At 44.5% G+C, this 134,346-nt stretch overlaps 5 protein-coding genes and 2 long non-coding RNA genes across 7 annotated transcripts; 3 read left to right on the top strand and 4 right to left on the bottom strand.

The window, feature by feature from the left end:
- The first annotated feature begins 10,858 nt into the window (after window positions 1–10,858).
- LOC144115154 (uncharacterized) lies at window positions 10,859–11,810 on the top strand. Its single transcript, XR_013311275.1, has 2 exons — window positions 10,859–10,928; window positions 11,242–11,810. It is a non-coding gene; the product is annotated as an uncharacterized LOC144115154 (long non-coding RNA).
- A 5,816-nt stretch (window positions 11,811–17,626) lies between these two features.
- LOC144115150 (zinc transporter Slc39a7-like) lies at window positions 17,627–25,912 on the bottom strand. The gene is made up of 3 exons (XM_077649327.1): window positions 24,860–25,912; window positions 23,930–24,141; window positions 17,627–20,241 (listed from the first exon to the last, which is right to left on the bottom strand). The coding sequence occupies exons 1-3, from the start codon at window positions 25,758–25,760 to the stop codon at window positions 19,990–19,992; spliced, it is 1,365 nt and encodes a 454-aa protein (XP_077505453.1). The 5' UTR covers window positions 25,761–25,912; the 3' UTR covers window positions 17,627–19,989.
- Window positions 25,913–29,928: 4,016 nt separating this feature from the next.
- LOC144115151 (torsin-2A-like) lies at window positions 29,929–39,809 on the top strand. Its single transcript, XM_077649328.1, has 4 exons — window positions 29,929–30,305; window positions 30,379–30,456; window positions 30,583–30,812; window positions 38,746–39,809. The coding sequence occupies exons 1-4, from the start codon at window positions 30,233–30,235 to the stop codon at window positions 39,562–39,564; spliced, it is 1,200 nt and encodes a 399-aa protein (XP_077505454.1). The 5' UTR covers window positions 29,929–30,232; the 3' UTR covers window positions 39,565–39,809.
- Window position 39,810: 1 nt separating this feature from the next.
- Window positions 39,811–81,768, bottom strand: LOC144115152 (torsin-1A-like). The gene is made up of 5 exons (XM_077649329.1): window positions 81,241–81,768; window positions 69,281–69,546; window positions 56,587–56,762; window positions 51,755–51,879; window positions 39,811–49,894 (listed from the first exon to the last, which is right to left on the bottom strand). The coding sequence occupies exons 1-5, from the start codon at window positions 81,455–81,457 to the stop codon at window positions 49,632–49,634; spliced, it is 1,047 nt and encodes a 348-aa protein (XP_077505455.1). The 5' UTR covers window positions 81,458–81,768; the 3' UTR covers window positions 39,811–49,631.
- A 2,840-nt stretch (window positions 81,769–84,608) lies between these two features.
- On the top strand, window positions 84,609–117,620 carry ppan (Brix domain-containing protein peter pan). The gene is made up of 8 exons (XM_077649326.1): window positions 84,609–84,761; window positions 84,911–85,081; window positions 89,790–90,113; window positions 97,677–97,753; window positions 101,543–101,761; window positions 104,793–104,936; window positions 110,571–110,743; window positions 117,107–117,620. Exons 1-8 carry the CDS (start codon window positions 84,741–84,743, stop codon window positions 117,454–117,456), a joined length of 1,479 nt encoding a protein of 492 aa, XP_077505452.1. The 5' UTR covers window positions 84,609–84,740; the 3' UTR covers window positions 117,457–117,620.
- LOC144115149 (uncharacterized) lies at window positions 90,772–133,960 on the bottom strand. The gene is made up of 4 exons (XR_013311274.1): window positions 133,821–133,960; window positions 113,297–113,406; window positions 108,061–108,126; window positions 90,772–96,063 (listed from the first exon to the last, which is right to left on the bottom strand). It is a non-coding gene; the product is annotated as an uncharacterized LOC144115149 (long non-coding RNA).
- Window positions 131,918–133,838, bottom strand: LOC144115147 (PCNA-interacting partner-like). The gene has a single exon (XM_077649325.1). The coding sequence runs from the start codon at window positions 133,836–133,838 to the stop codon at window positions 132,138–132,140; it is 1,701 nt and encodes a 566-aa protein (XP_077505451.1). The 3' UTR covers window positions 131,918–132,137.
- Window positions 133,961–134,346: the final 386 nt, after the last annotated feature.

Here is a 134,346-nt window from a genome sequence, read left to right as displayed (position 1 = left end):
AGCTTGACAAGGGGCTCATGCAGCTGCACCCACACAGTGCCCACGCACAAATCATAATTGGTGACAACTTTGCTATCGTAGTTAATGGCTGTTTAGTGACTGAGCTCTAGCCACGGAAAGGTTTGTAACAGTGGCCTCTGGTTCATAGCATATACGAAAGTCACTTATGGTTGAAAGGTCGAATAAAAAACGCTAGTAATTTGAAGTTGCATGGCTACACATGCTGTCAGTTTACAGACAAAAAAAAGAGCAGAACTAAAAGTTTGTGTATCACTGTACATTCTTGTGGTGCAAAATGAACATTGTAGTATACATACAAAGCTTGTCCAGTTTTGCGCATTTCTTGCCTAACTTAATTGCCTGTGCACACGTTGCTTCACTAACCACATGTAAACGCTTAGGGGTGCAAAAGTAATAGTTCCGAATTTGGATGCATCTGACTCTTGTGTCCATGCTAATTTGTATTTAATGTTTTAAAAGTAAGTGCTGCCAGGGAACTTCGAGATGAGCTAATATGTATTCAATGGGGATGGTCACATCGGGATGCTAGGAACGTAGGGTGGATCGGTATGTGCAGTGTTGCTAATTTCTTAGGTACTGTACGTTGCTCATTGGGCTGCACAGCTCCAGCCTGTCAGCAGTGCGTGCCATGAATAAGATAGGTGTAGACGTGTCATATATATGTGCTGATAACACTTGCCCAAAAACACTTGCCAAACATTGCAAGCAAACAACAATTAGGAGCATTATCATTGTGCTATACGAACTGTTTGGCTTTAAGAATGCCTTGTTACGTCAGCGCTTAGAGATATATACCAGAATGCACATTCATTGACAGGCGATCGCACATGTCGTTCGCACCTCAGAGTGAGAAGCGAGTTTCTGTCGACGATGACAGTCTCGTATGTGCGACGCCGCATTCGACCACTGTGGCTCAGCGGTTGCTTCGGATCGGCTTCCTCCCCAGCGCTGTATAGTTTCAAGGGTTATTTCGCGTCTGCGAGCGACCGCCGCCACTTGTCGAATTCAAAAAAAAAAAAGTTCCTGGACCGACGTGTGTCTGTGGAAAGGAGTGCACGACGTTCGCGGTGACTTAATTCGTTGCAACGCCACCGTCTGCTCCTGCGTGCATTACAAACGTACAGATCCCTTTTGCCCTCTAAAGATCGAGTTTTGGTTCCATGGGGGTGTCTGTGAAATTAAACAGTATATCTACTTTCATCTTATTTCGGTTGTACATAAATGAGCTGAAACCTAAAAGTTGTGCCCCAGCTGCACCGCCTTTGTACTGCCTTAATTTATCGCCTGTATGTGGAGGGTAAGTCGCATATCTCTCCTTTCGAGGCAGTCGTCGTGGCGCCCCAGGCAGCTTGAGCTCAGAGTAGAGAGATGCGATGTGGGCGCAGTAAAGATACACAAAAATTCCTCTCCTTAGAGAGCGTCACACAAGTCTAATACAGGTGTAAGCGTTAGTATTTTTGCATCACTGCAGTTTCACGCTACCTTCGGAACGGAAAACGTTGCCCTGCCGTTGCCGTAGTTGCTGCGCCGTTACGCCTGTTTCACGTCGGTTTTACAGCGACCGCCTTCGCGCTCGGATGTTAAAGTATTAGGCATCATCATGTGTTACAGGTGCCACAAAAAATGATCGCTGCACGAGCGGCTGGAAATTCACTCGTGCTGCTTCTGCACCTCTGCCTGCGAGCACCTGTATCGGGCAGGAAAGCCAGCTTGGAGTACCGGGCGGTTGCGTTTATGCCCAAGTTAACACGTTTTAGGGTGCTATAAGATTCGCACAAAAATTTTGTACAATTAGTGGCCCCGTGAGTTAGAAGAGCAAAATTAGCCGCGCTGAAAAAATTGGTAAAATATGTGTCCGCTGAGTGCAATAGCTACCCTCGAAAGTGAACAAAAATGACCCCCGGCGACATACAGGGGGACATTTAAAAAAAAAATTAATTGTAAATGAAGTGCCGCCTAGGCTCTCCTTGAACGTATCCGTCTCTGCGCGTTGAAACCATTAGTCTTCTGTGTGAAGAGGTGCAAAACACTGAATACAGAGCGGGACGCGGCTTGTTTCAGAAAGCTCTTAGTGGAGCGCCAGCAGCACCTTTTCCTTGACGTTCCAACTGCGTGGGTGGTGGTGGATAGTGCCTGTTCTTGTTCTTCCTAAATACGACAACATTTTTTCGCTGCCTGAATGTGTCCTTATTTATTAGCTGGCGACGTAGCAACAAACCAGGTGCAGGGCTGTCTGCTGGCGCGCACTGATTCACGTGTAAGCCTAGCTGTCAGTATATACCTATGACGCTATTTTTTTTCTCTTTATTTCTAGAACGTAGTGGTACTGATGTCGAAAAGAAAGGAACTGGAGAAAATTGCCAGGCATGTCTCGGAAGAAGCTGAGCTGACTGCGTCCAGGCAAAAACTCGTGCATGCCAAACTCCGAGCAGTGCTAATTGGCACTGCTCGGAGTGATATGCTTGATATCGCTGGCACAAAAAAAAAGTAAGCCCCTCACTGGAAGCGTTTGTGATCACACAAGTGGGTCTAATTGGTACTGACAAGTGAAATATTTCGCTACATATCTTCTGCACATATCAATGTGTTACATGCTGCTTACAAGACTGAGGGGCCCGTGTGAACTCTAAATAGCTAGCTCATAAGAGCCGTCTAGACGGTATCGCATGCTAATTATTCAAATTCAGAACTGCTATGGATATATGTTGCTTTAACTGTCAATAATGATATTTCACCCTGCAACAGCGAGTGTCGCGAATCTGTGACATACCTAATGTACGCTGTATTCTCGTATCCACATACAGAGCTTGGATGCAAATTTTGATATAAATATGTTCCCCCGTCGCCAGCGGTTTCGTGACATTATACGGCGCCACTGTGAAGAGCTATGTGAAGGAAAACAGGGCGCTAATTTGCGACTACTAGCGAAATTTCAAAACTCCTTGTGTTGCCGGAAGAACAGGAAAAAAAAATGTGCCGCGTAAAAAAATTGTTTACACTACGTCTAAGAGGTTTGCTTTTGGTCAGTGGCATATGTTGATTTCTGGTTTCTCGCGAATTCGCGACAATATGGGCGTTTGTAGGACTTTATGTCTGCTCAAGAAAATATTACGAAATTCATTCCGCTGAAGAATTTTCGCGTTTCTCCCGACACGTGTTTTGTCAGAAAATATATGGTGACAACTGCTGCGCGATGCGCACGCTGATTCGATGACGAATGAATACCCTCTAACCTGGAAAAGAGCTTTTCAATATAGCCTACGACGCCGTAGCTTTCATCCTATTTTTGTCACCACGCATTTTGCTTTCCCTCATATACCTACTCTGGCCTTTCCTTTTCAAGATGTAGGGGCCTATATAATCCTTGCCAAGGATGACTGCGCAATTCCTGAAACGAAGACAGGTCCCAAACGGACCGAGACTTCCCCTTCATCTCTTTATTATATATATATATATATATATATATATATATATATATATATATATATATATATATATATATATATATATATATATATAATATATATATATATATATATATATATATATATATATATATATCGCTTTGCTTTTTTGCGCCCTGAGTTGCTGCACGAGCGACCGACGACGGTGTCTGCCTGCGTGTCCTAGAAAGGGATCAGTAGGGGCCGTAGTAGCAATGAATTAAGACAGGGAGGACAATGACAAGTAAAAGCCAACGACAAAAGCTTGGTTGTCACATTGGAAAAGAACGTGTGAAGTCGAGGGGAGTATGCAGCACCGAAAACGTCACATTGTAACACGCAAAAAGCGATTACACTACTATACCCAGATGTATCTCCATTGTTATAAATGCAGTCTGCATCTCTGTCTGGGCAAGAAAAACATTTGTACAATCTTCATTGCGAATGCATGCCTTCCAGTTGGTCAGCCAACAGATCGCACGTTTGCAAAATGGTACCAAATGCGCAATTCCCAAATTTCGGCCACGCTAACAAATTTTTTAAACTTAGTATTCCAATGTACGTACAGTATGTGTCATACTTAACGGGAACACGGCAACGCGTGACCCCGCCCTCCGACGAGCGCCAGCGTCGCGCGACCGCGGAAGCTGGCGAGAGCTCGAGCGCTCGAGGCAGAGCATGAAGCGCGTCGTCTGCTGCGACGCCGCGCTCCTGCGTCGCGGTGAAACGTACTTTTATAAGTTTAGCCTGCGCGTTTTCTTTCAAGTGATGCGTTAGACATCAGTATACATGGGTCACCACGTGGTGTGCCCCTGTGACCGCTAAATAAATTATAATTGACTTTCTTCTTCATCTTGTGTCGTTTTCATCAACCGAACGATGGCCGTGACGTGTACGGTGTGCTTAGGCCACGTGAGGCATGAAAAAACCGTAATATAACCGCCGATACGTAGATTTAACTCAAAACAACGTTTAAACCAGCCTGCTAAGAGCTGGAATGACAACAAAACGGATCGGCGGTTATACTGCCGTTTATTTTTTTCCCCAATGCCTCGCGTGACCTAAACACACCTTACGCGTCGCAGCCATCATTCAGCTGATGAAACCGAAACATCATGAGAGAAGAAATTCAATTTTAAATTATTTAGCGGTCGTAAGTGAATATCACGTGGTGACCCATGCATTCTAATGTCTTATGCATATCACTGTGGAGAAAAAAAAAACATGCAACTAAAATCAGGTGCACGTCTGTAATCCTTGAAGGGCCGGTTTAAACATTCGCTCTTCAAATTTGATTGATTAGTCGGTGCTGGTGCTTCCTCGCCATAGTCATAGCTTAGGCCGGTGGGATGGGCGGCAGGTCTGCGGGGCCCATGGCGGAGCCGTAGAGTTGCGTGTTCGGTGCCGGGTCGCCAAATGTGTCTGAGCTGTGGCGAGGAGGAACCAGCCCCGACGATGTTGGGTCTCGCACTGTTTTTTTATATTATTATTGCGCAGTACGCGCTGTGTCTCCTGGTGCCAACTAGCTGCTTCACTGACGGGCGGCGCACGCGGAGCGAGTTGGGGCTGGTTGTGGCCTGCGGCCATGGAGAGCGCAACGCGAGGAGGCGCTACAGGTTCATTTCTAAGTTGTGGTTTCCAGTGGGTGGCTTCGATGTGCGCGCGCCTTTGCGGGGTTTATAACTTATCGAAGCTACACCTGGACTATGTGATACGCTGTAGTGGACGACCGCAGATTAATTTCAATCTCCTAGATTTTTTTTTTTCGAATGAGATCTACATGTGAGTTATGCATGAAGACATATATAATCCGTGCCTAAAAAATTAGCCTGGTTCAGCGTAGCGCACGATGTCACGAGGACGTCATTTTCTTAAAGGGACTTCTGAAAGGAATAGAGTGCAACTGAAAGACTTGCGTGTGATGTGTTCATTGTGCGCATGGTGCTGCTTGAATAAAAAAAAATGGAGGGTATGCGACGCGACAGCGTAATGGGGTTAACGCCCATATATGCAGATCTGGTCATTCTCTACTTCACATTCATAGATCCCTGGGCAGTCCTCATGCCCCTCCTGGCGCAGTTGTGCAGCGGTTAAGCGATGCGCCACTGCCCTGCGATGGCAGGTGCTGCCACCGGCCGGGCTTGTGCGACCTGGGTTGCTCTTTCCGGGCAGTTCCTCTCGCGGCCAGTCATCTGTTTAACTGCCACCTGCCACGTACGGTGCGCAGTTTGCTCACAATCCTGTGAGCAGGTTGCGATGACGCCAAGGTCACGCGACCTAGGTGGTCCACCTGCCTCCTTCACGTACGCCCCCTTCCGCCTCACCCGGGCCTTCCTCCCCGGAGTGAAGGCCCTCTTTAAACACCGCCAATGGTGATCGCTTTGCCCAGACGAAGGCAGTAAGCCCTCGTGTCGAAACGTTGGCGGGCACCCTGAGGCTCTCCCCTTCTTTGTTCACTTTGTTTCATTTTTCGCTCACAACGCCGACGCTGGCAAAGCCGACACCGGATTTTCTGCACCGCAGGGCCTTTAACGCGATAGCGTTAAAATTGTGATACAACCGTTCGTCGTGCAGCGTTCCGGGTGGTGCCGTACGCGCGCGTGTGTGTGTGGGGGGGGGGGGGGGGGGGGAGTCAGCTAGTGCACCCAGGGACAGTAGTGCTTTCGCATTTCCACACGTAAACAGCGTTAAGTGTTTCTGCTGAATTTTCTTTTTTTTCCCGGACTGTGAAAAACGAGTGCGCGTTACACTCGAGGGTGCGTTAGAATCGCGTAAATACGGTACACGAAATGTGAGAATGATCAGAAGAGCAAGGTTCCGGGCTAGTTGGTTCTTCCCCTGAAGTGAGAATGATGTTCTTGAAACTAAACCCTCCAGGCACTATTTCTTGTCTTTTTCTATGATTCTAGCTCAGACAGAACACAGAGCGAGGTTAGCAGGAATAACCCCTCCCGCTCTGGAGCTTAGAAAATGCCACCGGCAGGATGACAACAGAGGTTTCTATCGAAGAGGCACGAAGCGGTGCATTGCTGGCGAAACGTACAGAGACAGCTCGCAAAGCGAACGAAAAGCGGCAGCCCGCACTCCATCCCTCCTGCGTTCCCTCGTGACGTCTGGGGAGCAACGCTGACAGAGTAATTCTGTCCAAACACGACTCGACGAGACGTAGCGCGCTTAGTACCCGCGTATCGGTTCCGTCACACTCTGCCCTGCGATAAGCTCATAAATGCTGTCGCATTTGAAAGATAATCAGCGGAGCGATTTCGGCAGCAGTATGCACATCTGCAATGCTCGATTGATCTGAGCGTTTATCTTTGGCATCTTCTGCATCAGAAATTGCGCGATGCTTTAAATCGTTCACTACAGTGGTGGTAGTCCCAATAAAGTTGCGATATGTCTGAGATATTAAAGGGACGCCGGTTCGTAATTATCATCCAGCAAGAATTTTCTAAATGCGTTTTGTGGAAGCTGAGTTATATGCAGGCAGAATTTGAACTTCCGCGTCTTCGCGCCTTTTCCTCTCTCGCTAGACAAAACGGCGGCGCTCCTCCGCCGGCCCCACCCCTACTTCCCGCCCGGTGCTTGCGACTCCAGAACGGCCAAGGACTTCCACGGATACGACGGCGGCGACCTTCCCCCTCCCCTCCTTGCATCCCCTCCCCCCCTCCCCTGGTCCCCAACATACGTCGGGACCAGTATCACCCCCCCCCCCCCCCCCCCCTTCATAGTAACGACCACCACCATTACCCTACCTCCGCCGGCTGCGGCGCGTGCGGAGTGGCCGCGGCCGTGGCAGCGCGTGACGTCTGAAAGAATCCGGCGCTGTGAACCAATGATAACTCTCGGCTGCTGACGTCACTTGCTCGCCGCGAAAGCCCGGCACCGCGCGTCGTCGCGACGAGCGAAAGCGGGAATATTTAAAAATGTATTGTAAATTTCCCGCTCGCTTTTTGGCCTCGTACGCGGCATGGGCGCTCGGTGGCCTGTACTCTACATAGTACAACCATTTTAAAGCCAAACTCAAATACCCCTTTCTGTACCCGTTAAGGCGTTCTAAGCATGCTTTCACAACAGCGCCATACAGCTTCAGCTTCACAGACCTTCTGGAAGTTTCTCAAATGATGCGCCGCGCACTTACGCGCAGCATGAACTTTACTATTGCTGCAGATACTCTTCCACCGCCGCAGCGAAGCGAGCGCACGCAACCGAAAGCGCGAAAACGAAACTATAAAGCGAGAAAGCGCGCGAGCAGCGTCCTACGAAATGCACCTGTCCGGGCTGGCTCCTAGGCTTTTGTGTCTGTATTTCGCTCTTTGTTATCCCATATGGCCTAAATGATGATTCTAGTAGGCTAAAATTGTGCAGGGTGCAGGTTATCCCCACGCTGGAGTGCACGCGTGCCGCAGCTTCGCCAACCTCGCTATGCTATGCAAGCCCCGTTTCCATGCTCGCCGCGCGTCGTAGAGATGTAAAGTGGTATAGGCGCCTGTTCACATTCGTCATTAGCCCTTTCACTGTCGGCTACGGTGTGGAACGAAATAATGAAACTCCGCGCGCTACCGCACTTCGCTTTCAGATCAACGAGCACGGAGCGGCTGCGACGATTCCCGATGGCCGTCAACGAATCTCTTTCATGCTAGTGCTACTGCGCGTGCGGCCACACTAGGAAAGCGCAGGTTCAGTTGTAACAAGCGCGAGACCGTGCATACCAAGCCAGTGAGTGCCGTTTAGAAACGGCGCAGTTTTTGACGGAGAGTTCATGGGGTGCAGGGAAATCCAAATCGTGATTGTAAAATATTCTTTCATTACATCAAACGGAAAACGTGCGGTGCAACTGTTCAAATCGAACAGTAGCTTCTATCCACAAAGTATTCGAAATTTCGAATATTTCCGTACTTTCAACATTGTAACATTGTCCTGGAAGGCGCGGAAAGCGGCTTCAGTTTCGGCTTCGTGCCTGCCAAAGTTTTCAGTTACCTTCTGACGCATACGTGGCGCAAGTCAGCAAGCAAAAATTGAATTTTGTAGCGACATGTAACACAATTAGCCATTTGGCACAGTTTGGTGCAATTGGCGCAGCAGTTCCACCACTGCTAGTGCAAGTCAAATCTCGGCGTTAATTTCAGACGCTGCTTGACCGACTTCAAGATCTTGCCGCACATCACGCACACAGCGCTCGAGTCATTAGTAAAAATTAGTTTGCACTGCACGAGTGTTGTGCTTCTAGGAATGACCGGTCGCCTGCAGGAAAAAAAAAAAAAAGGGTAGTTTGCGCGGTCTGACCTTTGCAGCAATCTATAGATGAACGGCGCTTGTAATGCGTTTATATACGGAGCTAAGCTCAACAACATGTTGCCGCTATACCATTGAACGTTCTGATCAGCCAACGCGGCTCCCGGACTAGGGATCCCTCCTAGTGATTGTGAGGGCCGGGCCTGTACCTCTTTTTGTAAATAGTATAAATAAATGTTTTAAACCACCACGTCGCGTTCCCGCGCTTGGCACAGTGCGCCGTCTCCGGTAGTTTCTCTCGGCGCCACCGCAGCTTCGAAATGTAATGTGCAAAGCTGGTTGCGTTATGGCGAATTCCAATCGACGATCCGGAGCGCTCTCCGAATCCGCGAAGAAGCAAGGCCAACGCGGTCCAATCAGAACTCAGGATCTGGATCCAAGCCGCCCGTTGAAACAGCTCTTCGGTTTCGAACAGCAAGAGAACTACCTCCGGATTGTCGATTGGAATTCTCCATTAATTGCAGTGACGCCCGCGCCTAGGTGTGGCACAAAGCGTTTGTTGGTCGACTTCTACGACATTACTTTTTTTTTCAGTTTTCGAAACTTTGGGTCGACATATAAGACGCAATAGACAAATATCCGGGTAACTACGGCATGCCCCAGTGTCCTCCAGCTAACATATTACAGCACTATTTTTCTGCCGGAGGTTCAGCTTCCGCGTGCTGTGACGTCAAGGTCAGTACGCCGAATCGCCACGAGTCACGTGCGCTCACAGAACAGGAACGCTTTCGCTGCTCCGTTGTTTGCTACAAATCAGAACCGCTACAAGTCACGTACGCTCGTAACTCTATGACGTCGCAGCCCACGGAAACTGAAGCTCCGGGAGATCATACACAGCCCACTCGGGCATATTTCCTGTTCTGTCGTTCCCACGCAGACTTGTACGTAACGAGCCACGACTGATTACTTGTAATAAATTAATTTTCGAGGTTTGTTACATATACGTATATGTAACGCATATACGTATATGTTACACCTTACGAAAAGTAAACAGTATACTGTTTACTTTTCGTAAGGTGTAACATTATCTATAGTCAGACTATAGTGCCTAGAATATAGTCAATGTTTTTCCGTAATCGATTACCTACGAGTGCTTCGCAGGAGTGCTTCGTCAGGCGGCGCCCGCATGCAAAGTTGCGCTCGCAGACATGCAGGTTCCCACATTTTAGGAGGGCGCGAGACCAAAGGGTTCCGAGTCCAGCCCACGTTACTAAGACTGCTTCGTCGGAAACACGCGGGCCATATGACAGAGAAGAAAGTTTCTTGCTTTTGTGTTTTCCTTTCTTATTCGCTCGCGACTATGGGAGAGAACGCGAGAGCATTAATTGTACAAGTGCATTGTACTTGTGCCTCTAGGTCAGCCGAGATTTTGGCTGATTTTGATTGCATGTAATCAGAATTTGAGCCGGGAACTGAAGGTTTAAACCTGAACCCGGTAGCCCGCAGTCAACCCGGTATACCCCTCTTTCAGTTGAGCAGACTTGCAAGAAAAAGCTTGCAACCTATGTCCACACGCTTGTTAAAACAGGCAGACTTTTTTTTTTTTTTTGCGGGGCTTACGGAGGCAACATGGCGGCACCCTGCTTGCCCGCTTCGGCTCTAAAATACCTCGTCATTGCGTTATTCGGCGCTCAACTGGCTGTAAATCTATCTCACTCGGACACAATGTTATATGTGATAAGTTGTCAGTAATTTTGAGATAGCAGTCTATTTTCAAGCCCGTAAGCCTAACAACAGACTGTTTACACTGTCGTCATGGCAACGGCCGTTTGTGTAATTTTTGTATGGCTATTTTCTCAGAAGTGTCGGTTTCGCACACGTGTGAGGACCATGGCCGCCAGCCGCGCGCGTTTTTCGGTGGCGGATGACATAGAGCTCCTGCGCGAGGTTCGCGAACCCGCTCATGTGGGCTGAAATCGCAAGAACTTTCAGCGAGTATTCGGCGAAGGCGTTCACAGTTCGCGCTGAGCGCGAACGAGTTGTCGCGAGTAGGATGGGAACACCCTTGGTTGCGACGGAGAGTCGTAGAATTCAGAGAACCGAACCGGGGGCTTTGGCGATTAATTCCAACACCTTGCTTGAGGGTCCGACAGTGCAGGTGGCGCTGCTGCGCTACAGAGTTGAGCTGCTGCTGAGCCAGTACGCGGCCAACGATCCTGTGAACCTGCGCAAGTAAGTTATTTAGATTGCATGAAAACATAGTCGAAAAGTGTCGAGTGTAGTGTAGAGACGAAGGGTGAGGCAGAGTGCTTAGTGGCCGGCACCTTGACGTTCTGGGCACTAGTAACAGTGTTCGGCACCATCAGAGCACATAGCAGTTCGGTAATGTCGTATTTTTCAAATCGAAACTCCTGCTTGAATAAGGAGTTCTCTGTGTTATTTATGTCCAGCAGTCCGTGGCGGGAACGGTATCGTAGTAGCTCCGACTCCCGTTGGCGCCGCGCATTTCATACTCCAAGTAGTCTAATGAAATATCTCCTTTCAGGAACCATCGCTCCGCATGCGGTAACATGAGGTCGTCGATTCCCGCCCCGCCCATGTGAGCACAGAGAGGAGGTGATGATCTCACAGGATGCGTGAGGGCATGGCGTGGAAGCTGGAGGAACCATCCGCCAAAGAAATAGCAGACGGCAAAAAGCGTCCGCTTTGCCGTGGCTTGGTTTGGATCAAATCGGCCTCAGAGGTTTTTTTTCTGACGTGTGGTGGCGCTAGGTACTTACCCAAACGTGGCTGAACCTGGGTGCTGTTTGTCCACTGAGCGCTTGTGTCGCGGAATGGTGCGTCGTTCACGCTTTAGCGCGCGCAACCGCCTTGCGTGTTGCGTACGCAAAAAACACGAACGCTATACTAAAACTGTCTATTATGTCCTGTGAGTTTTATTTCTTAAATATATGTATTAAATATATCCTGTTTGTCATTATATGCTGTTGTCCATATTCTATATTGTATAACCACATGTGATGCATAGCTATAGCCTTCGATCGTCAGGTGCTAATTCACCTTATGCCTACTTTTCCTCGGTAATGCAGACCAAAATAAACAATTAAAAAAATGCACTGGCTTCGCTCATTGACACTACACAAGTTCTATGAGAAAAGAGACCTACAATCTGCCCTCCCGAGTTAGCGTTAAGCTGCCGATTGTAAGGTCGTGGGCTATGAAGTTTACCGTAGCACCGTAACACAGCCTAGCGAGAGGAACAAGCATTTTTTTCGGCACCCGCGTAGCGCTTTTCCATACCCTCTGCTTGAGGCACGAGCTGTCGCGCTCTGTCACAGCCACAAGTGGCGTTTGTCAGCTATCTGCTACGCAGAGAGAACCTAAGCAAGAAGCGTTATCAGCCAAACGCGCCATTCTAATGTGCTCTTGCGGCCCCAGCGGCTGACGGCAGCAGTTTTTAGGCATGCACTGGAGCAATTGCAGTTCCCCCTGGGCACTGCAGGTTGCCTATACTCCATCGAAATAAAATAAATTCTTTCGATGCTGACATGATTTTGATGGTGCACAGGTAGCTCGGCCATAGAGCGATTCAACTCCAGATCGCGAAGTGGCTTTCCCTTGTCAAAGGACACCCTTCCAGCCAATGACGTTGGCCGATTCTCATGAGCCTGCTAGTGTATACAATGCAGAGTGTGGCAGATGAAATGGGATTCACCTAAGGTCACGGAAAAATCTTCCTCCGTGTCTAAGGTTCATCTACAACGCATATGGTAGACACGTGTCTGTCACTAATCTACTAAGGCAATCTGAACTCCAGGCGATTCAATCCCGCCGCAAGTTACACCGTTTTAAACTACTGCATATGGTATTAATAATTTAACAAAAATTAATTTTTTACTCTTACATGGAATATAATACTTCTCGCCCAACACGCGGCCAACACAACTCGACAGTAGTAGTGAAACGATAATGAACTAAAGCTTACCAGTTTTCTTACTTTCCAAAAACAATGCCAGAATGGAACGGGCTTCCGTGTGACGTGGTCAGCTTGACAAATGAAGATTCTTTATCTGCTGTCGTGTATGTTATAGACGCAGTGTGCTTTTTCGTGCTCTTATTTTTGCATTTTTTTTCTTGAGAAACGCAGAGTATTCTTGCTTCTGTGCTCGCTTTTTTTTATTTTGTGCGAGTTTGCTTTGTTGCATTGCGTTGTACAACGATGTATGCTTGTTCCACTCCTGCCTTGGCTACCAAATGACGGCTGGAAGTATTGAATAAAATAAAATAAATAGATCCCTCCCTCCATTGCCACGCCGCGCTCTGCATTGTCCCGCTAGCACGTTCATGAGAATCGGCCAACACCATAGGCTGGAATTAAGGGGGGTCTTGTAGGGAAAAGCTGCTTGCTTTTGTTCTTGAAATGTATCCAACTGCAGTGTTTTTTGGGATGCAATAGGCGGGGTAAAAGACCCATCCTTTCCACAGTTTCTTTTTTCCAGCTCAGCTGTTAGGGGCCCATTCCCTGGGTTCGCGGCGTTGCTGTTACCTGTAGAGGATGAGGAGAAAAGGACAGAGGAGGACCTAGGGCATGGAAAGAGTGAAAGTATTTCAAAGGAGGAGGAGGTCAAAACAGATGATAGGAGGTTTGTGGGGCGGTGGTAGCCACCACAGTTGTCGGGTGCACCGGGTATGTCCTGTACGAGTGCGACGTAGGAAGGCCAGAGAAGGAGGGCATGGAGAGAGTGATGACGAAATAATTTTAATTGCAGCCGTCAAGGATTCAGAAGGCCGCCGTCATCTTCCTCCCCTTTCAGCAGGCTGGGATCCCTTGGGATTCAGTGGTGTCCAGGGCCAGATGGATGACTTTTTTTTGTTTTTTCTGGCTGACCAATAAAGCCTCCCAGCATTCTATATTCCTGTCTGCTTCGTTGTGGCTAGGGCATGTCCACACCAGGTGGATCATGTCTGTAATTTCATTACACTGTTTACACCTCGGGTCTTGGATCGCCGGATGCCATCTGCTTAGTGCTAGTGGGTTGGGAAAAACCCCCTCCTGTAACTTTCTCCATACGACCTCTTCCTTTTTGCTGAGGCCCTTGCATGCTACGGGTAGGGTCTGTCTTCCTAAGCTGTAATGACTAAGAATATCTTGGTACATGTTCAGCTCCTCGTCTGTTTGAAGGGGCTCTCTGCTCGACGAGACCGCACTGGGATCCCGGTGTGTGAGTCTTCGGGCCAATGCATGCGCTGTCTAGTTTCCCCATAGGCCCTCGTGGGTCGGAGTCCAGATTAGGTTAATTAGCTCTACCAGTGTCGGGCCGGCAGTCAGAATTTTGAGTGCTTCGGCAAATACCCTGCCTGCATTGTAGTTGTGGATAGCCGATTTGGAATCTGTTATAATCACCCTGACATTCTGTTGAGTTAGGGCCAGTGCAATGGCTACCTCCTCAGTCACTGTTGCATCCCTCTGTCGGGTGCTGCAGCACGAGACTCGGGCTCCGACCCTCCCTGGTTGCTAGGGCTACAATACTACAATACCCGTTCTGACTTCGTACTCCGCCACGTCTATGTAAACCACGTCCTGTATGTTGGCTAGTTTTTTTCTGTAGAGCTTTCTCTCTGTCCGTTTGTCTACCCTCATAGTGTACCGGACGCATGTTCCTTGGGAGTGGTGCAGTGGCGTAGCCAGAAATTTTGTTCGAGGGGGGCTCATGTTGCAGCGCGGACTCCTCCTTACAGACTTGTAGAAGGATCAGATATATTAATCATAATTGCATTGCCATTGCCAATGCTATTGCATATTAGATGCTGCAAATGAATTCTTGAGTGCTAGGCACTGTCAAGACAGGTAAAATATGTATTTTTTATAAAAGAACATATTCGTATGCCTCAAAAACTGTGGCAGAAATAACTGATATCAATGCTTCCATCTTTTTGTCTATTTAGTAAGTAAAGAAAATGTGTCAAGAATTTTAGTTGGAAACCATCAAAGCAGTGCATGTCCCTGATGTGAGTAATCAAGTTGCGGACAAATAATTTAATGAATCTTTGTCATTCAAGAACCTTGCTTACGATTTTGCAATAGTGAAATGGCCAGGAAAAAATCTCGGTGGCACTGTCCTTCGTTCCAATGTATTGCGCGAGCGCAGCTGTCACCGGTTGAGTATTGTAATTGCACCGAAATTATAGTCACAACAGAGAGCACATATAAAAAGCAGGAGTTCTGCAAAATACACATTAGAAATGTGAAGACGCAATGGAATATCAGAAATGCGAAGATACATTTTGATAAAGGGCAAAAAAGCGTCGCTGGAAACAAAGTTCACTGCATGTATACACAAAACATGGCAAGAAGATATTTAAATATAGGATAGGTATATTGTGACGGACTAGAAGAAGACGAATTGTGCAGTGGCGCACCAGGCAGTCCGCCATTAAAATCATTCTGTAGCCATCTGTCATATCATCTCATTCATCGGCTGGTCATCACGTAACAATACTCTCTAATAAATTTACATACCTAAGTTAAAGTTGCTGCATATGATATGTCAAACAAGCCAAATAAACACGTTGCGCAATCACAGATAGTAACCTTTACGCATAGAAAGACAGATGATCCTGCAAGAATAAAACTATGATCGCAGAAATCGTGATATGTATTTGGGCCACGTGTGCAGTCGCGACAGCATTATATGGATAGAATAATACAGAAAGAAAGCAGAAATCGGTAAGAAAATGTGTATTTTAGCTGCCTGCAAAGCAGCAACAATCATTCTGCACAGAAAATTAAAGAAGGGTATTGGTCTGGTTCAAAAAGGAAGTAAAAGCAGGTAGCTAAAAAAAGGAAGGAAAAGGACAAACTAAAGCCACGCATGATGGGACAAGTTGCTCTACCCAACATCCGAGAGTGCCTGTTGGGAAACGCCGTGAGGGCCGGGCTTTCAATGAGCAAGGCCGGTCAGATTGGTTATGTCCTCGTAATTTTTGTGATAAATTTGATCATGGTGCTAACTATTATAATACACGGAAAAAATATCTGTGGTTTTAAAGGCTAATGAACAGTCAAACATTTTCCTAATTACGCGTTTATGGACCTGAAGGAACAGAGCTTTTTACTTACATTTGTTTCGTTGCTTTGCTATGTCAAGGACAAAGTTTACGAGAAATTTATATCCATAAAGTTTCGGAATTGAAATCCATGCGCTCCGTAGTTTCCGTGGCCGCCGCGAGATGCCGCGACGAGCCTGCTCATCATCGAAACGCCCTTGAAACTGTGCTCGGATGGGGCTCCTTGCATTGCGTGACTCCAGGTGCATAGGTGTCACGAAATCCAGCCCAAGTTCACAATGTTCACGTCGAAACTTCTTTTCGAGCATGAAAAAGACATTGTAGACAAAATCCACCATGATTTCCAGTGCCGGTGGTTGTTTTGGTCGCCAGTGCATAACAGTACGAAAAAATTTCGAGGGGGGCTGCAGCCCCATAAGCCACCCCCCCTGGCTACGCCCCTGGAGTGGTGGGATACTGATTTTGTTCCTTAAGTCTGTTGGGATATTCTCCATGTGTTTGAGTCTCGCTCAAGGTTCGAAGCCTAGCTTTTCTAGTATTTTTAGCCCCGAATGGCTGCGTAGGAGTCGTCATTGTTGCGCTACTCTGGTAGCCTCAAGGAGCTAGTCTAGCGTGTTTAAAATCCCCATGTTCAGAATTTTCTGGGTGGATGTGTACGGGGGGAGACCCAGGGCGGTTTTGACGCCTTTCCTCGATTAGGATTTCAATCTTGTTCTTTTCTGCTTTGGCTAGCTGTAGGTATGGTGCCACGTATATGATTCTACTGATTACGAATGACTGGACTAGTTCTAAGAGGGTCGTGTCCTTCATTCCCGCGTGTTTGTTTGCTGTTCTTTTGAGTAGCCTACACATCTGGCCAACACTCTACTAGAGTTTTTGTATCGTTTCGGTGTTGTTACTGGTTTCGGTGTTGACTGTATCGAGTGGAAGTTCTCTGAAGATGGAGGAGGTCACAACAGACGAAAACGTTTGTGGTTCACGTCTGAGCGCACTTTCCGCTCGTATATCACGTGAAAACTCGATGCACCTGACTGGCTGAACTATTTCACCCAAGTTGGCCGCACTGATGAAAGGCAGCAAAAGAGGTCAGACTAGGTGAAAAGAGGTTCGCGGGATGCAATGGATGCCAGGAGGATGCAATACATGCAACTGCTACACTGGTCAAAAGCATTAATGAGAAAGCATAATCGAAGAGAAGCGATTTTTGTTCCAAAGAAATTCTTTCAACAAAAAGTTGAAAAATAATCACATTTTCCATTTTAGCACAGGGCAGTAAAATCTAAAAGCTTTTCACTGATGAATAATGTATTAAAGCAATGCCCTAATGGTTGCATAAACCAAATTTTCACTCTCACAGAAGAGTATTTCCTAATCTTATTTTGCCATGCACCTTCATGCTGATTAAAAAGATGTCCACAAGTTTGCAAAGTTCAAGAGACCATCATTTATCTTTGCCAGCTAAAATATGTTCACAAAGTATTCTGAGTGAAGTGCAAAGCAGCACGAATTTCTTAATACCCGAGTTGAGCACGGGATGATCAATTTCTAAATGCGCACATAACCTGGCGCAGGGCAGCATCGGTACTAGCAGAAAACAAGGCAACTGAAACTTATCCCAAGCACGCTTTTCTTTTTCTTCTTTAAGTTTACACCTCTCAGAGCAATAAGGTTGAAATAACAAAATCATGTCTCTTGCAATCACCTGCAACCACCCCATTGTACATATACAACCACTTTTTCCAATGTTGGTCAGCAATGGAAGTGTGGACAAAAATACAAATCCTGCCAGTCAGCACCATTTGACACAGATGCTAGTAAACATTTGCAGAATAAAGAGCATAAATTGTCATAGTCATTGCAACTGCACCACAAATACCTTTATTTTAAATCAAGCAGCAAACGAAGTGTTGTGAAATTAAGTGTGCTTAGCAACAAATATCCGTTTCAGCCACTTAGACACCATAATGTCTGGCACAAAAAACAAAGATACCTCAGTACACTGTGTAGCTACCTATCTTCAATTTGAATGCACCATGATTTTCGGCAGTAATTAAAGGCAGGTAGCAATGTACACAATGCAGGTACCTACTATGGATTAATAAATGCAATCATGAGCACTTGAGCACGCAACTCAAAAATTACCACTGGTGGTGGAACTTGCGGCCAGAGAGTATCATGACTTGGGAACAATTACGAACACTGGTCATGAAACTGAAATATTCCATTAAATACCTCTTCCGTCAGCCCAATCCTTTCCATTCATACATTGCTGTACATTTTTCACTAGTTCTATTCGTCTGGATCAATGCGGTGTTACAACCCTGTGTAACGTACAGAATTAGAAAAAATGGGCCTCACCATATCAAAAGGCTTCTATTTTACTATGCAACTAGTGATGCCTGCACCTGTATGCCCATTTCATAAAACTGCTACTGCAATATTCCTCGACAATTGTGCACTGGTATGTTCTATACCACCAGGCTTTTTGCTCTTCTCTGGGGAGGCACCACAAGCACTAAGCTGGCATAAAAAACTTGCCTTGCTTGCATTTACAGCTTCAAGGCGTTCAAGAGAAGGAGCAGAAGTTGTTAAACAATGAATTTTTTTCTACAGTGCCCTAACAAGTACCAAAAAGGTAAGAACTCTTCAGATGTAAGAGCATTTTAGTTGAAAATAAAAAGGAACAGCTTTACAAACAGTTTTCTGAACAGTTCTGCATGCCAGAAATTGGTGTCATTTGTTCAAGTAATTATGTTCCTCTGCCTGTAGCAGCTACATCAGGCATTCTGTTGCAGCCAATAAAGCATAATGGCATGAGCCCAACAGAGGTTAATGCAACAACCAAAGAAATAAAGGCACTCTAAATAACAGCAGATAAACAGATTTAGTTATTTGCAGGCTATATTATATGTAATATGAATTGCTATACCTAAGAGTTCCTACCTCAGTATGACGGGTTGGGCAAGATATTCCACATTATTAATCGAGAACCATTAGCTTAGCCAAAGGTACTAGCATCGATGCGTATTTACTTGCTCCTAATTCATACTGCACATTTTCCCATAATGACATAAAGCATAACAGAAAGACTGCACAAAAAATAAGTGCTGTGTTACAACCGGAAATTCACCTGAGCAGTTTCTAGGCTTTGCATCACTGTAGCGAGTTGATGTGCAGGCATCACAGGCTAGGCTTAGAAGTACTGGCTCCTTAATCAACCACTGACTTTTCTGGCACAGGCGTGCCAGTAGCTAGCAAGTCTAGTTTCTGCTCTATATATTATAACATTATGCCAGGCTCTCACTGCTAGAAAAAAAAAAAAGATGTGCTTCAGAACACATACTGAGCACATTATCGTAAATTATTCAAAGCAATTCACAGCACATGTTAGAGCATGTGGCACACTAAATTTAAATGAAAATGCAGCACAGGCCATTCTAATTTAACAATGACAAATGCTTCAGAGTTGTTTTAGTCTAGTGCAAGCGTTTAATGCCTTCAGGCTTGTGACACATGCACATCACTGTCAGCTTACATCATGAATGCATCCAATAATATTCAAAATATTAACGCAAATGCAAGTAGAAGAGAAAAAGCATTAGTCCTGCCACTGGTAAATTAGAATGAGTGAATAAGAATTGTCAACAGAGAGCAAAAAGCTACCCTTAACAACACTATACATGATACAACATTCATGCACGTGCACATAGGAACCATAAATAAATCCTGAAAAGCAAGCAGAGGTGGAAGTTGCAGGGTTCACTATTTCTCTTTACATTTCACTCGGCTTCAGTTTGGAATGTGCCACATTCAACTATTCTGAGCCAGCCATCACAGAAAACAATTGTGCAAAGTAACCAAAACAGCGCCACACTTTAGTCGCTGTACTAGTACACATCTCTTTTTGGTTACACTTTCAGGTCGTAAGACCTTTAAGAAGTGCGAAAACTTAGGGTCCCTGTAGACAATGCTCCTGCAGATAAAAGCATAACCACATTTACTAGGCATGAATACAACTTGCACAGTGTGAATAAGTTTCAGGCCAATTCCCAGACAAGTGGAGCAGAAGCAATTCCAATGGCCATGTTAAGCACCCTAACACAGTTCATGCCCAACAATGGTTCTTCCCATCCCAACACCAATATGACAGCTGCAATCAGAAGTGCACCATTCAACCGTATAACACCATTTTTTACACACTTTGGTTTTTCTTCCCCTTCAAGTTTTACTCAAACTGGGTAAGAAGTGCCATCATTGAGACACCGAGTAGGAGGGCAAATATCTCCTTAACTGACTGCCAGAGACGAGTGTTCTCAAGCAACTCTGGGATGACTGAGACAGTGGCAATGTAGATGAACCCGCCAGCTGTGAAAGGCAGCACCCAAAGGTTGGCACTGCTGCTGACCCCGTCAGCAATGAGACTGCAGAGTGTGCCGCTTAGGCAGCCCACTGCTGTCACCAACTGCATGCACATGGCCTGCAAGAGAGGAGGCAGAAATGCTTAAGCATTTGCTCTCGAGAACTAGTAAAGCACAGTCAATCCCACCATCACTTGTGTTTGGACTTCACTCAATACTTTCACACATCCAGGCAGATTCATAACAGAGAAGGGAAACTAATACAACAGATCAGTTTTAGGGCAGGTATGTTTTCTCCTCATCCAACATCACTAGCACATTTACAGTATGCATCATTACTAAGACCAAGTCTATATGCAGCACACAGCTGCAGCTGCTGTTCAAGAGCCTATGAAAGAGCACTGCAATCCACTCCCATCCACTTCACTATGCAGAGCGCATGACCCAGCTTTGTTCCATTTAGCTAAAGTGCCAGTGTACCAGAACTGAAGCCAATGCAGAAGCAGATGTAAAAACTTTTCCATGGGTCCAAATCCATAATTCTCGCACATCCCAAGTGTGGCCAAAATATGAACTCAAGTTCGTAGCAGTAAAAGGCAAAGAGTGCTTAAAAACAGTTGCATGCACCAGCTTAACATTCATCATCATCATTATCATCAGCCTGACTACACCCACTGCAGGGCAAAGGCCTCTCCCATGTCTCTCCAATTAACCGCATCCTTTGCCAGCTGCGCCCACCCTATGCCAGCGAACTTCTTAATCTCATCCGCCCACCTAACCTTCTGCCGCCCCCTGCTACACTTGCCTTCTCTTGAAATCCACTCCGTTACCCTTAAAGGGGCCCCGAAACATATTTTCAGTGCATTGTTTTGCCCGTTGGTTGCATAGAAGGAGTTATAGTGATGCTATTAGCATCGGTCGTACCATGTATACTCCTGTTTTTAATATTTTAATCAGCTCGCAAAAACAAATTCATGGCACTGACGGTGTCACCATACAGTGGCGGTTTTTAGCATCGGATATGACATCACGGAGGGCGAGCTTTATGATTGGACAAAGAGTAAATATACTGCAAATTGTGTTAATAACTAGAGATACGTTTTGTCAAGTTTTTGTGTTCTATATTACATTAACAAAACCAACTTGTTTGCCCTAGATAAAAGCACTGTAAAGTAAGTAAAACAAAAATACACCACTAGAGGCTCTGGCTACTTTTTGCATCGACGGACTTTGCGCCTCTCTGTAAACATCCTACGACCTAGCACTAACACTTATGGGTACTCTCTATGTATCTGAGAGCGGCTTTGCAGAGTTGATCCGATCGAGCCATTGCACTCTATAAGCGTTCATTTCGGTCACAAGGAATGATGCGTTCAGTTCACATTTAGCAGACAGTGCGCATCGTCAGCTTGTCGAGGATCACCGTGCGGCGGCGCCAGATGGCGCCACATTCCCGTCAACAGCGCGCGCTCCTTGCTCGCCGTGACCAACCAGCGCGCTAGGGGCGATGGTTGGCGGTAAGCAGTAGCGGTACGCGCTATGCTAAATGTGTCTGATATCTTGCGCAGGTGGTCACACCGTCGCAGTATCTCGCGCTCGAGATGGGATCCATAAGTAAAGGAACGTCACTGATCAGTGTTCCCTTCTGCGCCGTCGTGGTGACGATGAAGCATCGCTGGGTCAGCTGGGCGTTCACATGGTTGTTGTAACCATGCAAATGGCGCCGCCAGCCTTGGCATGAACGAGTTACAGAGAACAGGCAACCATGGAGTGTAAACTTCCGCCACGTGCTAAGATAGGCTGTTTTGATTGGTCGCACAGTGTGCCGTCATTGGGAGAGCGAAATGGGAATGGGAAGCTGCACGAAAATAGAGTTGAGGACAGTATTTTGTTTGCTTGTATTTTGAAATTTCTTCATTGAGTAACTCCCGTTCCTATGCATCAATTCTCGTAATTCTTTCTGGGTCAGCATCTGTGTGACATAAAGAATCCATCTGAAGTGTAACCCGCATCCGTTCACGCGGTGTTTCGCAGCCCCTTTAAGGACCAGCGGTTATCTTGCCTTCGCATTACATGCCCTGTCCAAGCCCATTTCTTCCTCTTGATTTCGACTAGGATGTCATGAACATGAGTTTGTTCCCTCACCCACTCTGCCCGCTTCCGGTATCTTAACGCTACACCTATCATTTTTCTTTCCATGGCTCGTTGCGTTGTCCTTAACTTACGCTGAACTCTTTTCGTTAGCCTCCAAGTTTCTGCCCAAGTAGGTGAGTAACAGTAAGATACAGCTGTTGTACACGTTTCCCTCGAGGGATATTGGTAAACTGCTATTCATGATCCGAGAGAACCTGCCATATGCGCTCCACCCCATTCTTATCCTTCTAGTCATTTCCCTCTCATGGTCCGGATCAGCTGTCACTACCTGCCCTAAGAAGACGTATTACTTCACCACTTCCAGCACCTCACTTCCAATTGTGAACTGCTGTTCCCTCGCTAGAATGCTGAACATTACGTTGGTTTTCTGCAAGTTAATTTTTAGGCCCACCGTTATGCTCTAGCTGTCTAAATCATTGATCATGCTTTGCAATTCATCTCCTGAGTGACACTATCCCAATATCAACCTACTTCATTCCAGGTGGTGCTTCAGTATTTTGTGTACAGGTGAGAGCAATTTAACACCGAACAGTTAGTTTGCATTAAGGAACAACATTTAATTCTGCTTCTGCATTCAACTTGAAAAGACACTGAAAGGTTCAGGTGGCTACAGGAAAAATGCTCAGGATAAGAGAGTACGCTTCTCACTTATATCAGCAGAGTTATCAACGACTGCATGCCAATAAAGCATTCCTGTAGCTCACGTTGCTTTGATCTGTACTTCCCAGCAAGAAAATTCGTGCAGTACCATGGAATACTACACAGAGGGGTTGAACCAAAGCAAAGCATGCACCCAAGGAATTTTTCAAAAGTAAATATGAGCCAACCTGCAAAACTTTCACATGTTCCTCAAGTATAGCTTTAGTGATAGTGCCAATGTTGCCTTAGCAATTAGTCATAATTAATGCTGCACTATGCCCATCTGACATGCTTCTTTAAACCACCACTCTCTACCACCTAGTACTCATCATAATCACTTCGAAAGGGCACTGCAACTGTTTTTGCATAGCAGATCTTTTTTTTATTCACAGAATTTGTCATGTACTCCAGGGACCAATGCAAAAAGAATTTTAGAAATCAGTCCGGGCAAACAAATATTATTACACTCAAAAATTCAAAATTAAAAAATCAGACAAAATCACTTTTTACTTGCTCAGAGCCAAGATTGGGAGCGACCAGTTAGTGCCGCATCCCACACACATGGAGCTTGCATGCCATTGTTGTGTTTCCAGGGCAGCCCACAACACAGCTGCCCTTTTAAATGCCATTGTCCTTCTGCATACACACATCCCTGGTGGGATTGGTGCATAGTAAAGGTGCAGCCACAACAGGACTGCCCACTGCCTGCTTATAATCCACTGGGGGCCAATAAGATTGAAGAGCTACCACTCTCTCCCCCTCAAGAAAACACCATTATTCAAGAAACATTCTGAAAGAATTGGTAATTTACGAAAGCAAAGTGTGGAGCAGACAGAAGTTATTGCTTCATGCACAAACAAGACTGTGCTGTGTGCAGGCCACGAACATGAGGGTGCTTATTTACAGTATCTCAAGGACCATGAGGTATTGCAAACAATAAAATCAACTGTGCACTGCATACATGTTGATAACATGCATAGCGCCTACAAGAACAAAAAAAAAAAACAAACTCACCCTGCGTTTGCTGTAGCCTGACTGCACCAGGATTGCAAAATCCCCAATTTCATGTGGTACTTCATGCAGGAGGATTGTCACCGTAGATATAAAGCCTGCCGTGTTGCCAGCAATGTATGATGCTCCTATGGCCAGGCCATCCGTGAAATTGTGCGTAAAATCAGCAGCCAGGTTCAAGTACGCAGCTACTTTGATGTCTGATGGCCGTTTCCCTGGAGATGAAAAATGTGAGTTTGAGCCACAAAGGCACTAAAAAAGCACTGAGCTCATGCAACAGAATCTATTTATATGGAAGAATCTGAAAAGCTTGACACAAGCAAACTTTTTGAGCATATCAATTTCCAGCTGCTAGCTTACGTGGTCCTACCACCATTACCAATTCAAAAAGCTGCCACCAACTCGAAATGATTTGCATTAATGCAAAACTATGTTCCTGTGCCTTATGGTGACTAGAAACTACAAAACTCAAGAGCATATTTTCAGCAATTTACTGCTTTTGCAACATGTAAATGCAATCAGAACAAACTTGCAGAACAAGTGACACTAATCCGAGAGAGTAAAATTCCTTAGGCAGGGCTTTGTTCCAGTTGGCAGTGACAAACTACAAACTGAAACTACTGCTTAAAGTAGTCTACATTCAGTATATTTAGGATTTCCTTGTCACAACTGTAGCGTCAAGCTCGTGGAAATTTTAGCCATCTGGGAACGGCACTCAAAACTTAATCCGGCAAGCAGGTGCACATCACTGATGTGCCTTGTGCTGTCATTGTACAGTGCACAGTACTTGCGGCTTGTCGCAGCAGTCTTTGACCTTGCTCGACCGCATCGAGTCAGAACGGAATAATGTTGTAAGCACACCAGAAAGATAAACGAAAACTTCCAGAGGCACGCCCCGTGCCAGGAGCATGGTGCAAGAACTGGAGCACTCACCACCGTCAGCACTCTTTTCGTCCTTCGTTGGGCTTTCTAATTTGGCTTTCTTTCTGCGCACTAAGGCAGCGGCCGCCTCGCTTTTGGCCTCTTCGGTTCCGCTAGATTCTCCATCGCACTTTCCCGAGGGCCCCGTGTCGGCTTCCCCCATTCCCGACGGCGTCTGGTCCCCGGCCTGTTCCTCGCGATGATCGTGGCCGTCAGCGTGTTCATGGCTGTGTCCGTGACCACCCTTGATCATGCGCACAAATTTCTCAACCATAAGGAAGGCAAGGATGCCCGCAAGCACCCACAGGCCGACGCTCATGTCATGAGGTCCGTGAGAGTGGTCATGACCGTGGCTATGACTGTGGGCATGACTGTGGGCATGACTCTCATGTGCAGCTCCAGACAGCTCCTCGTTGCCGTGCGGCATAAGCGCATGTGGGATAAGGTGGAGGAACGCATCGCCCAGCAGGCCTCCCGAGGCAAAGCTGAGGAGAACCTTGAGCAGTGACTCGTGGCCTGAGCGCGAGTCTATAGGAATGAAGAATAGGATGAGGAACGGCGCAACGCTTATAAGCAGCGTGGATCCTAAGGCGCGGCCCCAAAGAAAAGCGGTATCTTCGAACGAACGGATCGGCTTTTTCTTGGGACCATCCGACGCATGGGAATGCGAAGACGACGATGCAACGTGTCCATGGAAATGCCGGTGGGCCTCCTTGCCGGTTGCAAGGTGCGGGTCGTTGGCTGCGCGCGAGTACTTGAATGCTGCAGGTTCGTGGACGTGTTCGTGGTCATGATCGTGATCATGGTCGTGATCGTGGTGATGGTGATGCTGGGCCCCAACTAGCCGGAGTTCGGCACTCACTAGCGCTATGAGAAGCGCCGCTACACACGCTCTGCGGCTTGCAGACAACATGTCTCCCGTTCGTGGATGCGTCTTCGCTACTGTAACGTTGGGAACGCGTCCACTACAAGAGCATGCTATCGGAATTATTTCATAAACGGTAGACTCTCCAACTCTCCTCAGCTAGGCGGGCATTGTAGCAGCTTTGCCGACGTGTTTTTAAATGCAAGCAATGCTTGCAACCCCCTGGCGGTTATCTAGAAGACAAAAGCATATTTTCTGCTATTTAAAATTATATATCAATTAAAATAAAATACAACTTCTCAAGTAATATATTATTGTAATAAAAATTGCAGATATGCATTTAAACAATCAGTTTTGTTGCAAATGTTTAGGAGCAGTTTTTGATAATACCTTATAATGCTTTATAATAGAAACTTCAGCAAATATGTTAATGTGCAGTTGCTACCGTTCAACAATTCGAGAACGAGCCGAAAACAGAGAGAGAAAAAAAGCGAAAAAGTCAACATCAAGCCAAGTCTGCTCTTCCTCCTTTTCGTTCCAGTTCCTAGAATATACTGGCAATAGAATATACTGAATACACTAGAATATATTCTAGGCACTGTAGTAGCTAGTTCAGCGCGCGTTCGATTGTGTTACAGCTTGAAGGAGGCCATCAAGTGACATTTTTTTGAAGCCGGAAACGAGCTCAGCGCCATATTGTCCGGGCGCGCTCTTGTTTACGTTTCTCCGCGCGCGCATTTCAAACCACGTGAATGAGCTGGCCTAAAGAGACTCCAGTGCGAGTGGCGCTTGGTTTCTGGCCGTTGTTCATGTACGGGAGACGTCGGAAATGTTCGTGCGGGACATCCAGCTCCTTCCAGTTATTGCTCTTTGCCGCGCCGTCCCCGCTCTCTCGTTCGAACGAAGCAGTCCGGCTTGCATGATCATAATCAAATAGCATTCGGCGAACGCACTTATCGCAACTGCGGTAAGCGCGGGAAGGAACTGTCACTTTCACTTGTTGCGGTGGCCCACCATGGTACGTAGTGTCTTTCGACGCTTTCGCCTGCGTCGTTTTGCGACGACGGAGATGTGTCCCTGGGTTCCTTCCAGGCTGCACTTGGCGAAATATACTGGCATACTTACATCCGGTTCACCCTAGCCTCGTACGTGTTAATAGCAGGGCTAGGAAGTTAATTTCACAAGATAAGGTGAAGGACAACAAAAAGTTAGTTCAGTGAAATTGTGTACAATTGCACAGCTGCTGCCAAAATATAGCAGAAGAAAACAAAACCAAATTTTGCATATACTATATACTTTGGAGAGCATGTTTGTTTGTGTTCTTTTTTTATATAAACTGCTACACATGGTGCCACTGAAACAGAACTTGTTACTCTGTGCCGTGTATCATCTTTCATTCTTTTTTTTTATGCTACGTGCCTTGGATCGCGCTGTGTATTTCATGATACTTCTGAAAGAACTGTCCCACTTTAATGCAGTGTAAAGTACTGCCTTTAAATTTAAGCTTCCTGAAAAGTTTTAGTACATGGCTACCCTGGAATCTTTCTGTGTCCAGCTTGCTGGCACAAGCTTATATTTAAATGGCCCTCTGCAACACTTTGTACATGAGAGCATCAGGATTTTCGATTGGACAGCTGTCAACCGTGCTCATGTAAAAAAATCTTTCTTTGCTGGAATGAATTTAGAGCTTCATGCCCGAGATCCCTGAGCAAGGTTTTTGATGTAGGGTTGTTTGCATGCTGTGCTCGCATAAAAGTGGTCCATATACTGGCCACACTTCAATCACGCTTTCAGGTGGATAGCACAACCCTCTCAGATTTACGCTGAATAAGTGTGCGCGTGCCTGCTTTTGGCTACGTGAACAATGCTTCCATGCATGGTCACACCGCAGCTTAGTGTTCAACCTGCCTTTTAATGCTGCTCTTGATGAATATTGCAATCTCTATATTGAATATGTTTGGGCAGCTGGTTGTGTCAACAATGTCTTCTGCTGCAGCAGAGAGGACAAAAAGAATCCTGCTGTATTTTGTTTTTGGTCTTGAATACTGTATCTATATTCATAACAAGTTTTCGTGCGGTTGGCCATGCCAGGAATGCTTTCTCATACAGCAGCGAGGATGGGCAAATATGCTAAGAACTCTGAGTTCTTGACCCTGAATGCAAAAATTAGCATCATAACATATTCATAATGATGACTGTGCCAACAAGGACATTTGATCCACAACTTCGAGAGCCACTCATAGAGGTGACAGAAACAGAGAGGGCCGACAGTGCCTATAGTAGCACAGCAGGGGAGGATTTATGGAGTGGTGGTGGAAGGGGTCATATCCCCATCCCAAAGCCTGAAATTTTACATAGGGAAACCATGACGAACCCCTATTTCTCAACAAAAAAATTCCAAGAAATACATGTTTCAAATGAGATAGCCCCCCTCCTCCCCCCTCTAAGAATGATCCATAAATCCATCCTTCTAGCACTGCCTCCTGGCAGGTTTTACATCCACAGGTCTAGTTTAGCGCATGATAATTAATATACATGACCGTACCTTTTCAGACTGCTTCTAGAAGTTTAGGAGTACCCAGTGGCTTCAGTATAGGCTTCACAGTGTTGTGCATTATTTCAATGCTGTGTATCATGTTTAACGTGCACAGCTGCAGCTGTACACATAAATTTTCTCTAGTTGTTGAAATACTAGCTTGTAATGTCACTGCAGAGTAGCGCACTTTACTTGTGATCCACCATACAGAAAATGAAAGTCAATGTATTGAACGCATCAAATTATTTTTCTTCAGCATAACCACAGTCATCATTGAAATTGAATGCACATGTGCATTCTCATTTCACTGAGTACTTTTTACCACAAATGACACTATCATAGGACATGGGCAAAATAAACACGTGAGAAAAGGCGTCCAAATTCAGTTCGAGCTTTATTACACAGTGAAAGCTCAGAGCAATAACGTTCATGCTATTAATACGCGAAGGGTGGCAAACGAAACCACATGGGGAGTTAACATTTTCGCTGTCATGAAGTGCGAAAGTGCTTCGCCTTTTTCGCACTTCTTTCCCATGACCTCAACAAAGCAATTGCTGAATCTGCTACAGGAAACGGATCTAAAAACAGCGCGCGACCAGAAATACAGACTTGATCTCGATATGAACGAATACACATGAGCCCAGCACGTCCCAAAGGCAAATAGCTCGCACGACACTTCAAACAGGCATGCAACAAAGTTTCTATATACTAAGAACAAAGCGAGCGCAGCTGCTTCCTTTACAATATCGCTCTCCGCCCATGTCATGAACCCCGTTGCTCACACAAGCGCAATCGTCAAAAAACAAAAATACAGTTGCAATCGCTGGAGCGTTGCAAGAACACGCATAACTATAGCAACGAGGTTTCACTGCTGATCGAAACGGGAACGAGAATAGCACACGGCACGCACAAGGCACGAAACGTTCGCACAATACGCCGACAACCGCTCTGTAGTGCACGCCGTCAGTGCTGTGGCATGTTGCAAGTTGCGCGTCCGCGCCATAAGTGTCGCCACGGTCGGAACGATTGCAGCGATCCTGGTATCTGGCAGCAAACGCGGCTGGAGTCAATGACACAACGCGTCTGCGCCGCCAGTGCCGCCGCGGGCAACGCTGCAGCGCAGTGGCAGCAGACGACAGCGACCGGCGCAAGCATAGCGAGCAAAGTTTTGAGCAATTTATGTTTTTACCGCCAACTCCCAGGCACCGCCACCGTCGCATTTCAAAATCGTCCCCATTGGCTCTACGGGAATGTCACACCCTTGACGCCGTTTCGAATTGTGGTGAATGAGCAGTGCGAATGCTCCTTTTAGTGAACAGCGGCGGTCTCCCGACGGCTCCGAGCAGCGCTGCAGTAGACGTTGTCGTTGAATGGTTGTCGCCGAAAGCGTTCAAATCCGGGCACGCAACAAGAATTTTGCACTAAGATATGGTTGAATGCCGTCAACGTCAGCCTGTGAGCACCACCAAAAACATAAACTCGAGCAGTTAAAGAAAGTACGCTAACGCCGCACCTCAAATGGTACGCCGCGGCCGGCTGCTGCCGCCCGGTTTGTAAATAGCAACTACGACGCTGTTGCTAATCTGCCCGGACAAGATGGCCTCCTGAGCGAGAAAAACCACGTGACTTCCTTTTCATTTTTCTCCCATGTAGCTTCTCCTGAGTTATCCTTCCTCCATTGTTACAGTTACGGTGGCCAGTAAGAACAGAGGCGCTGTGTTGTGGATTGGTTCGATGATTCATTGTTATGGTTGTACAACTGCTGCAGAACCTCCCCCTGTTTCTGTGCCGTTTTTCTGACGCCTTTGGAAACTTGAAAATATGGTGAAGGTGTTGTAAGTGCGGGTTTGTCTGCAGCAGCGAGGTTACACTCGGGAGCGAAGACCCCGCGCATAAAGTCAACGACCCCGCATCAGGAGATTCGGACAATTCGGACGTGTCGCCAGCGCCGCATTTTTCATTGGCCTTTTGTGCTCTTCTCCAAATGGTGAAAAAGCGCGTGTCCCACGCACATATTGGACATGAGTCGAAGCATGCTTCCACGAAAAGTAACTCTAGTACGTAACACTGCTGCTTTATGTTGCGATGGGGCGGCCTTGTTTTTCTTTAACGAGTTTCTTTGCTTTGCAGACTCCGGGCCAAAAAAGCTGTTGGCGATTACATACCCTGGACACGAGCCGAAAAGAAGTCTAACGGCAAATGCTTCCCGTACGTAACGAGACTTCCTGTCTGCACATGGCGTGCGATCGCGTGATAATATTGCAACCAGAAAATTTTTGTCTTTGTCGCCTTGAGCGTTGTCTGCAAAAAAGCGTTGATTCTTTGCCAGCGCAGGTAACGGCTACGCTCACAAGAAAGCAACGCTGTTATCGGAGTGCAAGGAAAAGCGGCAGGGGAGCATGAACGGTTATTTACCCGTCAAGTGGAGTGTGGTATCCAAAAAATATGTCAAGCGCTACATTGTCATCGCTTGGACGTTCCTGCAAGCCTGCGTCACGCTGGGTTGTCTCTTCCTCGTGTACCTTTTCTTTCATCCTGACTACTTGTACTCGGAACGGCTGCAGGTCAGTGATCGACTGCAACAGTCTCCAAATTGGTTGTTACTGTTGCCTAGAGGTATCGTACTCAGTAAAAAAAAAAAAAAACTACGTCGAAAACACAACTGAAACCTTTTGGAATCCCATTGATTCCAATTGGTTCCATTTGTGTTTTCAGCAGCTCCAATTCGTCTTTTTTGACCAGATATCACTTTTAATTATTACTGCGAAAGTGAGTATGAAAAGAAAAAAATGGCAGGCGACTGGTAGGCTGATCCGACGGAAATGCGTAGCATTAGACTTTCATTCCCCTTTGCATGACACGTCACTTACATTTCTTTACATTTCTTGCACACTTAGTCTTCTTTGTACTTCTTTACACATGCTGGACCATGAGAATGAAATAACTAGGAAAATAAGAATGGCATGGAGTGCATTTGGCAGGTGCTCGCATATCATGGACGGCAGTTTACCAATATCTCTCAAGAGAAAAGTTTTAACAACTGTATCTTACGAGTACTCACCTATGGGGCAAAAACGTGGAAGCTAACGAAAAGGGTTCAACTTTAATTGAGGACAATGCAGCGAGCTATGAAAAGGAAAATGATAGATATAACATTTAGAAATAGGAAGATAGCAGAGTAGGTCAGGGAACAAACGTGGATTGATGTCATCCTAGTTGAAATCGAGCAGAATAAATGGGCTTGGGGAGGGCGTGTAATGCAAAGGCAAGATAACTGATAGTCTTTAAGGGTAACGGACAGGATTCCAGGAGAAGGCAAGCGTAAGAGGTGGCGGCACAAAGTTGTGTACAGATGAGATTAAGAAGTCTGCGGGAATAAGGCTGGCTGGCACAGGAGAGGGTTAATTGGAGAGGTATGGGATAGGCCTTTGGCCTGCAGTGGGCATAGTCAGGCTGATGGTGACGATGATGCTTGAATCTCTTGCACACTTGGTCTTCTGTTCCAGTGTTATCTTCATTATCCATTGACATTTGGCTCTGAAGGTTGCTCGCACACTTTAGCAGAAGAGCGGCATCCAGTGCTCACGTGCCGCTCTGCTCCTCTTCTCAGCTCACTTCCCCCTCACCTTCCACAGTAGCTATCCACCAGGTTGTTCCCGTGGCAACCACACTCGGGTTGCGCATTCGTCTGCCTGCATCAGAACCTCCTCCGTCCACGGTAGCCAGCCTCTGGTTTCTTCCCATAGCAGCTACCTTCTGGCCTCTGCGCTTTTCCACCTGTCAACTGTGGCAGGTGGAGACTTCAGAGAACACTGGACACTTTTTCACAACATGGGGGTTCTAATGCTTTCGCATTAATAAACTTCTAACATGCATGTACCAAAGCTACCTATTGTTGCTTTGTTACACTGAGTTGCTCTCACTTCATTCCTAGTAGATCACTGTTAAAACGCGCAAACATGGCACAGTGTTTGACGTCATGGGCGCACAATGGTGAACCACGCATAGATTCTGCAATGCAGGCAGAGCAGATAGCGATAAAAGGTTTATAGATATGCACAGCTTCTTGCAGTGCTCCTGTTTTGTCACCATGGCAGCTGCTGTGACGTTGGTCACAGCATGACATTTAAAAGTCTGCTTTCATGCAGAAAGTTTCGTACAAGAAGATCTGCTTGAATGTATTTAAGTACCATGGAAGAGATCTAAAAGCATGCTGTGATATAAAAAGAGGATGTCGCTAAGAACCCCAGGTAGTCGAAATTAATTTGGAACCTTCGTCTAGAGCATCCTTCATAGCCTGCGTGCAGCTCCAGGATTTTAAGCCTCGCGTACCAAACCATCTGCAGGCAAAATTCTGCATGGACGACAGAAAAAAAAATGGCAGACAATTTAGCATGTTTAGGCCAAATGCATAGGTGCACTAGCACTTCGGTTCTTGCTTCGGTTTCAATTCGAGGCTCTGTTTTCAAAGTTAAGCAATCTTCAGACAGAAATCGGCGAAATCGGACTTAAGCTCCGCCTTAAGAATACGATGCGATAGCGTTAATGTCCATATATGCGGAATTGGTCATTCTCTAATTTACGTTCGGGGTCACTGGGAGTCCTCATACCATTCCTGGCGCAGTGGTGCAGCGGTTAAGCAATGCGCCTCTGCGTTGTGATGGCAGGTGCTGCCACCAGTGGGGCATGTGAGACCCATGTTGCTCTTTGCAAACAACCTCAAGGTTCGGAAAGAGTCCTCGGACAGACAAACATCTGCAAAATCTGAGATTGGGGGTTTTAGTGCTAGCGCACTTTTTTAAAAAACTCTTGGGTGATTATTGGTGGATCGGTTCAATGCTTTAACATTTTCTCTTGCCGCTGATTCTGTGTTAGTTAATGCCAATATATGCGGAATTAGTCATTGTCTACTTATATAGTCATAGATAGTTGGGAATTCTCATACCACTCCTGGCACAGAGGTGCGGCGGTTAAGCAGTGCACCACTGCCCCAGCTAGGTGGGTGTTTCTAACATGACCACCAGTGGTGCTTGTGGGACCCAGCTGGCTCTTCCCGAGCACCCGGGCTCCCACGCAGGTGGCAACCTGCCCACTGGTTTATGAGCAATCTGCTCATCATTGCAGTTGACAGCTAAATTCATGATTGTCTAAGGTTAGTTGTATCTAACGTGGCCACGCATGATGGCGACATGGCCACCTTTCGAATGCTGACGCATTGATAACACTACTATTTTAAGAAGCAACACCTTTGTAGCTGACATGTGTGCTATGCACACACATTCGTTTTTTTTTTTAGTGTGCTAGCACTCAAACCCACATTCACAGAAGAAGCCATTTGTCGTTCTGGTCCTCCGGTTAACAGATCTTTGCCACCTGCTTTTCCACTCACAATGCTGACGATGATGGATTTTCAGCAGAACAGGAGCCATGGCTGACATGCATGCACAGAACAACTGTAATAAATATTGCGTCATGTATCTACTGTGTTTCATCCATGCCATGCGAACACGCAGAATACACTCGATATGCCACTTTAATCTCATAGCAGTATTGTGAATAACAAAGCATTAGGGATGCGCCAATATTCGAAAATTTCAAATAGAATATTCTTCTATTTGGTTCGGACAAATACAATAGTGTATTTTCAAAATTATTCGAAACAAATCAAATATGCTCTCAAAACTTTCCGAATAGTTTTCGAATAATGAAAGGAGGTTCGAATAAGGCCCACCGTAGTTTTCTTCAACGAATGTTCCAAAAGCAGCCCACACCGACGCCGCGCAGCATTCTTCCACAAAAAGTATGATGGAGATGAAGGGTTCAGCATCACGACACGGCCCATTTGTGTGGTGGTGTTCATAATGCTTCTACATGGCCTCTAAGTCTAGACGACGCTGCAGGACTGGCAAATTCAGGAAAATGCTGCCTTGATGCTTGATCTTGGAGGCCATGTCTCATAAGTAGGTGCCACCAGTCTCATATCCTGCAGTGTGGTTCTAGTGTCGCCGGGCACCCACCGATTTTCTACAGGGTATGCAAGGCTTCCTCCGGCCTGGTGCTTGGCTTTTCTAGGGTAATATGCTTGGGAAAAGTGTATTTGACCAAACCAAGCAAATGTTAATTTTCTTATACCTATAAATTGATGGCCTTAGAGTTAATATAGTGGCTTCGTGTTGCAATCCGTGGTGGTTAGTGTTGTCTTTTAGCAGCTATAGCTCTACTCAACTTTTAAACTTGTAGCACCATGAGTAGTGCCACAACTGTCGCTTCAATGCTTCGCACAACTGCAGGTTTTCCATGAATAGTCGCACAAGTAGCAAATATTAGTACGTACTAATATTCGATTCAGTTTGGAAAAAGTATTAATTACACACCCTTACAAAGCATAACTATGATAAAAAATGCAAAACAAGACAGTCATTTTTAGTGCAGTTAGTGGTATCAAGCATAGAATTGTGTCACTTGAAACACATTCTTTTACTTTCAGCGGCTGGTCATATGCACCCCTAGACACAGGAGCAGCAGCTCCTTTATCAGCATAACCTTGGCAGTATTTGACAGTTGATTTTACTGCTATGGAATGACGAACTCTCTGTTGTCACTGTCACGCATTTTGCATGATATGTGTCAAGTATTCATTTGCAGGCCGCAAAACACAGCTTTCAGTTTACTGTTTCGCTCTTAATCCACACCTACCATTACTTGCATTTGTCAATTTTCCACTGCAGCAGCTACAAAAATTGTTTATTTCATTTTCCAAATGCTACAATGACAAAATGCAGCAATGTCTGGTGAATGTGTGAAGCAGAGTGGACAGAAATATATCGTATGAATAGATTTCCTTAAAAGAGATAATAGTGAACAAAGTTCACATTTTTGTTCTGTACTAGTACTGACACGGAACACTGCAAATAACTAAATTAACTACCACAGCAAAGCGTACCTCTGTGCGACATGGTGATCTTTACTGTGCATTACTTGCCAGCATTTTTGTGGTGGTTTGCTTATGTAGTCATGCTTTTTGGTGTATGCCATGTGATTTAAACCAGTAATCAAATAGGGCCATGCTGGACTGCTAGATGGGCAGTGCTGTTTCTACACGTGTTGCACTTGGCTAAACTAATGCTTATGGTTGCTGTCAAGTCCACTTGCTGAGGTTTGAGCGGCAAGTTTGGTGGCCAGTGTACAGTTACAAAGGGGCTTCCATATTGTTGGCAGTAGTGTTACAGTACTTCATTTTTTCACTATTTGCTTTGAAACACTACGGAAGTTTTGATGCAGATATTGCCTAAAGCCTGCATAAAGACACAGTAAATCTGGATCAGGCCCAAAAGTATGGTGAGAGCGGGAGTTCACCACTCAGCACTGGTGCATTGTTTAAATGGATTCTGTTACTGTTCATGTGCCTTCCGCAAGGTATACTTGTGGTATCACTGATTAAGGCACTGTTTTGCTATTTCCTCCATCTTGCTAGCATTCGCTGCCATCACTCGAGGCACATCAACTTGGTCGCAGTGGCCATCCATCGCAAGCAGTTCGCAAGCAGCATAAGTAGCACGAAATGCTGAGTTTTCTCTTCAGTTGTCTGGCATTGGGGCGTTTGTATCAAGTGCTGGTAATAATTTGAAAACAAGCCCTCACCTCATTCAAGAGGACACTTCCTGTCGTGTTGTCATAAATTTGGCCTTTTTTTGTAGTTCCCTTCTCACAGCAGCGCACAGCTGGATATAACATGTTTGTCACTTCCTGTCACAGTGACCCTGGGGACTTCGTATAGCTCCTTGAGATGTGCCCGCACTACCCATCGGTGGTTATGCAGTAGGGGTATATACTTGTGCCTCTCAGACTTACCTGCTGTTAGGTAGCACACTAAGTCGGCACTCATAAATACACTTGGTTTCGGTCTCACAGGTTTCAAAAGTGGGCCACCCACTGTAGTTCGGGAGTGAGGATCGATCAGTGTATGCCCAGAGGGCAACATGTCCAGCCTTCCATACGCAGACCTTCTAAGGCTCTTTGTGTCAGTGATTTGAGGTAGAGCACCGCATTTCCAAATGTCAAGCCAGGTGCAGCCACCAGCTTCCATAGAGCACAAATCGCCTCAAAAGGACAAAGCTGAGAGCGCTCTGTGCACGACGTATGCTTATTGTTCTGCTCTTGCTTGGAGCTATGCTTCATGGCCACAGCAATATTGTGCACAATGCCGAGGTTTGTGTTCGTCCCTCCACTGCACATCTTGTGTCACACAGGCCATTCTGTAGTGGTAGTGCTGGGCTGAGTTGGCTTCCTTCTGAACAGATGTCCAGCAGCCTCCAAAGCTTCTGTCTCGAGTCAGCCAAGATTATGGTGTTGTCAGCATCAAAATAAAGCCAGAAAGTGTCTGGCTTGGTTAGTCCCATCTTCTGTGTACAAAAGGTTAAAAATCACACCAGTGATCTCGTGTAAAAAAATTTGATTAACTTGAAACTTAAGTCATGCAAGCATTGCGTAACCAGTGTGTGGAGGGAGTCTACATATATATACTAGAGAATGTGTACAGCAACTGCACTGCCTCCATTGTACTCCGTAGGAGAAAGTGATAAAATACTAATTGGAAAGGGTGTCGGGCAAGGAAACAACCTCTCCACTGTTATTCAGTGCATGTTTACAAGAAATATTCAGTGGGTGGCATTGGGAAGAGCTCAGTAAGAGAGTTTAATGCAGGGCGCTTTGGTAACCTCCAATTTGTCGACGACTTTGCCCTGCTAAAGCAATTCAGGGGAGAAATTGTAGCGCATGATTAAGGACCTTAACATGCAAAGTAGAAAAGTAGGCTTCTAAAAATTAATATGAAGAAGACGAACATAATGGTCAACAGTGTGGAAAGGTAACAAAAACTTGTGAATAGGTAGTTTGGTTTATGGTTTATGGGGGTTTAACGTCCCAAAGCGACTTAGGCTATGAGGGACGCCGTAGAGAAGGGCTCCGGAAATTTCAACCACCTGGGGTTCTTTAGCATGCGCTGACATCGCACAGTACATGGGCCTCTAGAATTTTGCCTCCCTCCTAATTCGACTGAGTTAATGGGAAGTGCTAGTAAGGGAGCACTTGTCTCTTGCCAAGTAAAAACCACAGATCGGGACTGTGGGACAGAAATTATGACGAAAATAAGTTTAGGCTCGAGTACATTTGGTGGGCACTCTCTGGCTGCGAATTGCATCTTGCCAGTATCTCTCAAAAGGAAAGCATATAACCGTGTCTTGATAACAATAATAATAATAATCGGCTATGAGGGAAAAAAGGTGTCTCAGTCAGGGTGGATACCTGAACCACTGTATGAGGGAAGGGATGAAAGAGCGGGTAAAATCAAGGGGGAAGGAGTCACTGTAGGGGAAAGCGTTGGATAAGTTTTGACCAGGCTACTGACCCCAAGGTCGCTGGTTTGATCCTGGCCCCAGCAGCCATGTTTCTATGGAGGCGAAATGCAAAAATGCCTGTGTGGTGTCCAATGTGGGTGCACGGTCAAGAACCCCAGGTGGTCTAAAATTAATCCGGAGCCCTCCACTACGGTGCCCCTCATAGCCATGTGTCACTTTGGAACATTAAACCCCACAATTACAATTTAATTTCGACCAGCTGCAGTTCTAACATACATCAACATACACAGCACACAGGCACCTTTTGTTTGCATTTTACCTCCTACAAAATTTGGCTGCCAGTTGCAATCCTCATGCTCAGCAGATGAACACCATAACCACCGAGCTACCTTAGTGGGTGTGATGTCTTTTCAGTACTTAATTATGGGGCTGAGATCTGGAGGCTAACAAAAAGTCTTGAAGTTAGAAGTTAAGGACAGCGCAGCGAGGTGTGAAAAGGAAAATGATAAGGGCAGTGGCTGAGGGAGCAAACTCGTGTTGACAATACTTCGGCAAAAATTAAAAAGAAATGGACTGGGGTGGTACAGTGTAACGCGGAGAACAGATGACCAGTGCTCTCTTGGGGCAACAGAATGGATTTCAAAGGAACAGAAAAATTGTTGGGGCAGTAGAGAGTTCAGTGGGCGGGTGAGATAAAGTTTACTGGCATAGTGTGGCCACGGCAGGTTCAGGACAGTGCTAACTTGAGATCAGTGGGAGTGACATTGTGTTGCTGTGTCATTGGAGACACAAGCAATATAAAGAGTAGGAGTGACATAGAGCAACTCTGTCACCACAGGTTCCGAGCTGCTGCCATCCCATTGTGTGACTGCTAGGTTCTTCTACCTGTATACTTCTTTGAGAATTGCAGCCATTCTGCTGGCAAATCTAGGTTCTTGAGTACTGTATAGAGGGTGTTGTGGGACTCAAAGGTGTTGGGAAACCCATTAAGGAGTGGCCTTTTCTGTGCTGTCTCCCAGGCCTCGGTGACCACAAACAGATTGTTGTTTAGGCCATCTGTACTCGTTAGTCTAATGGTTTCATTGCCACCTTAAAACCAGTTATGCCGTCTTGCTGTTGACCTCTGCTCTTTACTTTGCAGGTGGAGATGCTGGATGTTACGCTGCACCAGCATCTTGTTGGTCAAGACATCGCCATAAACCGTACAGTAGCTGCCATTGCACGCTACTTGGGTGGTGGTGAATCTGTAGCACCATTACCACTTGTGCTTGTGTATGCTGGGTGCTCTGGGTGTGGAAAGACTTATGCGCTTTCAGTGATCGCCAAACACTGCCCTCACACTGAGGCTCTGGTTGCTTCACATCAGGTAGCACTGGCACGCAGAACCGGCAACAACCTGCTGCACTGGCTACAAAGCACTCTGTCATCCCGGCGGCCAAATATCATAGTCATTGATGACGTTGACCTTGCACCTGATGCAGCCAAACTTGGTCCAGGAGACCAATCATTTAGTGCACAGCTAGAGACCGTACTGTCATCCTGGGGCCAGTTGGGACTGCAGACAGGACAGGCAGCGATTTTTGTCCTTTCTTTGAGCAGTGGCGCCAGTGTAGCAGAGGGCTTTGCATTGAAGCAACTCAGTGATAAGCAGAATATGAGCAGCAGTGAAGACGTTGAAGGATTGGTTGAAGCATACCGATATATGCTGCCACCATGGCTAAAAAATGCAGAAATCGTGCCTTTCCTACCACTGACCAAAGCTGACGTTAAAGAGTGCCTGCTAAGACAGCTGGCACAGCACACACCAGAATTCAGGGCCAGAGTACTGGCATTGCCAGGTGGTGTCAACAGTCTTTTGCAAGAGTTTAGGTTCTACCCAGCAGAAAATCCGATTTTCTCAGAATCTGGATGCAAGGAAGTACCAATCAAGCTAGCCTTAGTTGCAACAGACTCACCTTGAATGGTGAACACAGCAAGTGCTGCTGTAGGTGAAAGAACTTGTGATAAGTCAAACTGTTTGTCCTCTGTGACAGTGTTCATGGAAGTCTGTGCTGTGATAAGTGACTCATTTCTACAAACCAAAGGTGTTATGTTGCCAGACCCATGGTGATGTGCATTGTTGCCATGAATCTGGATTTTAATTCCACATGCATGATTCTTTGCAAGGCTGCTGTGGTGTATATTAAAAACGAATTTATGCAAAAAGTTGTTTGTTATTAATCAACATTCCAGCTTTTATTGTGGTGGGAATCTAATGTACAATTTGTAGCACACAACTGTTGTAATTCGAAACAAGCTGTGCTATGAATTGCAAAAGCATACTGTACACTTCGTCATTACCCTTTCAAAGGGCACTTGGACACAACACAGCTTCATAATACTTGCAACAACACACAAAAAACCTTTCGAAACATTCAAAAAACCAGCACCATCTATACACAGCAACACCTTCCTGAAAGTAATTGTCTGAAAATCTTTCTGCGCAACAACTGACTCGTGAAAGGCAGAATTTGCAAGCCTGCACTTCGTGCACGTTTCCTGAAAGTTCAGCTGTGCTCCTCATGAGCTTTCCTTAGGTGGAGAGGGACTTCTAGCTTGGGGTTGAAACGAATATGTTGACATCTGATATTTATTTTCCTGTACTTTCAGGCAACTGTTAGTCTTATTCAATGAACCTTCAGACATTGTTTCATTTCAAAGACGCTAGAGAGCAATCTGGCACTGCTGCCATTAAGTCTCTGTGAGAATGATGGGAAGTACATGAACTTCGATCAGAGATCTTGTGGCTGCTTGCTTGTTTGCCCCCCTTTCACCAAAATGTTCATATACTCCAAACTTTTCTGGCACTGAAAGATTCAAGGAGAAGGTGTGCATTCACTCTATGCAGCACTGAAGTGCATGCGTGTTTAAACAAGCAATGTGTTTGCTTAGATCCAGTAGCTTGGGCTGTGTTCAAGCACATCATAACTACATGAGTTTAAGCTAGCTTTCAGCTGAGCAAACACTACTTTTTTTGAACTAGTCAGTTATTCATTTGGTCTATGTGATGTATCAAGGTAGAGCTCTGCAATGCATTTTTTAATGGCTATATTTGCATAACCTTATCCAACAATTTCACTGCTGCTGTGCAGTGCTTAACTGGTGCATGTTGCTAAATGCAGGTTATATTTTATGATTGCCTGTAAGGGTAACTAATACTTTCAAATCAGTTTGAAAACGTGTCCTAGCCACAAGGATGTTTAAAGCCAATACATAAATGTCCGTATACTTCCCATCATTCCTGCCCCGTTTGAACTGCAACATTGGCAGTTCCTACAGACATCAATGTCAGATGACTTTAGCAAGATGTAGATTACATTACGCCTTTAAAGGGGGGGGGGGGGGGCGTGCCTTTCAGTAAATTATTTCTTGACTTTTATGACATTTTTTGAGCATATTATAAATAAGTGACTGCTCTCACAAAATTTCAGTTATATCTCCAGAAAATTGTTTTCTAATATACATTTTTCCTCTTAATCTTGTGAAAAGGCTGCAGAGTTAATAAAATAAGGCAGAAGACTGGTTCAACATTCATTGCGTTCCTAGCGGCACACTAGAGGTCAAGACATTCTTAAAAATTTTTTTTTCACAAGGCACAAATTTTGGTTCTGAAATTTTGCGATTCATCGTCCACTGACATATCTCACAGAAGAAATTTAACATTCAAAAATTTAATCAAGAATGTCTTCACCGTGGTCCTAGCAGTGCAACAAAACAAACGTTAAAAATAGAAAAAAAACAGTCATAAATAAATCCGCTCTGCAAGGCGAATATCTGTGCAGAAAACTGCAACGGACAGAAATGCCCATTGTTTGAGCGTTTTGCAGCAATGCAGAGCCATCGCGGTTCAGGAAACAATTTTTTAGAGTACTTTTGCGTCATTTCATCAATGAAACTTCAGGACAGCATAAACAAACAAGGCATACCAAAGGATAAAAGTTTCAAAAATAAATTTTTCGGCAGTTTTTTTTTTCAACATTTCAAAGCCACGTATCCCCTTAAGTATCATTTGGTAGCTACGCCTACAATTCAGTGCTATGGAACCTCAATGGTACAATCACTCACTGAATAATTTGAGGTTCTTGCCCAAGTGCCTAATGTATTAAGTTCTGGGATAACACAAATGCTCTTGGGTAAGTCATATATATACATGGTACTCCTCCCACGACTACCCTTAAAGAGTAACATTCTATACCAGTTCTAATGCCCAAAATAAACATGACAAATAGGACTGCAATTGGCTCAATAATTCAAACTTTAGAAGGACTGAAAACTTGTTCACACTGATTGAACACTGAGTGAATTACTGGGAACCTTTCCAGTACATTTGATGTTGATGAGACCAAAGCGTCTGTTTGAATTGGTGAGGTCTAGTGTAGTAAGTTAGTTGAGGTTTCTGAATGCTCATCTTTATCATAAAATATTAAAAAATGAATGCCAAAACAGCATATGCATACAACTGCACACCAAACTAGTATGTGCAACAGATACATCACCGACACAATGCAGCCACAAATCAGCATTTTCGTAATGTGCTTGCCAGCATTCATCTGAGCCTGCATCATGTTCTTTAAACATTTGCCGTGAAAATGCATTCATGCAACACTTCAGCTAGCACAAGGCTGACAGCGGTTGCATAAAGTTAACATTGGTTTTACATAACACACCTATATGTTCCACACTGTGTTGTACTAAACCCTAGGACACCAAAATTGTCCCCATTTTTTGGAATGTGCACATGACATAAGTACACATGAATCACCATGTGGAATTCCCCCAAGAGCACTGAATGAATTATAACTGAATTTTTTGCTCTAGTTAATTTTCAACAGCGTAACAGTGGATATAACGTACAAGACAAGTTGTGGTCACGTGAGGCATACAAAAACAGCTATAGAATTGCTGCTAATTTATTTTTGACCATTCCAGCTCTTGGGCAGGCTTGTGTTAAGAGTTGGAGCTGTTTTATCGTAACTAGGGCAAGAAGGCAGCGGACACAGCAATCGACCTCGTACAAGCCATTCTGTATTCTTAATCCTCCGCTCTTCATTTCGCGTGCGCGCAAGCATCGCACATACAATGCTTCGTCGTCTTCTTCACCACATTTCCACCGCACTTAAAAAAAAATTCTGAGAGTCTTCTTCACTACAAGAGCAAATTAAAATGAAGAAAGCAGCAACTATACTGCAATTTTTGTATGCTTCACGTCGGGGGCGGACTTAGGGGGGTTCCCAAGCGAGAAATTTTGCATACGAAAACCATGCTGAACCTCATTTTTTGGAAGAGAAAACACTTAGAAAAATGTGGTTAAAATCGGATTGCCCTGTCCAAGAGTAACCCATAAATCCGCCCCTGCCTGACACGACTTCAACTCGTCCTCCTCTATGTCACAACCACTATTTGGCTGTTTAAACCGAAACGAAAACAATCCGAGAGAAAAACTGAATTCAATCATATGCCATATGTAGGCGAATTCCACGTAGTTATCCACGTTTACGGATGTCTTGGGCATCATTCCAAAAAGACAACAGACCGAAATTTCCTGTCTCTGCACCTCTAAACATACCTATTTTATAGCGTAAACATTGCATCTTTACCTTACCATATGTTTTCTCCACTGCAAAAAACATACCATATTTACTTGCGTAAAGTGCGCACTTTTTTTTAGGTGCTAATTTAAGAGGTATGTTATTACGTGGGGCAAAATTTGGTGAATTAAAATTTTCCTATGACTGATGTAAGGGATGCATTTATTATGCAAGCATGTTTGTTAAGCAAGTACAGTACCCTAATGCAATATGTCACACATACAACATACACAGCACGACTGTCAATGATTTTTTTAGCTGGTAAGGATGGTCTGTGGTAATGCCTACTATGTAGCACCACATATACACAGTGCTGCCTCATGCACCTAGCGAGGTCAAGCCAGCCGCTGATGGCAGTTCATTATGTCAAGGCCATAGTTGTCATCCTGCCAGCAGCCATTGCCGCCACAGCACCCAGATATAAGCAGTTCCTATGCCTTTCTTTGTGGCTTCCTCCACTGCTGCAGTGGTGCACAGCTGTACTGCACATTGGTCTTTCCAAACTTCTGCACATGGCCCCATGTCATCCAATCAGTATAAAACCAATTGCAGTTGATTACTGAGGTCTTGTTGTGGTCTTTAGTGGCATAACTCATCTCTAGTCTAGTCTCTGCTAGGTGCAAAATCTGCAGACAAATTTTATGTGCGCAGAGAAATCGTGAATGCAGTCATTCAAGCTATACATTGGTTTTACGGTTTCGGTTTTATGGGGTCTAACGTTCCAAGGAAACTCGAGCTATGAGGGACGCCACAGTGGAGGGCTCCAAATAACTTCGACCAGCTGGGATTCTTTACCGTGTAATGACATTGCACGGTACACGGGCCTCTAACATTTCGCCTCCATCAAAATGTGACCGCTGCACTTGGGATCGAACCTGCGTCTTTTGGGTCAGCAGCCAAGCATCATAAAGGTCCGTTCACACTTGCCCAAAAATCAGCGAGCTAAGCGGATTCAGCTGCTCTTGGCGCCGACCAGGGTGGAAAGCGGCGCGGCGAGGCTGATCGGTCCAGACCGATTTTTGCCGCCAAGAAAATTCCATAGCGACAAACATGGCGGTGCCCTTCAAAGCCGGGCCCCTCGCTTCAGACTTAATTCATCGTTGTTACTGCCTTTTTCAGTGCATTCACTGGACATAAATGAGGCACTAGTCGTTCGCTTCGTCTCGCCTCGCCTATAAGAAACCGTATAAGTGATAAATTTGCTTTCTTTTTTTTTATTTAGAGTGACTATTCTGCTGCTTCTAGGCTTAAGAGGAGCGTCAGTTTGTTGGCAGTAATGGTTCCCGTCCTTGCAGCCAGATGGCGGCAGTAGTCCGAGTTTACCGTTGCGTCTCTGCAAGCATATGCTGAACTAAAGGCAAGAATGTGCCTGCGTTTAGTGTACGTAAGCATGCATATGCTTATGGCACATAGACAGCGTCGATTTATGCTCTTTTCTCACCATATCTGTGTACACCGCGAGCAGCGGCGTGTGAAAAAGCAAGAAACAGCAGCGGTGCGGCGGCTCTGCATCGCCCGGGTATCAACGGATGAGAACAGGTCCTAGTTTCTCCGGCTAGTGAATCCGTTTCGCTCGCCGGATTGTTGGACAAGTGTGAACGTGCCCTAACCACCGAGCGGCATTCAAGGTATACATGCCTAAAAGCCCCTCCTACAGTGACTACAAAGGGAAGGCAGTATTTGTGCTCTGAGGCACTGAAAAAGAACAGTGATGAAAAAGTAACAACCACCACCATAAGCCAAATTGTGTGCCCAGTGACAATCGATGGGAATGTGCGCACAATTTAACATTTCAAAAGTGTCTTCTGAAAATGACCTTGTGTTTTTGTTCTCAATGAAATGCAAAAATTTCAGTATGAATACAACTGTGGGATGAAATTCTCAGCATTCGGTTGCGCTTGCAACAGAATGCACGTTTCTGATTACCTTGCTTTTAGTAGCCAAAACTCACCAAACATTTTTTTACACTCAAAAATCTATTTATGACTCTCTAAACATGACCTATGTGTGTGAATAGTAGGAACCTAGTGCAATAGCACACAGACACTAAATCCCAAAAAATGTTGCAGACAGTACATTAGAGCCGATGACTCCGCACGCCTATTGTCTAGATTGAGGAGAGCCAAACTAGCACCTGTGTCAACTGCTTGTGCACAATATCTCTTTGCGGTCTGTGAAAATGCAGCACTTAAAATATCAACAGAATGTCTCATAGCTTATTGCTGCAGGATGATAACCATATTGTAAATAAGAAAATGTATAGGCATGATTCAGAGTGAAATAATGTAGAACACCACAACTGTTGATGTGCAGCCTTTGACAAAAATGCACGGGCCACTGTGGTTTGTATCTGGGCCATGTAGTGTGGAGTAGCATGTAATAGTAGCATTATCAGCACTTCAAATCTCTATGATGATGGGGTCTCTTGTGCTCGCCCTTACAATGCCATGAATGCTACAAAAGCCCAACCATGTAGCACAGGAGCAAAACTGGTGGCCTGTGTATTTTTGACAAAGGCTCTGGATCACATTTAAGGGCGACACTACCCCAAAGGGTGAACTTTTGAACCACTCGGTCGATTTCACTGAAACTTGCGAGGCTAGTTTATAATCACTGCTAGCACCGCTTCTGCCAAATTTCATTATTCTGGTGGATGTTTTCTTGAACACTACGGCTCTGAAAATAAGGTGATTTTCAATCTTCAGAGTCCATTTTTCTTGCTTCGTTTCAGTTAACTGTCAGCTTAGGAAACCTACTGTTCCAGTGTTACTTGATATTAGTATTGTAGTGGGCTTTCTGGAGTGGCATTTCGTGAGGAACACAACTGTGTGCTTAGTTCGTCTATTTTTGCCTTTTTATGCGTATTAAAAAAGTTAATACAAAAAAATGGTGGAAATGAAAAACCACCGTCATTTTTTATATGGTGGCATTCTTGCAAGAAATAGCAGCTAGCAAATAATTCCACAGTAGTGTGCTCTGCACATTCCTAAGGCTATACGACACAAAATGAAAAAAAATGGGGAAATTTTCTTTCTTTTCCGAACAATAGTTTTCCTAAGCAAGCATAGTCATTCTCATCCTTGTTATATAGGATGCACAACGTCCTTCATGCTTATTCTAGAATAATGAAATGTGGCAGAGATTGTCTCAGCAGTGATATAAACTAGCCCCACAGGTTTCAATGCAATCGAGCAAGCAGTTCAAACGTTCAATCTTTAGGGTAGTGTCCCTCCTTAATTCTTCTGCTTGCCACAAAACAAACTGCTGATTTTTTGGGTTCTTAATGAAATTTGTTTTAGAAATTGCTAGGCATAACAAATACTGCAATGTACCAAACATAGGATTTTTTATTGAAAACCTATGCATTTTAATTTATGAAATTAGAAGCACTGAACATAACATACATGAAAAGAACATTTACCTCTATACTAAGCTGCACTGTGGCAATTTAAAAATATGAAATATGCAACATGATCATAGCTATGACTTCAATTGGAGTACTTCAGGACATTTATTTTTCAAACAAGGTGCAAAGCTGGCACTTGCAGAACTCTTGCCGTCAGTTGTATGAAAGGATGATAACAGAGGTATACCTAGAGCCCTTTGTTTGCAGGCAACTCGATTTAATCTAATTCCTATCCAAAAATGTGCTCTGAAAGCTTGGTAAATTTGTCCAGACCACAAAGGTCAAGGAATCATAAGGGAATTGTGTGTACTGTGCGTATTCAAGAGCAGTGCTCTCAGTTATTTTGAACTTCTTTAAGCTTTAACCTGAAGACATGCTCGAAATGGACATTTTAGAATGGAAAGGCCAGAAAACAGGTGCTCTCTGGGCGTTTTACCAGCACCATTACATGAGCACTATCCAGGCTAACAATGTCCTGCTCCAAAAGGGGAAAGCGAAAGAAGGTTCTCCAAGGCTGCTATGTGTTTAAAAGGACTGCTTTGATGCAAAGTTTTTTCAGTATACAAAGGCATGCAGGTCTAGCACAGATTCAAATGTGATACTACTGGGTATGATAATGCATGCTGCAAAACTGTAGTAAATGAAGGAAAAAAAAGGAGCGTAATGGTAAACAGTGTCTTGATGCACTGTCAGTTCTGTAGTGTATAAAAAACTATGAACAAAAAACAGCACTTCATGTACTGCACAAAAACGAGTATACTAATAGCACATTATCTTTAATGGAAAAAATAACCCAGAGAAACCACAATTATGGCTTTTTGTTGAACAACCCCACTTTTCACCCCAAAATCCGAAAATAAGGGCCCTGTGTATACCCTGTGCATTGAGCACGAAACTGTTAAGTGCTTCATTTTTGTTGTCCTGAAACAAATCAACTTTCTCTAGCTCTGCATATTCTTTTCTCGATGTCAGCTACATAATGATTTTAAAAAAAAAGGGGGGGCACACAACCATCCTCAAAACTGAAAATATCATGTTCACCTGATCTTTGACTACAAGGTGGCCAAATCGGAAATTTGCAACTAGGTCAGGAACTTTAGACACCCATTCCAGTAAATCTCAACAACACTATTTGCATGCTGAAACAGCATCAACATAATTAGACAATGTGCCCTGAAAGTTTCTGCAAGCTTGAAACTGATGTGAACCTTTGTGAACACCTGGGTCACAATTTCCAAGATGCAGTGAATATGGCAAATTAAGCGATAATCTGTTAAGGCTTTAAGGTTAAAAAGCAAAGCACTTCAAACATTAACTAAAATGTGTGCATCATACCATAACAGCCTTAAGGTTAACACAATGCTCACTACTGAGAATCCACCAGCCTCTCTCTGGCTTCTACTTCTGTCACTCTCAAAACTAAAATAAAATGCTCCAATGCTACTAAGTGAACTTTAGCTGCAGGAAGAAGCTTAGTTCTTGAGTGATGACTGCGGTGTGAGCTTAACACAGTTTCTTCAGCAGTGTACAATGTGTGCCATATGCCACAGTGGCCAATTCAAAATGCTTGGCCATAGCTTCTGTTTTTAGGATTATACCACCCAGTATGAAGCAATATGTGATACTGGAAGTAAGCCAGCAATTATTGAACTATGCACTGCATAATATTACTTGTCCAGATACACCTAATTCCAATTTTTATGGACTATTAAGACCATTTATCACATCAGTTGATCACGTGTGGTACGATAAGGAAAGAGTTATCACAATCTTCATAGCTGACTTAAATGATGCATAATTAAGTAAACTGATTTTCATTACGTGCAGCTCCAACAACTAAGGGGACAAGGCACAAAACATGTTTTATAGTAGGCAATTGACAAAAGTTCATCATTTACCAGAACTTGAACTAGCCCAAGAAAGGCTTATAACAATGACAATGACAAGATGTCTTGCAAAGAGAAAACGAGCCAACTTGAAACCATTACAAAACCTTCCTAGAAATCGCACTGCATGTATGAAGGTAGCAGACATCTCTTATCACATTTTTCACATTCACTTCATTTTTATTTTGAAATTTCTGCTATCTGTTGCATCTCATTCACCCTAAGGAACACTACAATGTGAAAGCTCAGTGGTGTTAATCTTGTTAAGCCAATGTAGTGCAGCTCCATCGTGTTTTTCATGTGTCCAGGCATTTGGGTTCAAATTTCTGGGTTAACATGAACAATACACGATAAGCTACTGCTTTGCACCATGAACTACACTGGAAATTATATTTTCATCACCAGACTTTTAACTTGCATTGTTCACCACGCCAGCACAGCAAAAACACCAACAGCCCTCATAACCACAACTAATAACTTAGCACACTCAGCACAAGCACCAGGCTTGAACTGGTGCATCACATGGGTGGAGTTTAGAGGTGAACCCATGAGAATCACCTAGTTATTTCAGGCCACTGACATCAGTATTCAGAAATCATGCTTGTGCCCAACCTATGACGTCTTACAGCCAAATGCTAATCTGATCATGAACAGAAATAAACTGTGCACGTTGTGGGGTAGCCAGCACTTCCACTGAATAGGAGCATGCACACAAACACACAAGGCCGGGGATGAGGAGGCCATAAAGCTGGAACTTGCACACAAAGCCTTGGCGTTGTTCAGCGTGGGGCTAAACAAAAAGGTCACTTTCATTTCCATGCAATGGCTAACATTGTTGAGGCAGTGCTTCACAACTGCATTAAACCAGTAGCCATCCAAGTGGCAGCGATGTTCAGTGCAGACCTTGCAGAGCTGAAGACAGACTCATACTTGTGCAATAACAGTGCTGAATGGCACGGCCAGTGTACACCACACCAAAGATGCCAAATGCATACACAACACCGTCACTGAAGAAAGCCACACATTGAACTACTTTGACATTGTGCATAAAAACCAAGCACAATTCCTGAACACTGGGGAAAGCGGCCACAAAATGAGACGTTCACACTCAGATTTTTTCGGAGAAGCCTAAGTGTTGTGCCACCTTATTGTGGATCTTCTTGCACCCTGTTGAAGAGTAAAGGGCATACTCTGCTGGTATGTAATCAAGTTCATTGGCAATGTCTTCAATCATTTTGTCACTAGCTGTGCGGCCTCGGCGCTTGAACTCATCTCGAATGCAGGCCACAATCTGCTTCCTTTCAAGAGGCAGGAATGGCACAAACACATCTATCAGGTTCTTCTGCACGATGTCAGCACGATAGAGGCCTCCTGTAGTGCGGAGAATGGAGGTGGGATCAAAAAAAAGACACACACAAAAAGGTTTTCTTTACAGATTTCAAGTGACGAACCTGCTGCCACCTGCACATCCTGCACTCCCTTTCATTCTTAAAAACAAATAGAGAAGGTGGTGCAGCCTCTGTGCAGAAGCATATGACTCAATGCACTACACAAAAGCAACAACACCGATGTTTGGGTCAGTTGGTATCGATCCATCTTGAAACACGTTCGCAGCACGAAAAAAACGGGGACACGAAGAAAACACACACAATTATTCGTCCTGTCGTGTGCGTTTTCTTCATGTCCCCATTTTTTTCGTGCTGCACATGTGTTTCAAGACAAAAGCAACATTAGCATCAGACTATAAAGAATCAGCACAGTCAATGCTGGTAAAACAAAACACATAAAACTGTGAAATGCTGGACTCAGATACTAGCTGTCAAGTGACCAAGTCCAGTAAACAGACACACTCAACCTGACCACCAGCTAAAGTAGTAAAAATTGAACACAGTCAACAGTGACACTCTTTTGCACCCATGTTTTAAGAGTGCAACAAAACAAACGCTACCACAACATAATTTATTCACAGAAAGACCTAATTTAAGCACGAAAATATTGCCAAAATGTTCATGAGCTTAGTGCCTTTATGTAGTTAACAAACGCATTCAATTCGAATCCATAGCAGCTGATATTGGTAATGGCAACAGTTACACCAGAAAAAGCACTACATCCCCAAAAAATTTCCCTCATATTCCAAAACAAGGCAAAGATAGAGAGCTAAAAATTAGTTTCAGCCATAACAGGTCCTATCATGTGCCCATGTGCCCTGATCTCCTGGCACATGGGTGCTTTTGTGTCTCAAACAAAAAAACAACTTTCCACTGCAGCTAGGACCAAAATCTGTGATATCAACTGTGAACAAACTTTTTTTACCTTAAATTTCATCCTACGCTGAAATATTGGTACACCGTACAATTCAAGAGTACTAAATCTCATAACGTGGCCTGAAGAGAGTGGCCAATAACTACCAGAACTACTGACAATCAGCTTACAAGCCACATGTAACATGGCTTACTAAGGAACAGACATGTCTGTAGTGTCACAAGGTGTATCTTGAAGTACACAAGGATGCAATTACAACTGGTGGAACTCCAGCAAGCATTGTATGTGCCAGTTAACAAAGCCGTACAGATAGATCACAGATTCTGCTTTTGCCACTCATATGTATTTAGTAAAGACAGGGATTATGTTGTAATATAAACCCCTTCGAAGGCATCTTGACAAATGTATGCAAACACTGGCGAGTGCATAGCATCTGGAGATCCAAATTCATTCCTGTGGCAGGGCGCACTATTCGCAGGACCAATTCATGAAAAACAAAAAAATAATGTCCTTGCGAAAATCAAATTATGAATTGTGGGGATTAACATCCAAAAGTGATACACGGATTATGAGGGATGCCGTAGTGAAGGGCTCCGGGTTAATTCAGACCACCTGCGGTTCTTTAAGATGTGCTGACATCGCACAACACACTGGCATTTTTGTATTTCGTCAAAATAAGGCCACTGAGGCTGCAACTGAACCCATGATCTTGGAATCAGCAGCCGAACGCCGCAGCCACTGAGCCACCATGCCAACTCCTCATGAAAAACAAACTATTTACAGTGTACAATGTGACAGCGTCCTTTGACCACTATTATAAAGACAAGCTGAAACAATCAAAAAGCCTTCCACAATGTCTTCAATAGGTCTTGCACTCTGATAACTTTCACATCTTAGCTCTTTTGCTTCCAGTGGTCCAAAGGAGCTAAGATGTTCAAGTTTGAACTATATCAATAAGCCTCAGCATACCTTTCTCATTGAAGCTTCCCAGCTCAATGACTTTTTCCATGTCATTCAGCCTGACTTTGCTACGATCAATGCCATCCTTCCAAGCATCCAAAGTGGCTCGTGCAATCACATCCCCAGCCGTATTGCTGAAAGCCATATAAGACATACAGTCAACCATGTGGCTTTCAAACGCATGGTATTTTCTATGCATTTACAAATCCTGTCATACCTTGAGATCAGTCTCATATATGAAGGACATCAACACTTCACAGTACAGAGCTTTCAATACATACAAATAAATACAGTACTTTGTAACCTTTGTGGTAGAAAACCAGGTTTTTAAAAAGAAGTAAATCCCCACTGCATGCATCACATTTCAGTATAGCCCATGTAGACATTTGAGGGATGAGTAACCATCATGTTATATTTGTTAACTAACTAAAATTGGTTAATAATCTTCATTACTAGATTTAAAAGCAACGTTGGAATGGCAGCTTCGAAGAAGGCTGTTGTAACAGGCTAGTGTGCTTACAGAATTTTAAAAGGGGCAGCCAATTTTGAGGCATCTGTCGACTATTTCTTTATTTTTCCTGCTCCAGTTTTGAAACTAGAGGTTAGAGCAATGGATGCCCTGCTTATGTGATGCTATTAAAAGTCATGTTTTAGTCGTTTGAAAATTCACCACCTCACTGTAATCACTACAGTGGTCAACAGTACCAATGAATCTGACCGAAGCCTGCATTTAAGGCTACAGTGATTGTCCCTTGCTAGCAGATAAGGCACAGGCGCCAATGACAGTACTGTGTCCACTAGCTTTCAGAAATTATTGCTGCTTACAGGCCTCGACAAAAGCAACAGATTAGATGTGCCAGTACTGTAGGCCAGCATAGAGAGTTGCTTTTCAAAGGCCATTGTGAAATGGTCACCACCTTCTAAGGGAAAAATTCAATTTTGCAGGCATCACCTGCAAGGCTTTTGCCAGTCTTAGTGTGGTCAGTTTCAAAATTGGAATGGAAAAAAGAAAAAATAATTGCAGCACTTAAATGCATGTGTTGTCAAAAATGCATACAGGTGCTGGGACAAGTATGCAGTAATGGCATAAATGTCAGCACCCTTCTTGATTGAAGCATTAAACAAGCAAATCAAGGATACGAATTGCGTTCGGTGGTCATCACAAACAATACATCAGCCGCAGTTTAATAATTTATTTGAAATATCTTACAGGCCCATGGGGCATATGTCTGAGAGAAGCACCATATTTGCAACAAATTCAGAACAGCAGATTTCTAAGAGAATAAAGAAAAAAAATGTACTAATACGTAGTAACTATATTAAGTTTTTCACTAGTCTTGTTTAAAGTAGTTGCATGGCATGGCATGGCATGGCATGCTATGTGAGGTTTAACGACCAGAAGTGGCTCAGGCTATGAGGAATGCCGTAGCAGAGGACTCCCGATTAATTTCGACGACCTGAGAATCTTTAACATCCATTGACACTGCACGGCACATGGGCGCCTTTTCCATTTTGCCTTCATCGAAATGCGACCGCCATGGCCGGGATTGAGCCTGGGCTCGCCGGCTCAATAGCCGAGCACTGTAACCAATGACAGCAGGTTGTGTGCGAGAAAATGTTTTTTTCGGTGCGTGCCATCACGCAAATGTGAGGCTCGATCAAGAAACCAGGGGCCACATTTCGTAATGATTCATTGCGTTTTCCATTTCATTTGGTTGTTTGGTTGCCAGGTCAGTCATGGTAACAGCAACAGGGAGTGGGGAGCAAATGACCGACCACATGGTACCATACTCCAATTTCTGTTTTCTTTTTCATTTTTTTGACGAATGTCAAATTGTGCTTGCTCACTCGGCGGTATCAGTGCCAATCAGCCAGCACTTGCAAACAGAACGCTACCACAGCCAGTGCCTGTAGCCTCAATGACATTGCAGTCTTCATTCTTCCAAAATTAAGTTCCATATCATCAACCAGGTATGCCGCTGTTGTTATCACCACACCTAAACAGTGGCATAGGCCTGTTTATGCAAATAAATGGCAGCATGGGTGTGTTTCTGCAGTGGTCAGCACAACGTCATCTGCCACAGTCCATGTCACCAGCAAGCAATGACCAATCACAGAAAACAAAATGAAATCAAAATGAAAAGAATCATTACATAATACTGCCTCAGAGCTATTTTTGCATCATCACGTTCATTATAAGTAAAAGTTGGACGGAAAAGGTATGCCGAATTCAATCTTCGAAATTTGGTTTTAATTGAAAAAAGTTAGTATCCATGAAATGGACACCGCAGCTAGTTTGCTATTAAGTAGGAATTGCCCAATCAAAAGCGGAAATTAATCATGTACGCCAGTTGGTTAGATTGTGGTACCTTTTGATTAAGCAGCGCAGTCGTGCGTTTTGAGGCATTGCTACATTACCTTACATGCCTCTGCATAGAGAGAGGCTCTGCGTCCCTCCTCGCCAAGCGTCATATGATAGCATAGCGCTGTTCCCCACTAGGCCAGTTATTTCATTAAATAGATTCCTCCACTGCCTATAAGGACACCGGTGCGAAACCATGCAAAAATGTCACGAAAAAGTGTCTTGTTCTGGCTACCATTACTGTTAAGTGGTAGTTCCATCACTGCAGTCAACAGGCAGGCTATGCGATGTCCCGTCGTCTTCTTGTAAGCCCAGTGCAACATTTTGTCATTAATATGGCATCCCACCTTGAGTAAGTCAAATTTCCTTAAAGCTTTGTCTGACGGTTGAATAATTTAACTTTCGCTACTTTTGGTAATGGCAGTAACACCCCGTTGAATAAGCACTACTCTAAACATGACCAATTATGCATCAATTTTTGGAAAATGAAAGCTTGAGCTAGCAAAAAGGCTGCGAAAAACATATAAAAAACTTTTGACTGCACTTAGATGTTCATTATATAACCGAAAAAACACAGTGATTCGTCTGCAGGGAAAGATAGTCGCTGAAAAAAAAAAAAAAAAGCCGGGTTCTGAAATAAAAACCGAAAAAAGTCCGCCAAATTTTCCAAAGATAAAAACCTTAAAGTCCTACCCCTAATTAAAAGCCATAAACAGCACTATTTATAACATCTGAGACTAAAGGGCCATTTAGTAAATTACAAAACTCTTAATATTCTGACTCTGCTACTGTTTATAAAATGGGAGATCAACAGTTACGTTCCATACAAATACTGCAACATGAGAGACCAAATTACTGCACCAAATTTCAACTCTGAGCAACTTCCCCAATAAGGACCATCGAGCATACTAGACAATGCAAAAAGAATGGCAGAGAAAAATTCTTTGCAAAATTACAGAACAAAAAAATTAACTTTCAGAAAGCAGGACAGTTCCCTTTGCTCCCACACAAGGTGCATACAGACTGGCTTTTACATTGGGGTGCACAGTAACAGCACATACGCACATCTTAGAGGGATAATTAACAAAAATTTTCAACCAAAATTTCTCGCCAAAATGATTGCTGTGACACTTAGAATGACCAAAACAACACTCTTTCAAAGTAGAAATGAGTGGAAAGTAATTATTCTAATGATCATTTCTCAAACCGCCGCACCTCGCAGCTGCCTGTGAAAGCTCACACAATATGAGATGTGACGTCAACCCTACCCATCGCAAGCTACCACTAGCACAGGCTGCATGAAAGTGGACGCATCTGACGTGCTTTTGCTTCGTTGTACAGCCCATTTCTTTCAGCATCGTCGTGTCCATGTTTCAAGATTCCCTGCCTTCATTTCATGGTTGTACACTCTGGGTGACCACTTGCCTGATTCAGTAAGAATTAATTGGAAATCCCCACCGTCTGCTGCGATGGCGTACCAAAAAAGCAGCATTTCGCAGATATGCAAATTTGAGACACTCTGCCTGACACTTCGCCTGATCTGGCTTCTACGTATGATACCGCACCTAAAGCACTGTTTGATCTTTCAGAGTCGCCACACATTCATGCAAGGTTTAGCATAAATGCTCATATGCATGGCACAAGATAAGGAATCCTCAACTGTGCACTGCCAGTCAGCTTGCCTATGGCGCTGCTGAGGGTAGGCTTGACATCATGCCTGCCAGCTGGTAACCAGAAGCGCACCGAGTGTGGCCCGGTGGCCGCTCGTGAAGCATCAAAAATAGAGCCATCCACTTAAAAATAACCAGAATGATGACTGTATACTTGGGTAATCATATCTTACAAAAGACACTGTGGTGCTTTCTCAATATATTTTCAAATTTTTTTCAGAATCCCTTTAAGGTAAGGTACTGTGAATGTAGCAATAAAACCATCAGTAATAGTTCAGTTTGCATAAAAAACAGTGTTGTGTTAGACAGCAACAGACACTAAAGAAGCACATCTATCAGTAATTGATGAACAAATATAAAATACTTTATATGTTCCTTGCATGTAATATGTATCATTGTTGTCCACCATGAAAAAATCAGGACATTGCATCAACATTTCTCAGGCCTACAGAACTAAACATTTAATAAATTTTGTTGCGGCAATTAATTTTTTCATGGAGTGGTTTAACATCCCAAAGCGACTCAGGCTGTGAGGGTCGCCATAGTGAAAGGCTCTGGAAATTTTGACCACCTGGGGTTCTTTAACGTGCACTGACATAACACAATATATGGGCCTCTAGAATTTCACCATAGAAATTCGGCCGCCGCGGCCGGGATCGAACCCACGTCTTTCGAGTAAGCAGCCAAGCCCCGTAACCACCGAGCCACCGCAGCGGCCGCAATTAATTTTTAAACCACAGTTGCTACTGCATTGCATGCAATTATTACAAGCATTTATCATAGCATTGTTTTAGTGGTACAGCACTTACCTGAGAAAAACGAATATGGATTTTCTGTAGTCAACTCCATCCAGCTTCTCATGAAAGTCAAGGTAGGGCTTGATGATGTCAATGAGGCCATTTGGCATCTTGTCAATTTCGTCAAATATGAACAGCGACCGACCACACTCCTTCACCTTGGCCTCAATTTCTTTCTGCAATGTTTTCTGTGAAAAATAAACACACACAATTCAGAACTGCCATCACATGGGAGCAATAAACTTCTTGCAACCAATGTAGTGCACTTCTACTGTTGATATCACTAGTAATGGACAAATACGCTGCCACTACTGCAAAGCACACGTGGACTTTCATTTGAATTTGCAGGCTCAGCATGGCACGAAGGTTATAATTAGTGGTGTGCGAATAGTGGTTTTCTGTTTGAAGTGAATATTTTGAACACTTCTGGCACACAAAAAAGGTTGAACAGCATAACAAGCATTTTCAAAATCATGTATTTTTCTAACACACAAGGCCATTACATGAACAAAAGGGGAAAGTGCATTGAAGCTTCATCAAACAACTCGGTGAAGCTCTGTCGACTTTCAGAAAAAATTGCCATCTCAAACTGGGGTGCCAGCCTACAAGTGAAGCAGACGTATTTGTGGGACCTCCAAATGCTAGTCTTAGCTGCGACTGCATCGCTACAGAGCTGCTGCTCAATGGACTCTGTGAACACCTGCTAGGCGTACGTACTGTGCGCCTGCGCGCCCAGTGCCACCCCATGTCAGGCATAGGAAAGGGGTATCATCTCCATGTGCCTAGTACGAGCTCTGTATGGTGTAGGCGCCGTTGTGCTTGATTAGTGAATTTCCCATAGAAAAAAGCAACTGCGGCAACTGCAGTCAGTTCAGACTCATCCGACATAAGCGCGGCCGTAGACATCGGTAAGTACAATTCTGGACCCCACGCTTGCGTCTGCTCATATCTACTGCTGTACGCTTGCACAAACCGACTCCGGCATTCGCGTGGGTGCACAGGCATGCGGCACGGATGCTTAGGAAGTGCCCATGAAGTCAGGGCTTTGGCTGCACACGCGCCGCGGTGTCATCTCGGAGGAGGTGCACTGTACCGAAACCACATGAAGCAAGCGTTCCAGAAACGTTATTCGCTCAAGACAAATGCTTTGATATTTTGAATATCAAACATCCAGATCAGATCGAATACATTACTATATTCCCCAAATATTCAAAATTATCAAATATTCACACACCCCTAGCTAAAATGTTTACCCAGGGTGATAACTGAGTTGTGCACACTGCTCATGCTCATCAAAATGTGACAGCTTGGTCACGGGGTGGTTATGACGAAAGGAAAGGCAAGTAACTGTCTCAAGAGCTAACCGCATGAGGTGCTAATTCGTGGCGACATGCTGCGCAGTACCATTCACGAAGGGCTGGAAGCCGCCAAAACACTGCTGCTCAGTTTCTGGGTTTGCAGAAAGTTTCGCACAACCCCTGGAAGCGGCTCGCAAGACCAGCCAATAGCAGAAGGCTTTACGGGTAGGTAACTTCCGATTTAGCTATTTTGCTAATTAAGTTTGCTTTTCTAGCATGGTTTCAGTGAAGAAGCTGCCAAATGCTGCTGATGCTCGCTTCGTCACGAGTACACTAGAGAAGGCTCCAGAGGTGCTGTCATAAGCCATGCATTGAAAAAGTTGAGTGAAAGCCTGGTAGGAGTAGTGCAACAAGAAAAGATATTCTGGCGTATATCTTGATCACTTCTTACTAGTCTCAACACCAAATATAATTTAGCGCTAATTTGCTATGCCCCTTAGAAATGCAATGTACTGTCAAAGAGGGATTTTCATCATCATTTTTATCAATCCTTATCCTGTTCAGTCTGTAGTTATACTTCCCTGATAACACGAGGTGACTGTATGTTGAAGCGGTGGCAAGCGATGCTACACTGAAAACACACAGCTATACCATCAAGACTCGTTGTTTTGTGCAGGTGTACCAGCACAGCGGTAGGCTACGGCCATTGCCATAGTGCGCCGTGTTGCGAGGAACATCACCTCATGCGGTTACTGCTTCACTCACAGTAGAAATCTGAACTGTGCCCTGAGGGAAAGGATGAAGGAGGGAGGGAGAAAGAGCTGCTATGGTGGAGGGCACCGGAATAACTTCAACCACCTAGGGGTTTTTAAACGCCCACTGACACTGCATGGTGCACTTGCATTTTTACATTTCAGCTTCATCAAAATGTATCCACTGCGTCCGCCCTCACCATTCGATCACGTTTCACGTGGCACTCCCAGCAATACAAGACGTACTGTGTCGACCACTACAGACGAGGGTGGTGCTGGTGAACACTCTCAAGGTTAGGTTGCATTACACATAAACACATCCAAATGCAGAAGATTGGACAGCCGTCACGGTAGCTCAGTTGATAGAGCACCAGACGTGAAATTCGGAGGTCGTGGGTTCGTATCCCACCAGCGTTATGTGGCTTTTTTTTTCTGCTTTCTAATCAATTATCTTTAAATAACTACCCTATTAATCTCTCACTGATGAACACCACACACGAAAAAAGAACATTCCCTATGCTCCTAGGTTTCGCTGATTGCTTGCTTCCGTCATGTGGTTCAATATCAGTGAGCTAAAACTATGCTATTTTGACAGTCATCTGGAAGTTGAATTTTAGGCTCAACTCTACAATTTTACATTCAGCTCTTTTTTGCATGAAGTACACACAGCTGAGCCACTATTTTCTTTATGCCTTGTGTTGATCATCTGAGACAATGCAAGTATTTTACACTACTGAGCAGCAGAATGAAAGCACCATCGACAAACCCTAGGCTTTTTAGGCAATTGTTGAAGTTGAAACAAGCGATAAGGATGTACCTTAAGATAATAATGCCATACCAACACCAAAACTCTTTTGTCCTGCTTTACACATGACTTTTGTATGACCATGCCAACCAAAGCAGAAACCAGAATAAGCAAAGCAGCATAACACTGCCGGCCAGTCTCAGGGACAAAGCATCATTTTTAAGGCAAAAGCCAAGCAAGACTTCAGACTTGATAGGAACCAAATCTCTGAGAAATGTAACAAACATTGCTGTTGGAGCAACCCTTATTTGAGCATGACTAACTCATTTTTCCCGTTGAATATACAACAAAGTGAAGCACTTAGTTTCCAGGAAGCACCCCCAACCACATATTCACAAACAATTCTTTGTTACTATGGTATTATTTGAAATACTGCATGCAGGTTCCAACAGTGTGCCATGCATTAATATGAGATTTGTGAGATGAACACAAGAAAGAAATACTAAGGTTTTGTAGCCAGGTGTGGGCTAGTGGATAGCTTCCTATCAATTAGAACCACTCTTGGGATGTGCTGACCCCGAAGACCAGTAAAGCATTAAGACTGCATCAAAACACTGCCACGGATCTAACAGTCAACATAGCCAAGGTAATGAAGCAGATGGAATGGAGAACACTCGACGAATATTTAGAAATGCAAGGTGCATCTGCAGAAGCTCGGAGAAGCTTTAAAGCATAGCCACAGACAGTGACCAATTCTGCCACACTAGATACCAAACTGCAGTGCCGTAATGCTTTTGAATGTGTTGCATTGGCTGCTTTAAACAATGCAGAAAGGAAAAATAGTGGAATAACACCATTCCTACTTTGAGTTGATCAATACGGCCTCGTACTGTCACGAAGAAGAAGCTGGCAATGTCATGGGATGGAGCACTCGAGCTAAGCCAGCAGCCAATAAATCATCTCTTGTCCATCACTCATCGCACCTCATACTTCGGCTGGCCGCCACGTAAGATTTGGTGTGAGGTGTTGGGGAGTCATCAGCATCCTGCTCCTGGAGCTTCGGCATCCTGCGTCAGCCGTGGTCGTCGGCCGTGATATCTTGGCCTGCGTCGCCTGGCAGTGCCCCGCCATTCAGAAGAACCGACCTCGCCGTTGCTCCCCCCCGCCCAGACCACCTGACATGACGAACTGCACCCGACGCTAGGACCCGACCTACTAATCCCACTGGCCAGAGACACCGCTTACATATCAAGACACCGTTCCCCTGCCCATGCCGTTTGGCGCGTCCTGGGGCCTCGACCGTCGGCTCCTGGCAACTTGGGGCCCAGAAGCTTCGTGGACCATTTGGGGACTGCCCAGCAGTTTGCCCTTGCAGTTAGCTTTCCTGCAGTGCACCCTCCCACGGCTTCGCCTTAGAAGGGGCGTGCCACGTGACTTTCCCTGGTTAGTTACCTTAACTAACAAGAGAGGGCGCCACGAACGGCGTGATTTCTACGCGTGCGGGAGAGCGCATTCTCTTTTGCTGGGATCGTCGGCGCGAGTGAATGTGTCGCTTGTGGCTCCGCTCTTCGCCAGAGGTGCGAGGAAGTGGCGGGGAGACTTGCTCCCGTATCTCGTCCCATCCGGCTTCAGAGTATCCCTTGCACTAGCGTGGGCGAACATTCGCTCGTAACCTTGCTGGTGAGTCGGACGATCTCGATTCCTTAGCGTATTTTGTTGCTAGCTGGCGTTATTGTTGCTGTAGCAATAAATGCTTTGTTTGTGTCAGCCAGTGTGTCATTCCTTTGTTCCCGCGGAGCAAGGTCCGCCGTGGTCGGCATGCGCTCGGTAGCGTACGCGATCACGGGGTCGGGTCCGGGCGGCTTTGAACTGTGTCAGCCGAGATTAAGTGGGGAGAACGCATTTATCTCCCCTATTAAAACACCACAACCACGACTCACTTGCTCATTTCTCATTGTGGCGGCCAGCACTTCACCACACTGCCATTTCTGTTGTGCCATTGCTGAAGCCCATTGCCATTTCGCACGTCCCTTCATCGGTGTCTTCTTCTATTTACAATCGGGACGACTGCTCGGTGGCCCCGGATAGTGTCATGAAGAAGAAGAGCTGGCAGTGACGCGGGACAGAGAACTTGCGCTAGACCAGCAGTCATTAAATCATCACTTGTCCATCATTCATCACGCCTCATTCTTCGGCTGGCCGCCACGTAATACCACCCTTCGCTAGCCATCCTAGTTAGCTTAGTTGGTAGAGCAACTGCCCTGGACCGGCAGCGGTCCCGAGTTCAATCTCCAGACAGGGGCAAATTTTTTTCAATTGCGAAGCTTTGGAGAAAGCTGTATACCTCTCCTTTCAAGCCTTATGGATGCGCTCACGTGGATGATAATGAGTAACTACTACTCCCTAACTGACATCACAGATCACAACCATCAATGGTAAAAGGCAAAAAAGAATGAATAAGGAAAAGAATCATTACCAAAATACAGACCAACTCTCAGTGGTCATATTAAGAAAGTACTATTGTTTGTCTAGTGCCTTTATAATTAACTGAGACTAACCATCCAAAATTTCGAATAATAATTTCAAAGCCCATGTCCAAGTAAAAGATGCTGATCAAGATTGCGAACATTAAATGAATTGTTTTTTGCACACTACTATTGCATACTTTGTGCAATGTTAAGCACAGTTTTAAAGCAAAAGCTTTGCTAGCCTCGTCGAGCCAAGGTCATCGGCGCGGTACATTTGACCTTCAAGTGGAGAAGTGCAGGTGTGTCAGCCATGTGACGTACCATGTGACTCACCGCAGCTGCAGCCGCGCGCCACCGCCTCGCCAGCTGTGTCCACGTGACTAACCATGTGACTCGCCGTTCGCTTGAAAGGAAGACGGCGCCACTCTCGCGTGCACACACACTGCCACCTTGAAGTTTCTCGCTATGGATGAAGAGAGTCGGCCCAGACCGTCTACGCCATCGGGGCGGTCTCGTAGGTGTGACGAGCTGAGTCTGATCATCCAGCTGACGCTGCCCATCATATTAGATATTTAGCTAGAGGTAGGGAAGTTAAAGGTGCCAAGCTAGCGGCAGCTATCGATGAAGAACGGGAGCGTCGACTGTCTCAATGATGGTTGAAGGATGCCAAAAGGCGGCAGCGAAGAGCTTTGGAGGCAGCCGCTGCTGCTTCTGCCTCCGCCACGACTTCAGCTTCGGCGATGGACCAAGAGGTTGAGTCTAACCTGGCTTAGCAATGCAGCATAACCATGCATAACAAAGCTCTTGCTTGCATAACTGGGCTTAGTGGAGCTAAGCCGCAGCCATTTTTTGTGAAGTCTGAAAACCCACACCATTTGGCTTGCCTGTTACAGTATTATAACTGCTGGCATACAACTAGGTGTTGGACTTTTCGGTTTTTATTTTTTGAAAATTCGGCAGACCTTATTAAGTAATTATTTCAGAACGCAAGTTTCAGTTCTTTTCGGTGAATAATATTTTCGACAAATATATTATGAATGTATTTTCGACGAATGTATGAAGTATTACCGACTTCTTTCGGTGATTTAATGTGCAATCCTGTGCAGTCAGAGGTCCCTTAGAGTGATCTCGGCGTTTGTGTCACCACGGACAGTTTAACAGTAATTAACGTACAAATGATACACTTGAAGCTGTGCTTATAGAAGGAATTGCACTCATCATAAAAAAATTAATTCGAGTTAAATGACATAGCCGGCAGACAAAAACGCAAGTGGAAGTTTACTTCTAAGAACCAGGCTGAGATGTTACTGTTGGGCTGTCGCACTGAGATGTGCGAGAGGGCGGGGGATCCCATGGTGTGCATACTCATGGCAGCGATATAACAGCCGCTGAGTCATAACGCTAGAAATGCTGCTTTTTCGTGGCGCCCACACACAGTTTCGTTCGTGCTAATGTCCTAAATGTAGATGATAAAATTACTTAAACGAATATTGCTCTAAGCAGGTAACCATAGTGAACACAGTGCTTAGCTAGCAGGTGGCAAGGAACTAGTGCTTCCTGGTCTGCAGATCCATGTAAACTAGCAGAACAATACCTCGAATCACACATCTGCACTGCCTATCCAACAGCATCACATCAAGCCCCTGGCTTCCCTACTTGGTTAACTTTCAACTTTGGCTGAGTGCAACTCCTACTCAACACATGCCTTGCAAGCCAGAAATACTGACCACATATTTGATTAAAACCGAATTTTGAAAACTGAATTTGCCGTACTTTTACTGGTTCTTTTCGGTTTAAACTGAAAAGTCCAACCCCTATATACAACTAACAGTGCCACGAAAGAGAAATGGGGTGCCTATCATGATATTGGCTACTACGTTTATGCCAGCAACTGCCTTGATGTGAGACAACATACTGATAGAACAGCAGCTTGTTAGGATAATAAGCAGCAGTATGTAGACGCGAATCACAATCTACAGTGCATTCTTGATTTCCTGAGTCACTTAGAAGCAGCTGCCAGCACAAATTAAGCAGCCACTAACCTGTAACTTCCGCAAGACCAATAGGCCAAGCCAACACTGAGGTTAGTTAGTTCACTTGCAGTGTGTAATGTGTGAGGCCAGTGCCACTGAGGCTGAAACCTGCAAACAAAGCTACAAGCCATTTTTTAAGTATTAAGCTTTAGGAAAGTATGAAGAACAATGAAAGCACTGCGTGCATCAGATAATTCAGTTTCATTAAGCTTATTAAGCTTAAGGTGATTCAGACACCAAGCATTTCTGGAACACATCTGCTCACAACATACATTTGGTTACATCAATATGAGGTGCTTCAAATGTTCTTATGTTTACGCATGTTCAAATGCATATGCATGTTTATGCATGTTCCAATCAAGGTAATTACTGGTTCCGAAAAGTGGTTACATATGTGGAGTACACAGATAAGGGTTCCAAAGTCACCCTGACTGCACAGGAACCCTCAATTTATCAAAAGCAGGTACAGTGGATTAGTTAAAAAATATCAATTAACTAAACATAATCAAAACAGAGTCAAGCTTCACCACCAATGAGAATAGTAAAGCTACATGTATAAAGGCAAAAAAAATGCGAGAACATCAATCCAGAAACAGCAAGACTTTTAGCATATTCTTAAAAAGGTACAACAATTACATACAAAGTTTTCACTGAAAATGATAATGTACGCCAGAATAGAATGGCTGCAAAAGCATACATATTTGGAAGCAAAAAATTGTTTTTAGCTGCAAACATAGAATTCCAGTTTTCCAATATATTCACATCAATAAATTTGAAGTGTACGTAATGTCTCATTACCTTGAAACGTAATTGCTGGACGGTGGCAATGGCAAAGGCAATAATTTGATAAGATGTTATCATGGAGAAAGCAGTGAGTGTTAGAACAGAATGAACTGTGTGTGATAATGTGGAGATAATGTGGACAACAGTTTTATAAATGCTCTACAGATGAAATGTGAAAACAATGGGCATTTCGCCATGCAACAATGCCGTAAATGACTGTGTGAATGCATAACACAAGGACAAAAGCACACGAAGAAAAAAATATGAACGTGCTTTACCAAGTGCTCCAATGCCAAATGCAGATTTTTTTTTTCATATGAGCAATGCAGGCAAAAAAACTTATGAGTGTGATCAAAAATAATTCCAAAAAAACTGAATTAGTTGGATGCTGGTAAAATACCAAAGTGTAGAGTTAAAGCATATATGCATGGAAGGATCTTTTTATTTGGTTTGGTTTATTAGGGTTTGACGTCCCAAAGCGACTCAGGCTATGAGGGACGCCGCAGAGAAGGGCTCCGGAAATTTCGACTACCTGGGGTTCGCCTCTAGAATTTTGCCTCTATCGAAATACGACCGTCGCGGCCGGTATCGAACCCGCGTCTTTCGGGTCAACAGCTGAGCGCCATAACCACTGAGCCACCGTGACGGCGGAAGGATCTTTTGACTAGTTCAGAACCCCACTAACTTAGTCGTAGCATCATTAATAATTACCTGATCATCGTGACAACATTCGGTTGCCTTGGTCAGTACGATATTCAGTTTAAAACACAACAGCATCAATAAACTTAATGGATAAAAAGACAGTTGCATCACTGGCACATAAAACAACTAGAATAGCTCATATGACGCATCTGAAGCTATCGTGACATATGCTACTACAGGAAGTTTCCAGCGGTGGAGAGAGCATGTGGTATTTACAATGCTCTAGTCAGCTAACCTTCAATTTTGACTAGTTTGCATTGTATATTTTACAAATTTACTATACATACTTTAGTCAGTCCTCATGTGGAAAATCAAGTCATTAATTAACTTGAGGAGCACAATCATTTTCAGATACCAGCACATTTTTCGCACGGGTTATTCATGCAACACGCAACTCATTAGATTTATTACCAGTATATTATCTGCAACGGACTCTCGATTACAAGTTGACGCAGTGTTTCTTGATTTTTCCAAAACTTCTGAAAGCATTCCTTACCACAGGGGTCTAATCAAACTAACACACTTAAATATTCACCTAAATGTTCTTGCATGAATCAAAGAATTCCTTTCCAACAGAAAACAATTCACTTGTGCCAATGATTGTAACTCTTCTTCTGTCACCACAACATCTGCAGTCCCCCAGGGCAGTGTACTTGGTCCCCTGCTTTTTAAAATTTTTATTAACGATCCACCCGCCATCACGGTGGCTCAGTGGTTATGGTACTCAGCGGTCAAATTTCGATAGAGGCAAAATTCTAGAGGCCCGTGTACTGTGCGATGTCGGTGCACGTTAAAGAACCCCACCCAGGTAGTCGAAATTTCCGGAGCCCTTCACTACGGCGTCCCTCATAGCCCGAGTCACTTTGGGACGTTAAACATCCATAAACCAGAACCAAATTAATGATCTGCCCAAGTGTGTCTCGTCTCGAATTAGACTACTCGCAGATGACTGTTATATATCGTAGCATTACTAATGACACTGACTGCCATTCCCTTCAAACTGATCTTGATGCAGTGACTGCTCAGTGTTCCATCTGGAAAACGTCCCTAAATGCATCTAAAACAAAGCTAACATTTACCACCCGCTCCACTTGAATTCCCACAACCTACTTCCTTAATAGTGCTAGCGTAGAACTTATGACAACTTACAGGTATCTTGGAGTTTATCTACTTGGCATTACCATATTAACATAATCATAGCATCAGCTAATGGTGCACTCGGTCTTCTTACGTGCAACCTCAAGCAAGCGCCTTCACAGTTAAAAAAAAACTTGCTTATGTCACACTGATCCACTCGAAAATTGAATACGCTTCCGCCATATGGGATCCTGAACAAGCATACACCACAAACAACATCGAATCCCTGTAAAACCATGCTGTTCGCTTCATCTTTTCAGATTATTCATGCTTCATCAGTGTCACAACACTAAAGCGACGTGACGAGTTAGGTCACTATCACGTCGACACCATTTAACTCGCCTAACCTCATTACATAAACTGTATCATCATTCCATCCTCCAAGGTGGCTTCTTCTTGCCATCCCCTGCAGTCTTTCCCCGCTGTGACCACGATAACAAAGTCAAATGCATAATGTGCTGGTCATCAGTTTAGGTAAGATCATTCATTCCTCGCACAATAATAGATTGGAATAATCTGCCATCACACATTGCTACTGAGGTTAATCTACGACCTTTTCAAAATTTGCTGCAACAAAACTATGTGTGCCAGCTGATTTTGTATTGCATATTGTTATGTTATGTGCGTTATGCTATTTGAAGTACAAGAAAATTACTTTATTGAGATGAAATCGGCTTAAAAATGTCACTGATTTCACCTTGCAGAAAATTTTTCTTGCTGGCAACGATTTGCACCTGTATTTGTGCCAAAGTTGTGCTTTCACTGTACACGTTAGACAGCAAGGTCACCGCATTTAGTTGTAATACTTCCCACGCTTCTTTGCTTCCCACGGACCCGGCGGGGCCATGTTGTCCACAACCCTAGTGTGCACCACACCGCTCGTCAAACACACACAAAGATAAGGCACTTTTCGTTCAAAGCGGCGGTACCGCCGGACGCAATCACAAAACGGCGAACGGATGTAACTTCGTGAAGACTGAGCGCCACTCGTTTGACACGGTCAGAGAAACCCAGGTGACGAAATGGCGAATGGCGAACGTATGAGACCCGCCGCGGTGGCTCAGTGGTTAGGGCGCTCGGCTCTCGGCTACTGATCCGGAGTACCCGGGTTGGAACCCGACCGCGGTGGCCACGTTTCGATGGAGGCGAAACGCAAAGGCGCCCACGTGCTATGCGATGTCAGTCAGGTTAAAGATCCCCAGGTGGTCGAAATTAAATTATTCCCGAGCCCTCCATTACGGCACCTCTTTCTTCCTTTCTTCTCTCAATCCCTTCACGCCGAGATGTGAGATAGCTCCTGCACATTTCCTTCCCCCATCGATCGATCGGGTGGGCGGGCGGGTAGGTGGATGTATGGATGGATGGATGGATAAGGCTGAACCCTTTAGATCGGGCGGTGGCTCAAGCCGCCCAGCCATGACTTACGAAATTTTACTCATCTTGATTTTAGCCACCAATAAGATAACCTTCGCTTGGTTACTCTTACCCGCTTAAAATCTACTTTCCGTTCACTGTCCTCAAATCCCAATGCCTTGGATAAATCAGCCCCGCTACTTTCCACTGTAGGGTGAAGCCCGTTACAGAAAAGTATCAAGTGCTCAGCCGTTTCCTCATCCTCTCTGCACGCAACGCACAACGCGTCTATCTCGTGGTACCTGACTCTACATGTCTTAGTCCGCAAAACTCCCGTCCTGGCCTCAAACAACAAAGAGCTTCCCCTACAATTATATTTTCTTTGGCAATTTCCTGCTTAAATATCCTGTATGTTCCCAGTGCCGATTTCATCAGCATCCCTGTTTTCTACAGAGCTCTCTCTGTTTCTTTAACCTCTTTCTTAACCGATAATTGCTGATTTGCCCCCCTACTGCTGTCCAGATATTTGCTTGTCAATTTCCTAGTTCGCTGACGACGATGACATTCCGGCTGCCACCTCGAAGTGTCAGAGATCATAGGGACCTCTACTGGCAACAATGAGGTACTGAAAGTATGTCAAGCCAATCCAACTGCAGCGTAAATCCACCTCAATCCAAGATGGCGTTTTTTGCGCCGGCGAAAAGCCGATAATATGGCCGATTTTGGCCCGCAGGCGACTGAAATTAGTCCGAAAAATCGAACTTTTGGAATTTTGAAGTCCGAAATATCCGTAGCGAACATGTATGCGCTTCTATGGGGTGACTGACGGTGCCTCATCGAGGTCCAAAATATCCTACAAGTCCGAATTATTGGAGTCCAAATTACCCGCTGGCTACTGTATTTTGAGTGCTTATGCTGTCTTCTTGCAGTACATATTTGTGTCGCCTCCCCCTATTTAATACCCTCGCACGAGGGCCCTTAGGGGTATTATAAATAAATAAAAAGCTAATTAATTTTCGGGTGAATATATATTCACATACAAATGCTGATTTCTTCCAGTATTGTGTGTTGCATACTTTTTGGCACATCTACCACATTGACAAAATAAAGCAGCAACGGTTGCACTGCTCTGTTGAATAAAAGATTTAAATATCCATATCAATGAAATAATCACAAAACAAGCAGACATGATAAAAAATGACATGCTCTCTGCCAGCCTGGTTTAAAAAGTCTTTACAGCACAAAAATGGGAACAGCAAAATGACAGGAGAAAGAAAACGCACAATCGGCCCGAGTCGCTAAAAAGCTTGATTCTAGAGTTCACCCTGGTGGCCCTTCTTTTATCTATTACAATAAAAGCACACACATTACGTCACTATACCTGGAGGCTTCCAAGCCTAACGACAAGTGGGGGGAAAAGGTTGTAGACACTCACCCTGTATTTAGGCACTTCATCTTGGTGAGGGAAATGCTTGTTGGCAACATACAGGCTTACATACTTGCTGTTCATGCCCTCCTTATAAAGTGCCTCTGCAATCATAGAGCTGGCATAGTTCTTGCCACCACCTGTCCAGCCGTGGAATGATAACACCAGGGCTTTCTTGGGTGATGGGTTCTGAAAGTGGTCCTTAAGAGCCCGCACAACAGCACGATGCACTAGGGGCTGGCCGTGCAGCCGAAACTTGAGCGTGTTGTCCAAACCTGCAGATAGAGCAAAAGCTGTTCTCAACAGATGGCCACAAGACCATCAGCTTGCATTCTGCACTTAAAACTTCTGAGACTTTCACAACCAACATGAACATGAACCTTAGCTAGAGTTTCTAGTTAAGGTAAAGTTGTCCATGCATCTAATTAGCTCATCAGTAATAATATTTTTACATACTTCCAAATGCAGATGGACAGTGCCAGGCACAAAAACAGTGAACTGCCACCTTGTGATAGCAAGAACGGCAAGTATTAATAGCGTGGCTTCAGTTTTGTATTTGACTATACAGCATACTGTTTAGAGGCTTAGCTCTCACAAGAAAGGATACGCATTAGATTTGGGCAAAGATGGTATTTGTTTTATATGCCCTTTCCTCACTGACTATTGTGTCATTTTTCTGCATTTCGACTGGTTCCCTGTAACAAGGAAACATGCAGTTTTCCATTCCACACTGCACTTTTCAACCATCACGGACTTGCAGTTGAAGGGACACTGAGGAAAACATTATCAATTTATTGCTCGCGGTAAAAATTGATTCCCTGGCTCTTTCTGGCTATGTTAACGCTTGTCTGGCAGAAAGGGATGAATTTATCACTGAGAAAATCAGATTTCAAAATATTCACACTAGTTTTAAATGAAAAGGATGGGTTACTACCATACTGAAGTGCGTGGCGGTGTAACACAGCCTCTGGGAGCTGCGCCCAAAAACTGGTGTCGATGCACGCAGTTTACTTATGAAATCAGCCGGTGATGGTGACACCTCTAATTCGCTTTTTGGTCTTTGCAAGCTTATAAAACCTCCGTTTTTGGAGAGAGCGGCTTATGTGATTACAATGTGACAACCTATCGATACAGGCTAACTACTCTTTGTCCTCAGTGTCCCTTTAATATGTAAATCCCAGCAGTTGTAACCCATGCACGTACCAATACTTTGCAGCTACAACAGGGGATATGCGAAATTCCACAAGTGCGCTTTCCCAAGTAACAATGTTGCCCAAGACAGGATGGCAGAGTTCTGTATAAAAGAACTACGAAGGCCACAGGTAACATGCTAAGGGTGTGGATGGAATGTATGAAGCGTATTTTGGAAGAATCGAACAAAAAACTAGGCCTTCTTGCTTTGTTTCAGCTGGAAATGCATGGTTAGCCATCTTGCCTTGGGCAACATTGTGATGTGACAAAGCTCACTTGCAGAATTTTGCATCTCCCCTATTGGCCTGTGCAAAATTTGAAATTTGGCATCCTTGGTCTAAATTAAATTCTTAGCATTGAAATGTGCAGATCACTTGCTGCATTTATCATTAAAGAGTGATTATTCCATGCCTCAGTTAATCCTATTGGATGTTAAGCTGTATACCAGTGCCACAACATGGACTCAAGTAAAAAATGCATAAAGTGTGTGTTCCTTTTGTTTGTTTGCTTGTTTGTTTGCTTGTTTGTTTGTTTGTTTGTTTGTTTGTTTGTTTGTTTGTTTGTTTGTTTGTTTGTTTGTTTGTTTGTTTGTTTCATTTCAGCTCAACAGGACACCACATTATGAATAAATATGCACTACTGGGGACAAAAGTTTCCGGGATACGAGTTCTAGGAAAAACGTTTATTGCAGCTCCACCTCGCTACCCAGTCGCCTGATATTGTTACCAGAGGAAGTAGCATTTAGGCCCTTAATGCCTTCATACCATATCAGGCAAGTGGGTAGCGAGGTGGAGCTACAATAAACGTTTTTCCTAGAACTCGCATCCCGGAAACTTTTGTCCCCAGTAGTACAGTCATGGACAGAAGGATAGACCACAACTCTGGCAGTCAGAGAATTCTGACGCGCAAGAAGTAATGGATGTTTATGCATATACATAGTAATATTCACTTTTGCCTTCGTACATGAAGGCAGCAAACATTTATATTTCCCCTATGCAACGTGACAGAAGAGTTTGAATGCGGAAGCATGGGCCATATTATTCTGTCCGCGACTTTACCAGCAAAGCTAATGACAGCTGGGAGAGAAGTACAACTTGTTCTAACCTCAGTCATTTAGCCTAAAAAAAATTTGTCTATAGTGAAAAAAAAAAAAAACAGCACAGTGCAAATCTTCATAAAAACAAAGTAGATAAAATCACGAAAGGATAACGGTAGGCCACAGGAATTTAGTACAAGTTAAGTATCCGTGCAAAATAAACGCCACACTATCTTGCACTCCTACACATGATTTACCTTCAATATAAGTGCCCCAAGTGTCCTGAACAAAACTTTCACTGATTTGTAAGAACAGAATAGCGCAGAAAGAAACAGATGCATCAAATGGTTGAGAGCTGCACCGTTTGTTAAGTTTGACCAGTACAGTGTAAGTGACGCAAACAAACTTTGCCAGCAGATCCACACAAAAGCTGCAGTAATAAATTACCATTCATATAGCACCCATAACATAAACAATCATGAAGTCTGCATGATAAACTAGTGCTATCTAGGTTATGGTTCTGTGAATGATTTAATGAATACATAAATTATCGATAGATCGTCTTGAAATTACACTGAAATTCTACACACAACAAATTCTTTAACTTGTACCACTACATATGTTCCTGGGTCAAGTATGCCACTAGAAATTGGTACAATTGAAATTATAGCAAACTGGAGGCTAACACTGAACAGCAAGACAGCAACAGATATTACTCTAGCAGCTGTTGAAGGTGGCTGAAAATTAGTATCAAGTCTCCATCCTTTATCTGTCCTTGTTTTCCGACCTCTATGTGCCTAACAGTATTTTTTTTTAAGACCACTCACTGCTACAAGTCGACATTATTGCAGACAGCAGAGCCAGGTATGCAATTTGACCCAGCCAGTGCTGATAAGGGCAGCAAGAAATATGTATGCAAGAGCTAATTCAGGTGTAGTAGAACTTGCAGGCGGTACCAAAAGTTCTTGCACCAAGTGCCTGTCGGCAAATGGTGGGGGGGGGGCTAAGGGGGCTGCAGCCCAAGGCCTCACCTCGGACAGTAGGAGAAGGGGGCCCATTCATTCTAACCTGCTTAGTGCATGGAACCATGTGCAACGGAACTTTGAGCAACATGTATGAAGCGAGAAAATCAGAACAAGCAGACGGGGCCCCCTGCCTAATGTAACAGCATGCGTTTAGCCTGATCATTTGGGTAGAGCTTGTCGAGCTGAAAAACAGGAATCACCCGTCACCCCGGCGGGGCCCTCTTTCTTACGAAGCGAGGTGCGTTTTCTTGGAAGAGTTTTCGTGGTTTCCTGTCAGTCCGTCTCTCCAGTGGTGTCTGGAGAGGAGGGGCAAGGGGGAAACACCTAAAACATGTAATGTTGGATGAGGACCTAAATCTTTCTTGCCCCTCGTCACCACCACGCCACCCTCCACCTCTTAAATAGTTCCGCCGCTGTCCTTCTCATGGAAAGGATGTGCTGCAATACCCAACAGTGCTTCCCATTCGACTTTTCTTTACCAGGATGGTAATTTGGGCAGGGGAGGTTGAGTCCGATAGCAGATGATGATGAGTCTGATGGCAGAGTCTAGGCAGGAAAGGAAAGAAGACGCCACACGTGCTTTTGTCCGCGTGCCGTGGGGCATGGAAAGTTCACTGTTCGGGCTAGGGTTGTGGAAGAGTGAAGGGGGAAGTTGGAGAGCTGGACACAAAGACCTGTCTCCAGGGCCCATTCCCGCCTAGTGGCTGTGCACCCTCGCGCACGCTCGATGGAAAAAGTAGGTCAGACTGGCCACCGAACTTTCCAGAAAGAAGCAGGAAAAGATGACTCAAAGGCGACGGAGGGCGCTAACTTTGCCCGCACTAGGAGTCGCCCTCTCCCCTTCGTTCTTGCGCCACAGCGTCGACGGGGCAAAAAAAAAATCGAGAACGTCAAAGAACAGCCGATTGCTCCTAGCCAAGAGGAAGACGAGACAGGAACGGGAGAAGGAGTAAGTTTGTACAGAGAAGGAGGGAATTTGTACAAGGAACTGTATGTGTATGTGAACGCCTGCTTTGGCGCTAGTAACAGACAGACGCGGCGCGCGTCTATGAAAGGAAGTTGATCGCGGGCTGCGATTCAGCCCAGAGTTGCCGGTTAAGCTTGCATAAGCCCGCCCGCTAAGGATCTCCCGGGGGACGCACCACTCTCGGCCAGCCACGGACCATCCAGGCAGCGTGCGCCAGCCATCGGGACGGCCACCTTTGGACACCTGCGGTCGCGTCGGACTGACGAAGTGCATGGTGCGGTGAACAATTAGCATCCATTCATGCGAAAATGCTCGGTCGGAAACATCAAAGTGGTGCGTCTAAACGAAAGGCAAAGTTAGAAAGAGAAGAGCGTGAAAAGAAGCTACCAAAGATGACAAAGTACCCACTGAATGCAGCTTCTGCGGAGCAGTATGATCGATCTACCCAGAGTCCGTGTCAAACTCCCAATAGTACCGACTGTGCTTCTGTAGAGCTTGCCAACTCCATCACCACGGCTTCCTGGCAAGAAGCAAGGTTTGACTCATATTGGTTGCCTGGATCCTGTGAAAACGGTGCCAACCTTGGTCGTCCATATTTCTGAGCAATCGACGCTAACCGAGCCCTGTCCTGTTCCTGAGTCAGCAACGTCTATGCTACTCGGCCGGGCCCCTGCCACAGAGCTCCAGGTGTCCTGTCCGCCATGCCTGATTTCTACTACTGCTGATCAACAGGTACCAAACCTCCTCGATGAGCCTCCTTCTACTGACGAGTGCCAGGAAACAACATACCAAGAACCGACTCACTTGTTTCCTTTTAGTTTGGCTTCAAATAATCATGTTCCCACCCACAATGTGTGCCTCGAGAGGACAAATGAGACGGCTTCTCGTTGCGGCAACAAAGAAGTACAGACAATCCCGCAGCAAGAGGTACGTTGCGAGATTCTCCGAAGTGACCCTGCTAAGTGGCCGGACATTATTACTGACAGCTTTTGGAGTGTATGCCTTGAGAAAGGGCCATTGTATTTTCAAAATCGGGCAGAAAATTTTCCGTCTTCCGAAAGGCAATACAAAACTCAGAAATGCTATATGTCACCTCATCTTTTCGTGCGAAAGGCTGTAAATGGGGAGGTGTACAAGCGACACTGGTTAATGTACTCGGAGTCCAAAGGTTCCGTTTACTGCTTCATGTGCAAACTATTTTCGATTTCAAGCAACCCCAGTGCTTTCACCACGCACGGCTTTTCTGACTGGAAAAGAGCAGAAGAAAAGGTTTGCGCACATGAAAATAGCGTCGAGCACCGGAACTGTGTGGCAGCATGGCTCACCGCTCTAACTCGAGCAGCACAATGGGCCTTTTTCATGGTGGCACTCTGCGCATGCGCACGCAGTACATTGCAGGAAACGTGCGACCACCATGTTTTCTGGTGGTTCGTCGGCCAGTTGAGCAGTGCAGTGCGGCCGGTTGCGTCACGCGCTTCGCTGCTGCGTAGCTGTCGCCAGCTCTGCGTTTTGCGTGCCTGCTGAAATCGCTGGTGGGGTGCCTCCACAATGCGCCGCAGTGGGATGCTTTAATTCTAGCAAAACCCAGGAAAATTAAAATTGTTTAGATTCCCTGCAGCATCCCAGCATGAAGCCAAAAGAGCAGAGTGGGCGCAGGCAATGTGCCGTGTGAATGTTGATGGATCTCCGTGGCAGCCAACAGCCAACTCGCGTGTCTGCAGCGATGACTCTGTGTCAGGTAAAAACTCCTTTTCTTCGTTCTTGCACTCTATTTTCTAAGAAGCTGTAGCGCGAAGCGCAAGGTGCGACGCCTCTGTTGTTCATTTGCTAGCGTAGCAGAAGTGGCTGCACGAAAAAATAAGCGGAAATTGCGCGGGACTGTCTGCTAGCACCCCGGACATTATAATAACTTCAGTAGAACTTGTCGGGCTGGTTGGTTTATATAGATGCAAAGATCTGCACGAACGACACACGGACGGCGCTCTTCGCCATCCGTGACTCGATCGCGCAGTTCTTTCATTGCAACTGTAATATCAGTGCCGCATGCGAGTAGAAGGGAGCCTAAAAGATAGGGTGAAAGGTAAAAAAAATGTAGTACGCCTACGGGAACGTGCGCGCGCCGTGGCACGGCCAGTCCTGAGGGGAGTGTGCGACCACAGTGTTCGCCGAAACGATGATGGCTCGAGAATGCTGGATACCTTTCGCTTAAGAGCAACTCTTCTGCGAAAGCGGTCGCCTCGACATAATTTGCTGCAGTGGACTGTGCCCATTTCAGACCATCTCAGTGGAGTGGACTATGTGAATGCGAGTTGACGGCTTCTTCAGCGGAACTCTCGTGCGCTCGCCAGCCAGCCAAATACGCCAGTCAGTAAGCCGCTCGGTGCCTCCGCAGCACTGTAACACACTGTGAGATTGTCTGCGCATCATCAACAGCCCTGGCAGTGCCTTGTTATCAAACAATGAGCACGCTTGACTAGGTATCTCAACCGGGCTTTCAATCCATTTGCTTCCCGTTTGTTATTCCTGAAACTGCAGTGATTAGAGTAACGATCGAGAGTGCACAGTTCTGAAAAAGGTCAGGTTGGCGTGCATTTCCCTTACATTTTATTTTTTTTACAGGGGTGCCTTCTCATTTCGTGGACCATCCGGATTACGTGCCTTCGATCTTCGAACACAAGAATGATAGCCGCATCGGGGCTGTCGTCCGCTCTCTCCGTATCCAGCTAGCCCTCGGACGAGTGCTGACGAACGCAACATTCAATGCGGCGAATGTATTTCTCCTCTTTGAAAGCCCATTATTACCGCAGCTGTTGGTTCGGTGCGCCACAGTGCATGTAGATCGCATTCTCACTAACCGGCGGCACAGAAGTCTGATCGTTGGTCCACTGCTTGCTCGCATCCAAAAATTACACTAAATCCATCGGCGAAAACATTGTCATCTCAACAGAAAGAAATTATTCAGAGCAATAAAGGCAAAAGCATACTGAAACGTAACAGCGACGTTCGGATGAGCACGAAAACTTCAGCAAATGATCAACCAACCAAACTGACTGCGGCTGACCGCGACGCGAACCGACCGACCGACCGAACCACCAGTTGTGATTCCCCGGCCGCGGCTAGGGGCGCTCCCCCAACGTGAAAAAGGCCCATTGACAAGGAACTGGTTAAGCATCTTGTCACTGAGACCGCTTACTGGATAGAGGTGTTGAAGCACGTAGTCGTTGTAGTTAAGCTTCTAGCTGAGCGCAACCTAGCATTTAAGGGCAGTGAGGAGATTTTTGGTCCACCGAGAAATGACAATTACATGGGAGTGCTTGAGACCATTGCCAAGTTTGATCCCTTTCTAGAGGAGCACATCAAACGCTGCGGGAACAAAGGAAAAGGTCACCCGTCGTATCTGTCAAAAACCATTTGTGATGAATTCATCGAGCATACGGCAAAGGCTGTCAAGGAACGTCTCATTGACGAAGTGAAACGCGCAAAATACTTCTCTTTAATTGTTGATTCGACTCCAGACCTCACTCACACTGATCAGCTGTCAGTTGTTTTACGATACTATTTAAATGGGAAATTGTACGAACGCTTTCTAGGATTTGTTCTAATCGAATCGCATACCGGCTTGTATCTTTTCGATACCGTGATGTCCCTCTTGACGACCAATGGCATCTCAATTGGTGATTGTAGGGGTCAAGGTTATGATAATGCGAGTAATATGTCAGGAAAATACAAAGGACTGCAAGCTCAAATCAAACACCTGAACGAATTGGTAGTCTACGTCCCGTGTGTTGGTCATTCACTAACTTAGTTGGCGCATGTAGCGTTGACAGTTGCCTTGAGGCAGTCAAATTTTTCACTGTAATTTAGAGACTGTATGTGTCCTTTGCTGCATCACCTAAGCAATGGAGGTATCTTTTGGACAGCATGGGCGGAACTGGCCAGCAGCTTGTTTTGAAAAGTCTCTCTGGGACCAGGTGGTCAAGACACGCTGAATCATGCAAGGCCATTCTGAAAAATTTCAATGCAGTCTTGTGTTGCCTTGAAGCTATATCAAAGAACGAGGAAGAAAACGGTGACTCTAGGAACGAAGCGCACTCTCTCTTCAAACTAGAGACTACATTCATGGCGATTTTCTGGAGTGAAATCTTGGAGCGCTTTGACAAAACGAGCGCAGCACTTCAGAAACTAGGCCTAGACATTCAACTGCTGTAGACCTGCTGAGCTCTCTAGAAGGAATGCATCTTGAAACTGCGCAAAAAAGACAAGGGACGAGGAAGAAACTAACAGGCAGAGCGTGGAACCTCGTCCCTTGTCTTTTTTGCGCGGTTTCAAGATGCATTCTACTAATAGTCACCAACTACCAGTCTCTCTCTATTATACACTTCAGAAGGCTTTGTTAATTCTTTGCGACCTCTCTTTGATACCTTCAAAGAGAGAGAACGCACACTAAGTACCAATCAATGTTATCAGGATGACGGCAAACGCATCGTTTTGAGTAAGCACCCAGACGGAAAAGGCGATAGTGCGCTACAAGGTAGAAAAAAGTTTATCGTAGAGACCTACAATGTTGTACTTGACAGTCTAGGCTCTGCTTTGCGAGTGCAAAAGGCTGCCTACACTGAACTCTACGAAAGGTTCGGATTCTTAAAATTGCTGACAGAAGTTGGGAGCGAGGCCTCTCTGGCACAGCAGGCTGAGAAGTTGGTGAAAACCTACAAAAATGATTTGGAGCCAGCATTTTCCGCTGAAATCGTTCAGTTTGCGAACTTTCTGCACAACTCTGTGTGCCAGGACACGATTCCCCTAGGAATAATGAAGTTGCCGCACGAAAGAAAGCTTATTGATGTGTTTCCGAACCTTTCTATTGCTTTGTGAATGTACTTAAGCATACCCGTGGCAAACTGTGAGACCAAACGATCGTTTTCCAAGTTGTCGCTGATAAAAAATCGCCTTCATTCGAGCATCCTTGATGACAAGGTGAACTCGCTTGCTATCATGTCCATTGAAAGTGACCTCCTCTGCGATCTATCCTTGGAACAGACTACATCTGATTCCGCCAAAGCGAAGGCGTGAAAGATGCCATTTTAAAAGAGGACTGTTTGCGCTATACATGAATAGTTCCAATAAGTTGGTTGTGTCGCCTCTCAGCATCCACGTTGCCAATGAAACGCTGAGCAGTGTAATTCAAGATATGCAGATCTTCGTTGTTCATCTCTTGTTTGTTCTTCTTGTGATATTTAGCGTGCTTATAAAGAACTGTATTTTTGCTGTTTTCGATAGTGCCACATTTATTTGGTGTCGTCCTTGCTTGTCTTACCTTTAACGAAAATATTTTCAAATAATGTTTTGTAATTAAAGTTGGTAATTTTCATCTGTATTCTAGTGCATTTTTATGGTATTTGTATTGCCTTAAGTGTTGTATATATCTATTGCACATTTATAGAGTAACGTGTATAACGATTACTGCAGTCTGATGCTTGATTTTTAATAAAGAATGTTTTGGATACAACCATGCGTCTCCTCACGGGATTAAACTTAGTGATGCAATCAAAGCCTAGCTTCAGAAGTAGTGATGCAATCAAAGCCTAGCTTCAGAAGGATCGACATCTGAGCTGTGTTGTCTTTCCTACGTTCTTGTTTGTCTTGAGTGCACTAAACTTTTCCTTAAAGCCTAGGTTTTGCTGAAAACGGAATGCAGATTAATGACAAAGTGAACATATGTGTTGTTGTTTACAACAGCATGCGTTTCAAGCAAGTTTTGTTGTTTTCCTTATAATAATAAAATAACAATAATCCCGTTGATCGCACTTCATTCTTTTTAATTTGGTGGAATTAAAATGAAACATGGCATATTTCCAGTAGCGTAGCAGGTGACGGGGGGGTCAGTACAGGGAAAGGGGGCCTGCATGCACATTAGTCCAGGGCCCCCACTTTTCTTAATCCGGCCCTGCTTGTGAGCACAGTCCATCTCACACTGCGATAAACAGCTGTTCGGAATCCCTGGTAGAGGCATGCATTCACAGTTCCAAGCACTATTCTAAGAGATCCTAAAAATATACTGAGCTTAAGTCATCCACTTCTAGCACTTGGCTATGGTCCAAAATAATGTAAGCTGGTGGCAGTTTACCTGGAAGCGTTCACTCAACACACTTTCTGTCAACAAAAAACCAGAATAAACATCTACGAAGAAAAATCAATTTTCCCTACCATGTGCCGGTACCAACCAGTGTAATTATTTTAGACATTATTGATGATGCACATTATGCTGTTCCCACCCCACCCATTTCATATGCAAATCTTTCACTTTTCCTCGTTCCTTGTCAAGACACAGATATTACTGGACTCACATACATACTTGTACACAATGTTCATCGAGCAAGCAATTTGGCATGCAGAAAACTGATGGCTTATACTTGGGGAGTAACCAAAGATTATAGCATGCATTACAACATGGGCACTTTTCTTGAAACTAATGTTCATGTTTCATGTTTACAGGCACAAGGTGCAATGTCTAAGGTAATGTGATGTGCTTATGAAGGAGATAGCCTAACCAAAACTGATGGTAATACATGCATCAAGTAGCTTAAACAGGTATTAAAGGGTGAGCACCTGCACCCAAGCCACAAAACTCTTCACATTCAAGCTACCAATAACAATACTATCTTCTCAGCTTCATGTAGTACTATGGGAAAGTACAGGGCATACTGAGCTGCAAGAAGCTGAATAAGATGTAGTTCCATGCTTCGCTCTGCTTTTACACAGCACATAGACTGTTTTGGTGTAGCCAGGCTCTGCAGGTATATCTGAATACTTCATAATAAAAGGTAGTCACTTGCTGCACATCCAACATGTGAAGACAACGCTATTTTTTTTTCAACACTCCATGGTGTCACTGTGCATTTGTTTTATAGGTTGCCTGACACAATTCATAGTTTGGCTACACTGCACAAACATTCAGAGATGGAAGGCAGTCGAAACAACTACCACAAATAGTTTTTACTTGAAGGTGGATACCTATGCACAAAAGTTTGGTAAACCTGCACATACACTTGGCGAATGACAATTCGAAAGGCATGCTGCAGATGTGAGATTAGGAAAGCAGTTCTCAGCGCTACTAGCAGCTGTGTAAAACTAAAGCACAATGCAGGTTTCTGCATGAATATTGCCCCAAAAAATGTCAAGCTGATGATGCTTTAAATGTCTGGTAACTCATCAAACGTTTTCAGATGCACACGCATTTACGCACCAGCTGCAAACATGTGCGCGGAAGTGCAAATGTATATGACCGCTCTCCCTTTTGCCGTATGTAGTACGCACATTTCGTAATGTACGTACCAATTTAATGTTTCTACGTCAAAGCAACAGCCAGCTTACCAGCCTTAAGCTGCTTTCGTCTGTCGCGCAACCAATAGCTTTCAGCGGCTTCTAGACAATCTCCCAATCTAAGAAAGCACGCGGATAGGATACCGATGAAAAACGCTTTGGTCAAACTAGACGAGTAGGTAATCGCCAGAAGCTGTTATCTTAAGACCATTTTCTCTCTCAACAAATCTCCAAATCAACCCGCTGGTAAGTCCGCTTAAAATGCAAATAAAGGCGGCACCTGCAAACTCGCTTCCTTAAATAGAAACCACGATAATGCTTAGCCAGCCATGCACGAATTTAAAGTTTGCAACAAGAGAATAGCTGAGATGAAACATGAACTTCAAACACGCAAATTAACACAGAAAAACAGTTATCACAAGCATCGCACCTTTGACGTTGTCAGTCACCCAGGGGGCGGCGCAGCACTCCGAAGTTTTGCATTTAAGCGCGTTCCAACCGGCGTACATTACCGATACGCCTAAACCAGCACCCACTGCTATTGCTGTGGACACTGTAACTGGTTCTAGGCTTTCGCACCGTCGTCCTAGACTGAACCAAATGCAGATAAGAAATATATACACATAATATTCACGATAAAATTTCATTATGACTGTCGTTTCGTTAAAACTCTGCACGATGATAAAATAGACGCTGTATTCAACCTTAACGCTGTCCGCACCGACTAGGAAGCAGCCATGCTGAAGAACGAAACTTGATAACTACGCAGCGTTGCCAACAAGCTGCTTGCTAAAACGCGTTGTGAGAGGAAAATAGAACTCGCAGGGTTCATCGGTTCATCTATGATTCATCTATGTACCTGATAAACTACTTCGCTAGCACCAATGCTTTTGCTAGTGCATTAGAGCTTCACTTGTTTTACAACGTGCAGTCAAGTGGGTGCACCTGACTGCACCTTAGAAGCAATTTTCTTCCTTTTAGTAGCCTGTAAGCGAATAAATCTACTGCTGTGAATTTATTTACTTTTTTTTACAAAGCTTGTTCCTTTTAGTTCTGTCCATCGTTGCTTGAAATGGGGTCCACATAACTTTAGTAGGCGACATGGCTGTTACTGCTGTTAACTAGAGGGTAAGCTGGCAGCGCGGCACCTGAGCCACCATGGGCGCTCAAAGCATCATGGGGCGGTGAGCTACTTGGTGCGGGACAGTCGCTTTTCTTCAAGAACAGAGAGTGGCGTTACTAATATATCCCGTTCCGTCCACGGCGCAGACGACTTTGGCGCAAACGTAGTGCGCAAAAGCCATAGTAGCGAAAACGCAACAGCACACGACGCCAATAAAAGGTTTTGGTTTCCGAAGTGCCATTAAAAACCTCTTAAAGTGTTGATGGCACAAATTTTTTTAGAACTTATTTCTTTTTGAAAAGCGCCTGTTAAGCACGAAATATTGGCTTTTGTGTTCTGCAATACTTGACCAATAGGAGAGCAAGCCATCACTTATTTTGGGCAAACTATATTTACACGCTTTTCTGCTCGTTTGTTGCACTTTATAGACAAGATATTGAATGCTAGTACATTGTTGATTATCGAACAACGTTTGTTTTTTCATTATTTTTTGGCCAAAAGTTGTGGTTCTGCAGTCTGTCTGTCTGTCTGTCTGTGTTGCTGCCAGGAAGAGAGAAAGGAAGGAAAGTGCACAGGCCTGCTCACTGGCTCAAGCCGAGCCACAATCGCTACCACGTGCAGATAATAGAAGGAGAGTTGAAAGATGGGATGGAAAGACAGGATAGTAAAGACGCGCTAAAGACAAGGCCGATCCCGGAGGTAGTGCAATACCAGGCCAACCGGTGGCGGGAGTGAAGCAACCTTCAAACTCTCCGCCACATTTCCAAAAATAAGTCCAATTGGACCCGTAAAAGATATTCTTTTGCAGTCGGTAGCTCTCCGTTCCATGATGCTTAATTGGAGCGCCCATGGTGGCTCAGGTGGTCTCGAAAAAGCTGGATGCAAATTCTCATAGGCGGGCGCCAGCTTTCCCTCTAGTTAATAATTAGAAACTATAGCTGTTACCATGGGCTCTAGTTCACTCTACCATTACGGCGATTCCTGTGAACCGCATGCTGGTTGAGTGCATCACCCACATCCACAGTGCACTGAAGTCTTGCTTAAGGCCAATGTGCTTTCACAAAACGTTTCTGTTATTTGCTTCTACCTAAATCATACCCTGCTGATCAGCTACTGAAAACGCGGCCGACATTCGTCTCGTGGATTGGTACCCATTTGAACTGGAAAATCACTTTTACTGGAAATGGGATCTGCACCCGCCGTGATATGTCACACCATCGAGTCTCAAAACGCTCAAGATTAAGAAGGAAGTGGCGTATGGTATTTATTAGAAAGTTTTTACATCGCCGTACGTACGGTATAAACACGGGAACTGCGCGACCGTACGGCCAAATATATACGCCATGCTAGCAAATTTAGGGTGCAGCGGCACGCTTTTTCTGTACGCCAGTGCTAAAACTGTTTCCCCGGAATTTTTGTCCTATCGCAAACCTTGACGTTTCCAGTGCGTTCCCGCTTTGCGTTCCGGTTTTCGTAAGGCTGACAATTTCCCGCATCTTTGGTTACAGGCGCGAAAACAGACACAACACATGTTTGTCTGTTTTCGCGCCTGTAACCGAGTATGTACTACAGTCAATATACAGTTACCAACTTGCCCAGCAAGACGTTCTTTTAATCCGCACCTTTGCATGGTTCGGAGGCCGTACGTGGGTTCGGGTCCCACCGGCAGCATATGGTTGCTTTTTCTTCTGCTTAAATTTCTAATCAATTATCTTTAAACGCGTTACCTTATATTGATCTCATATATTGATGAATACCTCATATACAGTTACCAACTTGCCCAGCAAGACGTTCTTTTAATCCACATCTTTGCATGGTTCGGAGGCCGTACGTGGGTTCGGGTCCCACCGGCAGCATATGGTTGCTTTTTCTTCTGCTTAAATTTCTAATCAATTATCTTTAAACGCGTTACCTTATATTGATCTCATATATTGATGAATACCTCATAACGATCAAGCGCCCCCTTTGTGCACTGCATGCATGCTCATTAGAATATACAAAGGGGAGGAGGGTAAATTTTGTTTAATATAAAGATTACCTTCCGGTAGGGCTGGATCCTCAGTCCAAGAGCCCTATGGTCTTCCCCTCCAGCCTAAACCAGTCTATATGAGCTTGCGCCGTTCACCAGCTCGAGCGTGTGGCTACGGTTCAACTGCATGGTTTATAGAATAATTCCCACTGGTTCCAAGTGGGACGATTTGAATTCCCGATTGGTTTCAAGTAGGAATTATTCCATAACCAGTTGGACTGGTCAAGATTTTCGTATGAAGGGCGGTATCCCAGGTGGATGGGGTGATGTGTGAATGGGCGTGGAACACAGATGGGATTTGGGCATTCTTAGATATAATGATAGAGTGTTGGGAGGGCTGGCCTGGGCTGGCTCTGCAGGTGGTACAGTATGAAGGGAAGAGGGTGGAGCGGAACAAATGCAAACTGACGTGCTGTGCTTCCTTGTGATTGTGATGTGGTGAGCATCGATCGTGCACCCTGACAGGATGTGAAGGACTCCTGCTCCATTAAAGTCTTTCTCCTCCTGCTGACACTGGATAAAAACCCTGTCTTGCAAACAGCGACTGCATGCAGACATCAGGTACTACGGGCACTTTGGGCGGTTTTAGGCTACTATGGTGCTGTCGTCCTCGGCCTCGTGCCTTCTCATGGCTAGAATAGGGCCCCCGGGACGACGGCCAACGTGGATAGCTCAAGGTCCTTGATAGCCAAGGCAAGCTAAGCCAGTGTGTTTTCTGAACTTCTGAACACGCGCGTGGTGTCTGCGGACAGCGTACAAATAGAGCAAACGCTTGGAGATGGGAGCGAAAAAACGAAAAGTAAGTTCCTTTTGAGTTTTTGAAGCATTGTGCTTAATGAGGCACTCTTACCCGATATTTTACGTGTAGTGTCGTGAAATCGTCGGCTAATGGTTAGCGTGATTTTATGTTACACTGCCGCTTTTCTTATTCACGCTGTTTTAATGCAGGGACGTGCCGTGAAAGCGGCTAAAAAGGGAAGCGCCTCTGTGGAACCAGAGGAGATTTCAAAGGCACCTCACACTTTTGTTATATCTCGCGGAACACTTGGCAAGAATGCGTCAGAGCTCATGCTGAATTTCAGGAAGGTTATGGAGCCATACACAGCATCAAAACTAAAGGCAAGTTCTGGCCTTTTCTCTTATTTCCTTGCGGTTGTTATTCTGCCACTTCACCACCTTCACTGAGATACTATAAGGTGCCGAAGCAAGGGGAACAACGTGGTTCCCTCATCGTCTTGCTGCGTTTCTGCATTCCTATTGGTTCGGATACGTAGCAGAGGCGTTTTCATGAATGCGATTTTCCAGCGCCATTTGATTGCTGCTTTGTACTATTTACCCTGTCTTTAGTGCTTGCACTAGGGCACGTGACACATTAATGATTGAACAGCTTGACAGAACTGTATGGTGCCTCTGTGCGCATGAACAGCACGCAGGCCAGTAGTGCCAAACAATGTCCAAAGGTCCTTTCTCTGTAACGATGATGAATGAATCATCTTAGGAGGTCCAAAGCCTGATTTTTCAGTTTATCAGAGCGAGTTTGCTTTCCTGTACGCTCTCTTCTAGTTAATGATACAGTGAAACCTGCTCGTAATGAAGTCCAGAACTAGAGATTTGTTAGGTATTACCAGTAGTTGGATATAGTTGAACCTGCACAAATTTTTGTCTCTATTTACATGTGAGTCCACAGAAAAATTGGCAGCAGAGAGCCCCACGTTCTTGTGAATGCCTCTCTGAATGAAAGCTCATTGCAGACAGTGGCCCTGTTGTTAAAAATAGGCAGCTGTTGTTTTGTGATTTCCACCATCAATAGCAGGGGTGTCAAACATGTGGCCTGTGAAGCCTTCACAGAGAAAAACTAGATGTCAACGCATTCAAGAACATGTTAAAAACGTTGCGGATTGCTTCCGATATAGGGTGGGTGCCAAGCAAGCTTGATGTGAGCCTATAGGGTGGGTGCCAAGCAAGCTCGATGTGAGTCTATGTAAAGAAATGACACAGTGTCTCTGACCCAGTGCTTTGTAAAAATTTTTTTCTTATTGTTCCTGCCTCCTATAGCCTGTCTGCCACTCTGCATTGACTAGCATTGCATTGCGTCATTCACACCGTATTTATTATATCACATCCCATTAATTGTACTACATTGTGTTGTATTTTATTAGCATTGTACAATTCTCTTTACATTGTCTTGTATTTTGTCCCCCCCCCCCCCCCCCCCCCCCCCCCCCCCCCCCCCCCCCTTATGTAAGCCCCAACAACAGGGGCCTTTAAGGTTAAAAAAATGATGATGATCATGATATGGTGCATTACCCATGATGGTGCTCATGCCGTCTGGGAGCGTGGCCTCTTGAAACCCTCCTATTGGGGAGCACAAGGTCAAGGCCAGGAGCAATGTCTCCTTTGCTCGAGCAGTTGTGGATGCTATCACTGCTGCATGCTGTTTGTCACAACGAATTGCAAAGGAAGCCATGTACCGGAAGGAACTATAGTAGCTGCATTTTTTAAGTGCAAGCATGCATTTCAAGTTCTTTGCACCTAGTTTGGATGAGCAGGGCTCTTTTTTGTTTTTTGGGTAGAACTAAAAATCGCCTTTCGTGTAAAGCCCAATTTTTGCTCATGCTTGCTTGCATTCTGAGTGAGGTCTACAAAAATTACATGTCACATTTAAAGGTGCACTAAAGAGGAATCTGAACTCGTCTTTTTACTGCGGGAACTCTATCTACACGTTCCGGGCATTCTTCGAAACTTCGAATTATTGCCCTGTGCGGCTGATTGCCCTAATTAAATCATGTTAAATGTCCCGTCTCCCGCTGTTTTTTTTTAACTGAACGTGGTAGGCAGGAGGAGTCAACCAACGCGTCACCAGTCCCGTGGCGGCTTGCCGCTCCGCCATCAGTGGAGTGACACTGAAATCAAAGAGTTCACATGTATTTTTATTTCCGTGGGCCTAATTTGCGGCTACATTGCCTGTGACTGAAATTGCTTATCACTGAAACCTAAAAATCAAATAAAAGTGAAAGCGAAGCCGCCACTGGACTGGCTGAAAGGCACTCCATGCGTTAGTTGACTCCGCCTACCTACTGCGTTGAGCTCAAAAAAAGGCGGGAGCCGGGACGTTTAATCCAATTTAATTAGGGAAATCGGCCGCACAGGGCAATCATTCTAGGTTTCTAAGAATGCCCGGAACTTGTAGATAGAGTTCCCGTGGTAAAAAGACGAGTTCAGATTCCTCTTGAGTGCACCTTTAAGGCCCCTAGTTGCCTGCGATCCCGCTAAAAATTGCGGAATTACAGGTGGATTCGTACTTGCGAGTCGCAAACATCGCCCTACTGATTTCGGTCGCTTAGTTATAGTTCCGGAGCTCTAGGAACCTGAGGAGGGCGCATAACGAATCGGCTTAAACCTGTTGCGTGACCTCCGTGACTCGCCAGTGTGAATCTGCCTTAAGGGTACGTGGCTTTCTGCATAACTTTTTTTTTTCTGGATGTATATACGTAAAATTTTTGGAGCATATTAGAAGTAATTTAATGACTACTGTTTTCTGTATGTATATGTACAAATGAAACTGTTTTCTAATATATATATTTCCTCTGAATCTTGTGAAAATGCTGCAGAGTTAAGTAAATGAGGCAAAAGGCTGGTTTATCATTCTTGCGTTCCTGCTGGCGTGGTACAGGTCAAGACATTCTAAGAATTTTTTTTTCGCAAAGCATAAATTGAGATTTTGAATTTTTGAGATGTAATGTCTGTGGACTTATCTAGAGTAAGAAGAAAATTGCTGATTAGAAATTTAATATTCACAAATTTCAAAAATAAAAGATGCCTTGACCTGCACTAGCTTCTAGGAGTGGAACAAAGCAAACTGGGGCAAAATAGAAAAAAGGAGACTTGAAGAAATCTGCTCTGCAATGTGAGTATCTAGGCAGATGACTGTAACAGAGAGAAGTGGCCGTTGTTTGAGCGTTTCCTTGCAATGCAGAGCAGACAATATTAAAAAAGTGAATATTTATTAGGCCTTAGGCCGTTCTTTAGGATTTCAAAGCCGCATCTCCATCCGCCCAGCATTTTTCTGGGAATTTTGTGTTGGCAGCCGAATTCTCACTTTTTGATATAATTGTTGCGGACATCAATAGGAATGACAGAATGATGGGAAAATGACTAATTTACCTTATTTTCATGAATACAACATGAAGGGGAGTTTGAGACTGCAGGAGAATTTTAAAAGCGATATTAAAATGGTCATTAAGAAACCCCGAAACCGTTCAGGCCAACCATAGCGGAAGGAGGATCCGCCACAGTTCAGGTTTCTACCAGAAAAAAAGGTCTGAGTTTGGAAGCATCCCTGAACTTAATCTGAAATCGCCAGCCCTAGCTGCTGAGTGGAAAGTCTGCTTGAGAATTGAAATCCAGTGATAAAGGCCGTGCGCTGTTTTTTTTCTGAGCTAGACGAATAAAGAAGATATTAATGTCCCATATTTCTGGGCTGGTAAGGGCTGGAATGGAAGTGACCCCAACACTCATTTTCATTGCAGACATTATGGAGATCCTGTATCAAACAAGCACCATTCTTGAGTAAAGATAACATGAAACATTACGATTATTTGATGCTGAGTTACAACAGTCACCTCTAATTTTAGAAGATCGACCTCTGCAGCATGCAAGGCATGTGCTCAAAAAATAAACTTGCATGTTTCTTTCATGCGTCTTATGCTTTCTGCAGAATTTCACGGATTTTTAATTCTGCATTCACAGAATTTGGAATTTTCCACTGCAGAAAGTTAGGGGCCTTAGTCATAATTCATTTCTTGTGCTTCTGTGGCGCGAGTATTTGTTGTTTGTGATCATATGCCTATCAGAAAGGGACCTTGTAGCACAAAAAGCACGTGTTTAGTTTGTTGGTTTTGTAATTTTGCTATGGTACTCCTGTTAGCATCACTTCTAACACAGATATGAAGGTACTCAATATTTTAATTACCTGGAGAAATGCAAAGCCCGGCACCGTAGGTGTCACCAGTGTCTTGTCGTGCTTATTTGTACATATTCTATGATCGTGCAGATAGTACTTGTGACTTCCCTCCATATATTTTTTTTTTATTATCTTCATATTTTGCTGTGGCACGTGCCAGTTACAAGTGACAATAGCTTCAATCCATGGCAGTACCTAGAGCTGCATGACCACGCCTGCCAAGGCTATGCCTGGAGGGTGACTTGAATTGTCGCATGGAAGGGTTAGATGGTTGCCATGCACAGCCTTGGTCTTTCTTGATGCATTCCCCCTGCCTTTGAAAGCAGTTGCATGCATGGTGTTGCTGCTTAGCAGAACCTGGCACCCCAAACTGAACAAATCAGTGAGAGGCAATCCATGAAGTTGTAACTATAGAAACAAGGCTGTCAGCTTGTACGAAAACGAGTTACAGCAAAAGATAACATAGCTTGGAAGCTTTTGATGCATTTGAGGATTGGCTGCTCAGTTTTGCACCGTACGGTCATGTCATTGGGGAAGTGACTTTGAAACTGTAAACCCTGCAAAAACAAAAGCCCCACAGTCTTGTGGAAACCTGTTGCTGTATTTGATTAGTAATGATGAGAGGACTGCAGTTTCATATATCTTTCAATATATAGAGATCTGTACTGGTATTTCTATTGTATTAGTGCTCTGAAGTCTGCAGGTATGGGAGTGCAACTGGTCCAAATGATTGTAACCACAAGTTTTGCCTAGTTGCGTCTTTGTACTTGAGTCCTAAAATGCTTCCATGGTAACCTAGCCTGATGCCATTTTTCTGGAGCGTTGTGTGTGCAACAGCATAAATTCTGTGCTTCCACAATTCAGGTACGCCGCAAGAATGTGGTGAAGGACTTTGTCTCGGTAGCGGGGCTGCTGCATGTGACCCACCTGGTGGTGTTCACCAAGACTCAGAAAGCCATTTACATGCGGCTGGCAAGGCTACCTCGGGGCCCCACACTCACCTTTAGAGTGGAGAACTATGCCCTGGCCCGTGATGTTATCTCAAGCCTCAAGAAGCCCATCACATACACGCATCAGTTCAGCTCGCACCCGCTGCTTGTGCTCAATAACTTCAGTGGTGAAGGCATGCACTTCAAGCTTATGGCTTCCATGTTCCAGAACATGTTTCCATCCATCAACATACACAAGGTCAGCAAGAGTTACTTTTGTGTGGTGCCCTGTTATTGCTACCAGTGCTCCATTTGCTTGGGGAAGCATTGGAGCTGTGTGTATATTTTATCTACAGCTTGAATAGTGTGCTCGGGAGGGCCTTTATGATCAAAGCCTGATGTCTTACTTCCTTGAACATGTAGGCATGACAGTTTTCTGTGTGCTGAAGAAACTTTCACTACTAGTATATCATGTATTAATTTGTTGATAAGGAAAACTTCTGTGTTTGTTTATAGCTTGCAGAGAAATTTGTAATTTGAAGAGTGGAAAATGGTGTTTTAAATTGAGCAAACATCTTTGACTACCTGGTAAAACTGAGAGGGGCAAGAAGCAACTTGAGTCAAGCGCCTGAGGAAAGCACTTGATGTTTGGCCTCAGAACGTCAGGACTTGATTCAAGAGCTTGGCTGGAGTCTCTTTCACCCCTCTGAATATGGAAGTTATATTGTGCTGGGCAGATGTAATAAGACCAATACTTCAAGGAATTTCAATTTGATACTGTTGTACACAGCACTGCACTTGGATATTTATGCTGCAGACTTCCATTTATCGCACTCAGTTAGGATGCACAAAATTAGTGCGAATTATTTTTTTGTTCAAAGTGAATGATACATTCAAACTTTTCAGTAAATGAAACCTTTATTTATTTTAAATGCAGTACGACTTTATTGGTTTGAAGTCCATCAAGACACAAGCATTGTTTGAATTGTCTGAGAGCAAAGAAAAGTAGAAACAGCAAGTTCAAAACTTTGTTGCATAAGCACATCACCTTTATTTATTATGTAGTTATTTTAAACAGTCAGCAGTGTGCCATTTTTCATTTTAGTTATTGCTAGCACCTGGGTTCTATTTTGTGGTTGGCCAACTGCACGTAGGATTTCATAACTGCCACCATTGCACTCAACAAAGCTGTTGAAGATGTTCAGCAGTGATGCTGTGAGACTTCTGGCAAGTTTATTACAGTTGCTGTCATAGCCTGTCCACCAAAGCCATCTGCTTGCATTGGTTTATATGGGTAAAGTTCAGAGTTGAGTGCACAAGGCTGTTAGCACAGAAATTAAACATTACTCTTCAGGCCTGCTCAGGGCCCAGCGACAGTACTCACCAATGTGTCATGCGAAGTGTCGGGTTGCTGATTGGTCGATACAGGACAGTGTCACAATTGCTACACTGCTTCAACCTGGTAGAGTAGCATTTTCTTTGCTGTACTCCCTCTTTGGCACCGTGCTACTTTAGTCCTCCTGCACTGCACTGGAACTGACTTTTCTTTGCAATTAGCTGGCTTGCTTGGAGTAGGCTGACCGGTCTGTAATTTTTAATGTCCTTGATATCTCCTTGCGTTATGGATTAAGATAACATTATGGTAAACAGAAATTTCTCTGAATCCATAGTGCTTATTGGGTTCACTGCATGGCCTGCTGGCAATCCTCTTTTTACTGATGACCAAGTAAATTCAGTAAAACCTCAGTAATTCACAGTCAGTTTGTTTGATACCTTGGTTAATTGTAGATTTTTTTGCGGTTCTAAAATTTATGAGGCAGGTTGTGTCTGGCAATCAGAAGAGTAGGCAGTACATTTGTGATCAGATAGTTTGTTGACATTAATTGTGCCATCTGATGCCATGCCAACTCAGTGCTGCTGTCACTCTCAGGGTGATGCTCTCTCCACAGCTTGTACCCAGTGCTGCTGAGTATCCACCAGTAATACAGTGGGTATAAGCTTTCCTCTGGCCTAGAGTTCTGCTTCTCTGGAGTGAAATGTTTGGGGAAATGGGTCTCTGACCCCACCTCGTCTAAAGAAAAATATCTTGTGCCATGACGTTCTTTGGTCAAAGCAGCCTTTGCACTATCAAAATTCATCATTATGATCCACATCGCAACTTGAAGTAGTATTTCCATTTCTTGTTTGCCTGCTACATGCTTCATGACTTTTGACAGCTTCAGGCTTTGCCACTTACTTTTCATTTGAGGTGTGTGGTTATCAAAATTTTGGATGTGAAGTGAGTATGAATAATAAAAATTGGTCATGAATCAAATGGAGTATTTTTGAATACCTTCGAATATCAGTACAGGTGGTTTAAATTAAAACAAATGCTTTTCCACAAAGTGCGGCAATGAAAAGGCAGAGATGTTCCAAATTTTTCCTGTATCCGTAATGAGTGTAATTTTAATATACCTGTAAGAGGTACCAAGCATTAAATAAGGGAGGGTGAATTGAGCAGCAGTTTTAACCTGGTTTTAGTCTAGGTAATCCTTGTTTACAATTCATTGAGCAACATAATTTTGTTGTGTGAACAATGTTTAATGTGGCAGTTTATGCAAAAGTAGCTTAGTGAATGGTGTTATGAAAGATGGCTGGATGGCCGGCTACTTCCTTACTAGAGCAGTGATGTCAGTGGTTGGTAATTGATGGGCAAGCTGCAGGGCAGTACTGGCGAGACACTACAAAACAGCTTGCCAAACGGACACAAAGGCGGCAACTTGAGCTACGGCGCAAGCTGCACCATACCTTTCACGCTTTCACGCTCCCCTGCGTTTCTGAGTGCAGAGTGCCGGCTGCGTAATGCCGGTCCTAATGCGCATTCATGACGGCACATAGCCCACTTATCTCTCGTGTGTTGGTTTTGTTGTACTGCGAGCCCAGTGATGGGCCCAAATACTGTTGCAAACTGAAGGCATGAAAAAGCAACCACGCCACTTGGTTGGCATGGTTTCATTTTCCATGCAAGCGGGCAGTTTGCGCTTTGTGGTCGCACAAGCTGGCTTCGAGGTATATGTTTCTTTTATAAGCTTTCTTCTTGTCCTCTGTGGCCAAACATGCGTATTTTCTAGATTCTAATGGTAAAAAATTGTGAAGGATACGATAGCAGTTGCCTGGAAACACCGCAGCAACGCATGCGGGACACAGCTTTGCCCGTTTCGCTATCCTCCTCTAATCCCATTTCTGTACACGCTGCGTCTCTTACCGTCATGATCAAAAACAAGAGGATCGTTGGCGCCCGCTCGCTTTTGTCGCCGGCATGCTCACAAGCAGTCGTCGACTGCATCGTGTTGCTGCATTTAGTTTTCCGACCCGTGCCGCAGTGGCTCTTGGTGGCCGTCAGTGCATTGGCTTGATGCAAGACTGAACATTACCATGTGCTCGGTCCGCATGCTGGCTGCTGAAGTAGCAAGTAACTGCAACTAGCGAGCACCATATGCTGTGATGTCAAGCCGCAAGTTCAGATGAACAGGAATTTCGTAATTTGTGAGCATTTAGGAGGTTCAAATATTTCGAATAGTATAAGTGCGGTGTGGATCAAATCGAAGATAATATTCGCAAACTATTCGAAATTTCGATTATTCGCTCGATATTCGATTATTTTCGTGCTTTCCTTGCCTCCGTCTCTATCCCCTGCAGTGAGCTGTAGTGCAAGCATTCGTACATGCATGCATTGTTTCTTTCTCTCTCTCAATGTCCATCAATTGGAAGCTTTTAGAGACGTGCATGATTCCACCATAGAAGGTGCTGTAGTGTAGAACTTACTTCTCACCTAAAGGCAGGCCTAAGGGCTAGCTTAACCTAACAGAGGGGCTAAAAGATCCAGCACTCTGACCTGCATCTTTTTCATCGAGGTGGATAACATGCTGTTACCCAAAGGGAGCTAGCCTGAGGGCAAGCCTTGACAATCATTTAGCATTGATGTAGATGTATGAGTATGCAGTGTGCATACTGAGACCAGTGTAACTGAAGTTCTGGCAATCAGTGATGACCACACCTATGAGCCTGCCTGAACACCCGTTACAGTAGCAGTTACAGCTTCCTCAGATGTTGACGGTAGCTTGGTTAAGCAGAGTGGTGGTGGCCCTTGAATCCACCATGCAATCAGCCTGCTAATAGAAAACATGATCCTTTGCCACAAATGTACAAAAATCTGGAAGCTCAGGGAAACATGGCAGTTGTATTGCACACAAATAAGGGTGACATGCTTATGCTGCAATGTTTAGTGCTTGTTCTTTGCCCACCTGGGCCAAAGGTAATCTCATGGTCCTGAATACTTAGAATTTAATCATGTTGTACTGCATTTGTGAACTAAAAATGGAGATGTTGATGCAGTGAACGCCAAAATACTGCTAGGTAGTGTTCAAGGGGTATTTGTTTTGCATGACTTATTGAAGGTATAATACCACAACACTCTGGTGAGAAAAAATAAAATAAAACCTAAACTTTTAAGATATTTTCTAAAGCAGTCTTTGTCACCATCAATAGTCGCATGTTTTGTTAATTACTTCTATATTGAAGGACTTTGAGCTGAAAATGTAACAACCTCTTTTCTGCTTTTACTTTGGTGGTGTCCTCTGCGCTGTTGCGCTTGCAACCATTTTCGAATTGTGACGACAGAAGAATACCCTATGTCATTTCTGGTCTCCCTCACCAACACAGCTGATTACGTAGGTCCGTAAACCTTTTATTGATGCCAGGCATGTGCCAGTGTATCTAATGAGCCCAGAGGAGTAGGCTAGCTTCTAATGTCAGCACTCCTCACTTAAAGTTACAGATGTTTGCAAATGTCTAGCTATATTACAACCTTTGTCCATAAAGTTCAGATACTGAGTCCATTAAAAAAAATTTTAACATTGAAGTCATTTGTGCAGCACCCCTTCGAAATAGCCTCCCTTGCAGTCTATACACAGCTTCCAACGCTTCTTGAGGTCTTGGAAACAGTTGGAAAACGCTTCTTTTGGCAAGGCTGTCAGCTCCTTTGTCGTGGCGTCTTGAATGGCTTCCACGCTCCCCATCCAGCGACCTTTTAGGGCTCTCTTCACACGAGGAAACAGGAAAACATCGCATGGGGAGAGGTCAGGCGAGTATGGCGGATGGGGAAGTACAGTAATGCTGTGCTTAGCGAGAAATTTCATCATGCTGAGAGCAGTGTGCGGCCTTGCGTTATCGTGGAGAAGGCTCCATTGTCCAGATGCCCATAAGTCAGGGTGACGGCATCGCAGTGCATCATGCATGTGTTGGCGCACGCGGATATAAAACTCCTAATTCACAGTCTGCCCTTGTGGGACGAACTCATGGTGTATGATGCCTCTGGCATCGAAAAAAACTATCAGCATCGTCTTTGTTTTGGTCTTCTGTCGCCGCACCTTTCTCGACGCCGGAGAGCTTGTGGACCGCCATTCGGTGCTCTGCCTCTTTGTTTGAGGATCGTATTGAAAACACCATGTTTCATCTTCAGCAATGATGCTGTCAACGAATGCAGCATCCTTCTCTGCCTCGGAGAGCAAATCAGTGCTCACTGATGCCCGCGTGTCCTTCTGGTCCTGTGTGAGGGAGTGCAGCACTAGTCTGGCATTCAGCTTTCGTTTCCCCAAGTTCTCACGCAAAATTTGGTGGCATGTTGTCTTGCTAATGTCGAGAGCATCTGATAGCATGCGGACTGTAATGGTGCGGTTTTGCTGTACGATTTCCCTGATCCGAGCCACGTTTTCATTCCGTGAGGTTGAAGGGCGCCCCTGTCTTGTATCGTCTTCCACCGACATTCTCCCCGAAACGAACCTTTTGTGCCACTCAAAACCTCGTGCCCGTGACAATGTTTCGTTGCCGTAAGCGTCAAGAAGGAGCTCATATGTCTGTGTGGTCGCTTGCCAAGCTTCACACAGAATTTCATCTTTACACGCTGTTTGAGGTGGACGTCCATCTCTCCACATTAGAGACTTTTAGCAGAGCGGGCCAGCGGAGCGGAGCGGACGAGAGAGGGCGCCAGTGTGCATGCGCAGAACGCTCGGGCGGCCAGTGGGTTTGCAGCGCTGCCCGCTCGCCCGCTCGTCTGGTCTTTCCAGTGGAGAGGGCCCAGCGTGTGAGCGTCGTCGAGGACTAACATGGCGGCCTCCAGTGCAAACGTTGGCGCGTCGGCTTCATCGAGCATGGATGTGGCGCAAGCACGCCTGCAAGCAAAGAAGCCGCGCAAATGTTTTAGCACGTAAGAAGATAAAAGGCCATTCGGGGACAAGGTCAAGTGGGCGAGCTTGCGGCATGGGGCTACGGCTTGACTTGACCATCACAGTGCCAAACTGTTTTTTTTTTTCTAACACGACATACTTTATATTCGATTGTAAGGACCACTAATGTTTAAATATATACCAGAAATACAAATAATGCCTTTATTTAGCAATTTTAGTACAGTAACAGCAAGCGCGATTCATGTTCGTTTCAGCATAACTCTGCTTTTTACCAGTAGGTGGGGCTGCACAGCGCTCCGCACTACTACATTCATTCTGGCGTTTTAGACGCTGCACTAAAATTCTTTACTCGCGCTACGTTCCGCTGGTGCTCCGCTGGGGAACTACCAGCGGAGCGGAACGTAAATACGCTCAGCTAAAATAAAAGTCTCTGTTCACTCATAGTAGAATACACAAACAATTAGTGACAGCGTATTTTACTACATGTAGTGCCATCTAGTGGCTACCACAGCAATTAACATAAATAGCTCAGGTTAGCCCGAAAAGATGGCGCTACATATACACACCAACATTTGTTTTGGGGAATCATTTCTTGGGAAGAAAATAAATCAGTCTCGAAACTTTACAGAGAAAGGTATTGAATTTATGCGTGTATTTATTTTAATGAATATTTCTCAAACCACCGCACTTAGTGGCCGCTTCTGAAAGCTCTGACATTATGGCATGAGACGTCAACCCTGTCCTTTTTTTTTGCTTTGTTGCTTTTGCTTCATTGTGCAGTCTATTTCGATCAGTTTGCTTTTGTCCACGCTTGAAGAATGTCTGCCTGCATCTCATAGTTGTATACTTTGGGTGAGGTACTTGCCTGATTCGGTCAGAATCAGAAGCCCCTATCGTCGGCAGCTATGATGAGCCAAAACAGCAACATTTCGCAAAGACTGTACCAGTAACGTGATGTCCCTTTGTCAGAGGAACAAGCGCTGCCTCGTCCTGTGCGGGAGCAAGTTCAACATATTGCCTGATGCACAGAAACCACATTTATATGTGGCTTCTAAGAAGGATACCGCACCTAATGCACTATTCGACTTTTCGGGGTCACCGTGTATTCTTGCAGAGTTGAGAATAAACACCATATTGCTGGTCCTGCCTCCCCAGACGCCACATAGAGGGACTGTGGTGGATCGCTGACGTTGTAAACGGATCATAAGCTTACACCTTTAAATGCACGCTCGGTTAGGTGATGGCTCACTGGAGTTGAAGTCATAACCTCTACTCGTGCCATCACTCTCGCTTTTGCTTTCCAATCTGGAATGCTTGAAAGCATGGCACGAGACAGGGAATTCTCAACTGGTCCAACTGCATACTGCCAGTGAGCTTGACTGCGGCACTGCTGAGGGCAAGCATGATGTCATGTCTGCCGGCTCACAGCCCGGAGCGCGCTGGATGTGGCCCAGTGGCCGCTCACGAAACGTCAAAAATAACCATAATGATGACTATACTAGGTAATCATATCCTAAGAATGCAGTTGTGCTGCTTTCTCAATATTTTCAGATTTTTATTCAGTATCTCTTAAAGTTTTCGTTTTTTTTTTTTTTCAGGTCAAACTGAACACAATCCGGAGATGCCTTCTATTGAACTACAATTCAACGGACCAAAGTATTGACTTTCGCCATTAGTAAGTTTACTCGTATGTCCTGAATAGAGCAGGCGATCGCTATTTTTCATTTGCATATGAAAAACTGGGACGCTTAAGCTTTGCCTTTTAAGAGTAGAACGCAATATAGCATTATCGGGTCCTGTTTGCATCGCCTACTCAGTTACCGAATTCCTAATTAGCATACTCGTAATTACTCATGTACACATCAGTACGTGTCTCTAAGACACTTCTCTAAGTTAAAGACCACAACGCATTCCCCGGGTGCACCTTTATTCAGTTCGTGGCCTATCGGTAGCGTGCCCGTCTTGGAATCCGAAGGTCCTGGGTTCTATTTCTGTCCAAATGAAAGTTAACGCAGTTTTCTTTTCACTTCAGTTTTATTGCTGTAAATATTTACGCAAGGGCCGCCCCCTTGTAAGGGCCACCCTCGTGTAAGGGCCGCACCCCCAGCTTTGAAGCCAGTCATTCGGGGGAAAAAAAAAAAAAAATCAGCCAAAAGAATTGCTTCATATGGGCGTAATTTTGCCCACATGGTACGTTAAACTGGGAGCTGATAGACAATAACTACCTGTGACACTCAGTATGACCATGCACGTGTCATCTTGTGGGCTGGACTTCTCCTGGAACTGTGCACATGCAATGCTGCAGCCTTGCTAACTCATCTTCTGTGCTTGGTGTTCGCATCAGAAAGGACAAAACGTTAGGCTGTGCAAAAAAAAAGACTAGAATGGGTGCACCCATGCTAGTGTTGAGTTTCTTTACGGTCATGCGCGGCCCGCCAGGCTCAGGCGCCGTAGTAGCACGCCGTTCGCGTGGTGTCACTAGGCTTAGCGTGCTTCACACCGAAGCCAGACCAAAAGTGCTTTGAGCCTAGTCACGGTTTACTATGAAAGGACTAACCCCATCACCAGTTCACCATCACACAATAACCTCTAATAAAATAAACATAAAATTGATTTCCACAATGCCTTAGATGATGAAGCACGCGGAAAAGTAGGCCAAGCGAACGCACCACCTCGCACTGACGGCTGTGGCTCGCGCGCTTGGCGCGCCGCTAAGAACAGTCGGTCAGTCAAGCGCCAGATCTTCTGAGGATCTTGATCTTAACTTAGAATCATGTGACGTCTGCCAGCAAACTTACCTAGCAACCCGTTTTGCTTTATGCGGTTAATTCATGCCAGTCGTCTGGTGCGCGTCCAGTCATCCATACTTTCAATGTATCATGTATTTGAAAGATTTGCCAGGGCTGCGTTAATTCGTCATGAAAATGTATGCCACAGCATAAAAAAGGGACACATTATCGGGGCTCTGCTGTAGTCGGGACAAATTTTACACGAAAATGCCGGTCCTGTGTAGAAGCAGCGCCCAATCAAAACCGTGAAGAAATTGTGCGGCCCTTACATTAGTATATACAGTAATTCCTTGCTTCCGTCGGGATTTCTCTCTCATGTCCAACAATGCCGCGCGACGACACCGGCTTTTCTGCGACAAAGGTCCTTTAATGCTGTCGCGTTAGTGTATTGTAGCTTATTGGTAATAGTAATAATTATAATTATTCGTTTTTAAGAAAAAGAATAGTATAGGCAAGTGTGTGAGATTCAATTCTGATGTTAATGCAAAGAATTGTGAGAAAATCATCTGTTATCTATTTCCAGTTCCAACTCACTTCCGCCTACTTCACTGCTTTACTGCAGTTGCTGTGCTCGTATCACTTGTTCTACTAATTTAGTTGTGCTTCGACATCGCTGCTTGTACTGCATCATGGGGGGGGCGATATGAAGGGCAGTCTTTCACCCTGCACTCCAACTCCGTGGATGCAGCATCTTCTCCTGCTAACCACAGGTAGATTTTTGCTCGAGGGAACAAAGGGACGACAAGACGTTAACACTCATATGCTATTTATAACATTTGCAAATAATACACGTAGTGGCCCAGCTAGCTACTAAACATCGGGGCATTCCTTGGAAATAGAAGGCTACATAAGAAGGGCTTTTGAGAAGGGGCGCGACTGGCTGTATTGGCAGCGAATGTTTGCTCGCATTGAGAATGGTGGCGGAGTCTTCCCGTGCACGCCGCATTCTTGTGGCAGTGCCATCCCCGGCCTGGGCGTTTGCTGGGAGAGGCGGCAAGAGCGCGCGTTTGCAGTGCTCTCTTCGCTGCCGGGAACCCGAAGTCTAGCGGCAGAGTGCAGGATCTTCCCATGTACCTGCTGCTGGAGGCGGCGAGAGCATCCGGCAGCCAAAATCTCTCGCGACGCTGGCAGGATCCCCAAGAGACTCACTGGGTCCACAGAGTTCCGAGTAGCCATCTAGATGGCACTTCTGTCATTGTTTTTGCTACCCCCAGGAGGGAGCTTAACCCTCGCCCAGCGACTGCTGTCCCCCAACGCTTAATGGTGATGATGGTTGGCTGCGTTGAGACGGAGAGGGAAAAAGTTTTCCACAATCATCATTGTGCTATCATGGTTAATATGCCGGTATAAGCCAACTGTTGTGCATATGTGCTGCAGCCAGTTTCAAGTGCGTTTAAACAAATTTTAATAGTTAACATTAGTCATTATTCATTCGCTTCTTGCCATACTACGAAGTGCCGAAACATGTGAAGTTGAGTAGATGGTAGATGCATTTGCCTCGCAGTGTGTAAAAGCCTGTCAGTGGGCTAGCAAAGCACCTATAAATGCCACTGTGCACATAGTGCACCTGAACACACTGCACAGCATGCTAAGCTAAGCCGCCGTGGCGGCTGAGTGGTTATGGCGCTCGGCTGCTTGCCCGAAAGACGCGGGTTCAATCCCAGCCGCGGCGGTAGAACTTCAATGGAGGCGAAATTCTAGAGGCCTGTGTACTGTGCGATGTCAGTGCACATTAGAGAACCCCAGGTGGTCGAAATTTCCGGAGCCCTTCACTACGGCGTCTCTCATAGCCCGAGTCGCTTTGAGACGTTAAACCCCCATAAACCATAGCATGCTAAGCCTCCTCCCAAATTTGTTATTTTGGTTGCACTACAGGTCGCATTTTGTACGTACATAGCAAAGCAAAGTTGAGGCTACGCGTTGATCTTGCAATGATGTGCAATCGGTGATGTCGAAGCACAAATAAATTTTTTAGAATAAGTGATATCAACAAAGTGACCGCAATAAAGCAATCGAGCAGAGAGAGAGTAGGAACCATAAGTAGTGGTACCGGATGATTTTCCCATGATTCTTTGCATTGACTTCAAAAACGCACCTCGCCCATTGAAAGCACCAAAGCTGCTTTAGTCTTTTAGTGCAGTACCTGGGAGAGGAGCATGTACAATGTGTAGTGATCTGTCCAACGCCTGTGTCCTGCTTGCTATAGTCTGATACAACACAAAAATGAAGCAGCAAATGCACGTTAAAGGGGGACCTCCAGCCAATGGCGTAGACTGATTCTCGTGATGTCTTAGTTCATCCCTTTTGACCTGCTATTGTGAAATCGCATGGGGTGGCAGATGAAAGGGGGTTGAAAATCAGTCAGTGCCATTGGCTGGAGGGTCTCCTTTGAGGGGAATCTGCCACTACGTTCTTGAGTTGTATCTGACTACAGTTTACTATTTTTCTTTCCTTTTTGCATCTAGCTGAACGAATTGTGCCAAGTGTAAATAAGCAGTATTTTATCTTGAAACAATGCAGGGCTCCTATCAGCAGTGTTGCTGCCACTGAGAGAACTTCTAATAATTACACAGCTCTGGAACGGGGCAGCTGTAAATGCTAATTTGACTGCTTGCATCAGTGGTGGGATTCTGAATTTTTCCATATGTAGATTAGCATTTGTGTGCCATTTGCAGTACCATCAAAGTTGCACCATGTGGCATCAACCGTGCTGTGAAGAAACTTGTGCAAAGTAAAGTTCCCGACCTGGGCCATCTGCGGGACATCAGTGAGTATGTGGACCAGGGAGGCCTATCAGAAAGTGAAGCTGAACTGGATGGTGCTTCGAATCAAGTTGTTCTGCCTCAGAAGATTTCCAGCAGGGGCAACACACTCAATCAACAGAGTTCTGTCCGGTGAGCACTCACTTGTTGCCATATGGACAATGTTCTGTATTGCATTCCAAGTGCAGAAAGATATCAGGTGGCCTTTGAAAACTTCTTCAGTACAAAAACTGGCGCTCTGGTGCAAACAGTTAGTGTCTGAGCTGGGTTATGCTGGGGGCGATTCTATTCCTGTTTTGTGTCTGCTCTGTCACTGAGTTAAAGGCTGAAATGCATATAATTATGCTTAATATATTCAATCACTGTATAGCCTTGGCGTACTGTAAAAACCTTGATAATTCGAACTCGACATCCCCGATTAATAAAAAAACTTCTGTGGTCCTGTAGTGTCTAATACAAATTTGACCGGATAATTCGAACTGGAGGCCTGCACCAGCCCGGTTAATTCGAAGATCTGAGGTGCTGTGCGAGGATGTCCGATCCCGATTTCGCAGCGAAGCGATGAAATGGCGGCCTGTCGGAGCTGCGAGGTAGCACCACAGAGTGATGCCGATGCTTGATGTGTGAAACACAAAGAACCAGTCTATGGTATGGCTTGCGGACCACCGAAGCATGTGCCTGCACTTGTCTCACAACCACGACGGGCTGACTGTGTCCAATGCCGGCTAGCACCGTTTCTTTGAGTGTTGTGTTAGGTTTAGAGGGTCAGGTTACAGGTTACACAGTCGCATGTAAGTCGACCTTTCTTCGGAAAAACAGCCATGCGATATCAGCCTGAGGTAGTTTTGGACGAGTGACGGGTAGTATGCGTCACTTGCCGGTGTCTGTTTACAGCATGACATGAGGCTTCAGGTATCAGAAAAGGCCGTAAATTAGTATGCAAATCGGTTCCGCTGAAGAAAATTCAAATTTCGCGCCGTTTACCTTTATTTGCTAGCGCTGGCGATTGCTTCCTCGGACGAGCGATTAGTAGGGGCAAGAGTGAACTTCCAATAATCTGCAAGGCATGCATCGCACGGAAAGTTTTCCGTTCAGTTTGTCACTTTAGTCAGTCGGGCTGCGCGAGCATGTATGGAAGACAGGATGGAGTGCAATTTTTTCGTTTTTATCTCCATTAGTTTCAGACTTTTGTTTTGTGATTGCATCGTTAAACTTTTTTTGTTCGTGCACTTGCCACGATTCCATCCCATTGGAAACTACAAAATATAGTGTGGTGGCGGGATGATGAGGGAGGAGGGAAGAATTGGGGGAGGGGGTGCATCGAGTTGTATTTGGAGTTATTTATTATTATTATTATTATTATTATTATTATTATTATTATTATTATTATTATTATTATTATTATTACACGGTAGTATATGATAATCGTGACGTTTGTCCAATGTAGGTAGTGTGTTCCCGCAAGAAAATTTTTTGCCTGGGTCTCATTTTTTTTTGCTATGCTCGGTTAATTTGAAAACCCGGTTAATTCTAACATATTTTGTGGCTTCAGTGACTTCGAATTAACGAGGTATTACTGTATCTTGTAAATCTCGGCATTGAGGATCTTTCAATCTTGGCACAGATGCGTGCTGAAGCATCCCCTCTCGTCTCCTCGTCTTCTACCTACAACCTTTGTCCGTAAAGTTTCGAGACTGATTTATTTTCTTCTCTAGGAATGATTCCCCAAAACAAATGTTGGTGCATATGCGTCGCGCCATCTTTTCGGGCTAACCTGAGCTATTTATGTCAATTGCTGTGGCAGCCACTAGATGGCGCTACAGGTAGAAAAATATGTTGTCAGTAGTCGTTTGCATATTCTACTGTGAGTGAATGTGGAGAGATGGACGTCCACCTCGAACAGCGTGTAAACATAAAATTCTGTGTGAAGCTTGGCAAGACAGCCACACAGACATATGAGCTCTTTCTTGATGCTTACGGCAACGAGACATTATTGCGGGCGCGAGTTTTCAAGTGGCACAAGAGGTTCGTTTCGGGGAGAACGTCGGTGGAAGATGACGCAAGGCAGGGGCGCCCTTCAACCTCGCGAAATGAAAACAACGCGGCTCGGATCAGGGAAATCGTACAGCAAGACCGCACCATTACAGTCCGCATGCTACCAGATGCTCTGTACATTAGTAAGACAACATGCTACCAAATTTTGCGTGAGAACTTGGGGAAACGAAAGCTGAATGCCAGACTTGTGCCGCACTCCCTCACACAGGATCAGAAGTGCATGCAGGCATCAGTGAGCACTGATTTGCTCTCTGAGGCAGAGAAGGATGCTGCATTCGTCAGCATCATGCTGAAGAAGAAACATGGTGTTTTGAATATGATCCGCAAACAAAGAGGCAGAGCGCCGAATGGTGGTCCACAAGCTCTCTGGCGTCGAGAAAGGCGCGGCGACAGAAGACCTAAACAGGCGATGCTGATAGTTTTTTTCGATGCCAGAGGTGTCATACACCACGAGTTCGTCACAACGGCAGACGGTGAATCAGGAGTTTTATATCTGCATGCTGCAACACATGTGTGATGCACTGCGACGCCGTCGCCCTGACTTGGGCATCTGGACAGTGGAGCCTTCTCCACGATAATGCAAGGCCGCACACTGCTCTCAGCGTGACAAAATTTCTCGCTAAGCACAGCAATACTGTATTTCCCCATCCGCCGTACTCGCCTGACCTCTCCCCATGTGATTTTTTCCTGTTTCCTCGTGTGAAGAGAGCCCTAAAAGGTCTCTGGATGGGGAGCGTGGAGGCCATTCAGGACACCATGACAAAGAAGCGTTTTCCAACTGTTTCCAAGACCTCAAGAAGCGTTGGAAGCTGTGTACAGACTGCAAGAGAGGCTATTTGCGAAGGGTGCTGCACAAATGATTTCAATTTTAAACGCATTTTTTTTAATGGACTGTCTCGGAACTTTACGGAGTAAGGTTGTAGTTGTACTGTGTGGCACATTGCCTCTTGTTCATTACTTTGGCTTCCACTAGTTCAAACTTCACTTTATTTGCACATTTGTATGCTTTTCGAATTCCAGGTGCATTGTGTGCTTTAAATTTTTGAAAAAATTTCTAAAGTGTGTTGTAAAAAAATTTCATTTCTTTCCCTTTGCAATTATGTGTTAGGATGGTTGAACTGGGCCCACGAATGAAGCTTAAGTTGGTGAAGATTGAGGAAGGCCTGATGACTGGGGAAGTGATGTACCATGCATTAGTCCAAAGGACCCCTGAGGAGATTAAGGCACTCCGTGAGCGGCGATTGAAGCTCAAGTAAGTGTGAAGCTAAGTGTTGGTATTTCAGATTTCACATACCATGCTGCAGTGCTTAATGTTCTGTAATGAACACAGACTAAAAGTACCACTAGTGGTATCAGTGCTTATGTGAAGAGCATGAAGCTGATTTCAATGGCTATTTACAAAGGATATTAGGTCTCCCTTGTCACGGTGTTCAATGTCTGGTATATTGCAAGGACTTTGATGCTGTCACGTGACGAAGTGCAGCAATATGATTGCGATGCCAAACTAGTGTGCCAAAAGGCTGAACAGGCTTCATTATGACAAAATTGAAGTAATCGGTATCAAGCCTGCACCCAAAGTCCATTCTTTTTTCTAGAGCAAAATTTGGTTCTCAAGCACTTCATCAGCCTGCAGTAATCACCAGCATTGCATCACACAAGTGTAGTGACGAGCTCGAACAGTTGCTCAGATTTTCTCTAAAATCCCTCATCCAGCCAGAAAAATGCTGGACACTGTTCTGATCGTGCCCGTTGTCTTGGCAATGGCAGGTCATTAAAAAGAAAAGGAAAAGCGAAGCACACTAGGATCTTGTCGAGTCACCTTGAAGTGCAAAGGGCAGGGCAGAAATGTGTATTGTGCAGACAGTCACCAGTGGTGTTGGGTTTTGCATCCTTGCTCAGCCAAAAGAGGGGATTGTGGTGAAGGCAGCTTACTAGCATGAAATTTGGCATCGGTTTTGGGGCTCACTTCTTTGCTCTACCAAAACGGTTGATGGCACTTATCAGAAGGCTGAGAAACGTGTGGGTCCACTGAAACCGACACTGTTTTTTCTGGATTGCTGTTGAGTGCTGTGTAGATGTGATGTGTGTGTTTGTTGCTTTTTTTTTTCCCGGCTTACTTTTGCAATGATCTCTCAGCTGAAGAAGTCCATTGGTTCCAATTGTAATTTATCGATTGGGACTAGTTAGGTTTTTGGGCACCAATTGGACACACTTCCAATTGGTTTCAGTGGCGTCAAAAATCAGTTGGGTCCAAGTGGAACCAATTAATTTTCTCCCAGGACCATTGGGGAACATTCTGCCTTGTGCCAATGTTTTACAGGAAAATTGAAATTATGAGAATTTCACACTGTTAGGGAAGTGAAGCCAAACAAACCATCACAAAAGCATCACACAAGGAACATATACTCAGTACATATCCACAGAACACACTTGCTTCCACATATACTCCATTAACGGGGCCCTCCTGCTGGACCCAGCGACGCTTGTCCATTTAGCAAAATTATTTCATTTACTCACGCCCGCAGTGGGGGTGGAAATGATGAAAACAATTCAGCAGGTAATGCTGCTAATATCTTCAACAGAAACATCTTTAGTTCACTGTTGTATGTCAATAATGAGCAATATGTAACTGTGAATTTGGACCCAATTAAAACATAATATTGAACCAAGGCTGAATGGTGGGCCAGTTGGTATGATATGTCGAAGAATAATTATTACCAGCCGAAAAAAGACGAGGGACAAGAGGAGAACCTACACAGGACAAGGTCGTGTGTAGGTTCTCCTCTTGTCCCTCGTCTTTTTTCGGCTGGTAATAATTATTCTTCTATACTATTGAACCTTCCAAATGGCTCATTTTTTTTTGTTTGCAATGCTCAAGGCATTCCATGTGGAGTTGGAGCTTCCAATTGCTTGAAAGAACACAACTGTGAATTTAATAATTGGAAAGTCTAATTGGCAGCCAATTTTTTTACTAGGACACCGAGCAGCTGAAACCTCTGTAACCCATTGGAATGTCCAATTGGAATCTCAAGAACCAATTGGATTTATTCAGTTGGACAAGCTGCAGCCAATTGGAACCCAGTGACTCCAACTGGTTCCAGTTAACATCAGTTGACAAAACCAGCAGGACAAGCTGCTGCCAATTAGAACCCAGTAACTCCAATTGGTTCCAGTTAATACCACTTGGCAAGACCAAATGAACAAGCTGCTGTTAATTGGAACCCAGTAACTCCAGTTGGTTCCACTTAATACCAGTTGGAATTCCAATTGGAACGAATGGACTTTTTCAGCTGGGCTGAGATGGGGAAAAGGTGGAAAGATTGACAATTGGCTCATACCAAATTGAACTTGTAACAATGGTATGCATGTATGCAGTAAAAAGCCTGGTAGAGATTGCTTATCAGTAGCTGGATTGCTTGTGTGTCGCACACATGCTCTACACATGTGATTGTATATCTACTACATTCATTTTGCTGCTCCAGATTGGGAAGACAGCTGAAATTGCTGAAATTGTAGTGAAAAACAAAGCAAGAAAGCCTGAACACTGGCAAACTTGGCATGCTTTCCTTAGAATGTTCTTTTCAAAAATGGACCCTTATTTCTGCTCCTGGTAAAGAAATGTGGTTCAAGATGCTGGGTACTTCAATAAATTGAGCAACTCTACGTAGTGCAAGATACTCCAGAAAGCCTGCGCTGCAGAAGTTCCTGCATACAATGGCGCCTTATGTGCATCAGCTGGGGAGGCCTCGATTTCAGCACAACACAAAGCCATGAGTTCATTTTCTGGGGGCGAACAAATTGGTGCAGAGCTGCAGTTGTGCCTCATTGGGACAGAGTCTGGCCTTGCCAGAACATAGTGCCTTGTTATATTTCAAGTGGGCCAGCCGCTCAAGTGTGTTTGGAAAACACTGTTTCCTATCCAGCCCCTCGCCCCAAAATTTCAATGCCCCGGCTCTGGTTCACGAAAAGCTATACTAGTTTTGGCTTTCGAAGCAGAAAGCTTCACTACGCCAGCTTTTCAAGCTGTCAGCAAGGCCTCAGCGGTGCTGCAAGTTTGACCTTGAATGTAGCTAGAGGTCAAACAAGGAAATGATGCCTGTCTCACATATCTTGGGGGACACCTGAACACATAAGGGAAGGAAAATGAAATGAAGATTGGTTCACATATCTCAGGGGACACAGATCACTGTAAGGGAAGGAAAGTGAAATAAAGTTGGTTATAAGGAAAGGAAATGAGGCCTGTGTCACATAGGTATCTCTGTGGACACCTCGTGCTCGGGTGTCCACCAGAACTGTGCTATACTAAGGGAATCACTGTAAGGGAAGGAAAGTGAAATAAAGTTGGTTTTAAGAAGAGGAAATGAGGCCTGTCTCACATATCTCTGTAGACTTTCTGTGCTCCCTCGGGTGTCCACCAGAACTGTGCTGTACTAAAGGAATCACTGTAAGGGAAGGAAAGTAAAATAAGGGTGGTTTTAAGGAAAGGAAATGTAAGGGGAGGAAAATGAAAGTTGGTTTTAAGAAAAGGAAATGATGCCTGCCTCACATTGGGCCATTTCCTTTCCCCCAATAAACAGTTTCTTTTTCAATTTGGCTTCCTAAAATTATATGCAGGGTTTGTGGGTCATTTAGAACTGGATTTGGTTCCATATCTCCGCATACAACGAACAATAATACAGTTGTAAATGTTACCGAAGCTATATTAAATATATACCATCTTATGTGAGCACCTGTAATGTTGTTTCGAAGAAAGCAAGATGTTTAACAAATAAAAAAAATGCCTACTACTGTGTGTGTGTGTCAGTATGGCTATCTATGGAACAAACATAGCCAGGGAGATGCAGCTTTTCGCTTTCGACCAGGGTTAACCAGACCTAAACCACCAGCAATTATTTTTCTTTTGTGGCCTAGAAAGGCCACCTCTTCAATAATGATACCTTCAACCTTTAGCAGCTTTATGCCTGGAAAAAAAGCTGTGACATTTTTCAGTTTGAGACCTTATGTGGGCTGAAAAAAGTGCCTGATTCACTGGGTCAAGTGGAAATGAAACCATTTGACCTGCTGACCAGATGAGCCCTACAGACCATGACTGTCCCTGTGAGCTTGTGCTTCTGAAGCTGCTGTGTATTGTGGCTTCACTCAGGCTGATGGCTGAATGCAGGTGGTGCATACGATGTTTGACATTGTAGCAGCATGTTGGCAGCACTCACTGTGCTGCTTTGTCCTGTTTCAATGGCACATGCTTGTCAAAATAGTGTTACATGAAAAAGTGGTGAACTGTGGCTGGCAGAGCATGTTCATGATCGGAAAAAGAAAAAAAAAAGGTTTTTGAGGAAAGGAAAAGGCGCAGTAATTGTCTCACATCTGGGTAATGGTAAGGAAAGGTGGGAGTGAAAGAAGAAATAGAGAAAGAGGTCCCGAAGTGGAGGGCTCTGGAGTAATTACGACCACCTGGGTGCACTGCAGTCTCCCAGCACATGGGCGCCTTTGCATTTCGCCTCCACTGAAATGCGGCTGCCATGGCCAGGTTCGAACCCGGGAACCCCGGCTCTATAGCCAATGATCGCCCTAACCACTGAGCCACCGTGGCGGGTCACATAATCAGGCACAGTTACTGAAATTTGCCTGAGGCCTTGTGTCATGTTTTTCATTTTGATGTAATCTCTGGCTTATCAAAACTTCTGTTCTTGCTAAAGATGACCTAGGTACGTGCTCTCTCAGGGCACTAATGTATCAATCTAGCTGTGATGTAGGGTTTTCCTTTTGAGTCCCTTTAAGAAATAAGATTACATCTTGTTGCGTTAACTATAATTGTATGTATAAGGTCTGTTTGATTTGGCTGCACTCACCGCAGCAGTTCAAGTGCAGCATTTTCATAATAGTCTTTTCAGTGTCCTTGGATGTCCCTATCCATTTCATTTCATAAAAAGGCATGCCTAGTTTAGTGCCAGTTTAGTGCCAATTCGTGGCAAGCTTGCTCTCACCAGTGTGGAAGTGCTGCAAGATGGTGGTGACCTTGTGTATCTAATACCCGTATCACACGGCACTCCTTGAAGGCCTGTCTAGCAAAGGCACATGCCTCTTTTCCCCAAAGAAGCAAAACTACAAAGGACCAGCGGCGCAGCTACACGGTAGAGCCCAAAGTTGAAACAGTCGTTGAGCTTTAGCATCTGTTGCTGTGCACAAGGTGGCTGAAGTGAGAGCTTTAAAAGAACTACTCACAGCTTCTCTCATGAGCAACAGCAGATTTTATCACCTTGGCCACCATGGGCACTCAGTGTTGCTGCCAGTTGCTGCAACATGACTGAAGGCGAAGGAATGATTTAATGGCTGGCAAGCCTAGTGCGAGCGAATCACCCCCGTGCCACTGCCCACTTAATCTTCTGCTACTGTGACATTACCTCGTGGTGAAAAGAGATTGTCCCAGTTGAAAGGTAGCAACGTAAATGATGAAGCGACAATGGGCATGGGCAGGAAAGGATAGAAGAAGGTGTATGGCTTGCTGCTGCGTTGGATGATGGGAAGGCCCAGGTGGATGCAAGCCTACAGAGCTTCAGGCCTTCCTGTCCCAAACAGCCGATGGAGGAGGCCCTTAGATGTGTCGAGTGGCAGGGCGAGGGTCAGCTTTGTGTTGTCTGGTATTCATGTCTTCTGAGCAGCACGAACACCTTAGCCAAGCAATTCGAAATTGAAATTTCTGCTCAGTGTGCGCTTTCCTGAGAGTTTGTCACTAAAGGTCTGAAGGAAGCTGGTATTATTGTCGATTAAACTGAATAGTTCTAGGATTCCTGCTTGGTTTTAGGCTTCTTGTTTTGGAACCTAAATTAGAACTATTAGCATTGCAGTTATTTCATCATACATAACTTAATGGCATTCTGCATTTCAGGAAGCTGAAGGAAAAGCGTAAGCGTGAGCAGGAAGAAAACAAGAAAAAAAAAGAAGCCTTGCAAAAACAACATGGTGATGAAGGGAGTGATGCGGATGTGGAAGCCGAGAGTGAAGAAGATGATGACCAAGAGTGGTACCGACATGAAGTAGGCGAAGATCCTGAAGAGGAAGGTGAGCTTCCGATGTGGTGTCGGCATGGTGTCATCTACTGTGGTCATGGTAAACCTACATGTGCTGGTAAACATGTGGATGTAGTGGAAGCTCAGTTGAGAACACTAGTATCACTTTTGCATTTGTCTCATTTTGTTTCTCAGATCATTAAGCATGTCCATGACTCATTGAACTGCTGTAGACAAAAATATGTTAGTTTTTTACCTTTGTTCCGATGTAATCAATTCTTGGACTAAAAAAAATTGTAAACCTTGCCAGCTGGAAACACAAAGTAGAAACATGCCATGTGCATGTTGGACTGCTGCAGTATATTTTTACAAGCTGCAACCCTAAAGAGCAGGTGTGTGTGAATATTAAAAATTTTAAATACAAATCGAATATGATATTCGGTCCATATTCGTATGAGAGAAATCGATATTCGGAAATTTCCAAATATTAGAAAATTTCCTAATATTCGCCAGCGATCGTATACCACTTTCATAAGTTGAGCCATGGCAAAGCCGCAATATCTGGGCAAATTATCTGACGATGGAGTTTAGAGTGCTAGGAAAACAATACAAATGTGTCCTCCTCACTTTCTTCTCTGGCGTTTATCGCGTGGACCGATTGCATTCGGCCGCTGCCAGACTGGACCTCGAGCGAAATTCCACAAGTGGGCTTTCCCACATATGGTGCCTGATAAGATGGCTGACCACCCGCTTCACAGCGAGAGCCCTCATACTCTCCAAGCATGACCTCCACCATCTTGTTTTGGTTAGTTATGATATGCAGGAAAGCCCACTTGCATAACTTTTCATGAGGCTCCCGAAGGAGCGAGTCAAGGTGTCACATTAGGGCAAGCGATCGTGTAAAAATCCCACCTATTGCATGGTGCATTGTGACCTGCACACCTCTTAAATGGTGTTCAAATGTGTAGGGGAATTCCACAGGTGGAGTAGATTTGCAATAAGGAAGTACTTACTCATTGGCATCCATCCAACAGCAACATTACGGCTACAGAGGAAAGCTTCCTTAGGAAGGAATTACTCTCTTATTAAAAATCTACTCCACCTTGAGGAATTTCCCTAAACATTTGACCAACACTGTTTCCACATCGAGTTATTGTTCAATTCGCTCTCACCCTACCATCAATGCTAGCCGTCCCGGTTAGCTCATTTGGTAGAGCGACTACTCCGGTGGCGCGGTGGTCCCGGGTTCGAACCGCAGACCAGGACGAAAAACGACGAAGTTTCTGAGAAAGCTGTATAGCTTTCCTCTGTAGCCGTATGGTTGCTTTTGGGTGGATGCCAGTGAATAATTACTCCCTTATTACCTCTTTAAGTGGGCATAATGGCAGGTGGGACAACAATAAGAGGGCCCCTGGTGCCTGGCCGCGTAGTTTCGGTTTCTGAACTTCGTCGTTAGCCGGCAACGATGGCAGCTGTCGGCCTGCGCATTCGCTCATCGTCCGAAACCAGCTTCGTGCTGGTTTCGCACCAACTGGCATGTCGCTGATAATTATTTTTGCTATTTAGAAGCAGTCTCGCCGTTCCGACACCATCGTGTTTTCCCCTCGCTTACGTCCGCGTAGTTCTTCCAGCATGCCGAAACTGAGTGTTCGGTGTTTGTGTGATGGAGTTTCCTCATAAGGCTCCACCGCATTTTTTATACTTTTTTTTTTTTCGGAGGGCTCAGAACAAATTATAAATCAACCTTCAGGTAATTCGGGCATTTCTTCCGGCCCCTTGAACACCGAATTAATGAGGTTTTACTAGCCATCATGTTATTTTTAGTTGCCAGTCATGTGCCATTTTATGGATATCATTTTACATGACCACATTACAGGTTGGATGCTGTTATGCTGTTTAATCAAGCAGTACACATTTCTGTGCTCATCATGCCTTTTATATGGTGCTGAGTCAGTCTGGTGTTGTTTATTTCGGTTGCAATGAGCATACACAGTTTTGGAAAACTAAGTGCCACAGCATTTGCCTGTATATCATTTCCTGAAATAATTTTTTCATAGTGAACACATATTCGATTTGATGTTTGAAGCCATTTTTTCTTTATATTCGTATTCGATTCGTATTTGAAAATTTCAATGTTTGCACACGCCTACTGAATAGTTCACTTTCATACTCTCATCATGGTATGCAGTGAACACCTCATACTCATTACAGGGACACTGAAGGCAACTCCATCCAATTATTGCTCTCAGTAAAACTTGATTCTCAGGCTCTTTCTGCCTATGCCGATGTTTGTCTGGCAGCAGAAGATGCATCTGTTGGCGAGAAAATTGCATTTCAAAATCTTCCCATCAGTTGATTTAAACTCATGTCGCCCTTTATTTACAAAAGAAGCGTGCACAGGAAAGAATGTAAGGAAAAGCTAGAGGGAGAGAAAGAGAGGAGACTTCCCGGTAATCTGCAGTGCTGCAGGTTGGAATACGAGGCATGCAGCTTTTTCCCCGAGTAGCCATGGGGATGAATGCAAAGCTGTGGCATCCCCAATCCCATGCCAGGAACTTCTCAGTGCCCACTATGTGACGGAGTGGATTGTGGAAAAAAAACTCACCTGAGCCGGGCGCTTGCATGTGTGCTCGCATCGTATGGGTGAGAAAGACCTTAGACTCGAGTGTCATATCGGTTGCTTGGCTTGATGTGCATATGTCAAGGGCATCATAGCTGTAAAAAGCCGGAACGTAAGCCAATAGATATTTCTGCCGCACAGCTTGCCTATGTGTAGCTTACGCTCATGGCATGTGCGCCCGTGCCGAGGCAGTAGCAAGACACTCGCATCGGGTCATGCCTTTAATACGGCACTGTGTAAAATCATATAGTAAGCCCATACAGAAATTTCATGCACACTAGAATAATGCAGTCAAGATAGCATTTAAAATAAACTGTGTTCGGATGGCACTGTACGCGGTTTTGTTAATTGTTAGCTCGTTCTTACTCAAAGCTCATTTCTCAGTCGTCAAGCACTAATATTATGACATAAATCAATGCACTTAAAGGCAGTATACTACAAGCTTCACAAGGCGCCAAGTACAAGCAAGGCCACAGGCCGAGAGTATCACGTATCATACGTTGAGGATCGTACAGTGATCAGCCTCCATGTAGCGTGAAGCGTGCGGTATGGTTTAGTGAAGCAAAACAGCACTATCGCCAATAGAAATGGAAAGATTCTGATAATATTGAAAGTCAGTTGAGCTGGAGTCAGTGCTTCAAGTGACTGCACGTTATTGCTAAAATTCACTTATCCCGCCTGGGCATTGGCAGTGAGCCTTGGTTACAGCTCCAGTCTTTTCTTAACTACTGCGTACATGAAGTAGTAGCCACCTTTCATTGATGGCAGGCATATACAGAAGCGGCGACCTCACTAACGGGGGATATTTCATTAAACAATACATCCCGTACATAACCCGCATCTTTGAAGCGATGGCTCTTGCTCAGCTGGCAATTGCACCGCATGCCAGGTAACTGAAGGTAGTGAAGAATTTTCTCTTCTGTGGGCACAGCAATCTGTCTTGGACCTCTCACGCAGCCATCATTCAGTTCTAGAAATCTTCCAGGTATGAGGTGCTGCCTAGGACAAGCCATCGTCGACAGAATCACTGCGTGCCCCATGGCAACAACTCCATGTTTGGCTGTCTGGAAGAGAGCTCACTCTAGCTCAGTACCCTACCATTCTGATTCCAGTGCTACCATATGACAAATGGCGGCACAAGTAAATGAGAAAGGTGGATTGAGTAAAGTTCGAGTTTGCACTTATCACTGCATGCCGATATGTGCAGTGCCTGTGAAATTTTCACGAGTTTGTTTTTGTTGAACTCACATTTTCCAACAAAAGAAATATATTAGGGTGCCCAAAAGGGAATCTTAAAAAATAAATAAAAAGGTTTAACTTCCTGGCCACTTACGCATTAACCGTCCGATTATTCAACTTTGCCCACATTTACGATTACCCTACCGTATCCTATGGGTAGCTGTTGATGTCCGGCCATTGACACGCAATACGAATCAGGCAGTCCAATGACTTCTATTTGAAGCAATTTCTCAGTTGTGTCTTGATAGGTCTCAGAACTGAGAAGACTCTTGCAGTCTACTGTGTGCAGTGGGAGTGTAATTAGGTATGAGCCAGCTATACACTCCATAAGAGGAAACAGTTATTTCATGTCGTTTGCCACAAAAAGCAAAAAGTCTGGTGCTGTCAGCTTTTGCAAGCGCTCAGATTCAAGCACAAAGTTGGCAAAAGCAATTCACTCTGTCAGCATGTCCTGTGTAGAGTAGGGCACAGCTTTTCCAGTGCATTGGCAAAATGAAACGTTCTGGAAACGTAAGCGCACCAGGCATCTAGGAGCTGGACAGTGAAACCTTGTTAGTTTGATCCCCTTTAATTCAGAAATAAGGATAATTCGGGCTGCTGACGTGGTCCTGGCCAACATCGGACGCTCGTTAATTCGGATGCTGCTGGGCTCACTCCGGTTAATTCGGATGGACTCCCGACCGGAGGTTGTGTTGCTGTATGGACGATGTAGTGGGTGATCGTGCTAATATCTCGTGTCATGTCAGATCTCATGTCAATAAGGTATCCGCGTTCCTTTTACGTCAGGCAAAGGCAGGCGTGACGACGTTCAGAGGACCCTGGCTCCGAAAAATTATGCAGGTGCACAGTTTTGGTTTCCATTTCCTGAATTTCGCTCTAGACCACGGCAGTGTCGGCCCGGCCACACATTGGCCAGCCAGCTGAGTAGAGTTCTGCGCAATTTCGGACGCTGATTGGTGCGTCACTGGTCTTTGCATGTTCTCACTAGAAACGCATCTTGCCATTTCAGTGCAGATGCGTTTCCCTCGGTTCCGCCCCAAGATTCTTCTGTTCTTTGATTTGGGTGAAACTGCTCCAGCTGTGCGCTTGTCATGGGCTATTCGCAGTTAGCACGGTGGCGCCTTTTCACACGCGACGACGCCGCTTGTGAGGTCTCTCTACTGCTACCACACTGTATCCAGATATCCACACTTGACGCTTTGGGCAGCGTGGCCGTGCGTGGTGCGTGTAATTATGTGGCTCCGCACAAATGCTTTCCTGCATCCGGTGATAAAGTTGCAGCGATTTCTATGTGCAGCATTAGCAAACTTCAAGCCCGCAGTCTTTGCCAAGGGATAATTGAGACGTGGGCGGGTGATCATAGACTTGGCCGGTCGGCTGGCTGGACTGGTGGGCGGCAAAACCACTGCCGCTCACCATGGGGAGAACCTTGCCCTTGGCAGACTTTGAGGAGCCGCAATTGTCATAAGGCAGCAGTCATTTTTGCCTTATGACGAGTCCAGCTCTTCATGTGTTTTCTGACACTCTGTGTCTGGTATAAGGCGAGTAGGGTTCATCCGGCGCCTTTTTAGTTTTGCCAACAGATGGCGGCACGAGTGCTCAGTGAACTGCACACTGTGCACAAGAACATGGCAGAACACAATAACAATGATGCGACAGAGTTCAGTGGCTGCGATGATGAATATTGTGAAGAGGCTGATGGAGCGGCACCTTCCATCATGCATTCCTCCTACGGCAAAAAAAAAAAAGGGAAGAACTGACACGGCCCTGCGTGGTGTGCTGTCTGAAAGGGGACAGTAATAGATGTGTGTCCGGAAGGGAGCACGCACCTGGTGCAGGTGGTGTCAGAAAGGCCCGTGTGCAGTTCCCTGCTTTGAGCGTTGGCACAGTTGTGACAAACTAGTGTAGCAGGATTTGAAGATTTGAATGTTGGTTGTCGCAGTATATACAGGAAGAAGCCCTTCGGTTCTATTTGCTGTTGCTTTGCAATGCACACATTTTCGTTGAACAGAAATGTACCAAATAAGGATTATTTTATAAAAAAAAAGAAAGAAAATACGGTTTTTTTTTTTTAGATAAAGCATATTACTATACCATGAAGTAAAAAGAAAAAAGACCATTTTGTGCAGTTGTCGAGAAAAAAAATGGTCCGTTTAAGGGTTAAGTGTTGAAGTTTCTATTGTACGCATGAAATACCCAATGCCATCAAGACTTCCTGAAATAACTGACAGCTGACATAACTGGCATGCATTGAAACTCTTTGTCTGCCCTCTTATTTATTGCTGCCCTTTAGCATTATTTGCTAGTCTGCTGATTTGCTGGGGTAGTGCCGCAAGTCTGCTAGCTTCTAGTTCTGTGTTCAAGCAAGAGAACATGAAAAATATAATGCCGGCAAAGTTCTTAATTTATTTTAATCATGAGGCTGTGGTGCAGCGGATATCAGTTGTTTTGCTTGAGAGTAATTTTTATGCAGGTATATCAGTTTTTTTTTTTTTGTTCTCACTGCCATAACATTTGGGCAGTATGAAAAAAAAAAAACCTCAACTCATATTTCAGGTGCATTACCAAAGGCCAAGGTAGCAAAGAGAAAAAGTGGTGGCATGGTGGACACCAAGTCTCCTGCACCTAAAAAACTGAAGTTCCAGCAGAAGCAGCATGGACGGACAGGAAAGGTGCCAGCGTTGAAGAAAGGCAAGGACGGTGCAGGCGAGGAACAGGAGGGCAAGAAGCCACAGAAGCGCAAGCTGTCCGACTTTGAGGTCATGATGCAGCGGCGAAAGAAGCGCAGGAAGCTCAAAGAGAAGACAAAAGAAAAGCGCTTACGTTCACAGAAAGTGGCTAGGCTCCGGGCCCAGCAGAAGCAGGATGTGCCTTTCAAGAAGGCCAAACACAAGAGGAATCGTTGAGGAGCTAAGACGAGCAGTGTATAGAAAAATAAAGCCATAATGTGTTCTTTAACTACAGTACAGTTGGCGAGACAAAGTAGGGAGGACACAACACAGTGCTGTGTTGCCCTCCTTACTGTGGCTCGTGAGTTGTGCAGTAGTTATGGAATACTGTTGCCAATGCACCCATGTTGTCTTGTCAAACCATAATGTGGCCATTCTGATGAGGATTGGCTGTGGTAGCAGGGAGTTGCTGATCAGTGGAGGACTTTTTCTTCACTTATCCAGCTGTGTGTGGGGTCACAGAATGTGAATCCGGAGTTCTTAGTAAACCCTTTAGCTATGCCTTTCTAGTGCTTTTAAACTTGTTGCTTGAGACATATTAAAGCATTTTTAATGCGATAGCATCAAGGCTCCCATTCTGCATAAAATCTGGCATTGGCGTTGTAACTTGCGAGTGAAAAATCCCCGGAGAAGCAACCCTAGGTGGCAGGCGGGCCACATAGGTCACGTGACCTTGTGGTGTCATCACAACCTGCCCACTGAATTGTGAGTAAACTGACCACCATGGCAGGTGGCAGTTACATTACTTATTGGCCGCGAGAGGCTATTTGGGAAGAGCAATCTCTTGCAACTTGAAGGTACTTTTGTACTTTGGCTCTATGGGCCATTTCACGATGCCACGAAAAGTCCAAATAATCAAGCATGTCCAAAAAATCGGGTACGAATTTTCGGTCGGCGACAATACTAATTGGCTTTTCTACCACTTGAACTTCTCTTCTCTACCAATCAACGTTGGTTTCTCTACCAGTGTCTCCTTTACCAGTAAAATATTCAGTTAATGGTATATGGTATGAAAATGTGTGAGGTGCTATACATTTTAAGTTGATGGAGTACTGCTGCCTTCAGAGCGTGTAACAGGAAGTGTTGTAAGGTACCCATGATTGCGTGCTGTAAAAAACCAGTCTTGATTTAAACGAGTCAGCTGTCTATCTTTTGGTGAACATGTAGCCTTCAAAAGTAAAGGGGTGTGGCTTTTATTCATATCCCTTTATTAAAGCATCCCTCGTCTTTCCAGCCAGGTGAGCAGGTATGTTGTCTTGCAAAAGGATGCTCTTTTTTGGAACTTTTCTCCTTTTTTTTTTCTTTCACTGCTTTCTTTAATTGACGTAACAGACCACGGTAGCAGTCTGCTTTAACTGACTGTCCCTTGAAGAGATAAATCCACTACCTCCTCACCTTCCTGGCCTGAAAACACTATGGCCATCACCATTCAGGCTTAAACAGGTAATGTTACTTGCAACACTAAAGTGAATTCACTTGGACACTCGATTGAGAAGTCGTTGTGACTTCAGCTGAGATGCACTGCCTGTATGCTGGTGCACAGAGAGCGACTGCAAACCCCATATGAGCTGCACGTCCTGTGGGTCCCTGCCGAAAGTGCAAAGCACTCGCAGAGTGCTGTTGCTTTACAGTGATGGCTGTTAACGCAGCATTCCTCCGTTTTGTGTACTGCTCGTCAACATTATCTCTGCACTGTCTTTGCATGGGTAATACTACGCACCAAACACGTGCATCCCCACCCCTCCATGCTTGGATACGCCATCAGTTTTTACAGCAATAGCTATTAATGCCACATTTTCCATTTCTGCAAATTTTTTTCCGCAACACGACAAATGTCTTCATGAGTAACGTCGTAGCCATGCGACACGCTGATTGGTCGAAACACAATTGCATCATGAGTAATGAATAAAAACTCTGCACTAATGGTGCTTCGTCAGTGTTCTGTGTTGCGCTGTGCTGTGCTGTGCAAAATGTTAGTTTTGAGATCATCTATTCGAGCCTCAAAAACAGGAAATCCTTGGCCCCAATACCATATCCCACGGCACCATACTGAAGCCAGCTACTCTAACACTGTCAATGCCACATTCCCGCAACCCCCTTCACACCCTGCTTCGCTGTGCCTGTCACGCCGGCATATGCCATATATGGATGGATTAGCAACAGTGTGTGACTTGTGCCTACCCTGCATTCCGACCCAGAGTTACTAAATGCTCTGACTGACATCAGCATTATGCGCCATCCTAGCTGTCACTGAAATCGCATTACCACGAAAGTAAACAACCCATGAATTTGTTTTTACTATGAAAGACCAGCACTTTGCAAGGTTAGCACTAGGCTGTGTACTTTCTAGTTTTAACCAAAAAAACACCAATAAACATCTGCCGGTAAAAAAAATGGGATCTGTTGAAACCGAAAAACACTGTTTTCTTGGCATGTTGAGGATAGCCAACGGTCATTTTATTCGAGAAGCTTTCCTACTCTTCTCCTCCGAACGCTCGGAACAGTGCCACAGATATTTTAAACCCACGTCGATGAGTATATTGCAGTAAGGCTTTGTGTCCTACTTCAAAGAGCACAATGGGCATTGCCGGGCACCAAAGTGCAGGCAGCCTACTCGACTCTAGGAAGAGTCCTCATTATTACTAGCAAATTTTAGTGCTGATGTTGAGTTTGCGCATAATTGCCTTAGATGCTTATGTGCCATTAAACCGAACACAACACATTACTGGTTGATGAATGGAGGCACTCTTTTTATCTACGGCAAATAAAGCTCTGATTTAGCTGAGCTCATAAGCAAAACAATTCGCCATTTCTGCAGAGTATTGGTTCACGACTCTCACAAAGAGTTGCAAGAAAATACGACGTTAGTTCAACGCTGTCTGTCATTCATGAAGTCTTGAAAAAAGATTAGATGATGGTTTCCTATCAGGGTCTCACCGATGTGTGTATCTAGCTGGTTTTGTCCCAAGTTTCCTTTACCATCTGAGGTACAAATGTTGAACTAATCACGCGCACAACCTGCACATACTTATTATTGTAAGATAGTTTTTATGTATATTACCTCTCCCCCCTATCCTCTTCTCCTATCCCCTGACCTCTTTCATTTCATTTCTCCATTCTGCCTGCTATCCTTTATTTCCACTGCCCCAGCTCACATACTTCAGTATCGATGGCAGATGCCGGGGCTAGCAAAAATCTTTTGTTTCCTTTTATTAATATTTTATTAAACCACTTAGTATTTACTACTTTTGGAGTTGGGTGCTGTCAACAGAGACTTGCCAATACAATCCAGTCAACAAGCTGCAACTATTACAGCTAACTATGCATAGTGTGTCCCAGTGATGTAAAAAAAAACAAGGTTTCTGCTTCTATCACCTCTTTAGTAAACTTCATTAATTTTTCCTGCTGATAATCACCGGGCTTAGCATTTGCACTGTACAACTAACCGAAAAGCACTGATTTCCCAAAAAGAAATAAACGCCGAAAAACATCAGCTGATTTTTCTTTAAAATAAACACCGGAAAGTTCACGACCTGGTTATCACTAACAAATATTAGGTCCAGAATATCTTGGTTGTTCACATTCTCATATATGTGAATTGGACAACAATCTGTTTTCGTTCAAAGTTGCAAGCCTTATAAAGCAGTGCTTTTGCACAGACTGTATCTATATTTTCACCCTTGGAAGAGTCCCCACACTTGCGAGGAAGGTTGAAGTCACCAGTTCGTGTGATCAGTCTTGAACGATGAAAATCCAAATTCACTCTTAAGCTCAAGCAGCCAGGAAAGCTGTTGTCACTGCTGCTGCTCAATATTGCAAAAAATGCAAAAAAAGGCATGCGCCAGATGGAACAAAATAAGCTATATTTTAATGACAGGATGTACTCTGAGATAGATACATACAATGTCAAGTTTGATACTGACGGCATTTTGTGCGATAGCCTAAACTTAGCTGCAGGTGTTTGACATACAGCATAATTCACTGCATCACAGTAATGTTACAAATGGGCTACACCATTGTGTGCAAACCTGCATGTGTACTAATAAACCATGCATTACTGTACAGAGTCGATCACACTTGTCTAGGGCGCTCGAGAGATGCCGTTCGCGGGAAATAAGGAGACATTCTAAAGCATATATTGACTTTCACTCGTAATGCTTCAGCTGGAGAGCAGCCGTATAGACAAGCGAACTGCACAGGCATCAGCGCCTTAACGCTACCAAAGCAGTTGCGAAAATATTTCAGTTCATTTGCTGCGCAGCACACCGCCCGAGCGCTCTAGACAAGTGTGATCGACTCTGTACTTATCAAGCTTTGCATACTTGGCACAAAGCTTAACATGAGCTTTGCCCTTAATACACAAAAGCAAGGGCTGCTATTATGCTTTTAATTATGCAAATATCATTTCATAGCATCATTTCATGATTGCACAGCTTAGTTTATTCTTCTTTACTTAGTCATACTGTTGGTCATTACATAGTGGGCGTACCGTGTGCAGTGCAATGTCGGTGTACGTTAAAAGACCCCAGGTGGTCAGAATGAATCTAGAGCCCTCTGCTACGGTGTCCCTTATAGTCCATCTGTTGCTTCAGAAGATTAAACCCCACAATTTACCATCTTTTTTACCCAGTGGGTATAAGCAACACACAAAATCAGCATAGGGAACACAAAGTGTAAGTAGCATGGAGAGAGATATGAATCGTAAAACAATATTCAGAAAAAAAGAAGTGGGTTCGCAAATTGCACGTTATTTCCGACTTTTTTTATATATATTTTGACACAACTGTTACGATCAGCCGAGGTAGGGGAAGTTGTTCCATTTTTTATTCACCTTGAAGGATAATAATATGCCTAATATAATGCCTAATAATATCACTTCTCATATCCGCCTATTTGCAGACGACTGTGTAATCTACCGCCCCATCCATAACACCTCGGACTCTCGCTTACTTCAAGAAGACCTTAAACGTGTTGAAGCCTGGTGCAACACTTGGTTAATGTCCTTAAACACTAACAAAACGTCATTGCTTTCTTTCCATCGGCGTCAAAACTATCAACCCTTCAAGTACGAAATTAGTGCATCTGAAATAGCATCTGTTCAATCGTATAAATATCTCGGCATCACATTTTCTAACACACTTAATTGGTCAGCGCACATAACAAACATAACAAACGAAGCCAATCGCACTCTTGGCTTCCTCCGTAGGAACTTGCGACTCGCTTCTGCTTCTATTAAAACGTTAACATACCTCACATTTGTCCGGCCGATGTTGGAGTACGCATGCTCAGTCTGGGACCCTCATCAATCTAACCTTTCAAACACCCTCGAATCAGTTCAGAATCGCGCAGCTAGATTTATTTTTTCGGACTACTCGTATCACACCAGCGTCACTGCACTTAAATCTGAGGCTAATCTTACTAATCTCGAGTCCAGACGTTGCATCTTTCGGCTCTGCCTCTTTCATAAATTTTATCACAGCCAACTTGATGTTTCAGCTATCCTGCCAGCTCATCGCTTATCAAGCCGCACCAACCATCCCAAAACAGTCTACCCTCCCCCAGCACAGACTACAGCTCATCTTCGCTCATTCTTCGTGCAAACTGCTCGAGACTGGAACGGCCTGCCATTCGACTCCGTGCACCACTCCGATCCACTGCACTTCAAGGCTGCCATCCAATTTCCCATTAGTGACACACTCAGCCCATCCCTCATGTAATACCCCATTCCTGGGGCATTTGAGGTATTGATAATAAATAAATAAATAAAGCGAACATGTGGTGTCCTCATTTGCAGTTGAATGGCAGGTGCCATGAGGAGCCAATAAAGTTTTTTACTCAGATGGTCAGAGAATTGTACCAGATAAGGCCACTACCATGCATGGGCTACACTTTGTCAAAGTCGTGCAAAAAGTGTGTGGCCGTTGCACGAGTGTACACAGCCTGTTATAACTGGTGTTTGGTAATGGTCATGCTTCCTGTCTAGAGCTTGGTGTGTTGTAATGACATTCACAAAGGGTAGTGATGAAATGAGACGTCAAATGCAAAGAACTTAATGTCATTCCAGAGCACACTGTTGTTTGGTGTGGAGCCAAGACTGGGAAGATGCTAGCCATTCTCAGTGTAATTTACTGGCCACTGTCATTGCAGTGGGAATCAATGTTTCGTTGAAGATAACAAAAAAACATACCACGGTCAGCTCCTTATCACTAAAGATATTGGTTTACCAGGCATACATAGGGATACATTGAATTGTAAGTAATGAGCCCCTAATTTCTCTACCATTGTGTGCTCAATATTTTGAGAACATGTTATCCTACTACGACTTGCTCTTTGATATCGGCTCCACACATGACTTGTCACAAGTAGTTTCACAAGTACACAGGTATAAGGTGCTATACGTTACAAGACTGCATTTCTTAAGAGTTTTGGAAAATATGATCTGCTAATAAAAGCATAAATAATGAATGCCTTTATTCACATCATGCAAAAGCGCACAATCAAGCTTCCTTTAGCTTAGTGAGTGCAGCTTGTGAACATAGCTAGGACATCCAGCAAAGTCGCTACTTGTGAGTTGCAAGTGGAGGTGAGTCTAGCTATGCAAGGCAACGCAATATGCAAAATAATGCTGAAACAATGCTCTACAAAATACAATATGGAGCATCAAGCATTTGGTATAAATACAGTATAAGCACGATGCCGGAGAATTTTTTTATCTTGCAAGTGGAGTACCTGAAGTTATTCCTCAAGGACTCACTTTTTATTTAGTAATGCACATCACTTTTTGATGCGATCCCCACCATCAGCAATGTATTTCCACTTCAAGTCAAAATAAATTGAAGCCCTTCTTAAAGAACTACATGTCACAAAGGCCACAGTGTACACTTCATTGGGTAAAAATTAAGTCTTTTACAGTCTGAGACCATGCATAAGGCTGCCGCGGTGGCCCAGTGGTTATGGCGCTCGGCTGCTGACCCGAAAGACACAGATTCAATCCTGCCCACGGTGGTCGAATTTCGATGGAGGCGAAATTCTAGAGGCCCATGTACTGTGCGATGTCAGCGCACATTAAAGAACCCCAGGTGGTTGAAATTTCCAGAGCCCTTCACTATGGTGTCCCTCATAGCCCGAGTCGCTTCGGGACATTAAAGCCCTATAAACCAAACCAAACCAAACCATACATAAGAAAGAAATAAACAAAAAACCTCTATGCCTGTCTTTTTGCTGCCAGCTATAGCTGGCATATTAATCTATTGCACTACTGGTATATCCGACACATGATGTATGTAAAAATAAGGGTGCAGACAAATACAATGATAGAATGTGTTAGTTTCACATGAGACCATAATTGATTAAAAAAAGGTGCATGCTTGGAAACCTAGGTTTATCCTATCGGGCTATTTGTGCAGAGGTTAATGCTGAGTTTATGAAGTTGCCAAATCTGCCAAGAACAAAATGATAAAATATTGTTGAACTTAACTCAGATTTCCTTTTCAAAAACTGTTTTAAGAACGGTGCTCAACACTAATTTAGAGCAAGCAGAAATTTACGAAGGGATGCCCATAGCACACACGCATTCACTTTTTCTCTCAAAGCCAGTTGGGCCACTTGTCTGATTGGCTTTTCCATTGAAATGGCAGAATTCACCTCCTGATCGCTGTATGAAAATATTGCATGGAGTATAACCTGTAGGTACCATCAAATACGGCGAATGAACAAGTCAGTTGTTGAGTATGGTGAATCGTTTGCAAAATTTGTTTGCTAGAATCCAAGAGAAAAGAAGCACAAAAAAAAGCTGCTTCACAACCACTGTGCACATTGTCAATAATTAAACAAATAGTGACCCACATTTTTTGGGCTACATCGCTATCTGATGTCCTGAAAACAGACTGAGAAGGTCCTCCAGAGGAAATTTGAGGGTCTTGCGGACATAATGAGGCCGGATATCAAGACTAAGAGAGGATCTTTTGAGGATCACTACAGGACATCCTCAGGACACCACAATGTCCTCAAAAATGAATCTTCAAGGACGTCCTGAGGATGTAATGTTGTTTGGGTAGCGACTTTCATGCGGAGAAGAGCGGTTCAACTGCAGTCAGCTCAGATTCGTCATGCGGAAGTCAAGGTCGAGCCGCGCGTCCTCCGATTAGACAGATTGAGAGTAATACCGACATTTGGGCTAGTTGGTACAGCAACTTGCTCAAATAGCGCTGTTTTTTTTTTAAGATATCTTGGAAAAAACAGCGCAAAAAGATGACGGACGCAGAAAGAACAGACATCACAAGCGCATTAGAATAGCGCGATGCGCCTCCGCGGGGAGCCACAGCGCATGCGCAGATCGCCCTGAGGGCGCTGCCCAGTTGTTTCAGCTGTTTGCACGTCTGCCCCGTCGGAAACAGTCAGCACGTGCGCGCTGGCGTGGAAGCATCTCCGACGTGCCTGTTCCGGCGCGTGCGCACCGCGGGTAGCATGGCCGGAGACACCTCGCACGCTTGCGCCTGCTAGTCTGTTGCTGCGCGCATGCGCAGACTGGCTCCGGGGAACTCGAGCGCGCGGCAACAGCGCGGAGTTGGGGTTTTGGCTGCGCAATCTTGGAGGAAGTACGTTGAACCGAAACGACACGAAGCAAGAGTTCCAGAAACATTTTTGGCTCAAGACAAATACTTCAAAATTTAGAATACCAAACATTAGGATCGCATCAAATACTTTACTATTCGACCGAATATTTGAATATTATCTAATATTTGCACAGGTCTACACCCTTCCCTAAGGAAACATGCCATATGGGCAAGCAAAAACTGGCACATCTTTGAGAAATGTTTAAAATATCGAGTGGCTGTAAATGGCTAAAATAGTGCCTATTTATAAATAGGGTGATTTGCTAACAGTTCCAATTATTAGGGTGCCTCGCTGCAGGTGAGCGTGCACTGAGGCACCACAATAATTATCCCATTTCATCAGCTTGTACAGCTTGCAGAATTCTAGAACACATTTTTTTTTTCAAGCATACCATAACTCTTGTGAATAAGAATGACCTCATTAGTGGCAGTAAACAAGGATTATGTGAAGGCCTACCAACTACCACTCAACTAACTAAAACCACACGACTGTACCTTAACTACTGACAAGTGGGCAAAAATTTCTCGATCTGTCAAAAGTGTCTGACAATGTATCACACCACAAATTATTTCATAAACTGCACATGTACATTTCTAGGAACGTCGTGCATTGTTTAAGAGCTTATCTTTCAGGTCAGTATCAATTTAATAATGGGTTTGGTTTTACGGGGTTTAAAGTTTTAAAGTCTCAGGCAATGAGGGACACCGTAGTGGAGGGCTCCGGATAATTTCGACCACCTGAGATTCTTTAATATGCACTGACATGGCACAGCACATAGCCCTCTAGCATTTCACCTCCATCAAAATACGACTGCCGTGACCGGGATCAAACCAGCATATTTCAGGTCAGCAGCCGAGCACCATAAGCACCGAGCCACCATGGCGGCTATCAGTTTAATGAATATGAAGGGCAACATTTGGGCTGCATTGAAATATCTGGTGTACCTCAAGGCAGTTTTATCTCGTATTATTTTTTTTATTTTCATCATTGACACTCCAGATAACACAACTGGAATGAAGATGAATGCATCAGTCATTTCCAGTCATTTCAAGTACGACAGCTTTGATGAACCATAAACAATGCAACCATAATCTAAGCAAGAATGTACAATAGAGCGATAAATGTATAAAAGGCATGTTCTATCGGATCCCCAGTGTTTCCATGAGAGAACATTGAGTATGTTCAGGGACTGGGAGGTTTCCTTTTTGTGTGTTTATGAGAGATAGGAATGCGAGTTTTATGTCATGCGTTATGCCTAATAATTTGTTGTTTTACTGGTAGTACGCTCTCATTTAGGTGTAGAGTGGGTCTGGTCTGTAAGCTATTCGTCAGCGGCAGACGAATGCACGGCTAACGCCTACCTGTCTACTACTTGCAGACCACACCGACTGTGTACATACGCGCCTACTTTCGAGCTGCGTCACTGATCCGGTTCATCGACTGCGTATCGTCACTGCATCTTGACGTCACCTCAAGGAAAAGCACTCGCCACCAGGGACGCTTCAAAAGGCCCTGAACCTCCCCTGCGGTGACCACTTGGCAGTAGCAGTGGCAGACGAATGCAAGGCTAACACCTACCTGTCTGCTACTTGGAGGTTTCCTTTCACTTTTGTATTACTTTAGACAAATTCTTAGCAACTAGCAACCTTTTACATTGCTGCTGCTACCACAGTTGTTGTTTCATGTTCCTGCTGTTTTCGTGCTGCAATTGTTAGTTCATTGTTAGTTCACCAGAGGGTCTTTTACCATGTCTAGTACTCATACGGAAGTAGAAACGTTGATAAAGGGTTTCCGGCAAGACTTAGCCGAGATGAGCCAGTCTCTTGAGAGGGAGCTTCGTAAAGAGTACCGCGAAGTGAAAACAACTCTTGATTTTCTCAACAAGATTTTTGAAGAGATGACTTCTCGTTTGAAGCAATTAGAAGAAGAAAACACTGAGCTGAAGGAAACAAACAACTCCCTCTCGATAGAATGCATGCTGCTAAAGAAGCAGGCTTGCAAAAATGAGCAAAGAATCACAATGCTCGAACAGTACTCAAGAAACCGAAATGATGAAATCAAAGGTGTTCCAAATTTGCCTGGCAAAAGCCTACCTCAGATCCTTGCTGCAATAGGAGGCACCGTAAGTGAGCCAGTTTCCCAAAATTATGTGGAAATCTGTCACAGGGTAGCCGCTAAAGATGACTCATGCTACAGCATTGTTGTTCAGTTCCACAGTCGCTCAAAGCGCAACACCTTTCTTGAAAAGGCTCGAAAGAAATCTCTTTCCACCGCTGACCTAGGCCACGAAGATGCTCAGCAGATATAAACAAATGAGCATCTTTGTCCAGCACTAAAAAAACTGTTCGGAACAATAGCCAAAAAAACGTAACATGAAGTGGAAGTTCGCTTGGGTCAGAGAAGGAAAGATATTTGCGAAAAAGGAGCAATCATCAGGAACACTTCACGTTCGAGGACCAACTGACTTGGCTAAGATACAGTAGCATACACAGCCAGAAAACCGCAGTGTAGCCCCAAAGCAGGATGAAAAACTGCTCCTTATCGCCGCATAAATTTGTGGCTTTATTAAACAAAATGAAAAGCTCCGTTTCATTAGTACACATAAAGGCACAATCGGCTCGAAACAAAGAAGATGAAATCTATGTGTTGCTAAAATCTCTCGGATCAAATTTAGATATTATTATGATAACCGAAACCTGTTATCACAATGAGTTTGAAATATTTCAACTGTCTGGTTATAAATCCTACTTTTTAAACCGGCACGACAAGGGAGGTGGCGGCGTGATGATGCTGATAAATAGCTTACAGTGCTCGATCCTTGAACAATTTTCTAAGTGAACAACAGACTACAAAATATTAACGGTCACATACGGTATAAACGTATGCTCTGTAATGAAACACCCTCCCAGTAGCTCCTTCTTTGAGTTTTCTACATTTCTTCAAACATATTTAAACTGGATTAATGGTGAAAGTTACACATTATTCGTAGGAGGTGACCTGAACATTAATTCCCTTCGAGTGTGAGGTACACAGACCGAACTTTGTAGAATCCTTGAAGAAAGTGCTTTCATCAACGCTATATGTTTGCCTACACACGTTCAGATTTTAACAGTGACTCTAATTGACGTATTTATCACAAACCTTTCTACCGATCAGCTCACAGCAGGCATCAACAATACGCATATTAGCGATCATTTGCCCATTTTTCTCGCAGCCAGTCACAGTCCCGGTAAACAGTCTAGCAAGGCACCCTCTCCAAGTATACCTTTCAGGAAAATAAATTCCACCACACTAGAGCTTTTTAGTAACGAACTTAGTCGTGCAAATTGAACGAGCATTTTTAGAACTGCTCATGCTGAAGAAGCTTATGATACGTTTCTAGACATGTTTAAGGAAGTGTACAACCGTTGTTTTCCATACAAAACCACTAAATCACCAGATAGAGCAAGAAAACCATGGATAACCAGAGAACAAATTATTGCTATAGATGAGAAAAGCAGACTTTACTACCGGTTCATTAGTACAAAAAATATAGATGACTTACGCTGTTTTAAGGCTCACAGAAACAGGCTAAATAATTCTCTTAGAGGTTCCAGGACAAGATATGATAATTACTTAATCCTGAGGTAAAACAATCAACACAGTATGTGGCAGAAATTCCACCCCTGCCCCTCCGATCTCTGTTTCTATTGACGGGAAAATGTTAAATGGGACAGAATTAGCTAATGCTTTTAATGATCTTTTTGCTTCTTTGGCAAAAAGCACTGATGACGCCAAGTGCACAGAACAGTGCATTTTTGATGCCCACCAGGTCGCATGAAATCACTGCCACTATCCTGTCATTAAGTAACAACAAAAGTGCAGACATTGATGACCTTCAAATGTTGCCAATTAGCATGCAGTACATATTATTTCTTCCGCACTAGAATGTATTATAAACCTAATTTTCTCACAAGCAACCTTTCCTAGACGGCTCCAGGTAGTGAAAGTGACCGTTCTGTTCAAAGGTGGTGGCAGAAATAACTTATCGAATTACCGACCTATCTCTGTTTTGCCTGTGATTTCGAAATGTGTTGAAAAGCTACTTCATAACCGCATGACCATTTTTTCCAACATATGCAATTTAATTACTCCCTGTAAATTTGGCTTCAGAAAGAGGTGCTCTACCGAAACTGCCCGCCTAACCCAGAAAGAATACATTCTAGAATCGTTCGAAAAGGAATCAAATGCTTTAGGTATATTTGTTGACTACCCCAAGGCATTCGATTGCCTGAACCGTAACACTTTATTAACAGAACTGAAATACTATGGTTTTCGAGGAACATTCTTGGACCTTTTGGCATTGCATTTTGAACATCGCTGCCAAATGGTAGCAATATATGGTTCTGTGTCTGAAATAAAAGCTACATGTGCAGGCGTACCACAAGGTAGCATATTAGGTCACTTGTTATTTAACTTTTATATTAATGATGTCGTGAAAATTGACAGTACATCTAAATTTGTTATTTACACCAATGATATGAGCCTATTTCTGAAAGGAGCAAACGCGTTTGAGTTAATAAGAAGAGGAAATTTGCTATTAGAAAAACTGCACATTTGGAGTAATACTAACTCTTTAACAATACTGTTAAAACAACGGCTGTACTGTTCTGGCCAAAGCAACGTATCATTGACAGCGACCTGCATTTGAAACTTGGTTCTATAGATATGGTTTGTTCACACATATAAGAGCCTTGGCGTACTTTTTCAACAACACAAGTCGTGGAACAAACAAGTAGAAGCTGTACTAAGTAAACTATCTAAAACAGTTGGAATGTTGTGCAGGTTACGTTTCTTTCTGCCACAGAAAATCAAACTATTAATTTACAAGTCTGTTTTTGTCACAGCTGAGCTATCGTTTCCTGGTGTGGGGTACCACGACGCAAACAATAAGACAAACTATACAAGCTGCAAAAGAAAGAAGTACATATTGTCGCCAATAAACCCTACGACGCCCGCACTGAACCTATTTTCAAGGCATTAAATCTGGGACCCGTAACTGCTATGCAAGACAATACGCTGTTAAACCGTTATCAGGCATCTCTTAAACACGACACATTCCTAGAGCATCTTTCAGGTTTGATTGCGAAAGAACATGTCCGTTCTTTGCGAATGAATGCACAATGGAAAGTTCCAAGAGCCCGCACTATGGGCACCAAATGCTGTCCTACATACTACCAACACTGGTGAATTCTCCTGCTGTATAACTGCTTTCATATATTTGTATTCTACAATAAATGTTAGTGTGTGTATATATATATATATATATATATATAGCATTGCCGGGCATTTGTCAGCTACAGTGACCTTCAATGTGAACCGTCTGTGAATCGTGATGACCCAATGTACCTGTTGCACTGCATGCCTTGCAAGAGTGTGCGGACCTCGTCAAGCCTAATATGGCTTTTTGTCTGAGTTTTCCTCAGTATCCGCAATACTAAAATAAAATTTGATTGACTGAATGATTTCTGCGAGAACATAACAGCCACCATTTTCTGCGGGTAAAAGTGGAATCCATTTCTGTGTGCCCATGTCGCTAGTTTATATACAGCCAACTGCATTGTCTCTCACATACTGTCGTGGATTACAGGTGGATCACATCCTGTACACAAGCTGTATGGCAACAAATGCTGAGTCACGCGATAAAAGCTGTGGGATAGCTCAGCAAGTTCAAAGAGCCCACAAAAAGCACACGTGCAAGGTCGCTACTGCCATCTGCTGGTGGCTCAAAGAAATTGGTTTCGTCAGTGACTCACTGGTGGGTCACGTCGCACTCAAGAAAATTTTAGGCTGGCCCACCGGTGGGCCCCGACACACAGGGCGGGAGGGGATGAAGGTCGCTACTACAGTGAATGTGTTAATGCACGCAAACACCGATCTGCCATAACAGCAACTTGAAAATGCCAATGGCTGTGATACACTATGTCTTAGTGCAAAGAATTGGGAGCTTTCAAATTCCAAAGCAATGCTTCAAATACAATCATAAGTAGAAAATTTTTTAATGTGTTGCTGTACACACAATGTTGCAAAATGATAAGGAATGGCAGTGGGAATGAACACTCTAAAGTTTGTCAGAGTGAAGCTTCAAAAGCATGTGCTGTGCTTGTGCATTAAAAAAAAAGGCACCCTCCTGAAAGTGCAACAAATAATTCTTGGTTCTATGCCTTGCTGAAAAAGGACGTTATTCTCGCTTGATCCTTACTTCAGTTGTTTGAACCCTTTTTCTTAGTACCACTTATATCAGCAAGCATGCTACGCTTGGCAGCTTTCTTCCTTGCAGATTTCAGTTCTGCCAGTGGAGCTTCATCCGTAACAGCATACACTTTTGGTGGGATGTAGAGTTCATGGTCCAACTGCTGCTTGCTACGGCGACGTTTTCTTTTGCTTTTCTTGTCAATCTCAGCAAGCATCCGAGAAAAAGATTCTTTCTCACTATCAGACTGAAAATTTTTCAAAATGCGTTCGCGCAATGGCACATTATAGTCATCATCATCTTCATCTTCAGACTCTGGTGTCCTGAAATATTTCACCATCTCAGGAATATTCAGAGGGGTTCCATAGTTGCCCCAATTGTAGATCAGTTCTTCTCTCATACAGCTGATGCGACGTGTTGACAAGAAGTCAGAGAGGCGTTGTAGTATTCTCAGCGTAGCACTCCCCTGTACTGTGTCCTTGGCATCATCCACATTTCCAGTGCCTTCTTCATCTTGAAACCTGCGTGCCAGTCGCGTCAATTCATCCTTGAAATGAGTCACCCTCTCCTTGACGAGTCCACGTCTTTTGGCGGCCTTAGTGATTCGAAGTACAAGGGTGCTTATGATGACAGAAGCCGCATTCGCCGTCGGAACTACCTCGACTGTATTTTGCAAGTCGGACAACAGTTTAACGAAGTTCTCTAGCTTGTAGAAGTAGCGCTTAAGTGGGTGGTTCTCGGGCATCGCGCAGCTGTCGCCGCCCAGGTTTGCCTGCTTTACATGCGAGATCGCTGTCTCACACATGGGCGTCTTCTTTTTCAGAGAGAGATACTTGAGCCGAGTAAAAGCGTCATGCGGCAACTCAACAATGGGAGACGCCATGGCTGTGGCAAGCGCCAGTTCATCATTGCTGTTTAGAAGGACTCGGATGAACGCGTTTGTGATGCACACCATGTAAGCAACAGTGATGGAGTCCCACCTCTCGACAGCTGAGCAGTCCGGTTCAGGCACGTCGGCGACTTCTGAGCTGACGCTGACATCTTCGATGTTGTAGACTTCGTTCGCGCTCATATCAAGATGACCTTCAGCGACGATGCGCCTTATTTTCCTGCCTTGTGACAACAGCTCGACACATTCTTTGCCAAACTCCTCTGTGATCGGACCATACACGAGAAAAACCGAATTGGCAAACTGGGCTGCAAAAGTGCTATCATCTTGCAGAGCGTCTCGGAACATTTGCAAGATTTGCCAACTGTTCACTGTGTTGGTGTGCGAGAGAAACTCGTCGTATTCTTGCAAACACTCTGGCTCGAACTGGCACACATCAGACTTTGAGAGCCTCCTTTGATAAGCCAAGTCTGCGTCAGCAACTTCAAATGAAGTCGTGTCGAATTTGGCGGAAGTCGTGTAGAATTTGGCGCGTTCCCTTTGCTGCACACGCACCGCGCACAGATGAATTGCCTGGGAGTGCTCCGGTACGGACAGCACAGTTGTGCTCCTGTTGACAAATGCATTGCGCTTACGCAACGCATTTACGAGAAACCCGAAGACAGTACAGCTGCTCAGATCATCGGCCAATGTCTCTGTTCTCAAGATATATAGCTCCTTCGATCCCGCTTCTTCTTTCATGTATTCAAAGACTGCATTTTCAACGCATGGGTTGTAAGTAGTCCATAAAAAACAAATACTTGCATTTTCGTTGTCACTCATGGCAGCGAGTAGGGCTAAATGAGTGCAGCACTAGGAACGTCTTAACACACCACCTTTCTTTTTTCCGGCGTCTAGTGTTTGCAGCGTCTGTAGACGCAACGCAACGCCACACAACGTCAGGAACGATGTTAACCACCCTAACGATGTCGACGGAGCCGACGGAGCCTACTTGACTTGGATGTGGCTCAAAACAATGCCTCCTGAAGAACATGCCTGAAGCGTCTCCTCGATTTCAATGGGCCCCGATATCGCCTCGACATTGCGCAGACTGGCCGCTAGGCGGCGCTAAAAGATGACCCTCAAGATGACAACGTTACTCAGGAGCATTTGTGGGACATACTGGGCAAATTGGATGTGGAAAATGGAGTAATTAATCTTTTAAAAGATATATATAGAGGTAACAGAGTGCTCATAAAATGGGGAAAAAATGTATCAGGGCCTGTAGAGATACAGCGGGGGCTTAGACAAGGATGTCCTCTGTCCCCTTTGTTGTTCATGTTGTACCTGC

Source organism: Amblyomma americanum, chromosome 1 (genome assembly GCF_052857255.1).
Source record: "Amblyomma americanum isolate KBUSLIRL-KWMA chromosome 1, ASM5285725v1, whole genome shotgun sequence".
NCBI classification, from domain to species: domain Eukaryota; kingdom Metazoa; phylum Arthropoda; class Arachnida; order Ixodida; family Ixodidae; genus Amblyomma; species Amblyomma americanum.
The sequence above is the reverse complement of the archived record's forward strand: the minus strand, read 5'-3'. Positions and strand labels throughout refer to the sequence as shown.

Coding starts and splice junctions, on each gene's coding strand:
- LOC144115150 (XM_077649327.1), bottom strand. CDS start 25,760: ATGTTGTCTGCAAGCCGCAGAGCGTGTGTAGCGGCGCTTCTCATAGCG. Junction 24,142..24,859: donor CGAAAAGAGTGCTGACGGTG/GTGAGTGCTCCA, acceptor TTTCATCTCCAG/GGAAACGGCCATCAGACATC. Junction 20,242..23,929: donor CAGGCTACAGCAAACGCAGG/GTGAGTTTGTTT, acceptor CCTCTCTTGCAG/GCCATGTGCATGCAGTTGGT.
- LOC144115151 (XM_077649328.1), top strand. CDS start 30,233: ATGGTGAAAAAGCGCGTGTCCCACGCACATATTGGACATGAGTCGAAG. Junction 30,306..30,378: donor TTCCACGAAAAGTAACTCTA/GTACGTAACACT, acceptor TTTGCTTTGCAG/ACTCCGGGCCAAAAAAGCTG. Junction 30,457..30,582: donor TCTAACGGCAAATGCTTCCC/GTACGTAACGAG, acceptor TTGCCAGCGCAG/GTAACGGCTACGCTCACAAG.
- LOC144115152 (XM_077649329.1), bottom strand. CDS start 81,457: ATGAAATTTTATCGTGAATATTATGTGTATATATTTCTTATCTGCATT. Junction 69,547..81,240: donor GGTGACTGACAACGTCAAAG/GTGCGATGCTTG, acceptor CTCTATCTGCAG/GTTTGGACAACACGCTCAAG. Junction 51,880..56,586: donor TCCATATTCGTTTTTCTCAG/GTAAGTGCTGTA, acceptor TATGGCTTTCAG/CAATACGGCTGGGGATGTGA.
- ppan (XM_077649326.1), top strand. CDS start 84,741: ATGGGAGCGAAAAAACGAAAA. Junction 84,762..84,910: donor TGGGAGCGAAAAAACGAAAA/GTAAGTTCCTTT, acceptor GTTTTAATGCAG/GGACGTGCCGTGAAAGCGGC. Junction 104,937..110,570: donor GAGCGGCGATTGAAGCTCAA/GTAAGTGTGAAG, acceptor TCTGCATTTCAG/GAAGCTGAAGGAAAAGCGTA.
- LOC144115147 (XM_077649325.1), bottom strand. CDS start 133,838: ATGAGTGACAACGAAAATGCAAGTATTTGTTTTTTATGGACTACTTAC.